Here is a 143,291-nt window from a genome sequence, read left to right on the forward strand (position 1 = left end):
GATAAAGTTCCCTTGGTCTTTAGAATTAAAATTGGCCCACATCATCACACACCCTTCACCATACCTAGAGATATGGTGTTGTTTTGTTCAGTTTTGTTCAGTTTTGTTCCGTTAGCCTATTAGCCTGTTTGATGCTCATTGAACCCAATGCAAATCAAACCAGCTAATAGGAGAGATCTCAACAAATCAAAGGAAAAAGGGTCCTAAAACAATATTTCATTCATCTCAAGAGCAGTTCAGTTGTCATATCCATGTGTATCTTTTCAGGTGTACAGTAATTTCCTGTGTATTAGCCGCATTGTGTATAAGCTGCAGGACAGTGTTTTATGCACGTTAAAAGAAACAAAACCATATTGGCACCATATTACAGTTTTACTCAAATGCTAAAACACAAAAGCCAATCCTCTAAACCAAATGACCAGTTGTCTAAACACATTCACTAAATCTAGCGACAATTTTCCAATACCATAAACACATTTCACATGAAGACACAATTCACAAAACACAATCCTCCGTTCTCATAAATCTAAGCACATTTTTCCTTGCTAAAACACATGTTGCAAAACATATTCTCAAATGAAAGCTCATGTGAACACAAAGACTCAAAATTGAAGACACTTGTTGCTAATGCGCACAGTGACTGTGGTGTGTGTGTGTGGTGTGATTGAAGAAAATAAAAGAACTTCACACCCTGATCATGTTTTCCAGTACTGAGTACTGTTGTGTGCAATAGATAGATTTTTGAAAACATTACTGTACTGTAACAAATCATGTTACTGTATTTACAGTAATTATGTGTTTCAGGTAATATCAATAAAAATGCAGTTGTTTTGTTTTTATTGAGTAAAGATAAATTACTGTAACTAAACATAACCCAATACAGTTTCACTGAGATTACTTGAAAAACAAAGTGTAACACATATATTTATGAAAATTCATTAGTAAAATGGTGGATATAGCGTTTTGGAAAAGAACTCTTCAAATGCCTAATCCTCTGCAGAGATCTAAGAAGATCCGTTACTCTAAAGTTTTTTACATGTAAAAAAAAATACAGAACCTTCTCACAAATTGAGCATTGTGTTTTAAATAGTTTTGCTGTAGTGTGTAATGATGTGCATAGTGTTTACATTTTTGACAGCTTCGAGCTGCTCTTTTGGTGTGAAAGTTTGAGTTTTGAAGTGAGAAGGTGTGGTTATGCTTGCAGCTTTAGCTTAGCTTTATTAACTGCCCCCCCCCCCCCTGTATTAACCTCATAGCGGAAGAAATTTTGCAAAATCAATGCATAAGCCGCGGCTAATAGTCGGGAAATTACGGTATAGTGATTTTCTCATGAGCAGTGTATTTCCCCTTGACCAATATTGTTTTGATCACATGCCAAGAGATTGTAAGATAATGTGGTAGAAATGGAATCAAAAACAAGTATTTTCAACATTTTTTTATTTTTAATCTTTTTTTTTTTTTTTTTTTAATGTATGAAAGATACTGTAGCATGTCAAAAAAATCACTTGTTTTTTTTTACCATCACAACACATGATGATGATGAACACATGATGATTTCTAGCAGCATCTAGATCTCCAGGTAGGAACGGTTCTGTGCCATCTAGATCTCGAGGTAGGAACGGTTCTGTGCCATCTAGATCTCGAGGTAGGAACGGTTCTGTGCCATCTAGATCTCGAGGTAGGAACGGTTCTGTGCCATCACTCTGGCCTTGTACTCCCTGTTCTGAAGGATTCAGATCTGAGGACTCTTGACTGGGCCACTTTAAAATGTTGATATTGTTCTCTGTTAATCATTTCTTGCCTTGTTTGTGTGGATCCAGGGAATATTTCAAACTTAACAATTGTGTTCAAAACCATAATTTGTGCAAAATCTTTTCCGCACTGGATACATTTATGAGGCTACTCTCCTGTGTACTAGCATGTGGACTTGAAGAGTTGAACTTAGTCTAAATGCTTTTCCACACTAGACACATACATGAGGCTTCTCTCCAGTGTGAGTAAGCATGTGGTGTCTAAGAGTAGAAATGTGTGAAAAAACGTTTCCACACTGGACACATTTATGTATTTTCTCTCCAGAGTGTATTAGTCTGTGGTTTTTAAGCTCCGACATTTGTTTAAAAGCTTTTCCACACTGGTCACATCTATGAGGCTTCTCTCCAGTATGTATAAGCATGTGCGTTTTACAAGCTGATGATTTTGTAAAAGCTTTTCCTCACTGGACACATTTATGAGGTTTCTCTCCAGTGTGTATTAGTCTGTGGTTTTTAAGCTCTGACATTTGTTTAAAAGCTTTTCCACACTGGTCACATCTATGAGGCTTCTCTCCAGTATGTATAAGCATGTGCGTTTTACAAGCTGATGATTTTGTAAAAGCTTTTCCACACTGGTCACATTTGTGAGGTTTCTCTCCAGTGTGTATGACCATATGGGTTTTAAGTTGTGAATTTTGTATAAAAGCTTTTCCACACTGGACACATTTATGAGGCTTCTCTCCAGTATGTATACGCATGTGTTTTTTAAGGATTGAGGGGTGTGCAAAAGCTTTTCCACACTGGCCACATTTATGAGGCTTCTCTCCAGTATGCATGAGCATGTGTCTTTTAAGAGCTGTACTTTGTGTAAAACCTTTTCCACACTGGGCACACTTATGAGGCCTCTCCCCATCTTGTATGTGTATTAACATATGGGCTTTAAGATACACCGTGTGTGCAAAAGCTTTTCCACACTGGGTACATTTGTGAAGCCTCTCATCAGTGTGAGTGAACATGTGGATTTTAACGTGAGCAATTTGGGAAAAGGCTTTCCCACACTGGGCACATATATGAGGCTTCTCTCTGGTGTGAGTTAAAAGATGTCTTTTAAGATGTGAACTTCTTGAAAAAGCTCTTCCACACTGGTCACATTGATGAGGCTTCTCTCCAGTGTGTATGCGCATGTGGGTTCTAAGATGTGCAATTTGCAAAAATGCCTTTCCACACTGGGCACATATATGAGGCTTCTCTCTGGTGTGAGTTAAAAGATGTCTTTTAAGGTATGAACTTGTTGAAAAAGCTCTTCCACACTGGTCACATTGATGAGGCTTCTCTCCAGTGTGTATGCGCATGTGGATTCTAAGATGTGCAATTTGCAAAAATGCCTTCCCACACTGGGCACATATATGAGGCTTCTCTCTGGTGTGAGTTAAAAGATGTCTTTTAAGGTATGAACTTCTTGAAAAAGCTCTTCCACACTGGTCACATTGATGAGGCTTCTCTCCAGTGTGTATGCGCATGTGGATTCTAAGATGTGCAATTTGCAAAAATGCCTTTCCACACTGGGCACATATATGTTGCTTTTTGCCACTACTCTGTCTTTGATTAACATCAAGAGAATGTGTTCGCTGGTGTTTCTCGAGTTCTGTCAGGGCTGTGAAACTCTTCCTGCAGACTGTGCAGTGGTGCAGCCTTCCCCCGAGTTGCAGTTCATCATTCTGTCCATGGATCTTCTGTTTTGAGTGTTGTACACCTGAAAGAGTTCCAAAATGGATTTTAGAATGGCATATCGCATTATGTTCTATTATAACAGACAGATGTTCTATTATGACAGACAGATGTTCCATTATGACAGACAGATGTTCCATTATGACAGACACAAGTGGGTGTTCTCATACACCTGGAGAAGTTACAGCGTTATGGCACGCATACAGGGCCAAAACGTCTAATAACGAAACGCCTACAGGTGTAAAAACATTACGTCTCCACGCGCAAACATTTTACGTGTACAGGTGTTAAATTTTCACGTGTACTGGCCAGGCGTAAATATTTACCGTGTAACCAGAGGTATATTTTTGACGTGTAGCCTAGCCTATATAGGCTACAGACATCTTGAGCAAGTCAAACATGGTTGGTAGCCTATTGGCACATAGCCTACTTTTGTTCAAAAGTGACTTATGTTATTAAGTTTTTATGTTATGCTATTGTTTGTTCACACAGGAGAGACGTGGACGTTATCGTTATAATGATAGGCTATGTTATATCGTTTATCGTGTGAATGGCCCTAAGGCTTTATAGCCTATAGCCTACTGAAAATAAATAGAGTAGCCTAGCCCTAGTCCACTGATGCTTTTGGCCATAGTGCAATAGGTGACAAAACGGTGACGGCTTGAACGTTTCAGTGAGAAAACCCTACGTAACACTACATTGCTCTGTACGTAGTTACAACGTATGTTACAACTTAGTGTTCGTAAACAATGACAGCTGTCTATGTAGTGTTACATAGTATGAACGTATGTTACAACGAACATGACAGCCATCTGCACGTGAGATAATTCTGACTGACATGTAGAAGTCCAAAGCATGAATGGCTCTGCGGAATGTCTGGTAAAGTGATAGCGTGTTTTGCTTGAAGTTTCGGAAGAAAGTCATGACTCATGATGCCAAAAATTGAAAGCATGTCGCTGGCTATATGAAATGCAAAACTTTGAATTAATTTGGTGTATGGTGTCACAAAGTAAGGCTCATTATTACTTTATTCTCCTATCTTAGATAGCCTAGGAAATATAAAACCTATTGCCGTGGTGTGCTTTACCCTGTCATGAGCATTGTGTTTGTGCGTGGAATCAGACCGGCTCCAGCACTGCCTTTGAGGTCCTCGTGGCTTTAAATGATACTTATTTGCTTTCTATTTACAATTAGGCTGTTCATAAGAGCTAAAAATAAAATACAAATATAGCGAGAGAACTTCACTAAGCAGTTGAATATTTAACAGGTGCGTGGTGCTGCTTCACCATTCAAGGAGCGTGCGCAAGCAGGGCAGCAGCACTTTCATTGGTATGGACAATTAAAAATGTGAACATGCACGTTGCACGGTGGACTTTCAACGAATTTTGGAATGAATAACGCTTCTTTAATATCGAGGCTTCACAGTTTTCTTGTATGATTGTTAGGCCTGCTGGTATAAAAATCATTTGCACTGTCTGTCCGAAAGACACACTCTCTCCCCTTCCTGTCAAAATTAACGGGAGTCTTCGGACCAGGCTCGTCCTCAATAACTTGCTTTTTATTCGGGCTTTCTTTCTTTTTGGAAAACATTAAGAGCAATGGCCATTAATTAGTAGGCTAAATAGCAGCATGTTCAAATTAAGTGGTAGGCCTACATTGCGTTTTTTAATACAATGAAAAGTCGATGCCTATGTGCGTTTTATTTATTTTACTGTTTTCCCACGTATGCCGATCTGAGACTGAGTTCACTGCGATAGCCTACTCTGGGGGTAGCCGGCCTATAACAAAGCCAAGGGACTCAAGCCTTTAAATGTCTTTGTTGCGTTAGACCAGTCTCCTTTCTAGAACAGGCCAGAGCTTCCCTGCCTCGCGTCGGCTGCGCCATGCATCTCCCTACAGCGCTCATATAGACTTTAAAACAATCTGCGGATGGCGGGCGGTTGCGGTTTTGAAAAAAAAAAGTTCAGCGGATGAATGGCGGACGGATGATGGGTTTTGAGATGCGGTTGCGGATCAAATATCCGCGCATCTCTACTGCACAGACAGTGCGTAAGCCTGGGCGATGCTCTGGACGTCCGAATCCCATCAGTATAATAGTAGGCTAGTATAGGCCTACTGATAGTAGTAAATTCCAAAGAGGACAGCACTCAAAACACTTAGTTTAGCCTACCTAAGGGGATCGAAGGAACATACCCAAACTGCGAAATTGCGCTCAGCTCTTGTGACATCTGTGGCATCGGTGGAATTGCTTTTCAAAACTGAAACGTAGCCTAATAAAAAAGAAAATCATTCCGAGAGCGCAGACCTCGCCATGCAAGCGCCTCCAGACGGTAACCTAATCTGAGTCACTGCCTAAACTGAATCGTTTTTTCTTTGAGTCATTTGACACGTTTAATCGAAATCCATACACTTTTTTTGAGTTATTTTGCTAACAAACAGACAAACAGACAAACTGACAAACAAGCAAACAAACCCCGGTGAAAATAAGCTTGGCGGAATAATTCTCATTATTTACGCACCTCAATGTCGCAGGTAGGCTACAGACTAAGTGGGCTCGCCCCTCACAAATTTTTTTATGTGTCTGCTAATGTAGGCCTAGGCCTAATAGCCTATACAATTTCCCCTCTTAAAGACATGTCGATGTATTATAGCCTACTACTAACACTGACTAGCCTACGAAGTAGCCTAACTGTTGCATGATTTCATGCATGTAGTGAAAAGGGCCTCGCACCCGTCAAGTTCGCACAGGGATCGCTCCCCCCTTACGCACGCAAGTCGCGAAATAACCGGCATCTCCGTTTAAGTTGTATTGTCAGCTGTGAGATGCGTTCATTTTCCACTTTTTACGGCATAGCCTCAACTAGCATGCCTGTGAAAAGCAGCCGAAATGTCCAATCTGTTTCTCCAGTTTGTGTTTTATGTGACACGCAGGTTCATGCAGTTTTGCGCACGTTTCAAATGTAGGCTACTTAATTGGTCAGCTGTGATCAAATGCGTTCAATAAATTCCACTTTTTGTCATAAAAAAAACAGCATGCCCATTAATGTGGTGTAGCCTATCTAATCAGGTAGGCCTACATGATTCCATTGTGAATTTGATATCGTTATAGCTCAAAATAAGCTTCCGTAGGCCTAATTAATCAAGAGGTCTACTGGCTACAAAAATATCTCTGATTTGCCTACACGTAAAAATTTTACATCTGTAGCCTACACGTCAAAAATATACCTCTGGTTACACGGTAAATATTTACGCCTGGCCAGTACACGTGAACATTTAACACCTGTACACGTAAAATATTCACGCGTGGAGACGTAATGTTTTTACACCTGTAGGCGTTTCGTTATTAGACGTTTTGGCCCTGTATGCGTGCCATACAGCGTGTCCTAACAGGGCCCGAGCGTGACTCTGTCTAGTAGCATTCCATGTCATCTGTCTACACTGAATCTGTTAAATATGCCCTTTTATTCATGGGGTTCATTTCATCAGGTCCCTTTCCACAGGTGTATCAAATCAAGCACCTTGATTATCAATGCAGACTGCATGGCGCTTGATTAGTACACCTGTGGAAAGAGACCTGATAAAACCCATGAAGAGAGTCATATTTCTCACTCAAAATAACCTGAGTGACAGAAATAGAAACGGAGTGTCTGACAAAAGTTCACTCAAAATGTCACACTGCATCACGCTGCACAGCGCTGCTTTGTGTCGTGTACGGTCACTAACATTTCAAATGAAAACAATTAAACCTATTTTATCGCCAATGTTCGCTTGCATTGCACCCTGTTAGGACTAGCTGTCACAAGATGGGTTTAGATTGGCAGATGTTGCACATCCTGCAATTCAATCATCAGATGAAGACCTCCAGTAATGTCCTGTGTATTAGCCACATTGTGTATAAGCCGCAGGACAGTGTTTCACGTAAGTTAGAAGAATATTAATACCATATTAACTAGACCTCTGCATTATTCTCATAGCTGAAGAAATTAATAAATTAACTAATAGTTGGGAAATGACAGTATGCTTTACAAGACAGAGATGGGCTGGCAGCTGAACAGCCAATGTGACGTTAATCACACTGGTCGCTGTGTTTACTTTCCGCAAGTGTTTTCTACTTTTGCAACTTTAGATGTAACCAATGTTTTCTCATCTGGGTCTGGGGGGGGGGCGTAACAGGCTACAGCGCTCATGCCATGAACGGGTCCGAGTGCCCACGGGGGACCCAGGTTCGAATGAGAAGAGCCTCAACATACTACTGGCAGGGTCATTCCACGTCAAATCAACCAGAGCGCACGCACTTGCGTCTCAAAAAAAATCTGAAAAAAATACCATGTGCACCTATGTTACCCAGGAGACACTCTATAAAATGTTTTTGTGCTAAGATCAATACTTTTCAAGTAACAGCCAGTTTTACGGGGGGGTTGTCAGATTTGTTGGGCCTCTTTTTATGTCAAAGTTCACAAGCTCATTGCTCAAGAACTAGAGTTTGTAGGAGGCTCAAATCTTGCAGGCTGGTGCATAAATAGGAATAGCATGCAGTAAAATCACCACGAGTAGTCTGGATGATCCTGCATGGTCATAGCAGTCCCTCAAAGTTGATCGAAATTGTAGGCCTATTGGTGTTCTTGGCTGGGCTCTGTTTAGGCCTTCAGAAGACTCCTTTTTACTCAACATAGGCTGTTGGGGTTTTTTTCTTATCGAGATCAGTAGAAACACTCTCCGAAAAAGCAAAGAAGAGAAAAGAGAATCCATCAGGGACTGAACAGCAGACCTCACAAGTTTGAAAAATAAATTTGGATCTCATATTCAGAGCACCCTAACACCTTGTGGGAATATACAAAGATTTTTTTGGTATTTTTTTCTATAATCTGCAATACCTCTTCTTTTTAAAAACACCAATTTGACTTGTCTTATGCAAATCTTTCTTTTTCATTTCCCATCCTAAACAAGGGCAAAATGCACCATTGAGGTCTATTGAGAGATATGTTTTGTATAGAGTAACCACTAGGTGCCACTAAAATCACTGAATCACTGAAATTGCAGTGGTGGAGACAAAACATATTGATCTCAATGGTGCATTTTGTCAATGTTTAGGGTGGACAATGAAAAAGAAAGATTTGCATAAGACAAGTCAAATTGGTGTTTTTAAAAAGAAGAGGTAATGCAGATTAAAGATTCCCACAAGGTTTGATTTGATTTTATTTGGATCCCCATTAGCTGATGCAAAAGCACCAGCTACTCTTCCTGGGGTCCACACACAACATATAATAGACAAGAAAAACCAACATACAAATAAGAAATCAACATACAACACAACAGATATAAAAACAGGAAAAGAAAATACTTTTCCTGGGGTCCACACACTATAACAAACAAGAATTCAACAAGACAACATATATAAAAAAAACAAACAAATAAAAAGAAAAACAGAAAAATAGTGACTAACTAAGCCACCAACACACAAACACAGACAAACCACAACAAGAGATGAAGTGACAAAAAAGGAAAAAGTACATGTGAGTTAATAAAAAAAGGTGCTCTGAATATGAGATCCAAAATTATTTTTCAAACTTGTGAGGTCTGCTGTTCCCTGATGGTTTTTCTTTTCTCTTAATTGCTTTTTCGGAGAGTGTTTCTACTGATCTCAATAAGGGGGAAAAAATCAAGAGCCTATGTTGAGAAAAAATATGTCTTCTGAAGGCCTAAACAGAGCCCAGCCAAGAACTCCAACACAATTTTGATCAACTTTGAGGGACTGCTATGACCATGCAGGATCATCCAGACTACTCGTGGTGATTTTACTGCATGCTATTCCTATTTATGCACCAGCCTGCAAGATTTGAGCCTCCTACAAATTCTAGTTCTTGAGCAATGAGCTTGAGAACTTTGACAAAAAAAAGAGGCACAACAAATTTGACATCCCCCTCCCCCCGTAAAACTGTCTGTTACTTGAAAAGTATTGATCTTAGCACAAAAACATTTTACAGAGTGTCTCCTGGGTAACATAGGCACGCATGGTATTTTTTTCAGATTTTTTTGAGACGCAAGTGTGTGCGCTCTGGTTGATTTGACGTGGAATGGCAGCAACCGAGCCGAGCGCCGCTGGTTGGGCAGGCAGCTCACTGCTCTGGGTTAGTGTGTGATTCACCTCACTGTGTGTTCACTGTGTGCTGTGTGTGTTCACTGATTCGGTTAAACTGGGTTAAATGCAGAGAACAAATTTCCCTCACGGGATCAAAAAAGGATGTATGTACTCTACTATACTATACTATACTAGTATACTGGTTAGATTTTGTTTGATCAGCAGTTTTTGCATGGTTTAAGGATTCACATCTAAAAGTGGGATCTGAAAGGACTTACTTTGCAGCAGATAATTGTGTTCTTGTTCATCATCTTCTTCAATCTTCACTTCAATCTCTGCTATTGTCTGTTGCGTTTCACTGCCACTAACGTTGGACTCTGTGACATCTGTTTCAGTTTTACAGGGAAGCTCTGCAAACGGCTTTTCTTCTTCATCTGGACCTGCAATCATATGGCCATACTCCTCCTCTTTCATATCTTCCACTTTCACCATCATGTTCAGTAGATCAACCTCCGGAGGTGTGGATGCCGTTTCCTCCATCACTGATGTGCTCTCTGTCTGTTGTCTAGTCGTCCATTCAGGCTCTGAAGGCTCCATGTTTCCAGCAAAGTCTTCAGACTTCATCATTGGTCTCTCGTCAGCAGACTCGTAGACCTCCGGAGGTGTGGATGCTGCTTGTCTAGTTGTCCATTCAGGCTCTGAAGGCTCGTTCTGACCCAAATTTAGAGAGGCGGCGCGCCGGTCTAAATGCAAGTCGCCCGTTTTGTACGCTGGTTGATCTGGGGGCAGCACCATCAGACCCTAGAATATTTGAAATAGAATACAAAACAACATGATTACGGTCTACAACTCGAAATTCTGAAACGTGATTAAAAGGAGAACGCTATCATTTACAAATCATGTCAACCCATCATGTAAATTGAGACGAAACGTATTTGGAGAGACGAGTGTGCACATCCAAAAAAATTGTTTAAACAGGTGGCAGACAAAAAAACATGTCAAAGAGTGAAGGTGATGGTCTGCACACTGTGTGATGACGTTTCGATCAACAGGCCTGATGAAGAAGATCTGTTGATGGAAACGTTGCCTTTTATAGTTAAAGGTAACATAGAATGGATTTTTCTTTTCTTGGTTTACATGAATTACGAGAGGTTGTGCATAAACAAAGAGCTATTATGAACATGAGGCATGGTTGTGCCTTCCTTCATATGAAAATCTTGAACTTTGAAATAGACACTAAAAAATGGGCGAATTAGAAAAGAGCCTGCTTGTGATGTCAGACATCGCAAAGCCACTGAAGTTCAATTGGGGTTGTCAAAGGCGGCGCCATTTAGTCAAACGGACCGTTTCAATACCCAGCCTAAATGTATGGTTCTAATTCTTCTGGTAAAATTGCAATGAGTTTTTTTTTGTTTTTTTAAAATCAAAGTTGAATACTATTTTAACATCAGAGAACACAGCGCAATACTCAATTCATCCATTCTACGTCCTCTTTAATGGAAAGGAAATGCACACCTGCGGCTCTGCGTCGACCTTCTTCCTCCCTGCACCTGGCAGTCGGGATCTTTTGCCGTCTATCTTGGACAGGCGCTGCAGTTCCGCTTTGTTTTTACGCCAGTCGCGCACCCTCTTTGGATCAAGAGAGAAATGTCTTGCTGCTGCTTTTCCCGGATTTTCTTCGGCAAATTTCAAAACTGTCAGTTTAAAAGTCAGATCATACTTCTTTCTTTTTGTCCCCATGGTGGTAGTGAGAGAGTCACGTTTAGCCTTGGACCTGACCCTTTTACGTGAGACTTCGAGATGCTTTGCCTGCATTCCATCCATCCAGTCGCACACGCTCTCCTCCAGCTCCTCACGGGCCTGCTTCCTCCCCGCACCTGGAAGTCGGGATCTTTTGCAGTCTTCTTCGGCCCGGCGCTTGAGTTCAGCTTTCTCTCTACGCCAATCTCGCACCAACTTTGGGTGAACCGAGAAATGTCTTGCCGCTGCTTCTGCCGGATTTTCTTCTGCAAATTTGACAACACCCATCTTAAAAGTCAGATCATACCTCTTTCTCTTTGTGCCCATGGTGGCAGAGAGAGAATCACATTTAGCCTTGGACCTGATCCTTTCACGTGAGACTTTGAGATGCGTTGCCTGCATTCCGTCAATCCACTCGCACACGCCCACCTCTTCTATGGCTCTCTTCCTCCCCCCACCTCGCAGCCTGGCTCTGTTGCAGTCTTCTTTGGCCAGGCTTTGCAGTTCAGCTTTGTTTTTACGCCATAGTCGTATGCTTCTTGGATCAACTGAAAAATGTCTCGCCGTTGCTTCTCCCGAGTGCTCTTCGGCAAATTTCAAAACTCTCAGCTTAAATGCCAGATTATACCTATTCCTCTGTCTCCCCTTCGCGGTACTGATAGGATCACATTCTGCCTTGACCCTCACCCTTTTACGTGAGACTTTGAGATGCTTTGCCTGCATGCTGTGGATCCCCTCAACGCCCACCTGCAGCTCTGAGATAGCTTTCTTCCTCCCCCCACCTGGAAGTCTGGATCTTGTGCAGTCCTCCTTGGCCAGGCGCTGGAGTTCGGCTTCGTTTTTACGCCACTCTCGCACCCTCTTTGGATCGACCGAGAAATGTTTTGCTGCTGCTTCTCCAGAACTTTCTTCGGCAAATTTGGCAACTGTCAGCTTAAATGTTAAATCATACTTCTTTCTCTTTCTCATGGTGGCATTGAGAGAAATTCTTTGTAAAAACTGAAGAATAAACAAACAAAGTATGTGAACCTCTACTACAAACAAGTAGGCTAGGCTACCCTAAAAAATAAGAGCGTGACGTCGGGACTCGGCTTGAAGCAACCTATGTGTTGAATCAATCACATGAACCTACCAAAAAAAAGTCCTCCGATCTGCACGCTGAGCTCGTATAATCCGATGTTTAGGTCTGAAAGCGTTTATCTCCGCAACATTGGGCATTCTTAAACTGGAACTACGTGGAGAACTCCGTGGGGTTAATCCTTTGTTTTTAGCCAGCAGAGAATGTGGGCTCTGGTTTTAGGCATGGAATTCCTCGTGGTTGGCAAACCAACCAGACAAATGCGCAACACTGCCATCTCCTGGTATGGCGTTAGATTAGGAAACTCAGCCTTCTGATTTGGTTTGTTCACATATGTGACGTTCCACGGCAAAACCAGTCGCTTGTCGCAACAGGCGTTTCTGAGAAAAATGGCCATTTATGTCACTTGTGCTAAAATCGTGGATTTTTTTTTGTAAGTGTTTTGAAACAGTGGGAGGTCTACACTGTACGGCCGTGAATACATTTCGCCGAAAAACTGACCTTTTGTAGTCTAAAAACGTGAGTTTGTTGAGGTGAGAAAGTTAGAGGAAGCAGGAAGTTAGAGGCGTCTCGTTTTTTGCCGCTTTACGGCAAATGCACTCATCGACAACCACCAAGCCATCCGCGTGCTGTGTCGTTGATACAAGTACCGTAAATCTTGTAATAGCGGCGACCTTACAAAGCGTTCGTGAGTGTTGAGCCGACGGTTAACTTCAAAGGCAGATTTCTCCGTTTTTCTATTGGCATGACAGGATGAACTCAACTCCTTTGAATGTTTATATTTCAGTAATATGACGTTCAATTCATTAGATATAGGTATCGTTTTGAAGGTTGATTATGCCCCTTCCTGAAAACGTAATAACTTTGATTTTGAAAATTTGGACATTGTGACTGATTTCGCCGTGGAAGGTCACATATTCGACTGGCAAACAGGTTAATACCAATTAACTTTTTTCTTTATCTAAACAAATAAGTAACAGTGGGAACTGAATTAATTACATGAGTCAATCACTAGGCTACAGACATTTACCATTTGTGACCCTGTAAAGCGGAACCAGTCGTTTCGGTGAATTTTAGTAAATTAAGTTATTGTGCTCACGTGAACGGCCATAAACTAAGCTTTCCAACGATATGTATATCGAGGGTATTACACAAACTATCGCTAAGATAACCGCATCCAAAGTTGACATGGTTCTCCTGTCACAATATGCCAGAAGAGGAGAAATCACCTGTTTAAGCAGCGCGTGCACAACGGGAATGACAGCAAATGTGTTGAATCTTCGCCGGGTTTAACAGTCAAAACGTCGGTTTTTCAGTGAAATGCGTTCACGATATGAAACTGTAGACTGTATACAGCCGAATTTTGCGAAAACGTGAAATTCAACATTTTAACCCGGAAGTTAGTTATTGTTGATTTTCTCAAAATAACGATGTGCGCAAAACGACTGATTTCGCTTTGAATGGTCACATTTATGTTTGTTACTCTGACCACGTACACTCCTATTCGGAAGGTGGCGGTAATGCACCTAAAAACTGTTTGCTAACCGTCAAACAAAAGGAAGAAGAATGGGGGCCATATGGGAATGTTAAAATTGTTGTCATTGTTGTCATTGTTGTCATTGCTGGCGCCTCCAGTCAGCCGCGATCAGTGGAAATTGCACGTAGGCTGCAAAACGGGAGAATGGTTCAAGACATTTTGTGGAGATAAACACGGTTCCACGTCGAATCAGACAGTTCAACACCAAATTAACATAAGTAAGTTACCTCACGCACTCAAATTAGGTAGCCTATAGGTATTGTAAGTGCAGAAGTGCGCGATTTGAGGCATTTGTGCTAGACTTGCTTGAGAGATCAAGCCGTTTCTCTGGAAAGTTACCTGGGTGAGCCATAATAAGAACCTCACTTCGTAGCATACCCCTCAAACAGTCCTGTATCACTGTCGGTAGGCTATACTGGCGTGTGGGGCAGATCTGGCTGTCCGCTCCCTTACAAAAAATGACTGCATAATATAATGTTTCCATCTCCAAAATGTTGCATAATAGTACAGCACTATGTAGCCTAATAAAAGGGAATTTTTCCATTTCCAAAATATTGCGCTGTCTTCATGGGAACAAATAATTCCTAAGCTACAGAGTAACAAAACTGCAGTTTTTTGCATTAGTTGTTTTGCATGAATTCTCTGTCTCCTTACCATCTTGTGAATTCTCATTTTTACTTTCTAAATCCCTGATGTTTATTCATCGTTTTGTTTGTTTGTATGTATGTATGTATGTATGTATGTATGTATGTATGTATGTATGTATGTATGTGTGTGTGTGTGTGTGTGTGTGTGTGTGTGTGTGTGTGTGTGTGTGTGTGTGTGTGTGTGTGTATGTATGTATGTATGTATGTAGGCTATGTATGTATGTATACTGTATGTATGTAGGCTATGTATGTATGTAGGCTACGTATGTATGTATGTGTGTGTACTATTATTTTGCTAAATGCTCTGAATAATGCACGTTGAGCAGTCTGTGTCTGAAAGGTGCTTTCTAAAAAAAAGCTTATTATTATTATCACTGTTATTATTATTATTATTACTATTAATTATTAATGTATTTTTAAAATATCCATATTTTGTTTCTCTGATTTTAGGCAATCGTTATACGGGATCATCTTTCTTCTGTTTGCAACATGGATCTCGGACTTCCATTTGGTTTTAGTTGTGCTGAATCAAAGCAGGTTGACCTGAGAGTGATGGTGAAAGAAGAGGATCTAAAAGCAGATGTGAAAGAGGAAGAGTGTGGTCAGCTCATTGCATGTCCAGGTGAAGAAGAAAGGTCCACTTGCAGTCCAACTCTACAGACAACGCAGAAGACGGAGGTGAAGGAGGAAGAGGAAGAGGAGGAAGAAGAGGAGGAGAGGCAGCAGGTTGACCTGCTGAGTGTGATGGTGAAAGAAGAAGATATAAAAGAGGAGGAATATGATCACATGATTGCATGTCAAGATGATGAAGAAAAGCCGTTTGCAGAGTTTCAATGTAAAACTGAAACAGACGTCACAGAGTCACCAAGGTCTACGTACAATGAACTGCTACAGACAACAGTGAAGACTGAAGTGAAGATAGAAGAAGAGGAAGTGAAGAAAGAGGAAGAGGAGGAAGAAGAAGTGAATAAAGAGGAGGAAGAAGAGGAGGAGGAGCAGCATGAACATCTGTCTCCGTACAATGAACTGCTACAGACCACAGTGAAAACTGAAGAGGAGGAGAAAGAAGAAGAGGAAGAAGTGAATAAAGAAAAGGAGGAGGAAGAGGAGGAGGAGGAGGAGGAGGAGGAGCAGCATGACCAGCCTGATCTGCTGGAAAGTAAGTCCTCTCACAAACAGCTAAATAAATAGTGTGTTCAGTGGGCTGCACTGCATTTTGTGACTCTAGAGGGCGCTGTTGCACTCTGGCTGGTCTGTGGCAGCACCATGCTGCGCTGAATCACTCACATACAATCGCAAGAGAGGCATATCGATTTTGGCTCCAAACGATCGCAAAAACAGTGCAATTGAGCGAAAACTATAATTTTGTCACGTTCTGTTTAGTAAAAGCAAAACCAGCTAATAGGCTAACTAAAATTTAAAAAAAAAAAAAAAAACATGCCAACCTTTAGGTATATGGTGAAAGGTATGTGATGATGTGGGGCTATTTTAAATCCGAAGGCCAAGGGACCAGGGAACTCTATCAGAGTGTATAGCATCCTGGATCCACCTATACGCAGTCTTTTTTACGGCACTGAACAGAAATAAAAAATAAAAAAAAGGAATATCCTCACTGTACATGACGTAGATTACAATGACTGTAAATAACCATAACGTAGAACGAGCCCTCTGTCTGTTCATGCATGAATCATTTCTTGTGCCTGTAAATTGTTTTATACACACATAACGATTTGCCTTGTACAGAATTTGAAATAGTATATGTCATCAGTCAAAATGAATTAATGAATTCCAGAACATCTGTATCATTAAGTCTCTATGGTATTTCTTTCAGAACATCTGTATCATTAAGTCTCTATGGTATTTCTTCCAGAACATCTGTGTCATTCTAAGTCTCTATGATGACTCTTCCAGGTGTATCAGAACACCCACATACAAGGCAACAGAAGATCCACAGACAGAATGAAACACTCCACCTGCAACTCAGAAGAAGACTGCACCACTGCACAGCCTGCAGGAAGAGCTTCACGGCCCTGAGAGAACTCGAGAAACACCAGCAAACACACTGTCTTGGTGTTAATCGAAAGCAGAGTACTGGCAAAACACAACATAAATGTGCCCCTATGTTAACACGCACTAGAGAAAAGCCTCATAAATGTGTACAGTGTGGAAAAGTCTTTTCACAAAGTTCAGCTCTTAGTAGTCATGTACAAATACACACTGGAGAGAAACATGAATGTGCCCAGTGTGGAAAAACTTTTACACAACTTTCCAATCTTAAAACCCACATGCTCATACATAGTGGAGAGAAGCATCATCGATGTACGCAATGTGGAAAAGCTTTTACTCACAACTCGACTCTTAAAACCCACATGCTCATACATACTGGAGAGAAGCCTCATCAATGTACTCAGTGTGGAAAAGCTTTTGCACAACTCGCAGCTTTTAAAAATCACTTGCTCATTCATACTGGAGAGAAGCCTCATAAATGTGTCCAGTGTGGAAAAGCTTTTATACAACTCTCAAATCTTAAAACCCACATGGTAATACACACTGGAGAGAAGCCTCATCAATGTGCCCAGTGTGGAAAAGCTTTTGCACACCACTCAACTCTTAAAAACCACATGCTAAGTAAAAGACACGGGAGTTTACAGTGTTCAGTCGGCATTTAGCTTATTGTAGTGTACAACCCCAAATCAGAAAAAGTTGGGACGTTGTGTAAAATGTGAATAAACAAATGTGAATTTAACAAATAATCTGCAATTCTCTTAAACTCAACTTTAAAAAAAAAAAAAAAAAAAAAAAAACATGTTGCTGGCATCAAATTCAAAATGAACATATATTTTCCATGAAATAGTCAAATATGTCATTTTCAACATTTGACATGTTGTCTGTGTCCTTTTTAGAGATTTGTAGGTTTTAAAAATGTTTTACATTTTGCATTATTGAAGTCGTTACTCATCCATCATTCATATACCTCTTGCACACACCAACACAGGCTCACCCCTTGCCGCCCTATTGCTTGGCGCCGTAGAGGGTCATCGATGGATTCAACGTGGTGAGACTGTGTTACACACACACACACCCTTGCACAGGAAGGAGTTGGTGGATAACAAAAATGTGGGGAGACAACGTTTAGTGCAGGTTTTAGAACAGCTCAGGGAGTATACATTGTTCTCTTGGATCACTGTGATGCAGGTTCTAGAACAGCAGAGTGGGCATACAGGGTTCTCTTGGATCTTGGACGTCATAAGGGCGGGTTCTATAGCTCGCACAGAATAGGGAACATTGGAGCTGCTCTTCGATAGGAACGCAACCGCTTGGGCCGCTGGTTTTCACTTTCCCTCCCTATAGACCTCTGAAGTTCGCCTACAAAAGGATCCAAAGCTGCCATCTTTGCCCATATAAGGAGATCCGGGATTGAAGCTAACTGCCTATGGCAACTTGCATTGTAAGATAGCTCTGGGGTCGCAAAGATCAAAGTGTGCCGTCTTCACCTACCGAAGATCACAGTATCCACTCGACGGCAGTGGACAGTAGTGGAAAACGTCTGCATTTCCAATTTCTTCGTCCCCGTGAGAGTTTAACAGGTGCGATAATTCAGAATCCCCAAGTTATTATTCCATAGAAAAAATCTCAAGGTACCGGATCTCCTTATTTGGGGAAAGATGATAGCTTTTTTGTAGGATAACTTCAGAGGTCTATGTGGAGGAAAACTGCAAGAACCGATGGTGTGATCCATTTGTACATGCTGCGCGGTGAACCTGAAATCGTCCCCCAGTTGCACCTCTTATTCCCCAGATGAGGTGACGTGAATGACGATGTCCAGGCCACTTTATTTAGGCTAATGCATTGCATGTGGGCTAATGCATGTATTTTCCCATAACATTTATTTAAATAATTTAAAATTAAATTATTTTTTAATTATTGTCAAAGTTTACTTTACATTTGGTTAACACATCAGTAATTTTAAATTTAAATTTTAATGAGTATTTTTCTTTATTATGAGGATGGAAAAAGTTTTCATCACATTCTGACTTTTATTTTGAAGGACAACTGAATGGGGGCCATATTTGAATTTTGATTGTTGCCGCTGGCTTCACAAATAAAAGCTGGAGTCGCGAGCTGGCCGACCTGCATGCTGTTCATTACGGGAGAATGTTGATTTAAGACATTTTGCTGAGATTAACATGGTTCCACGTCTACACCAAATCCACAGATGTAAGTAGACATAGCAGCGATTATCTGAAAGAAGGATGTGTGGTTTGACATAAACAGTAGGCTATAGCTAGTTCCAATCATCCGAGGGAACTTCGGGAGTTGCGGCTGATACTCAACTAAACAAGCCTAGCCTACATCAATACCTCCGCCAAGAAGGTGTTTTCATCGGGGTTTGTTTGTTCGTTTGTCGGTTTGTTGTCCGTTGTCTGTTTATTAGCAAGATAACTCAACCAGTTATGGATGGATTTCTATGAGGTGATTTTCTAGTTTTCTTTTGAGATCAGCCGTTTAGACAGACAGACCCCGATGAAAATTAATTCATCTGAGGGCATAGGCTAGCCCACTGCAAACCGAATGCAAATGACACAGTCCTGAATGATTGCTGCCATTTCAGTTAATTATTGGAATAAAGTCAAGTTCTATACATCAGTTAACAAGTTACAGTTACAGATAAATATAATTTTAAAAAGAGGTCAAATAAAAATCTAAATCAATGACAAATAACATCAATTATTCATCATTGACAAGGTGTCCTTGTCTCAAAAAATAAAAAGACTGATATCCGAAAATAAAGGAAAAGGGCCAGCTACCATTGTGTTAGAAATGAAGTTCACTCTCACAACCTTGACGCGAGCGCTTTCCTATGAATGAAAGGGCACATCGAGCTCTACCCTCTTTATTAGGGCCTGCAGGCCGTTCTGCCAGATAATCGTTGAGAATGTTGAATAGCTCATCAGCAGTGGCCCTACTTTGACATACTTGCAGAACAGAATATCTACACTCAGTGTCAAAGAATTAACAAAACAGACATTTAAACAAACAGTCTTTGTAACAATCTTTGTCAGTGGCTCATAGGCTGGGTGAACTCTGCCTGAATCTAAAAAAGATCTATTTTCGCTGTTTACTGCCAGAACCTTTGGCTCCAATCAGAAACAGCCATACTCTAGTCCTGGCACGCTATTGGCCGGTGACGCGACGATAATTAGCCAGACTAATGTTCAATCTTAAAAGATTGAGTTTAGTATGGTGAAAACCAGACTAAGTGGCTCGTGCACTTGCAAGGCAAAACGTAAGTGTTTGAGTTTGTCAAGCAGTTGTTGCTCTTGGAGATCGCAAAGACATGTCAACTATGCGTCTACAACCCAACAGGGGTTGTAGCAATTGTGTTGTTGGACAGACAATCAGTTTCACTTACACTTCAAGTTCTCTTGTCTTGGGAAATACTTTGTTCAGGATGTATGGATGGACTGGATGAACACTGGCGATTGAGGCAGCATAAATGAGCTGCAAAGAGATTTGCTCACGAGGTGAAAGGTGAAAATGCAAATTAGAGTTATTGTTGGGTTTTTTTGCTACGCCAACAATTTACAGGCCATTAATATGGCACCCAACACCTCATACCTGCATGGTTGCCAAGCTGGCAACTACTTTTTAAAAAGTTAATGTCGACCCAGCTGCATGGTGGCCATGGCAACCACTTTTTAAAAGATTAATGTCGACCCCTATATGGTGTCCATTTCCACAACACCGAAAAGGAGGACTATCTATGGCATTTAGTGAGGCAGGAATAAATACATAAGACTCCTAGCCTGGCTAGCGCCACCACTTCTCAATGAGACGTGGTCTGGGAACCAAACGTTCATTTTGTCGTATTTAAAAAAAACCAAAAATGCCCAGATCCGTTTATTGGGCGCCACGGATGTCTATCAAATGCGTCTGTGCAGCTCATCAAAGCCTTGCTTTCTCTTTTGTTTTGTGATTGGTCCCCTATCTGAGGCAAACATTAGTGCGGTAGTTTCCAGGCTGCCTTAGCAGCGTGAATGAAATCGTGCGCAAAGCAGCATGGGAACACCCAGGCTAAAAGACTACCCCCAACTACAAAACACATTTCAATTCTGAAAGAACTTGTTTTAAGCAAACAGAAAAAGAAAGTGTGGAAAAACAACACCATGCAACTGGTTAACATTCTCGGACCCCACTTTAAAGTAACAAATAACTGTGGAAAGTTGCTTTTTGATAATTAAAAAAGAAAATTGACTTTGATCTTTTATGTTTGTCTTTACTTTGTTTCTTTGATTACAGACGATTGAAAACTTTGGATGAATTTCATCTTTCTTCTGCCAGTGACATGGATCTCGTACTTCCATTTGGTTCTAGCTGTGCTGAATCAAACCAGGTTGACCTGAGAGTGATGGTGAAAGAAGAGGATCTAAAAGAACATATAAAAGAGGAGGAATATGATCATATGATTTCATGTCCAGATGAAGAAGAAAAGCCCTTTGCAGAGTTTCACTGTAAATCTGAAGCAGACGTCACAGAGTCACCAACGTCTACTTACGATAAACTGCTACAGACGACGGTGAAGACTGAAGAGGAGGAGGAGGAGGAAGAGCAGGACGAGGAAGAAGACGAGAAGGAGGAGGAGGAGGAAGAACAGGAGGAGGAAGAAGAAGAAGAGGAGGAGGAGGAGGAGGAAGTGCAGGAGGAGGAAGAAGAAGAAGAGGAGGAGGAGGAGGAGGAAGAGGAGCAGCATGACCAGCTGGAAAGTAAGTCCTCTCACACGCCACTTCAGAAGATAGGTGTGCGACTGTGCATACCATAGCATTCATTCCTGCAGGCGCTCCTGTGTGTGTGTGTGTGTGTGTGTGTGTGTGTGTGTGTGTGTGTGTATGACTGTATCATCCTTAACCAGCAACTGAACCAGCACGGGGGTGGAGTGTCCCCTGGGGACCAAACAAAAATGTTTTCGTAAAATGCCCACCCAAGTTTCATCTTCCCCGGTGTTACGGTGTCCTGGGAATCGTTGACCAAAAATTCAGGAAGTAGATGACAGGAGAAAAAAATATACAAATTAAATGTTGACAATCCTTATGATGCTACGCTCAACAAGTAAGCAGACATCCACAGTTAGAATTTCATGCAGACTATTTGATTGGCACATTCTGCCTCGAATCTTTCCATGTAAGTGTAACCTATCCTACTAAATAATGGCAACACTTGCCACGTTTACATGATGTTTTTAATTCCGAATTAGTTTATTCAGAATTAAATAAATCGGAATTAAAATATTCTCCTTCGAGTTTACATGGAAATAATAATTCCGAATTGGCGTTTACATGGAGCATAGGTTAATTCTGCTTTATTGTATTCCGCTGAACGTCTGGGGGTCGGGAAGGGTTCCGATTGGACAGGCGGTGCATGAACGCAGCCTAATTAAGGTCTACAGGAAGAAAACAAACTTTAGCTGGCTAGCGGCTTTTTTTGTCATCTCGGGTTAAAATTATAGCATGGGCAATAACATAATGAAAACGGTTTTTGCAGTAATTCTGATAATAGGCCTACTATTTAACCAGCAGCTCGAGAATATTGTCAAGCTTCACGTTTGCTAGCTGAGGAGGAGAACAGTGCCGGAGAAGGGGGGAAGAAGACGGAGCCGAATTAGCAAGAAACGAGCACGCGCTGCGTCTTCCTCCTTGTATGAGCATGCGCCAAACAAACGGAATAAACTTTGAATCGGAATAAAGGTTTACATGATCAAGGAGTGCATTAATTCCGCTTTAACATCGGAATAAACCAACCACTTAAATCGGAATTAAGTTTAATTCAGAATAATAATTTTCAAGCGGAATAAGCGTTTACATGGTCTCTTTTAAAGCGGAATTAACTTTTATTCCGATTTAACTTGGTTTTATTCGGAATTAAAGCTCTCATGTAAACGCAGCAATTGATAATACAGTCATTTTAAAAAAGAAAGCCTACTACCTCCAGTATTTTTAAAGAAATACTTTTTGGAACTTAAGGTTATTCACCATATTTCAATTTCCTGTCTTCAGTGCTGAATAGGATAAGCTATCATTATAATCATTATTTTGATTATGGTTAAGCTAGTCCCAAAAAGTCGGTATGTTTGTTTCAATAAAGTTGCTTAAGGCAATGAATGGGGTCCAAGGAGTTTTAGAGAATGGAAACACTTGAATTCTAGAAAGTCTGTCATTTCTAAGTCTCTATGGTATTTCTTCCAGAACATCTGTATAATTCTAAGTCTCTATGGTAACTCTTCCAGGTGTATCATCAGAACACCCACACCTAAGGCAACAGCAGATCCATGGACAGAATGATGAACTCAACCTGCAGCTGCAAGGAAGGCTGCACCACTGCACTCTGTGCAGGAAGAGCTTCACCACACTTTCTGAACTCGAGAAACATCAGCAAACACACTGTCTTGGTATGCTCATGCATACTAGAGAGAAGCCTTATAAATGTATGCAGTGTGGAAAAGGATATACACATCTTCCGAATTTTAAACATCACATGCTTACACATACTGGAGAGAAGCCTCATAAATGTACGCAGTGTGGAAAAACGTTTACAAAATTATCAGCTTGTAAAAGGCACATGGTCATACACACTGGAGAGAAGCATAGATGTGACCAGTGTGGAAAAGCTTTTTCACAAATGTCAACTCTTACAATTCATTTACGAATACACACTGGAGAGAAGCTTCATGAATGTACGCAGTGTGGAAAAACGTTTACAAAATTATCAGCTTGTAAAAGGCACATGGTCATACACACTGGAGAGAAGCCTCATAGATGTGACCAGTGTGGAAAAGCTTTTTCACAAATGTCAGCTCTTAAAATTCATTTACGAATACACACTGGAGAGAAGCCGCATGAATGTGCCCAGTGTGGAAAAACTTTTACACAACTCTCACAACTTGGAATTCACATGCGAATACACACTGGAGAGAAGCCTCATAGATGTACCCATTGTGAAAAAACTTTTACACAAATGTCAGGTCTTAAAGCCCACATGCGAATCCACACTGGAGAAAAGCCTCATGAATGTGCCCAGTGTGGGAAAGCTTTTACAGACCGCTCAAGTCTTAAAAAACACATGCTCGTACATACTGGAGAGAAGCCTCACAAATGTGATCGATGTGGAAAGCTTTTTTCACGAAGTTCAACGCTTAAAATACATATTCTAATACACACTGGAGAGAAACATCATAAATGTGCCCAGTGTGGGGAAGCTTTTACAAAATTGTCAGCTTGTAAAACGCACATGCGTATACATACTGGAGAGAAGCCTCATAGATGTGACCAGTGTGGAAAAGCTTTTAAACAAAGGTCAGATCTTAAAAGCCATCTGCTAATACACACTGGAGAGAAGCCTCATAGATGTGACCAGTGTGGAAAAGCTTTCAGACAAAAGTCAGGTCTTAAAAGCCATTTACTAATGCACACTGGAGAGAAACCTCATGAATGTGTCCAGTGTGGAAAAACTTTTTTAAAAAGCTCAACTCTGAAACAACACATGCGAGTACACACAGGAGAGAAACCTTATGAATGTGCCCAGTGTGGAAAAGCTTTTAAACAAATGTCAGGTCTTAAAACCCATTTACAATCCCACACTGGAGAGAAGCCTCATATATGTGTCCAATGTGGAAAAGGTTTTACACAAAGGTCAGATCTTAAAAGCCATTTACTAATACACACTGGAGAGAAACCTCATGTATGTGCCCAATGTGGAAAAGCTTTTGTGCAAAAGTCAGCTCTTAATCAACATAAATTAATGCACACGGGAGAGAAGCCTCACAAATGTACCCAGTGTGGAGAAGCTTTTGCACACAGCTCAAGGCTTAAATATCACATACTCATACATACTGGAAGTAAGCCTCATACATGTGCCGAGTGTGGAAAAACTTTTACACAACTGTCAAATCTTAAAAGCCATTTACTAGTACACACTAGAGAGAAACCTCATATATGTGCCCAGTGTGGAAAAGCTTTTTCACGCATGTCAGGTCTTAAAAGCCATTTACTAATACACACTGCAGAGACCACACTTCATAAATGTTCCCGGTGAGGAAAATTTATTTCACAAATTTCGACTCGTTCTCATGCACAGTAGAGAGAAGCCACGAATAAATACAGAATTGTTTTTGAGAGATTTTCCGGCAGAGATTTTCCGACAGAGCCTCACCAAAAGACACTCCAAAAGAATGCAAATGTTACCTTCTGTATGAATAAATAAATTAAATAAATGTGGAATTGTTTTTGAGAGATTTTCCTGACTCCGACAGAGCCTCACCAAAAGACAATCTGGCCAAAAGAATGCAAATGAAATGAATATGAAAGTGGATTTGTTTTAGCGGTAATGAGCTATGACACGGTTCGGCATCAACTAATCAGAATGTCAAATTCGCAGGATTGCTGCTTGTGGTTTGTTCGAATATTTCAAGTCATGGCTTTGACTCTTTCGGCGCCGAACTGGGTTGAGGGTCAAGCTATGGGCTTCAACGGCGACTTTTGCGCTTTTGAAGGTCTTGGTCTGAATGCACAGTAATGCAAAGGTGCTTATTGGACATATGTAAGTACTCGGCAACATCATTCAGTACAGCTAAGTAAATTTTTTTAAAAATTGATCTTAATGCCCCGAGACGGACATCCCGGGTTCAGAAAGTAAATGTCCTGCCAAGTATTTGATCCAAACATTTGGTTAACCAGGGGGGTATTCCATCAACCTCCCTTAAGGCTAAACCTGGCTCATTTCTATAAGCCTCGCTAATTTTAGAGAGATTTCGGTTCCATTACTCCAACAGGAATCTCAGCTGAGTTGCTGGGGTAACATATGCTTCTGAACTAACCTGGTCGGTGGCAGGCTAACTGCCGAGCTAAATTAATCTGTGTTGCAAAAAAAACATCAGTCGGAAAACGAGTCCTAAAAGTTGGTTCCGTCAACCTGTGCTTTCGTCACCTGTAGCCTACAACTTGAAAAATAGAAGGAGAAACTTTTTTCCGACAGTGTTGCAAGCATTGATTTAGGCTACCTATTCGCTAGTTTCACAGAATTTATGAAAATTATGCAAATTAAAATGTTTGAACTTGACGTGTGTGAGACAAGGATCCTGCTGCTGTGTGCAACATGCGTCTCTGATGGTGTCATGCGCAGCGTGATGGGTTATCAAGCGCGCCATATTTTGCGCGTTCTGGGTTCGGTTCCCATGCGATGAATTATATGTGTTAACACATTAATAATGCCATTTTTAGATCTACTCTTTAATGAAAGGCATGTCCATTATTGATAAAAGGTCATCCATATTTAGTAGCTTGTTCAGTGACAGTACAGGCCATATCAGTGGGCTATATCTGATGCAATTCAGCCTATAGCCTAATTCTGTAGCCTTTATACTAATAATTAAAACCGCTTCACATGTAGGCTAGCCTATTGATAGGCTAGTTCATGGATATCAAATCAACTGTGTGTTACACAAATTAAATATTAAATCACAAACTGAAAGCCAATATTGCATTTCAGATAATTATATTTCACAAATAACACTTTGGCAGAATATGCATATGGGAGACACTAGGCTATATTAGGCTATAGCCGTTCATACTAATTTATTTTATGACCACCGGACAAATATTTTAGAGTGAACCCTTTTAATCTACAAACGTGGGTTATCTTTAATGTTGAATAGTGTAACGGGTGCTAGCTGGTTAGCTATGCGGTGGAACGTTAGTAAACCTCACTCCCCGACACTTCAAGAGCGCTGCTGGCATGAAAGCTAGTAGCCTGGGCTTTTAGCTGGATTGTTAGCGCGCTCGACTCCCGATCCGAGGTGCTGCTGTCTCGCGGGTTCGAGTCCGGGCGTGTGCAGGGCTGGACCGCGGTGGTTCCACACAACGCAGGTTACAATAGCCTATGCCAAAGTTGTTTTGAGCTACTTATTCACTCGTTTTGCTCAGAGTGAAGACAATCAAAGTCCCAATTCAAACCATCATAATTGCTGTTTAGCGATTTACAGTACGATTTCGTAATATTCCTTTTATGTAGTAGGCTATAGGCAACTATCTATTTTTTTCTCTCGTGCTCAATTTGATTACTTCCGATGAAAATCCTGTAGATGGCGCTTGTAAATTGAACTGAAATCTTCTAGTTTGCCTTAATTTTACGACATATATCCTCTTTTCCTCCATCTACGGTTTTGGTCTACTTTTCTACCTCGTGCACGAGCAGACATGAAGCTGATTTAAGTCTCGTTTGAATAAACGAGGGCAAGATGCAGCTAACATGAGTTAATGGAACGGCTTTAGCTTAAACTGGAAGTCTACACTAGTTCAAGCCAGGCTATTTCTGTTGAGCGCCGCCTTGTTTGGCGAGCTTGATGGAATACCCCTCAGCTCATCCTAATTAGCTGCCAGATAGAGCAGATAGTAACGGCGCAGTCACACGCTTGCGTCCGCCAACGTTCGTCCGTTGTTTTCCCATTCACTTTACATTGGCTGGACTTCATTTCATGCCGCACTGAATTGTGGGTCCGATGCGTTGCCTGAGATACGTTGCCTCCGCTAAAAAGTTGAGAAATGTTCAACTTTTGACGGATAGCGCAAGCGCCAGCCAATGAAATTCCGTGTATGCAAATTTTCGAACACTGACAAACCAATCAGTTCGCGTTTATGGAAATGTGACAAAATGAGGCATACGTTGGCGGACGGAGGCGTCTGACTGCACCGTTACCCCGCATTCACACTGTCTCCGTCCGTCAACGGATCTCATTCACTTTGCATGGGGCGGACGCGAAATGCATTGTGGGTCCGTCCGTCGCTTCAGCTCCGTTGCCTCCGTCAAGAAAGTTGAGAAATGTTCAACTTTTCAGGCAGCGACGGATCCGTCAGCCAATCAGATCACGTGTATGCAAATACACATACGGCAGATCCAACCTCCGTGATCCGTTGACGGACGGAGACAGTGTGAATGCGGGGTGATATCACCAGTGATGAGTGCACAGGTGGAAAGACTATATGGCAGGACTTAAACCTTCTGGCATTGGGATGTCCACCTCTGTTAATGCCTTAAGTAAAAAAAAAAAAATGAGGAAACATCTGACGTTTAAAGGCTGGCTTACATTGTACAATTTTGGTCTGTTTTAACAGTCGGCGACAAAATTTCCAAAATCGGGAGGAAATCATGGGAGTTGTACTGGAATCGCGGCGCATTCCCGTCAACTAAATCGTTCAGTGTAAGGTGCCAATCTTAGCAGTTTTAAGTCCTTCTGTGTCAGTCTTTTTCTAGTTTTGCCGTTACGACAATATCAAACATGTTTGGAAGTCTTTTCAGTCGTGGTTCATGCAAATAGTGACGTCAACATTAAAAACCAATAGTGACCTCGCTCCAACATGAAACAGGAAGGGGCAAAATAGGCGACAGCTGTAGCTTATATTTATTTGTTATTTAATTTCTTATAAATGATTAGTCTAATTATTCTACGTGACAGAACAACTCTATATCTGTCAGGGATGTCACACATGAAACAATGCTGCAGAAACGCGAAAAAATTACTTTGACATGAGTAGGCTATCATATGAGTTCCTGTTGATGATGACGTGTAGCCTAGTGCACGATGGAAATAATTTGAAGGAATCTAGTAGCAGTCTTGTAAATAGTGACCCACAGTCTTTGCAAAATCCTAATCTGAGACTGGCCTGTGACTAGACTGTGACTGGAAACGCAATGAGCCTATTTCACAAGATGTCGCCACTGTGTAAACTAACTTCCTCTGGAACAGCTCAATCTATAGGAAAGACAGAAACAGGAAGATGATTTACCCTGCCAATTAAGGCATCATTAACATCAACTAGGCCAGACACCTGGACACTGTGAAATTGGCTCATTAATTGTCTTTAGATGTGAGAGGGTCTGAGACTGTAGTCTTTCAAAAATCTTTTCCAAATCTTTGCAAAGTCTGTAAATATAAGGTAGGCTTAAGGACACCAATTTTCTCTTCAACAGTGGGCTTGCGGGAGGGTTCGGGAAATGTTGTTGTTGTGATTTGATGTTGTGTATTCCAGTGTATGTGTTAGCACACACACACACACACACACACACACACACACACACTCAGTTCATGTGTTAATCCCTTTGTGTTGTGTGTGGCCACCCTGTTTGACACACATCAAGTTGAAGGTTTTTTTTATTTTTTTATTGTCATACTTTGCAGTATAATGAAATTCTTGTGCCACAGTTACTTAAAGCATAAACAAGCCTTATTGGTATGTGACATGTCCATTCAGTATTCTGACAGCTGCTGGAAAGAAACTATCTCGGGACAGTGAGGTGTGGGTGGTGATGCTCTGGTAGCGCTTGCCAGAGGGAAGCAGAGAGTAGAGGGAATACGCTGGATGGCTGACATCTTTGATGATTGACACAGCCCTCCTCTGACAGCGTGTAGAGTAGATAATGTGAAGCTGAGGGAGGTCAGCCCCAATGATCTTTGATGCAGTCCGGACAGTCCTTGACAGCACTTTCAGGTCATGAGCAGACAAATTCCCCAGCCACACTGTGATAATGCAGCGGTAAAAGTTCAGGGTTTTTGTTCCCACCCCGAAGCTCTTTAGCCTCCTCAGAAAGAACAGTCTCTGCTGCTCCTTCTTGAGGATGCAGGTGGAGTGTAGAGACCATGAGAGGGAGCTGGTGATCTCCCATATGAAAAAGAAATAGAAACAACTTATACTGCAATGTGTTTTATATACAAAACTTGTATGATTTACTCTTGAAAGTGGCCCCTTTCTCGATTTTCTTAATACAAGGTCATATATAGCTTACAGATTACAGAGTTTTATATGTTTCAGGTTACACAGATTTACTAAGGATCTTATAATGGTTTCACTGTCATATAAAAATCTATCAGGATTCAGATAAAACATGGTAAAATTGTGTATGATTTGTCTATTCCTTTTCCATATGGGTTGGAAGCTTGTCCCATATAGACCATATAAGATCCTTAGTAAATCTGTGTAACACACTGATATTTAAAATGAGCATTTATCTTTATTATGAGGATGGGAAAAGTTATGGTTATTCTGACTTTTATTTTGACTTTTATTTTGAAGGACAACTGAATGATTGTTGCCGCTGGCTTCACAAAGCTGAAGTCGCGAGCAAAGGTGCCTCTCGTAAAGTTTATACGTCCTCCCTCGCTCCTCGGGCCTCGATCCTCACTGATCTACATAAAGAATGATGGGGCGGCAACAACGATAGTCTACAAAATGATTGAAGAGTTATCTGATATGGCGAAACATGAGATCCTAGTACTATACAAAATATGGGAGCAAGGAAAACTGCCCATTGGATGGAAGCACTCTGTAATAGTCCCTGTAGGGAAACCAGGCAAGGATAAAACAAATGTCAAAAGTTACAGACCAATAGCATAAACATCAAACTTATGCAAACTCATGGAGAGGATGATCACTAAAAGGTTGGTGTACAACTTAGAGAGCAGAGGACTGATCACACCATTTCAGAGTGGGTTCCGTAATGGCAGGACAACTATGGATCCTGTAGTTTAGCTAGAGAATGAGTTACGTAAGGCACAAGGCAACAAAGAATATGTATTGGCAACCTTTTTTGACATAGAGAAGGAATGATATGTTATGGAAAGAAGGTCTTTTAATTAAGTTGAACAAAATGGGAATAGGTGGTAAAATGTTCAATTGGATTAAAGATTTTTTAAAGGATAGAACCATAGAGGTCAGGGTAGGGTCAGAGGTTTCAGACACATACACAATAGAAAATGGTACACCACAAGGAAGCGTATTATTCTGTTTAATATAATGATAAATGATGTCTTTGATGGAGTGAGTCAGGATATCAGTAGAGCTTTATATGCAGATGATGGGGCATTGTGGGTAAGGGGCCGTAATGTCAACAGCCTACAGCAAAGAATGCAAACAGCAATAAGTCAAGTTGGGAAATGGTCATTTGAATGGGGGTTCCATCTCTCAGTGGAAAAGACTCAATATATATGGACAGTCTCTCAAACAGGTCGGTGATTTAAGATATCTTGGTGTGTGGTTTGACAGTAAGCTCAATTTTAAGAGCCATGTTCAGAAAATGGTCAGCAAGTGCAAGAAAGCAATCAGAAGTGTCTTTCAGGGTACAGCTGGGGGGCGACAGGTTTCTCCTTAAAAAGAATTTATATTGCAATAATCCGCTCAGCGCTTGATTATGGATGCACACAGTATATAAATCATCTGCAAAAACCACACTGGCTGAACTGGACAGGGTGCAGGCCAAAGCTCTCCGGCTGTGTTGTGGAGCCTTCCGAACTTCACCCATCCCAGCACTGCAAGTGGAGGTAGGAGAGATGCCATTACATCTTAGAAGACTACAACTTTCACTAACATACTGGGTAAACTTGCAAGGGCATGAAGCTTCACATCCTACAAAACAGGTGTTAGAAGAATGCTGGGAATGTGGCCGTACAGTAAAGGGCAGTTTTGGGTGGAACAGCAACAAAGAGGCTGATGACATGGGAATCAGTGCAATATACCTTGCAGCAAAACCATCACCCTGAGTACAATCCCACCATGGTTATTGCACTCCCCTGTTGTCAATCTAGAAACCAAAAATGTCACCAAATCAGGAGTATATCAAAGCGTACAACAGTATTTAGAAGCCATGTATGACGACTACGTACAAATACAGATGCATCCAAAGAGCCAGCTGGTAAAACGGGTGGCTGTTCCAAGCATAGTGTCATAATGCAAAAAAGAACCCCAGACTTCAATCTTCTCTGCAGAGATGATGATGACCATCATAATGGCATTACAGTGGGTAGAGGAAGTCAAGCCATACAAAACGGTTAGCCTATCTGTTCAGACTCTATGTCCTCCCTTGTCAGCAAACAGACTGGGAAGTCTACAGGTAAGACCTGTTAGATGAAGCTCATCAGACAATTTTTAGAATCACTCAGCAAAACTCGTTTTACAGTTCACTTGGGTTCCAGCACACACAGGTATTGAGGGCAATGAGAAAGCAGAGACATTGGCAAAGGAAGCACTTCAATCAGAGGAAGTAGAAGTTCAGGGGCCTATTGCACAAAACTAGGATAAGGGATTAACCCGGGATATCTTGGTTATCCTGGCTCAATTTATCCGTGATCCAGTTGCACAAAAGCGGGATAGGGGGCAGCAGGATATGTTATGGTATAAGTTACCATGGCGATTTATTCTGTGGAGCTAGCCTGCTCCTGACCAGGCTCACAGCCAAGATAAGTTGATTCTAATGGTAATTACATCATCTGATTGGTTCAGCTAGCTGTCATTCAAATGAGACCTCCACGTGTTTTTTTTTAAAGAGCTGTAGATTCCATTTATATATTATGTGCAACACGCATTTACTCGCAAAACACAGCAGAATGTCTGCCTAATACCATATGGATGTCATTTAAATTATGGTGGCCTTATAATTAGCCTAATAACAGCCTACTCGTTGTTTGCTTCTTTTTTGACAGATGTTTGATGAATAGGCTGCTGTAGTAGTTGATTGGAAGTGGAGGGGACATTTTTCGAAGGTGTTTTGAACTAATTCGGCTTTTAAGACAAATTAAGATACTTTGTGCATCTTTGCGGTGGCAAAGCGCTTCCTAATGACGTTGCGTGCCGAGACAAGGAAGCTCTCACACACGTGGGTGCATACGTAACTTTGCATTCAGTTGATCTGCCACACCTACTCCCGCTATGTAACAGAAATAATCATGATCCCCCATCCAAAAAAGTAAAACTTTACCTCGTTGTTAGTCTATATCAAAAGCGGTTGTTTACTTTGTGTGCAAGACGCTATTTTTCGCGTCTTTTTTATTCCAACCGCGAGTTATTTGGGGGAGAACGCGAACGCGCACATACACCGAATAACTTACACCTGGCTTGATGAATCCGTGTCTGCTAATCCTGGATTGGTCTTTGTGCAACCAATTCAGCCGGTATGCTCTTGTTTAGGATTCAGTGATCGCGGCTCAGTAACTTATCCCGGATGTCTTAATTCTGCTTTTGTGCAACGGGCCCCTGGTCTCACTCAGCAAATCAGAAATCAAAACAATAATTAAATATGGTGTTCAGAAACTTTGGCAGGACGAATGGGATAATGGGGTGAAAGGCAGGCACTTATATGGGATCCAGCAAGCGGTCACAGGCAAGAAAATCACCTCACTGTCACGACAGGAAGAAACTTGGCTCACCAGTCTAAGAATAGGTCACAGGACTGAACAGCCTACATATAATAGGGACGCATGGGAGTGGAATGAAAAAGACTGTAGCCTTTTTTTTTTTTGGTTTTGTTTTATTTTTATTTTTGTTTTTATTTTTTTTTATTTTGTTTTGTTTGGTGATGTATGTTTGTTTGTTTTATCAACATCCTATACTAGTCATAATCTGAAAGTCTAGTATGATCACACCTCAGTCCTGTAGATGGCGGTAATGCACCAAGCCTGCAAACTGCCAATAAAAACCACAGAAGAAGAAGAACAACAACAATGATAGTCTATCCCTTCGTCTATCTTTCTTTATGTAGATCAGTGAGGATCGAGGCCCGAGGGAGGACGTATAAACTTTACATGAGAGGCACCCCTGGTCGAATTGCATGCTGTCCATTACGGGAGAATGTTGATTCAAGACGTTTTGCTGAGATAAACATGGTTCCACGTCTACACCAAATCAACGGATGTAAGTTGACAGAGCAGCGATTATCTGAAAGAAGGATGTGTGGTTTGATATAAACAGTATCATCCGAGGGAACTTCGAGTTGCGGCTGATACGCGACATAACAAGCTTGTTTAACCTACATCAGTAGCCTACCTCCGCCAAGAAGGTTATGTTTTCATCGGGGTTTGTTTGTCGGTTTGTTGTCTGTTTGTTTGTTAGCAAGATAACTCAACCAGTTATTGATGGATTTCTATGAAGTGCTTTTTAGCTGGCTAGCTAGCCGCCTAGCTAAGGTAACATTTTAACGGAGCAGTGTAATTTCCTTCAAGTGACAATAACATTAGTGGCTTTAGTTAAAGCGGGCACTTTATACTCAAGTGAACTTGCAACAGTGTGGAAAAACAACACCATGCAACTAGTTAACATTCTCGGACCCCACTTTAAAGTAACAAATAACTGTGGAAAGTTGCTTTTTGATAATTAAAAAAGAAAATTGACTTTATGAACTACATTGACCTTTTATGTTTGTCTTTACTTTGTTTCTTTGATTACAGACGATTGAAAACTTTGGATGAATTTCATCTTTCTCCTGCCAGTGACATGGATCTCGTACTTCCATTTGGTTCTAGTTGTGCTGAATCAAACCAGGTTGACCTGAGAGTGATGGTGAAAGAAGAGGATCTAAAAGAACATATAAAAGAGGAGGAATACGATCACATGATTACATGTCCAGATGAAGAAGAAAATCCCTTTGCAGAGTTTCACTGTAAATCTGAAGCAGACGTCACAGAGTCACCAACGTCTACTTACGATAAACTGCTACAGACGACGGTGAAGACTGAAGAGGAGGAGGAGGAGGAAGAGCAGGACGAGGAAGAAGAAGAAGAAAAGGAAGAGGAGGAAGAGGAGCAGCATGACCAGTTGGAAAGTAAGTCCTCTCACACAGAGCTAAACTAGATGTACGGCATAGCAGTACGCAATATGACTGCCACTTCAGAAGATGGGTGTGCGTACCATAGCATTCATTCCTGCAGGCGCCCCTGTGTGCATGTGTGTGTGTGTGTGACAGTATCATCCTTAACCAGTGCAGGGATGGAGTGGCCCCTGGGGACCAAACACAAATGTTTCCGTAAAAGTCTACTGGGGCTACATGCCCACCAAGTTTCATCTTCCCCGGTGTTACGGTGTCCTGGGAATCGTTGACCAAAAATTCAGGAAGTAGATGACAGGAGAAAAATGAATAAATAAATTAATTAATAAATAAATGTTGACAATCCCTATGACTGCTACGCTAGCTACGCTCAACAAGTAAAGCAGACATCCACAGTTAGAACCTCATGCAGACTATTTGATTGGTGAGATGGATTGCAGATAGTTTTAATCGCAGCTGCAATCTTTACAGTTTATTGCGGCCTTTAAGGCTTCTACATTCCGCCTCGAATTTTACCATGTAACCTATCCTACTTATAATGGCAACATTGATAAAACCGTCATTTTAAAAAAGAAAGCCTTCTACGTTCAATATTTTTAAAGAAAGACTTTTTGGAACTTAAGCTTATTCACCATATTCCAATTTCCTGTCTTCAGTGCTGAATAGGGTGAATAAGCTATTATTATATATATATTTTTTATTGTTAAGCTAGTCCCAAAAAGTCGGTATGTTCCTTTCAATATAGTTGCTTAAGGCAATGAACGGGGTCCAAGCAGTTTTAGAGCAAGGAGACACTTGAATTCTAGAAAGTCTGTCATTTCTATGTCTCTATGGTATTTCTTACAGAACACCTGTATCATTCTAAGTCTCTATGGTAACTCTTCCAGGTGTATCATCAGAACACCCACACTTAAGGCAACAGCAGATCCATGGACAGAATGATGAACTCAACCTGCAGCTGCAAGGAAGGCTGCACCACTGCACTGTGTGCAGGAAGAGCTTCACCACACTTTCTGAACTCGAGAAACACCAGCAAACACACTGTCTTGGTGTTAATCAAAGGCAGAGTACTGGTAAAACACAACATAAAAGTTCAGCTCTTAGTAGTCATGTACAAATACACACTGGAGAGAAACATGAATGTGCCCAGTGTGGAAAAACTTTTACACAACTTTCCAATCTTAAAATCCACATGCTCATACATACTAGAGAGAAGCCTTATAAATGTATGCAGTGTGGAAAAGGATATACACATCTTCCGAATTTTAAACATCACATGCTTACACATACTGTAGAGAAGCCTCATAAATGTGCCCAGTGTGGTAAAGCTTTTACATGCCACGCAACTCTTAAAAAACACATGATCTTACATAGAGAGAAGCCTTATAAATGTATGCAGTGTGGTAAAGGATATACACATCTTCCGAATTTTAAACATCACATGCTTACACATACTGAAGAGAAGCCTCATAAATGTATGCAGTGTGGAAAAGCTTTTACAAGTTTCTCATCTTGTAAAGCGCACATGCTCATACACACTGGAGAGAAGCCTCATAAATGTGACCAGTGTGGAAAAGCTTTTGCACTACAGTCAACTCTTAGGAATCATTTACGAATACACACTGGAGAGAAGCCTCATGAATGTGCCCAATGTGGAAAAGCTTTTAGAATATCATCAGCTTGTAAAAGGCATATGCTCACACATACTGGAGAGAAGCCTCATAAATGTGACCAGTGTGGAAAAGCTTTTGCACTACGGTCAACTCTGAGAAATCATTTACGAATACACACTGGAGAGAAGCCTTTTTCACAAATGTCAAGTCTTAAAAGCCACTTACCAATCCACACTGGAGAGAAGCCCCATAAATGTGCCCTGTGTGGATATGCTTTTACATACTACAAAACTCTTGAAGACCACATGCTCTTACATACTGGAGAGAAGCCTCATAAATGTGATCAATGCGGAAAGCTTTTTTCACAAAGTTCAGAGCTTAAAAAACATATTCTAATACACACTGGAGAGAAACGTCATAAATGTGCCCAGTGTGGAAAAGCTTTTGTAAAATTATCAGCTTTTAAATCGCACATGCTCATGCATACTGCAGAGAAGCCTCATAAATGTGACCAGTGTGGAAAAGGTTTTACAAGATTCTCATCTTGTGAAGTGCACATGCTCATACATACTGGAGAGAAGCCTCATAGATGTGACCAGTGTGGAAAAGCTTTTAAACAAAGGTCAGAACTTAAAAGTCATCTACTAACACATACTGGAGAGAAGCCTCATAGATGTGACCAGTGTGGAAAAGCTTTTAAACAAAGGACAGGTCTCAATCAACATATATTGGCACACACTGGAGAGAAGCCTCATGAATGTGTCCAGTGTGGAAAAACGTTTTCACTCCACTCAACTCTTCAACGTCACATGCTTATACACACTGGAGAGAAGCCTCATAGATGTGACCAGTGTGGAAACGCTTTTGCACAACTGTCAAATCTTAAAAGCCATTTACTAATACACACTGGAGAGAAGCCTCATGTATGTGCCCAGTGTGGAACATCTTTTAAAACAATGTCAGGTCTTAAAGGCCATTTACTAATACACACTGGAGAGAAACCTCATGAATGTGCCCACTGTGGAAAAGCTTTTGTGCAAAAGTCAGGTCTTAATCAACATATATTAATGCACACGGGAGAGAAGCCTCACAAATGTACCCAGTGTGGAAAAGCTTTTGCACACCTCACAGCTTTTAACCGTCACATACTCATACATACTGGAAGTAAGCCTCATACATGTGCCCAGTGTGGAAAAGCTTTTACACAAATTACAGGTCTTAAAAGCCATTTAACAATCCACACTGGAGAGAAACCTCATATATGTGCCCAATGTGGAAAAGCTTTTTCACGCATGGCAGGTCTTAGAAGCCATTCATTTATACACACTGCAGAGAGCCACGAATGAATACGGAATTGTTTTTGAGAGATTTTCTGTACTCCGGCAGAGCCGACAGAGCTTCACCAAAAGACACCCCAAAAGAATGCAAATGTTACCTTCTGTATAATTAAATAAATGTAATAAATGTGGAATTGTTTTTAAGAGATTTTCTTGACCCTGACAGATACAAACACACACACACACACACACACACACACACACAAACACACACACACACACACACACACCAACACCCTCCACAATGCAAGTTCTTAGTATAGGTGTTTGGCTGTGCACGGCGCAACAGAATTGTGCCATGAACAGAGCCAGCGACGTGCCAGAGCGAGGAACGACCCTCGCCAGCAGCGCCCTGTGGTCGTCTCTCTCTCTCTCCCTCTCCCTCTCTCTCTCTCTCTCTCTCTCTCTCTCTCTCTCTCTCTCTCTCTCTCTCTCTCTCTCTCTGTCCCTCACTCCCTCTCCGCCCCTCTCTCTCTCTCTCCCTCTCTCTCTCTCTCTCTGTCCCTCACTCCCTCTCCGCCCCTCTCTCTCTCTCTCTCTCCCTGTCCCTCACTCCCACTCCGCCCCTCTCTCTCTCTCTCTCTCCCTCTCTCTCTCTCTCTCTCTCTGTCCCTCACTCCCTCTCCGCCCCTCTCTCTCTCTCTCTCTCCTTCTTTATCCCCACGGGCTGCAGCGAACGGGAGACGGAGATAACGCGGCACAGCCCGGCGCCACGACTCAGCACTGCTGCGCCGGGCGGGCGCCCACAGCGTCAGACCTAGATTTGTCCGAAAAAATGCCAATTGCATATTAACAGTTCAAGGAATTTCTTTTTTTTTTTTTTAAAGATATATTTTGGGGCTTTTATGCCTTTAATCAGATAGGACAGTGTAGGGTGACAGGAAACGAGTGGGAGAGAGAGTAGGGTGGGATCCGGAAAGGACCACGGGGCGGGAATCGAACCCGGGTCGCCGGCGTGCGGTGCAGGTGCCCCAGCCAGTCGCGCCACGACTGGAGCCAAAGGAATTTCAATAGCCTACTTAAAAATGGTTATTTATGAGAACATGACAATAAACTTTGAACTTTGAACCTTTTGGAAGGACAGTGTGAAATGTAAAGCCATTTTTTTCTTGTATTGAATTGAATTGAATTGAATGACTGTGGGTGCCTCTCAACATCCCTCCTTGATCTTCCTCGGTCCTCCAGGCTCGTTCCCACTGATCTATAACTAACTGTGGATAGACTATCCCATTGTTGCCGCCCCATCATTCTTTATCTAGATCAGTGTGGACGTTGGCGTCTATATATTCTATGATTATTTTAAAGTTTCACTTGTAAGTCGCCATCAGTTTCAGTTGAACACAGTTCTCTAACACTCTTTTCTTCTATTTCTGCCACCTCAGCCGATGCTGGTGGAGGATAGAAGGTTGACTGCAACCAGGATGTTTATGGATGCTATAATGGATGGCAGTGAAACAGAGCAAACATGGATTTCTAAATTAATAGTGAATAAATGCACTTGCATTTCAAACTGATAAGTTTTCCATGGTTATTTGTGCAAGCTTGTGTTGTTTAGCCTGTAGCCTACCAGACATATAGCCCAGCCTAAGCCTTTAGGGCTATGTATTCTGGCTGCAGATGAAGCGGGATATGAATTTCCCAATATTTTGCCAGCTTAATAGTGGTTTACAGTGGTTTTCAATGCCATTAAAATACCATTGATCTGTAGTTAGACTCAACGTTGGTTCAATGATATAGGCTAATAGAGGGTGCAAAATGTTGTAGAATTCAATGATTCAAGTGTTGACGAAGTAATGTTGATTTAGCCTAACGTAGGCTACATTAAATGACTAATTGCTATCTGGGACAGCAGACACGCACATTAGGCCTACGCCAAAAATGGGGCACAATAATAATTTTCAATGGAACATGTGAAATGAAACTTATACTAATCAGCAGGTCAGTTATTTTGTTTTGCTGCAGTTGGAGCCTAGTTATTTTGCTGTTGATTATGAAATGCTCAATAGACATGCTGATTCCTTAAAGGGTTACAGACCCCCTTGATTTGGCGCCAACTAGGTGTAGGTGTATCTCAACTTCCACTTCCGGGTCATCACTAGAGAATGGAGAATGGCGCAGACGAGAAACAGACAGTGGTGTTGTGTACCTTTATGTACCAACAACAAGCAAAAACAGCCATACATGAGCTTTCACACATTTCCCCGCGACGTGGACCGTCGGAGAGCATGGCAGCAAGCCATCAAGAGAGATGGACCGCTGTCCAAAATCTCTAGTTCTACAGTTCTTTGCAGCATGCATTTCCGTAGCGGCGACCTGTTCAAAACACGTGGCGGTTTCAACAGAGTTCAAAAAGACGCGGTGCCTTCTATTTTTCGATCGGAGTCATGTGAGAGACTAGGGTTTGCGTGTGGTCACGAAGGTGTTGCTGTTGCTCCGGACCACGACTATGACCCACGACCATCGCCTGGTAAGTTGTTTTCGATTACAGAGTAGGCTAATGCAGTTGTTGAAACCCATAGGCTAGCCTACTTGAGTAGAAGTATTTTGATCAGCAAAAAATGAAAGTAGGCTAGCCTATCAGCATACCACTTTCGTTGAAAAGTGTCTATTGTTTAGGCTACGTTATGTAGGCATGACATATACACTAATCCAGCGCGAACTTTATGGGCGCTGCCATCTTGAATATCGCCATTACTGCGTGCCTGCGAGTGTGACGAGTGACACTTGTCTGTGCTTTTCAATGAAAGCATCCTGTCAGAGAATGTCTAACAAGAGGACTGCTAATGAATGAAAATGTCAGGTGAAAGGGAACATTGGATCAATGATGTCAGACTGTACCAAAACTTACCAATGAAGGTAATTTATTAACACCATAAGGTATTAAGACGTGTATTAATGACAGCTAACTTCTGCAACAGCCGCCTATGGAACCAACGGGCTAATTTCTTAGCAGCCAGGCACGCAGTAATGGCGGTTTTGTGTTACTTCCGTGTTTCGCTGGATTAGTGTATAGCCCATTATAGAACTAGTGGAAGTTTTCGTGGCCATGTGAGGTCCTCAGAAGAGTAGCCTAATCTGCACGGGCGTTGGTTTGGTCTCAGCTCTTCTGATTGCAACTAGTGTCTGCACAGACCCAGTTAGGTGGTTGAATTGATGTTGTTTATTGTTTATATCGTTATCCTCCCTACTTTTTGAAATTGCTGACTGTTACATTAATTATTGTATTTTGTCGTTGTTGTTGTTGTTGTTGTTGTTGTTGTTGTTAATGTGTAGGCCTATGTCAAATTTGGACAAAGGCACCTGCTATAGCAATAACCATAGCCATTTACATTCGCCTGGTTCACCGAGAGCCTTTTCGTGCAACTGGTCCATTAGCTTTCAGTGTGATGGCTTTAGGTCAGTGGAAAATAGTCTTGCATAGCGCAAGGATATGTGCATTATAGTAATCATGTTTGCTATGTCATTAGATTAAATAAATGTTCAAAAAACGAACAAAGTCAAAAGTACAAAGTCAACTTTATTTGTGCACAGTATCATACACAATGGTCATTCAAAGTGCTTTACAATAAATACAAGTGTATATGAAGCAGCTTATATATATATGCCTATATATATAAGGATAAAATCCGTCAGGTCCGGCTGCTTTCTTGGGATGGAGTTTGGTGAGGGGGGAGGTGTGAGTTGGGCAGTTAAGCCAGCAAGAGCAGTGTCCGTAGTTGATGGTGCTAGTGATGTTGATGGTGATGGTGATGGTGGACGACCATTGTCCACTGAAGCATTTGATGGTGCTGGTGATGGTGATGGTGGACGACCATTGTCCACTGAAGCAGGGCAATCAAACCTGTTGTAAAACTGGTTTAGTTGGTTCGCCCTGTCCAGATCGCCCTCCACAGAGCTGCTGCTTTTCCTAAGTCCAGTGATGGTCTTCATTCCATCCCAGATGCAGATTAAAGAAAAATATATAAAAAAAATCTTTGTATATTCCCACAAGGTGTTAGGGTGCTCTAAATATGAGATCCAAAATTGTTTTTCAAACGTGTGAGGTCTGCTGTTCAGTCCCTGATGGATTTTCTTTTCTCTTCATTGCTTTTTCGGAGAGTGTTTTTACTGATCTCAATAAGGGGGAAAAAATCAAGAGTCTATGTTGAGTAAAAAGATGTCTTCTGTAAGCCTAAACAGAGAGAACTTTGAGGGATTGCTATGACCATGCAGGATCATCCAGACTACTCATGGTGGTTTTACTGTTTACTCTTCCTATGTATGCACCAGCCTGCAACATTTGAGCCTCCTACAGATTCTAGTTCTTGAGCAATGAGCTTGTGAACTTTGACACAAAAATAGAGGCAGAACAAATTTGACACCCCCCTCCCCCCGTAAAACTGGCTGTTACTTGAAAAGTATTGATCTTAGTGCAAAAACATTTTACAGAGTGTCTCCTGGGTAACATAGCCACGCATGGTATTTTTTTCAGATTTTTTTGAGACGCAAGTGCGTGAGCTCTGGTTGATTTGACGTGGAATGACCCAGAGAGAAGTGTCTCACCATGTTAATGTTTATGAGTATGGACATGGACCATAGTTTACTTTTATTTCTTTGCATTGTGCTAAAATATGCTAGCCTAATGACGAACTGTGAATTTATATTGATTAAAAGAAATGGGCTACTTGCACGAAAGGCTCTAATACGCTGAGTTTGTTTTCCAGTGGAGCCAGGTGTGTTTGAACCTGCCACCATTGTTAATGCAATTAGTGCCTACACGGACCTGGTTGGGTGTTGCACCTAGTGAAACAGTACATTACGATAAAAAAAAGGCTTTATGCATGCGTTAAGATTTTTATTAATGAGCAAACAAGATATTCAGTGTCGCAGTGAAGATGTTAGCAGCAGAATATAACAGAAGATGCCGTTACGACACAGTAAAGGCTCCACCGGAATTCTGACAGTGTCTCACAGTGTTCATGTTTATGAGCATGGACATAGTTGATATTTTATTTCTTAGCATTGTGCTAAAATATGCTAGCCTAATGACAAACTGTGAATTTATTTTTATAAAAAAAACAAAACAATCCGTCAGCAGGGGCTGCTGCAGCGCCCTCTGTACCCACGTTCCCGCTCCCTTGAATCGTGCCTATTTCATTTTCTGTCCGATCTATTTTTTTTCAATGTTTTGTTAATATAAAAAATATTAGGATATATTGCCATATTTGCATGTATCTTGTATATCAAATATCCTGTAATTTACACTGTAAGTACTAAGTGGTCTGTCGAAGTTCAGATCTAAGCGACAAAGTTATATACTTGAGTTATTAGCACTGAGTGAAAGTATGACTTTTTCCATGTCACAGTAATGTTGCTGTATCATGTCATTGTTCACTACAACATTCTATTTGTTTTTGCAGATTTGATCATTGGAAAAAGAAAACTTTGGATCTTTGGATCCTCCAATGGTACCACGGGTGAAGTGGAGGAAAAGACGCTGAGCTGTAACGTGACTGAAACGCACCAGGTTGACCTGAGACTACTGGTGAAGGAAGAAGACATAAAAGAGGAGGAATATGATCATATGATATCATGTCAGGTCAAAGAAGAAGGAGAAGAAAAGCCCTTTGCAGAGCCTCACTGTAAAATAGAATCGGACAATACAGACGAAACAGACTCTAGCGATGAAACACTACAGACACCAGTGGATATTGAAGTGGAAATTGAGGAGGACGAGCAACACTGTTATCTGCGGGAAAGTAAGTCCTTTCAGATATCCCTTTCATACACGATTCCCTTTGACACAATATTAAATAAATAATAATAATAAAAAATACAAATGAAATGAGACTCAATGAGGAAGTGTCAGGGCTCTACAATATCTTTTTTTCCGCCCAAATTAAAAGTGGTTTAAACAGTCCATGGTCAGAGCGTGAAATGTCTTTTGAAATAGTTTTGGGCCGTTGTTGTACTCTTCTGGTATAGATATCCTGCAGGGTAGGGAGAGTTGCTCTGATGGTACCTTTCGCAGTAAATGTCAAGTGTCTGTAAAAGAGAAAGAAAGCATACATTACAATTGACCTCGTTCATGAATGAAATTAATGCAAACTACTTCGGCTGTGTGACAAATAAAAGCAAACACACACTAGCTGCCTACAAGTCTGGTGCAATAGATAGAAGTAATGCAGAGGTGTACTATATACATATATAGAACACCCACAGATTTACTCTTTTTAGTAGAAATAACACTCTAAGGCTAGTTGGATAAACTAGGCGTCCCCAGTCTATTTACAACCCAAAAAATGTTAAACTGACTTACCATAATTTGGAACTGCACTGCCACAATACATGCTTCCAAAATGACACCACTAGACAAAGAGGAACCTCTGACGCAGACTAATCATAGCTCAAACTACTGCTCCAAGCAGAAGTCAAGTAAGGGATAATCCACGACGCGCCGTGCGTTTCTAGGAAAATAATGCACGTTCGAAGTGGTAATAAGGACCCGACGCCGCTGTCTTAGATACAACGTTGCTGTTTTTACCGTTACATTCACAATGGCGAATTAATATTCAAGTGTAATAAGCCCAAAAGAAGGGAACTACTTCATAGCTGTGTGGTATATCGAAAAATAATGCACGTTCCAAATAGCGCATCACAATAGGAAATTTGACCAAGCAGTGGTATAAAAAAAGTTTAGTTCACAACTGCATCTGGGTGAGTTCGTCAGCATCAGCTAAACAACCCCAATAGGCCTACTGGATTTAAAGCTACTCCCCAACAACTGTAAGCAAACTTACTCTACACTAGGCCTACTGTTGTTCACAACGATTTCACATTATTAGGCTACCACAACCAAACGCAACTGAAATCCAACAGCTACACAAATGTTTGGCGATAAAGCTACCACATCCATTGGCTGACGAACGAAACTAACACAAATAAACACACGCACGCACGCACGCACTTGGCTCTCTCTCGTTCAAAACTTATCAGTGTATATGAACAAAACAACTTCTACTCACCCCGGCATGGACCATCGCACACTCCAGACCTGTCGTTAATTGCTAAGCTGACCTACACCTGGCGCTTCTGAAGCGTGGCAGGCTTGCATGTGTAACACTGTTAAATGCTCCTACGAGATCTAAAATGTTTGCAGAGGCAGAGCTGCACCTGTAAGATATATGACAGAATCTCACACGTGAGAAATTCATTTTTCAAGATAATTGATTGGACAGTAGTCAGTAGGATTGGTTAGAGGGCGGTAGTTTTACGTGATTTGAGCTATAACTTAGACCAACCTACTCCCGACCAGGTTGGTTGGCAGCAAAAGACACCATGGTGATACAGCGACGCTAAAACAGCCAATTTCGTATGACCGCATACCCTGGCTTTGAGCGCAACATACCATAACCCACTAATCGTCCTTCTTAGGACACCCCACAGTTGATCCATGCGTGGAGAGTGTGTAAGCTGTTAGTTCGCTAGAATGAGGTCTTTCCAATCGTAAAAGTTTGTCAGCATTGTGACATTTCTGTTTTGGAGTATTATGGCACCTTCATAGTAACGGTACACTCTGGAACACTACTATTTTGATGATATTTTAAATTGAAAATGTCCTCTTCGGTTGATGTTAAATTGCTGAATGTGGAACATGTGTCGGTCATCCTAAGTCGCTATGGTAACTCTTCTAGAACATCTGCATCATTCCAAGTCTCTATGGTAACTCTTGCAGGTGTATCTGAACACCTACTCTTGAGGCAACAGAAGATCCACGGACGGAATGATCAACTCCACCTGCAACTCAGAGGAAGTCTCCACCACTGCACAGTCTGCAGGAAGAGCTTCACAGCCCGGCGAGAACTTCAGAAACACCAGCAAACACACACTACTGGTGTGGCACAAAAGCAGAACACTGACCCAAACTGTGGCCTGAATGGGAAGCGTATTTCAACTCTTAAAACTCCAATACACTCAGGAAAGAAGCGTCATCAGTGTACTCTTTCTGAAGACTCATTTGTAAAGTTTACACCGCTTAAACGCCACATGCATGCATATATTGGAGACAAGCCTCATAAATGTTGCCAGTGTGGAGAAGCTTTTTCACAAAGTTCATCTCTTAACCGCCACATGCTTACACATACTGGAGAGAAGCCTCATAAATGTGTCCTGTGTGGAAAAGCTTTCTCACAAAATTCAGATCTTAAACGCCACATGCTTACACATACTGGAGAAAAGCTTAAAAAAAATGGGAAATGGGGAAAAAAATCTTTTACATTATCTGTAGATCTTAAACGCCATGTGCATTCTGGGAAAAAGCCTCATAAATGTGTCCAGTGTGGAAAATGTTTTTCACGAATTGCATCCCTTGACAGCCATATGCACATACACGGTAGACAGAAAGTTCATATATGTATAGAATGTGGAAAAGTTTTTTCACAAAGTAGATATCTGACAAAACACATGGTCGTTCATTCAGAAGAGAAGCTTCATGAATGTTTCCAGTGTGAAAGAGCTTTTAGAACATCTCAAAATCTTAAACGCCATATGCTTACACACACTGGAGAGAAGCCTCATACATGTGTCGAGTGTGGAAAAGCTTTCGGAACATATCAAGATCTTAAACGCCACATGCGTACACATACTGGAGAGAAGCCTCATGAATGTGCCCAGTGTGGAAAAGCTTTCGGAATACATCACGATCTTAAGCGCCACATGCGTACACACACTGGAGAGAAGCCTCATGAATGTGCCCAGTGTGGAAAAGCTTTTTCAAAGTTCACAAGTCTTAAACGCCACACACACTGACAGCGTCCACAGGTCTTAGACTCCACATGTGTGCTTGTGTGTGCGCAGTGCGTACACACACTGGAGAGAAGCCTCATGAATGTGCCTAGTCGGGGCCATTGCTGACCATTTGACCAATCAGCGGTGTGTGTGTGTGTGTTTATGTGTACACTTGTGTTTGTGTGGACGTGTGTTTGTGTACATGTGTGGTTGTGTTTGTGTACATATGTGTGTGTGTGTGTGTGCAAGCGTGTGATGTGTGTGTGTTTGTGTATGTGTGTGTGTGTGTGTGCAGTGCCGTTGATGACCATTTTGGTGCTAAGCAGAATTGTTTTGTAAGCTCCCCCCCCCCCCCCAATTTTTTTTTGTATTGGTTGTGATGAATCTTAAAATTGTAAATTGTTAAAACATTTACATTAGAACTCAAACGCCCATGTAAAATAAAAGTAATATTTACAGATCATTATGTGTGTTTTGTGAATTTTGAAATGCTGAAGACTTATGGTGCATTGTCACTTTAATATCGTTGACTTTTTACCAATGATTGTGTAGTTATAACTTTATCAGCCGTCTCTGTCTTTACGCTTTCATAGCGCCCTTTTGGCAGCTCTTGTTTGCAAGCCTTATTTGAGCCACTTTGATGGCACAATATTAACAATAATATGCACAATATTGAATTAATATAGGCAGCCTTCGTTGCTTTGGGAACTTAAAAGTATGTTATGACACGTTGCTTCACAGTTCTGTTTGCAATTAAAAGTGAATTATGAATCTGGTAGCCAATGGCTATTTGAATGGAATGCCTCTCAGCCGGCACGGCATAAATGCTTGGAAAAGGAATTATTTAAGACTCAAAAGTAGTAGACTCATTTTTATATTCTTGTCTATGTTCCAATATTCTTGTCTATGTTCCAAATCACATTAATTGCAGATGTTACAGAACCCTCTCACCAATTTGAGATGGCAGTGGGAACCGCATAAGCTCGCAAACTCCTGTAGCCTCGTCTTTGCTGCCTACATGATCAAACATACCTATTAATACTTCCCAAAGCATCAAGTAAATTAGCATTTTTAAAGAATGCAAGGGATGGTCATAAGGTTTCAATAATGTTTTTATTATTATTATCATATCAAAACGACGATGATCATTTATCAAAATGCAAACATGCTACATGCTGCCTTATGTCAACCCACTGAGAACTGTTACACCGCTGTTAAACTTGTACACTAGTAGTATCAAACTAGTTCACAAATTTGACTCTTCAAAGCGAAATCAGTTGCTTTGCGCACAACGTTATTTTGAGAAAATCCACAATAAACAAACTTCCGGGTTAAAATATTGAATTTCGCATAATTCGACAGTATACAGTCTACAGTTTCATATCGTGAACTAATTTCACGGAAAAACATACGTCTTGACTGTTAAACCCAGCGAAGATTCAACACATTTGCAGTCATTCCATTGTCCATGCTGCTTAAAAAGGTGATTTTCTCCTCTTCTGGCATATCGTGACAGGAGAACCATGTCAACTTTGAATGCGGTTATCTTAGCGATAGTTTGTGTAATACCCTCGATATACATATCGTTGGAAAGCTTAGTTTATGGCCGTTCATGTGAGCACAATAACTTAATTTAGTGAATTTTACCGAAACGACTGGTTTCGCTTTACAGGGTCACAAATGGTTAGTCAAACCTATATATGCTTTTTATTATATATATAGCCTACTGTAGTAAGTTAACAATGAGAAAGGCCTGGATATACAACATGCAAAGCCTCTCAACTCAACTTTAAATCTCAAAACAAACAAAAACATTAAAAAAACAAAAAACATTTTAGCCAAGTGGAATATGACATTATGAAAGTATGTAACAAAAACAAAAGGAGGCAGTAATTGTCCATTCATTGGAACAGCTCATTCAGAGTCTGTTTTTGAGAACTTGTACTTTCCTAGAGAGCACGGTGTCTTCCAGGACCATCATAATTTTCTGGAGCACTCCAAAAGAGCACTTCAAATCTGAAGGGTAGTTGAGATTCAGTGCATACATTAAGCCAAACACCATGGCAACAGCTGACGCAATGCTGTCCAGATCCCGAGTACCTGCTGGCCTTCCAAGTCAATCCCTGTCCTCTGGTTGGCTGGTTGGCTACATTTGACAATGTAGATTCCATAGTCTCCTCAATGGCTTCTTGGATGCGGGTTTTGTCTTCTGCCTGCAGAGTGCATAGTCAAAAGAAACAGGGTAAGATCAAATAACTCTACCGAGGCTGAGAAGGGTCACAAGCCACAACAACACATATTCAACGCATTATTCAAAAACATCTGCAACCTCAGAAAAAAACCCTGCAAACTCAGAAAACGCTTTCAAACTCTGAAAACGCTGCAATTATTCACAACACGAGCAAATATGGAAACAAACTGCAAACAATGAAAACAAACTGCAACTTGGAAACTGCTACTGTGCATGGGAGATGTAGGTTTTATGCTGTATTTGCAATATCAATGTATGATTTGCACTAGTAGCCTAATGTTTTCCGATGCTACATGTGCGATGTGATAATAGACAACTTGGCTTGGTATTTTTCTGCTCTCGCACACCATCAATTTTATTGAAATGAGCGCACTGTAGAGCCCTGAAGGGATGACCGATGACACGCCGTCTTCATTGACTGACAGTTTAAGAATACAAAGTGAATCTGTGCAAATGTTTTATGCTTGGTACTTAACCTCATTGCGATTAATGCGTTAACGCTGACCACCCCAATTAATCAAAAGTTAAGTGAATACTTGTTTTTTTTTTAACTATTACACTTTACATGTCTTTACATGTGTACATCTAATTGAGTGCCTGTCACTTTAAGAACATGAGAGTAATTAGCCTTCAGTTTCGTGATTTTAGGCTAGTGGCACAGAGTTGTGTATAACGACGGATATGTGGATGCAATGCAATTTGTGATGCCAAAATGACGTTGATCCAACTCCGGGGTATTGTGACACTTTTATAGTAGCGGTACAAACTGGAACACTTTGATTTTAATAACATTTTAGATTGAATATTTCTTCTTTAGGTGATGTTTAATTGCTGCATGTGGAACATGTGTCTATGATATCTCTTCCAGGTGTATCTGAACACCACCCACACTTGAGGCAACAGAAGATCCACGGACAGAATGATCAACTCAACCTGCAACTCAAAGAAAAGCTGCACCACTCCACCGTCTGCAGGAAGAGCTTCACAGCCCGGTGAGAACTTCAGAAACACCAGCAAACACACACTACTGGTGCTGCACAAACTGTGGCCTGAATGGGAAGCGTTTTACGCTCATTTCAACTCTTAAGACAGTTTTAACTTTAGTGGACTCTAAATTTGGGCCAGTCCCTAAGGTAAGTGTAGGGGCTACATTAAGCCCACCAAAATCTAAATTCACATATATTTTTCATAGAAGCTAGATGTTTTGTAAACACGATCATTATTAAAATGATGGATTAATCTCTCATTTGAAAGTACATTCATTCACTTATCCATATTTTAAAGAACACATTTTAAACAAATTTTATGAAAGTCAAATATCTGTACTTAATGGGTAGGCTACACTTACAGGTCAAGTAAAGTCAAGTCACTTTATTTGATATAATATTTATATGGTGCATTAAGCCTGCACAGAGTGCAACCACACACAGAAGACATCGAAAGACAGAAGCTGCCGGACGGAGCGGCGTAGTCGCCATGGTAGCGTACCCGTGAACATCAAATGCTGCTGTCTTTTATGGAATGGAATGACATATGTGAAGAAGAATATCCTTTATAGGACAATAAAGACTCTATCTAACATCGACATGCAAGCAGTGTTGGGAGAAACGCATTACAAAGTAACACATTACTGTAATTCCACTACGTTTAGTGGGAACGAGCATGTAACTCTTTAGATCAAGTATTTCTTTAAATCAAGTAACACAATTACAATTACTGAAATTTAAATGAGTTAGTTACTTTACATTACTCTTTTGTGAAAAATGGACGCTTGCAGACAAGAAGTGAAGATGAGCTTACTTTAGCTGCTTCTGATCTGACATCGCCGGGTGGCACAATGATACACCAATCAAATCAATCAATGAGCATTGAAAGACCCAAGCCCTACAAATGCTGAAGGCGCCACTCCATGCAAACAACCAAAGCTAGACTTTACACGGACTGCAGTGCAGCCGATAAGCCGGGCAGAGTTGAATAAATTGATTGAGTGTTCAGAAAAACTGTTCATATTTACATTTAAAAAGCAGACATAAAAGTAACTTAAAAGTTACCTTCCCTAGTAACTAATTACTTTTGATAGTAACTGGTCAAGTAATTCAATTACTTTTGAAAGAAGTAACTAACTCTGACTGATTACCAATTTTCAGTAACTTGCCCAACACATGCATATAGCCTACAAGACATACAAAAACACATGAGCAAATAATAAAAAAGTTTTTTTTAAAAAGAAGAATATAATAATAAAACCGGTCATGATCCGAGTACGGCACTCCACTCCACTTAAAGGCACTACTTTCTTTGTCCGTGGTCTTTCTTATAGTTCTGCTGCCATCCTTTCAGTGTCTGGATCCTTTGAGCCGTCTGCAAATAGGTTACCTGAACCACACCGTTGTATTAGATGTAAATACTGCTGTACCATACCCAGCCATCCCACCATATTCTCTAGGGGCTAATGTGTTTTGATTTGTTGGCAATTTCAAAATCATACATTTATTTTGCCTGATGATTTTTTTTTTTTTTTTTATTCAATTTCAATGTTAGGGCCTATATCAAACAAACGTTTTGGGGATGGAATAGATGTATTTCAGTACATTTTCCATGGTTATGGGATAATTATACTAGATTTCAATTAAATATGAAATCTAATACGGTAGGCTTACTTTTATTTTGATATAGGCCTATCACGACCAGAAGTCGAGCCCGCTGATATGCCTAGGCTACCGTTGCTTCAGAAAGAAACACGTAACTCTAAACGGCGCAGACAAGAGTTAAAAAAAAAAGAGATGCGGTGCCTTATTTTCGGTCAAAGTTAACGGGAATAGCCTACTATGTTTGCTCGTGGTCACGAAAGCGATGCTGCTGTTGTTGTTGTTGCTGCTAGTGTTACTTTGGACCACGACTACTGTGCACGACCATCGTCTGGTAAGGTGTTCTCAGTTGCAGAGTTGAAGTTTTCTCTTATGGCATGTATTTGAGCAGTGAATGAGTAGCTGCTAGGCTAGCCTAGGCTAGAGGGAAACAAGTAGCCTACAACTCTGGAAGAACAACCTTGGGTGTATTTATGGTAGTTAACAACTTCAAACTTTTGACTGAGAGCAAATTACGTTAACTGGCGTGGTGGCGTTTTGAGCAATGTCGTTTCACCGAATGAATGGACCGATGTCACGTCATCCGGATAAATCTTCCTTGGTCGCCGCTATTTGCTGATTTACGGCTCCCATTGACTCCGATTGAACTGAAAATGTCAATTATGTGCTTATGTGCTGATATATGCCAGAAACCATTTCACTTTGATAATAACCTGCTTTTTTGTCCGACATATATACAGCAAGAATTACACAATTTTATTATTGCAAACTGAAAGTATAGTAGGCCTATTGTCTTTTTTCATGTAGGCTAACAGTAATGTTGTGTCATTGCCTGCCGTAAGTCTCTATTTGTTTGTGCAGAATTGATTAAAGAAAACAGAGCACCTCGGATCTTTGGATCCTCCAATGGGACCACGGGTGAAGTGGAGGAGAAGAGGCTGGGCTCCGGCTGTAACGTGACTGAAACGCACCAGGTTGACCTGAGACTGCTGGTGAAGGCTGAATACAGAAAAGAGGAGGAATATGATCATGTGATATCATGTCTGGTCGAAGAGGAAGAAAAAGAAGAAAAAGAAAAGCCCTTTGCAGAGCCTCCCTGTGAAATTTCAGACAATAGGCCTATAGACGAAACAGACTCTAGCGATGAAACACTGCAGACAGCAGCGGAGATTGAAGTGGAGATTGAGGAGGACGAGCAACAGGATTATCTGCTGGAAGGTAAGTAGCCTACTCTGAGATATCCCTTTCAGACACGATTCCCATGTGTTAATCATATAAAATCCAGTGGTGGACATTACATTTACCCAATTACTGCGCTTAAGTCGCTTTTTCATGTATCTGTACTTAACTTGAGTATTTCAATTTGGTTAAACTTCTTACTTTTACTCCAGTACATTTCTGGGCCAAATAACTTACCTTTTACCGCACTACCAAACATAATTTTACACTGTAAGTAATAAATAGGCTAGTATATTTCAGCACTGCTTTAGATGACGTTATATTCTTAAATTATTAAAACTAAAGGCCGGCGCCCACCAGACACGTACGCGGCGCACCGCGACAAGAAAATAATTAAAACTCCATTGTTTTCAATGGAGCAAAGCCCACTGGAAACGTCTGCCGCGCAGCAGCCGCACAGAGATAGAAAACTATTCTAAAATCCTGCGCGTCAAGCCCAGACCGCCGAACACCGCTGAACGGCGTGTCCGGTGGGCGCCGGGCTTAACGGTATTAAAAGTATTTCTATGGATTGTCTTTTTCATGTAACAGTAATGTAGCTTCATGGTGTCATTGCCTACAACTCTCTATTTGTTTGTGCAGAATTGATGAAAGAAAACAGAGCACCTTGGATCTTTGGATCCTCCAATGGGACCATGGGTGAAGTGGAGGAGAAGAGGCTGAGCTGTGACGTGACTGAAACACACCAGGTTGCCCTGAGACTGCTGGTGAAGGCTGACTACAGAAAAGAGGAGGAATATGATGATGTTATATCATGTCTGGTCAAAGACGAAGAGGAAGAAAAAGAAGAAGAAGAAGAAAAGCCCTTTGCAGAGCCTCCCTGTGAAATTTCAGACAATACAGACGATGCAGACTCTAGCGATGAAACACTACAGACAGCAGCGGAGATTGAAGTGGAGATTGAGGAGGACGAGCAACAGGATTATCTGCTGGAAGGTATTTACTCTCAGATATCCCTTTCAGACACGATTCCCATGTGTTAATCAAAAAATATATATATCAAAAACAATACCAACAGTATAAATAAATATTCTACCTTAAAGGTTGGGTACGGAATTCGCAAAACGGCCGGCAGATTTTGAATACATACAACCTCAAGTCCCGCCCTCCATGCACCAACGAAAATTATGCGCGAGAACGAGCCAGGCTAAATGAAATGCCAGCCTGGCGTCTACAGCACTATGAGCTCTAGTCTCCATACAATCGCCCACATCAACTTCCCCAATTACATTCTTTATTCACCTCCAAAGGGTTGTAGGTAGCCTAATAGTTCCACAAATCAGACAAGGTAGATGATTTTATAGCCTACATTATGGTAAAAGCACCATAGTCTAAAGCCCTTTCGTTCGGAAATTCTAAAACAACGATGCATTTTAATACACCAAAATAACATTTGATATACCTTACATCTTTCAGTAGCCATAGGTGTGTATATTTGAACAGAATCTGGTTTGGTTCTTACCAGGGCGTTTATCTTCTGAAATATCCGAGTTTAGTGCTGGCCCGCTGGTTCGCCTATTCCACTGTAGCCCCAAGCGGTTAAGTTTTGATTTCATGTTTACAACACTCTTCGAGTCACGGTAAAATGTAATTTTTGCTACATAGCTTATTTATTGCGTGGGTGATTGAGTTTCCGTAGGTATCCGCTGCCTTAGTATGTATAGAAATGAAGTGACACATACAACTTGAGGGGAACATTATGGGACGTGTAGCAGGCCTAGATATTTCGTTTCAGCACTGACTCGCGGTCAACAGCTTTCGTGCTATGTGCACGAACGGGTTGCGCGTGCGGGGGGGATGGGGAGGAGGAAGAGGAAGACCGTTAGATTGACAAATGAGCTGTGAAATGATGGTATGGGGTTTGGAATTCTATTGGCTGGAGTTTTTCGAGCCCTGCCCGTTCCGCAGATGATTGACATGTTTAATTTCCATTTCAGTGCTTCCAACTCAGTGGCTGTAAGTGGGTTAGGAATAGGATTTCAAGTGATTTTGCAAAAAAGCTAATTCCTTACCCTACCTTTAAAATAGGTGAGAGTAAGTATTTGACCCCTATGTTATATTCCCATAGAGGCAGGAGGATTTTTCATACTTTTTTGTTTTTAAAGGCCAGTTATTTCATGGATCTAGGATACTATGCATCCTGATAAAGTCCCCTTGGCCTTAAAATTACCCTACATAATTACATACTCTTCACCATACATGGAGATTGGCATGTTTTTTTTTTCCAGTTAGCCTATTAGCCTTTTGGATGCTTATTGAGTGCAAATCAAACCAGCTAAAAGGCTAACTGAAAAAAACACCATGCCAATCAAATACTTATTCTCTCCTATTTTAAGGAACAACATGTATTTACGATACATTTTTCATTCACAAAGAAAATTGGTGTCCTTGTTGTTTATTGTTGATAAGATCCCCATTAGCTGGGTTTACGTCCCAGCTATTCTTCCTGGGGTCCTTAAAGGGACACTTCACCGATTAGCATTAAGCTTTGTATCTTTAGAAAACCAATCATGTTTTTGAATAGTCATGCATCATTCCCCCAGTTTGCCTTGAGATGGGAGAAATACGGATTTCGATGTTGGACTTCCTGCTTTCAATGATGTAAAAATCATCATTTTACATCATTGAAAGCAGGAAGTCCTATTCATGGGTTTCATTGAAATCCGTATTTCTCCCATCTCTGATCCCTAATGTTTTGGATCATTGTGTTGTTTCAGTTGAGCATTGCCACCTATTGGGATAGGTGCACACTGCCTGAACTATTTCTCCAGAATCTTAATGTAGTCCCTTGTTTCAGTGTTATCGTTTTCTTTGAAAAGATCACCAGGTCCTACTGTTTTGATTTAGTAATTATGCATATCACATGGCATATGAACAGTCATAATTGTGTGTGTGTGTGTGTGTGGGTGTGTGTGGGTGTGTGTGGGTGTGGGTGTGTGTGTGTGGGTGGGGTCGAGCAGAGACTAGGATAGCCACTGATGTGAATGATCACATAGTATTCAATACTACTGGTGATGTCAAGGTGGCAGAGGCCCTCCAAATCAAATCGCTACGGTCACTCCCGGTCATTCTCGGTCCATGCTAGGACAATTTGATTTTAGTTTAATTTAATTTAATTTTACTTATGAACGCCAAAACATTACACATGCCTCATGGCGCTTTACAGAGTGTTAAACATTCAAAGAGAGCAGAGTAACAGGGGCAAGGGAAAAACTCCCTAGAATTGGAGATAAATAACGGAAGAAACCTCAGACAGATCCACGACTCAACAACAGTTCAAACACAGAATAAATATGCTCACTAATTGTACATACATCTCTCCTGTCATATTGGTATCTGCGCTAGCATTGAGAATAGCCGGAGCAGCTGAAACGTCTGCTCCTATCTGTCTGTCATTCTAAGTTTCTATGGTAATTCTTCATTCTAATTCAAAGTTTCTATGGTAATTCTTTCAGGTGTATCATCAGAACACCCACACTTAAGGCAACAGCAGATCCACGGACAGAATGATGAACTCAACCTGCAACTAAGAGGAAGACTGCACCACTGCACAGTCTGCAGGAAGAGTTTCACGGCCATGACAGAACTCCAGAAACACCAGCAAACACACTCCGTTAGTGTGAATGAAAAGCCATATAGATATGAATGCACCCAGTGTGGATGGGCTTTTTCAAAAAGGTCAGAGCTTAAAAGCCACATACTAATTCACACTGGAGGGAAGCCTTATAAATGTACTCAATGTGGGAAAACCTTTTCAAAAATTTCAACTCTTGAACTCCACATTCTTAAACATACTGGAGAGGTGCCTCATTATTGTACCCAGTGTGACAAAGCTTTTTCAAGAATGTCAACTCTCGAACGCCACATGCTAAAACATACTGGAGAGAAGCCTCATAATTGTGCCCAGTGTGGAAAAGCTTTTTCAAAACGTTTAACTCTCGAACGCCACATGCTAAAACATACTGGAAAGGTGCTTCATTATTGTACCCAGTGTGGAAAAGTTTTTTCAAAAATGTCAAATCTCAAACGCCACTTGCTTAAACATACTGAAGAGAAGCTTCATAATTGTACCCAGTGTGGAAGAACTTTTTCAAAATGTTTAGCTCTTGAACGCCACATGCTAATGCATACTGAAGAGAAGCTTCATAATTGTACCCAGTGTGGAAGAACTTTTTCAAAATCTTCAACTCTCGAACGCCACATGCTTAAACATGCTGAAAAGAAGCCTCATAATTGTACCCAGTGTGAAAAAGCTTTTTCAACACTTTTAACTCTCAAACGCCACATGCTAATACATACTGGAGAGATGCCTCATTATTGTACCCAGTGTGGAAGGGCTTTTTTAATAATGTCATCTCTCGAACGCCACATGCGAAAACATACTGGAGAGAAGCCTCATAATTGTGCCCAGTGTGGAAAAGCTTTTTCAACACTTTTAACTCTTGAACGCCACATGCTAATACATACTGGAGAGATGCCTCATTGTATCCAGTGTGGAAGAGCTTTTTTAACAATGTCAACTCTCGAACGCCACATGCTAAAACATACTGGAGAGAAGCCTCATAATTGTGCCCAACACAAGGATACATTTGGAACATTCAAAGTTCTTGAAGGCCACATGCTAACACGTACTGGAGAGAAGCTTCATCAATGCGTCTGATGTGGAAGACCTTTTTCCACAAATTTCACATCTTAAACGGCACATATACACACACTGGAGAGGACCCTCATCGATGTCACCAGTGTGGAAAAGTTTTTCCGAAAATTTCCATTTCCACAAATGAATACACATCGGAAAGCGCCAATGTGTCCAGTGTGGAGAAGCTTTTCACACAATTAGCAAGTCTAAAAATCCACATGCTAATCCATACGGAAGAGAAGCCTCGTGAATGTATCCCGTGTGGAAAAGCTTTCATTATCATCCTCAACTCTTAAAAGCCACATGCTTATACACACTGAAGAGAAGCCTTGTGAATGTGACCAATGAGGCAAGGCTCTGTTAACTCGTGATTGACAGTGCAGAAATAACCGGTAACGTGTTTTAATTATGTGATTAAAAGACTATTTAATTCATTTGATGCAATTCTTGTTTTATGTGGTTGATCTGCCATCTAACCCAATCTGTGTTATTTTTATCTCATGAGTTATCTGTTTTATTTGGTTATCTAAGTTTACTCTGTTCAATTGGCATCTGGCATTCAACTGACGGTAGTGTACTTGCCTATAATTAATGTATAATTCACAATTCATCACTCACTCAATCTCTTGAACAGCACTGCACACAATTTAAATTCACCACTAGGCTATATAAAAAGGAAGACTATTATTTAAACTATTTTCCTATTTACATTTATAATTTGATAATTGTTAAAGTTGACTTAGCTTTGGTAACATATTAATGTTTTTTTTTTTTTTTTTTTTTAACTAATGAATAGGCCTACATTCTGACTTTATTTTGAAGGATTACCAGTGCCGGTTCACTAATTCTTATTAACCCCATTGTACCTGCAATATCTCTCTCTCTCTCTCACACACACACAGACACACACACCTGTCTTTTTGTCCATCTGATCCTTTTACCCTTTCTTTTCTCCACACTTATAGGCTATGGAAGGCCTTGCAGGCTTCAGCTGGTGCTAGCTATGTAAACGTCTATTAAACTTGATTTACAGAGATCTCTGCAGTTTGTGCTCCGGGTACAGACAAGAACTGGCAGAGCAGGCTATCCTACACTCAAGCACACTAATAGGCATGAATTGATAGTAGCCTATAATTGATATTGAAGTATTTTTAGGCAGACAATGTTGACCATTTAAGACACAATGTCTTGCTAAAGAGATCAATCATCAGCCTAAACATGTGTATAATGTTGTAATTTTTTTATGTGGTCCACTGTTGCACACAACCTTACAATATCTTTGCGTTTTGGCACCAAATATGGTGCTACAATACCAGCAATGTGAGGTTTATGGGCAAAACTCCGAATTTGACCTTTGATTAGGGTCACTAAAATCTTCAAGAAAAAATGAAGACGAGTTGTTTTTTTACTCTTTAGAACCCATAGAACAAAGATATTTAAATACTCTGCAAAAAATAACATACGATTCCCACAAGCCTCTCCGTAGACCTCCATTCATTTTGTGCTCGCGTACTCCCTCACGTGAAACCAGCATTGGAACTGCAACCAGTTCAGAAACCGGAAGTTTTCATCTCACCGGAAGGTTCTACATTCTCACGGGTTCCAACCAAAAGCAATGTTGGTAATGCGGAGCTGAAGTCGCGAGAGGAAATATCCACTTGCAGTCCACCACGGGAAAGCATTTTGAGGTTGGCTAAGACATGTTGCGGAGATAAACACTACTACAAGTCTAATCCGGCACAAACTGGAATTAAGCCGACCCGAGTTGACGGAGGAACGAACTTGCTGGGAGAGAGGTATGTGTTTTGAAACAAACAGTATCCGCGAGCTAATTATCCAAACATCCCAGAGAGGGTTATTTCACAAAAGCAGTGTTATGACATCCAATATAAGTGATAAAGCTGAACTTCTTTCACCAACGCCAATCCACGACGAGTAGGAGCGACTATGTCAAGCCACAAAAGTTAATCAGGATACGTGCACGTTCTCTTAATTCTCTCCCAAAGAATTCACGGTTGGAATAATAAAAAAAAAGACGCGGAAAATAGCGTTAATCCCACCAAGTGAACATGCGCTTTTCATGATTAACAACAAAGTAAAGTTTTCCTTTTTTTGGATGGTGGGGAATGGTCATTTGCCGCCCATTTGCTGTCTCTTTTGCAGGCTCGACCCGAGCTTTCATACTGGCGTGTTTCAATATTCCTCCTCTGGGGTAGCCTACGCTTATAGGGCTCGGGCACACGCCTAGCTTGCATTCTAGGAATATTGCCGCCATTTTGGTAGCGCACGGAACATAATATCCATTCACTCAGATGCAGAAGACAAGAAGCAGAAATGTAGTATTAGCGATTCTTTTCCTCTTGCGATCATGGGTGGCGCTGCTACACCACTACACAGCAACATACGACCAAGAAGGCAACAACTAAGTAACAGGAACACACTAATAGGCGGGAGTAAATCCATAGTAATCCATAGTAAACTAAGGAGTGAGGCTGCCAATATGGCTGTGCCCGCGAAGTTTTCACGTCATGATCCCGAGCCCTATTGCCGGTGTGCCAGTTCAGATGGTGTGCATGTTAACTGGTGATATTTGCATAAAATCAGTGAATTTTCAACAAGGCCCTGCCTACTTAAGAGCTGTTTGCTCTGCCTCCGCCCCTGCTTAGTGACAGAGGTGTTTGCAAGTGAGAGAAAATAATGGATATCTCTGAAAACATCACCAGTTTATGTCTAATACATGTGCGTCTAAGCATTATCCACACAAATCCAAATATTACACATGCTGTATGAATGGAAAAAATAAAAGATAAACAAAACACACTAGAGATAGTCGGGATTTCAACCTTATCAGTGCAGCTGGCCCCACCAGACCAGACCATCTTTGCGAACGGAGCGCTTCAGTTACGTCGCCGGTGTAGAACTGCTGTCACGAAAAGTATTCTTTGGTCACCGCTAGTTACCTATTTTTGCCTCCCATTGACTTCCATTCAACACATCAAAACAAAAACAATACTTCAATAAAATTGCTGCTCTAACTGACGCCGCTGACTTATGGCAGCAACCATTTCACTTCGATGATTTGCTACATTTTGGTACAAGATATATACAGCAGTATGGTACGGCCCAGAGCCATAGAAAAAGAGAAGGTTGCGACACTCTTTGATGTTGCCGCCACGATCAAAAGTTCCAAAAAAACCTGTGCTAAATGGCTGAATCGCAGGAGGGTGGGATGTACTTCTGATGCTGGAAGGTGTAATCAATTAACTCATTGACTACTGACCAAGAGATTGGCTGTAAACAGTTCCAAAAGCCCCATAACGAGGAAATAGCCTGGAAAAAGCGCTGCCATTTTTTTCTATGGAGGTCTATGGGAGTGTCGCCACTCTGTTTTATCTACCGGCCTAGTGACTCATTTCATCAATGCACTTTTTGACATGTCCGTTACCCCGCATTCACACTGTCTCCGTCCGTCGACGGATCTCATTCACTTTGCATGGGGCGGACTCGAAATGCATTGTGGGTCCGTCCGTTGCCTCAGCTCCGTTGCCTCCGTCAAGAAAGTTGAGAAATGTTCAACTTTTCAGGCAGCGACGGATCCGTCAGCCAATCAGATTGCGTGTATGCAAATACACATACGGCAGACACCACCTCCGAAATCCGTCGACGGACGGAGACAGTGTGAATGTGGGGTTAGCTTACTCTTCTGCACCACTGGTGAAATGTAATTTGCCATTTACCATAATCATCCATGGAAAGTTGCTTTCTATTAAACAAAGAAAAGAAAACTGACTATCTTTATTTTTTTCCTATACATTGAATTGAAATGTATTCATTCATTCATTCGTTTATTCAGTCATTCATTCATTCATTCATTCATTCATAACCTGACAGACATATCTGTGTGTTTATTTTGTTTCTCTGACTAGAGGCAATTGAAATCTGGATGGGATCATCTTTGTTCAGCTAGCAACATGGACCTCGGACTTTCATTTAGTTTTGGCTGTGCTGAAACACACCAGCTTGACCTGAGTGTGATGGTGAAACAAGAAGATACGAAAGAGGAGGAATACGATCATATGATTTCATGCCCCGATGAAGAAGAAAAGCCGTTTGCAGAGTTTCACGGTAAATCTGAAACAGACGTCACAGAGTCACCAAGGTCTCCGTACAATGAACTGCTGCAGACAACAGTGAAGACTGAAGAGGAAGAGGAAGAAACAGAAGAGGAAGAGGAGCAGCATGATCAGCCCGATCTGTTCGAAAGTAAGTCCTCTCACACAGAGCTAAACAGACCACACTTAGACTCTAGAGGGCGCTGTTGCACTGAGGTCTGTATCAGATGTGTTGCAGGGAATAGCTCACATGCACAATGTACTAACCCAAGTAGCCTACCAAAAGCTCATATACTGTACAGTCAACAAAGCAGCATGTCTAGATTAGAGATTTTATAAGTTTACTCAATCAATCAATGTAAATGTAATATGGGTTACAGTAGCCACTTAAAACGCAGCAAAACAAAAACGGAAAGCGTCTGCTGAATACCCCACAAAATGCCACAAACTTAAATCGCTTTTGAAATTAAAAACAGACTACAATTTATTTCAAAACCGGATTACTCTGGAACAGCCACTTATATACAGCAATGCATTTACACTTTTGTCTTGGATAATGTCTGCTGTTCATTCTGATGTGGTGTGTCAAGTGTTGCGTAAAGACTTTGTGAGATATTCCACTGAGAGGAATGGAGAATGGAGACGGGCGCGGAGAATAGTGATTACGTTTCTCGAAAATGTTAAGCTCTTGTGAGCCGTTTATCACAGCAAACAGCGGCTAACTAGCACCATTTAAAGAAAAGGCTCTCACGTGATAGCTGTGTGATGAGCACTTCTCGGGTAGTTCAACGGCTGAATGTTGATGGCCTGGCTGGATACCTCGCCAGGTGTGTCGGGTGGCATCACACCTGCCAGTCTCTAGGTATGATGAAGGGTATGTGATGATGCGGGGCTATTTTAATTCCAAAGGCCAAAGGAACTTCATCAGGATCCATAGTGTCCTGGATCCATAGAAATATTTATTTACGATACATTAGTCATTGACAAAGAAAATTGATGTCCTTAAAGGTTGGATATTTCCTGATTCTTTTTTTTTTTTTTTTGTAAACATTTTTGATTGAAGGCATTCAGATCAATTTTCCAAAATGTGATTTTATATTCCTCTTTATAGTCAACTAGGATGTGTTCAATTACTTATGGAGGTAACTGTTCATACTGTAGTTTTTATAGGCTATGCAGCCTTGAATGCCATCTTAAACTAAAGCAGGCTACTATTTTTATATGATGGAATGTCTCAACTTGTGTGTGGAATCCATCTGCAGTCAAATCCTCTCCCCATCAGATACGAAAACATGGCTAAATTCCTTGTAGGGCTGATTGTGACTAAAGACATGAGTTATCATACAGCATCGTGTGAATCCTTCGAGTATTTTATTTTCAAACTAGAAAAGCACTCGGAGAGCGCAAAAGCACAAGCAAAAACATAACCGCCTCCTGAATCTATTTTTCTATAATAGAATGTCTCAACTTTGTGTGTTGTAAATATCGGGGTTCCAATTCTGATGATACTCCGCAGTGTTTGTCGCGGTTCGGTGCGAGGTTTCATACTGGGTGCGGTACATTGGGGGTCAGTTTCACCCTGGAGAATATCCCTCCTTATTGCCGCTTCCATTGCAATGTAAATCCTAGCTGTCAATGTGCCGGCTATCGTATACACTAATCCAGCGAAACACGGAAGTAACACAGCGCCGCCATTACTGCGTGGCTGGCTGCTAAGAAATTAGCCCCTTGGTTCCATGTTGCAGAGGTTAGCTGTCATTAATACACCTCTTAATACCTTATGTTGTTAATAAATTACCTTCATTGGTAAGTTTTGGCACAGTCTGACATCATTGATCCAATGCTCCCTTTCACCTGACATTTTCTTTCATGAGCGGGACCTCTTGTTAGACATTCTCTGACAGGATGCTTTCATTGAAAAGCACAAGCAAGTGTCACTCGTCACACTCGCAGGCACGCAGTAATGACGATTTTCAAGATGAAGTCTGAAGCTGGATTGCGCTGGAAGTTTGCGCTGGATCAGTGTATAGTGACATATTTAACTCGTATGTTAGTACTATTCAAACCAGCACACCCATCACAACACATAGGCAAAACAACGCAATTATGTTGCATTCCTTGACAAAAGATGCTGACAAGAATTTAAATGTGCTCTTGCTGTTTTCCTGCCTGATGGTCCTAGGTAAATCATTCCATTCACTAATTCCTCTAAATACCATTGTTCTTTTCATCGCATTGGTTCTTGCTCTGGGTAATATGAGGTTCCTCTCTGTTGCTTGCCTGGTAGCGAAGCCATGTTGGTCTGAAGTCAGTGACAGGTCATTATACAATGTAAATGGCGTTTTAGTTGTTAAAATGTTCCTGAAGAATACCAGTAGAGAATACAAGGTTTCATACTGGGTGCGGTATATTGGTGGGTCAGTTTCACCCTGGAGAATATCTCTCCTGTAGGGATACACTTATTGCCTCCTCCATTGCAATGTAAATCCAAGCAGTCAATGTGCTGGCTATCGTGTGAGAATTATCTGGATGTAACAATGTAAGTCAAGTCAAGTCAAGTCAATTTTATTATCCCGCAGGGGGACATTTAGTTGCAGCCAGGTGTTTAAAACACATAGCAAATGACACAAAATACAAGCTAATAAATAACAATGAAGACAACATTACAACACGGATAGACATGGACCAGTACATACAATAAACCATAGTGCTAGTGTAAGCCAGCACATTGACTGCTTGGGTTATTGTGTGAGAGCTGTCAGTAAAGACGGTAGACAGTAAACAGTAAATGCCTCTTAGCTAAACAGCAGAATAGTAAGTGAATATAAACTCTCCCTCATTTTCTCTCTGTATCTCCCTCTCACTCACTCACTCAGTCTCTCACTCACTCACTCAGTCTCTCAATTCAATTCAATTCAATTCAATGAAGCTTTATTGGCATGAACGTTTCAATAACATTATTGCCAAAGCTCAGTTACATGTACACATAGAATAGATGTATGGACATACAATTACATATACATTGTACATGCAATACAGTAAACGTAAATGTTAGAGAATGGCTGTATAGCAAAAGTAATGGTAATAATATCATTCAAAGAGTATACAACAAAAAGTATATAAGAAGTTACTGGATGTCCCTCAGGCTATGACAGGCTACTACGTATTTTGCAGCTAAAGTGGCTACATCCTTGTTCTCTCTCTCTCTTTCACACACACAGACACACACACTCACTCTTTCTGTTTCTCTCTCTCTTTCTCTCTCTCTCTCTCTCTCTCTCTCTCTCTCTCTCTCTCTCTCTCTCTCTCTCTGACACACACACTCACTCTTTCTGTTTCTCTCTCTCTTTCTCACACACAGAGAGAGAGAGAGAGAGAGAGAGAGAGAGAGAGAGAGAGAGAGAGAGAGAGAGAGAGAGAGAGAGAGAGAGAGAGAGAGAGAGAGAGAGAGAGAGAGAGAGAGAGAGAGAGAGAGAGAGAGAGAGAGAGAGAGAGAGAGAGAGAGAGCGAGAGCACTCGCACTCTCACTCAGCACTTTCGCACTCTCACTCTCTCTTACATACACTCATGTATCCACACACTTAAGTATGCAAAACACGCGGAGGTGTCGATGACGCGAAACTGTTGTGTGACCCACAGCCGGGAGTTTTGAATTCGAGCTACAGCCGATCACAGACGCCGCCGCCGGATCCGGATCCGGATCATCGCAGCAGTTCAGGGCGAGCCACTGGCGAGTCGGCGAGATCCGTGAGCTGCTCGCCATCACCGCCGAGAGGGCCACGGAGTTCACCGGGACCGTGAAGGACGGCATATTACACAAAAAGGTCGCCGAGGAGCTCTGCCGTCGCGGCCATCGCCGGAACAAGAAGCAGGTCACCAGCAAGTTGAAAAACCTGAGGAGGAAGTACCACCAGGTCCGCGACCACAACAACGGGAGCGGCGGCGGCGGCGTCTGGGTGACGATAGACTGGGAACATTTCGAGGCTTGCCGCGCCATTTGGGGAACGGCTAACAAAACGGCTAAAAAACGTCAAAATGTCCGGAGAAGTTTGGGCGTGACTCTCGTCGGTTCTCCTGCATCAAACACCCCTGAGAATGCCAACACCGTTGCCGAGGAGAAAAGGGACGCAGCTGGCAGCCAAGGTGACGAGGTCCCTCCAGAGAACCTTCCAGAAAGTGGCGAAATCCCTCCCGAGAACCTTCCAGAAAGCGACGAGATCACTCCTGAAAACCTTCCAGAAAGCCTTGAAAGCCAAACAGGTAAATGTTTTTTTTTGTTTGTTTGTTTAGTCTTTTGGTGTGCTCTTGACTGTTGTGTTTTTGACTTAATGTTTAAGACATATAGGCCTACGGATGCTTTGCCTACTACGACTAACATGTTTTCTATTTTCAAATAGGTCATTGTTATTACTCTTCTTCGGAGCAAGCACCCCCTTTGAAGAAAAAGAAGACGGCCACCAAAGCCCAGGCTGCGGCCGAAGAAATCAAGGATTTCCTGGTGAGCATGGACCGCAAGGACGAGCAGAAGGAGAAGATGTGGCGGGAGAGGGAAGAGGAGCGACAGAGATCCGAGCGCGAGGAAGACGAGAAAAGGTGGGAGGAAGAGAAGACCATGCGAGAGGCGGAGAGGTCGATGCGGGCGGAGCAAATGAGATCTCTCGCCGATCAGTTCAGGGACATGCACCAAGGGATGCAGAACGAGTTCGCCCTTCTGCGGAAGACGATGGCGCAGCTGGCGAAACCTGCGGCGGCGGCCCCCCCGCCGGCGCCACAATACAGCACCCCACGTCATCACCGTCCGCCGGTCCCCGATCGGTATTCCGGTTATCCGTCGCCACTTCTGCCCAGCTTCAACTCCGAGGACTCGCATTCTTCGTCCTCAGACCTGCAACAGCTGGATTAGATTTTCCTCACGCTTTACAAACTTCCTTTTTTTTTGTTTGTTTGTTTTTTAAATACAAAAAAACATTGGTTTTGTAAATGTCTTGGACTTCTTTGCACTGAACTGGGGCCTTACACTGTTGTAACAAACTTGTAAATAGATATAATCTTGCCATTCTTGCAAGTCAGTGCGGCTTGAATGATTAAATGGGCTACTCTGGGGAGAGCTTAGTTTCCTCCTAAGGCGGGGATCACATTAGCCAGCGGCAAGCAGCAGGCTTCCTATAGACCTCTGAAGTACGCCTACAAAAATGGGTCGTGGAACTGTGCTGGGGTGTGTTTCTAGAAAAGTTAGCAACAACACTATGACGCAACTTGCGATCAAACAACTACGTTTATACAACTGTTTCTATAAAGCATCATACCTGCGTAGCAATAGACCTCTGAAGTTCGCCTACAAAAAAGCTACCATCTTTATCAATTTATTATTATTTACCAATAAGGAGATCCGGTATCTTGAGACTTTTTTCTATGGGAAAGTAACATGGGGATTTTCAATTGTCGCACCTGTTAAACTCTTGCGGGAATGATGACATTGGAAATGCAGATGTTTTTCGCTACACATTTGTGTCCTGCCATCTAGTGGATACTGTGATCTTCGGTAGGTGAAGACGGCACACTTTGATCTTTGCTACCCCAGAGCTAACTTACAATGCAACTTGCCATAGGCAGTTAGCTTCAATTAACTCCCGGATCTCCTTACATGGGCAAAGATGGCATCTTTGGGTCCTTTTTATAGGCGAACTTCAGAGGTCTATTGATCTCTATGATTCGGCAGTGGACCGGTGACAACGCTGGCGTAGCGCTAGCGTTGAACAATCTGTTAGTTGAACTTGGTTCAACTTTGAAGCGCAACGCTCGGCTCATCAATGTCAGTTTAAGAATGTTCAGGTATTTTGACCAATCAGATTTGTCTAAGAGCGTAACAACAAAGATTGAATTTAGGAACGAGATAGAATGTTTTGGATATTTATTATGGTCTGAGCGTTGCGTTACGCTTGCCGCTGGCTATTGTGATCCGCGCCTAAGGGGGTGACTGCTTAAGATTAAGTTACATAATTAAAAACCTAGATTTTGGGAGCTTTTCGGTGTGCTGATTTTTACATGGCCTTTGATCTATACTTTTTTGATCTCGCACCAGACATTTTATGGATGTGCGTGATTATACTTTGTATTTTATACCTGGGTAAGTTAACTCAGAGTAAGTGGTAAACCTAATAAAGGAACTGTATGGCTTCATTTTCCTAACAAAACAAAGTAATTGGGCTTTTGTTGTAGGAGGTTTACCCCTTACTCTGAGTTAACTTAGGTTTATAACTTAAGCCTACCTTACACTGTCAGACTTTGACAAGATTTTGGACAGATTCTTGAAAGATTTTAGTCTTTTAACTACAATAATGCCCCTCATTCAAGCTTTACTCAAAAGACTACAATCTTTCAAGAATCTTTCCCAAATCTTGTCAATGTCTGAGATGGAGTTTGATCCTTCCTCTTTGATTATGGGTACAACATAATAGCTTGGCATTCAAGGCTGCATTTCCTGTGAAGGTGGCCATTGGTTTGAACAAAGGGTTAAGATGGGCTATACACTGCAAAAAAAGGGGTGTCTAAAAACTAGGTAAGACCTAGACATCTGAGATAAGACATCTGAGATAAAAGATACTCAAAACAAGTGAAATGATCTGTTCATGCAGCAAGATAGTTTCACTTAACAAGATAATTAAATCTATAAGTAAGATTATACTGTAGTGTAAAGTTGAACGCTTGAAATAAGATATTCACTATTAAATTTGCAGTGCACTTACTAATTTGCAGTGTATGCAAGTATGGTCAGTGACAGTCAAATGCTAGGGTAAAGTACAGGATAGGTGACAGATAGGTGAATGGAGTAACATACGGCTGAGATGGAATACAGTCTTCTTATTCTACGACGAGTACAACACACAGTTACCTCCATATATTAGAACACATGCTAAAGTTGACTAAAAAGAGAAATTTACAATTAAATTTGCATTGAGCTCAATGACAATGAAACCAGCTAATTAGCTAACCGCTAATAACTGACATTAAGCATGCCAAACTCTTATGTGAAGGGTATGGTGTTGGTGTGGGGTTATTTTAATTCCAAAGGCCAAGGGGATTTTATCAGGGTGCATAGTGTCCTGGATCCATGAAATAACTGACCTTTAAAAATAAAAATAAAAATCCTCAATGGGAATTTAACATGGGCATTCCAATACTTATGACCCCCTATATTTTAAGGAAAACATTTATTTATTTACAATACATTATTCATTCACAAAGAAAATTGATGTCATTAAAGGTTGAATATTTCCTCATTCTTTCATTTAAGGCATTAAGATCAATTTCCAAAAGATGATTTTATATTTAACTTTAAAGAGACCCTATGCAACTTTCTGCAGGAGACGATCGCTCCTTGTTTACATCTGGAAGTCTGAGACGAAGAACCACGCTTGCAATTTATATATTTAAATATAGCCTATACATGTATAAATATACACGCTAAAGCTGTCGGGGAAGCTCTGCAGATAAAATGCAAGCATAAAACGAGCAAAAACAAAACCGAAACCAGAGATGAAATCGCCAATCCTGCATAGTTCCTCTTTAAGCATGTTTTCCAATACTTTTGGAGGGCACTGTATATTTTACAAAACTCCTCAATCGGTCAGTCTGCCGTGCCTTTTCATAAGACTTTACATGACACTTCCTGGAGTAGAGCATTGGTGTGTGCCCGAGGTCTCCTGAAGTTGCAAGCGTGGTTCTACCGCTACAGACCACTAGGGCGGCCGAAAAAAACACTGTTCGACCGGTAATGACTCATTTAATCATATATAATAGTATGGAACGAATTGATTAACTGAAAAACGTTGCATAGTTTACCTTAAAATAGAAAATGAGGAAATATCCAACCTTTAAGGACATCAGTTTTATTTGTGAATGAATAATGTATCGTAAATAGAGGCATATTTTTATTTTTTAAAGGCCAGTTATTTCATGGATCCAGGACGCCATGACCCTGATTAAAATAGCCCCACATCATCACATACCCTTCACCATACCTAGAGATTGGCATGGTTTTATTTCAGTTAGCCTATTAGCTGGTTTGATATGAACATTCCATGTATAAAAGCAAAAAGGGGCACTTTTACTTTTTTAGGTACTACTGTATACCTATATGTTTTGGTTAATGATGTAGCATTCAGAGTTCTTTTCACTGGAACTAAGAGGCCAAGCCCAGCTCGGGGATGGCCCCTTCCTGTTCCAACATGACTGTGCACCAGAGCACAAAGCAAGGTCCATAAAGACATGGATGACCGAGTTTAGTGTGGATAAACTTGACTGGCCACTGTAAAAAAGGATTTTAGAGGGTGGTAATTATAATCCCTACGAATGGGTTGAAATTTACCTACGTATATTGATCAGCAACTGAAATCTATAATAAAGGGTAAATTCTACCTACATTACCTATTTTTTAGCAGTAACAAATTCTACCTAAGGGAGGGTGGTAATTATAATTCCCATGAATGAGTTAAAATTTACTTACGTATATTGATCAGCAACTGAAATGTATAATAAAGGGTAAATTCTACCTACATTACCTATTTTTTAACAGTAACAAATTCTACCTAAAAAACGATCATAAAATATACCCAAAGACTCTTGCTCTACACTTGGCGGTTAGAGGGACGTGCTCAGTTGATTGTCTGCTATGGTGGAGCTGCTGCATTCAAGGTAAGCTCTGATTCCTGTTTGTCACGTTGCTTTGCTGTGTATCATCATAGGGAATGTTAACGTTAACGTTTTAAATGGTTATAATCTACCAGAGTTGTAGTCGGGGTAACGTGCATGCATGCTTGAACCAGAAAGTTTGGCCGGTCGTTCGTTAGAAGGTTCAGAAATTCGCCCCCTCTGTGGGTGAAAGCTAGCATGCTAACATCACACATTGAAAGTCAATGGGCGAACTCGCTAGCTGTTACACTTTATATATTCGTTTAACATTCAAATGTAGTTCTGCTTGTTTCTGAACACAAGGATTTGAAGGACTTGTGTTTACTTAACTGTCCAGTGTATGCTAACAACTTAATTCACTCTCAATTTCCCAATTTTGATGACAAACTTCACTGGAAGCTAATATATTCGATGGTAGCTTCATTAGGTTGCTAACTAGCTAACTAGCTAACTTTCTATCATCAGTTTAACAAAACCACACATTCTGTTGTGAATCATGCAAACATAACAATCATTGCCTGTCTGTCCTATCCATTGCAGGTGTTGGACACGTCTGTTGGATACACACACACAGCAGAAGCACTGAACTGTACACTCTTCTGAATGTTTTGTTATTTAGCCTATTATTATGTTAGGCTATGTTTCAGAAAACCAGTTGTGAGGTGATCAGGTGCACACAGACACATAAAGCACAAAGCAGAGTTGTATGAGTATACTTTTTGTTTGAGCAAACTCTTTGAATATATTGTGAATATGTTTTATGATCCTTTTTGTATATTCTCCATCATTTGATTGATTAAACAAGTTAACTTTCTCAATACAGTCTGCTGTGTCTGAAAATAACTCAATAAACTTAACCTTCCCTGAATAGGTAGGCTCATAATTAATTAGTCATATTAGATAATTATTACTAGTAATTATTAAGTAGGTTAATAATGCCTAACAATCTAGAGTTAATATTACTCTATTATTTTGAGTAACTTTATTGAAAAAATCTTGGGCAAATTGTACCTAATTTATTGTACCTAATTTATTTAAGTATTTCAGAACTGTTGAATGTAGGTAGTCTTTACTCAAAATAATAGATGACATTTACCCAACCAAAGCAGATGCAAATCCTCGCCCGCGATAAATTGAGTAAATTCTATAGGTTGTTTTTTACAGACCTAAACCCAACAGAACACCTTTGTGTGACCTCACCAATGCACTTCTGGAAGAATGGTCAAAAATGCCCATAAACACACTCCTAAACCTTGTGCAAAGCCTTCCCAGAGGAGTTGAAGCTGTTATAGCTACGAGTGGACTGACATCATATTAAACCCTATAGACAGATTTCCTGTTTACTAACAAAACTAGATGCGCGCGCACCCATGGGGCAGAAGACGCCGAATGGCCGGTCATAACGTTATAAAGTTCACCTAATAACCAGCTGCTGTAAGCTGCATTTTTTGTATGCCACTGTTGTCTAAATGATGATAACATCTCATTTATGAGCTTATTTCAGAGTTTGTCGTTCATTTTCATTATTCATAAAACATCGTCTTTTTGGCGGTTTTGGTGGTTTCTGGCAAATATATGCATTACTTTACATTCCTGAACATCCCCTAACCATCGTCGTTTCGAATAGTGCTGTTTTCGGCACTAAAATTCATTTTAATCTTTTCACGGAGAGCAGCTGCTTAATGCTGTTCATGGTGCTTTCTGCCCCTTGTGCGCGCGCGCATGTTTCCGAGAAATCTATGTATGGATTAAGAATAGCATGTGACTGAAGTCCATATAGGGGTCAAGACAGGTGACCCAATACTTTTGGCAATATAGTGTAAACTTATTCATTTTAATTCTATTTGAAGCTGAATATTTTCTAATCAATATTTAATTGCTGAATGTGGAACATGTCTGTCATCCTAAGTCTCTATGGTAACTCTTCCAGAACATCTACGTCATTCTAAGTCTCTATGGTAACTCTTCCAGGTGAAACAGAACACCCAGGCTGTATGCAACAGAAGATCCATGGACAGAATGATGATCTCAACCTGCAACGCAAAGGAGGACTGCACCAAAATACAGTCTGCAATAGGAGTTTCACTTCCCTTTCTCAACTTGAGAACCATCAGCAAACACACTCTCCTGGTGTTTATAAATGGCAGAGAATTGGCAAAAGGCGACATAAATGTCTCCATTGTGGAAAGGAGTTGTCTGGAGGTATTACACAAGTTAAAAGCCATATGCTCATACACACTGGAGAGAAGCCTCATAAATGTGCCCAGTGCGGAAAAACTTTTTCACAAGTTCCACATCTGAAAACCCATATGTTAATACACACTGGCGAGAAGCCTCATGAATGTGCCCAGTGTGGAAAAGCTTTTTCACATATTTCAACTCTTAAACACCATATGTTAATACACACTGGAGAGAAGCCTCATGAATGTACCCAGTGTGGAAGAGCTTTTACACGAATCATTAGCCTTAAAAAACACATACTAACACACACTGGAGAGAAGCCTCATAAATGTGCCCAATGTGGAAAAGCTTTTACACAACTTTCACATATGAAAGCCCATATGTTAATACATACCGGAGAGAAGCCTTGGATATGTGCCCAGTGTGGAAAAGCTTTTAGACGCGCCTCAGCTCTTAAAAACCACATGCTCACAGTCTGTGGAGAGAAGCCCCATAAATGTGCCCAGTGTGGAAAAACCTATACACAAGTTTCATATCTGAAAGCCCATTTGTTGATGCACACTGACGATAACCCTCATAAATGTACCCAGTGTGGAAAAACGTTTACACGCCCCATAGATCTTAAAAACCACATGCTCATATACAGTGGAGAGAAGCCTCATAAATGTGCTCAGTGTGGAAAAGCTTATTCACAGATTTCACAGTTGGAGACTCACATGATGACGCACACAGGGGAGAAGCCTCATATATGTGCTCAGTGTGGAAGCGCTTTTCTAAGAGCGGCAGGCCTAACACGCCACACGCGTCTTTGTTTGAAACATCGTTCAGAATTTACTTAAATCTTCAGAAGCAAATGATGCAGGGTTTTGCCGTATAACCGCTTCAAAGCCTTTTGGAGGTAAACCTAATTGCAATAGGTATACACTAATCCAGTGAAACACGGAAGTATCTTCAAAAGCAAATGATGCAGGGTTTTGCCGTATAACTGCTTCAAAGCCTTTTGGGTGTAAACCTACTTGCAATAGGTACACACTAATCCAGTGAAACACGGAAGTATCTTCAAAAGCAAATGATGCAGGGTTTTGCCGTATAACAGCTTCAAAGCCTTTTGGGGGTAAACCTACTTGCAATAGGTATGCACTAATCCAGTGAAACACGGAAGTAACGCAGTGCCGCCATTACTGCGTGGCTGGCTGCTAAGAAAGTCGCCCGTTGGTTCCATAGGCGGCTGTTGCAGAGATTAGCTGTCATTAATACACGTCTTAATACCTTATGTTCTTAATAAATTACCTTCATCGGTAAGTTTTGGCCACAGTCTGACATCATTTATCCAATGTTCCCTTTCACCTGACATTTTCTTTCATGAGCAGGATCTCTTGTTAGACATTCTCTGACAGGATGCTTTAATTGAAAAGCACAGGCAAGTGTCACTCGTCACACTCCGCAGGCACGCAGTAATGACGATTTTCAAGATGGCAGCGCCCATAAAGTTCACACTGGGTTAGAGTATAAGTGTACAGCTACAGCTGCAGCATATTCCTGGGAAACATTTACCCATCATGCTCTCACTGCTGTGTGCAAACTCTGAAAGGATCTTTTCTGTGAGATGTATATGTTTTTTACATAACTATAAAGATGCAAGCAATTTAGTATTTTATCATTTTAATATCTTGTTTTTTTCCCTTCATTATTTATTTATTTATATTCATTATTCTATTTTCCCACGTTGTTCACAGCAAGAAGGCATTGGTTGTACACAGAAGTGGTTTGTGAACATGAATTTTTGCTCAATGTGCCCAAGTATTGATTGAATTTGTAGGCAGTGTTGTTGATCTGTATTGTTGAAAACTTAAAACAATTAAACAGAATTGTGAAATATTTGGCCTCATGTTATACAAGAACTAAACTATGTTTTGGGGAAATATTAGATTCCTGACCACTTTTATAGTCTATATATAATAGGCCTTAGGTCTGGGAGAGACCTAATTTTAAGCCTATAATGCAACAATATTTTAAGAGCTTCAAACTATTAAAATGTATATTATGTAAGCACAGATAATGTAACATTTGTCAGTCATTTTATTTGTTGAACTGACATTTTGCCACAGCAATGAATTCATCCAACAGAATGTAAGATCAATGTCAATGACAATGTGAGATACTAAGAGTTTGGCATGCTTAATGTCAGTTATTAGTTGTTAGCTAATGAGCTGGTTTGAATTGCATTGAGCTCAATGAGAATGAAACCAGCTAACTAGGCAACAGCTAATAACTGACATTAAGCATGCCAAACTCTTAGTATGTGAAGGGTATGGTGTTGATGTGGGGTTATTATAATTCCAAAGGCCAAGGGGATTTTATCAGGGTACATAGTGTCCTGGATCCATGAAATAACTGGCCTTTAAAAATAAAAATAAAAATCCTCTATGGGAATTTATGGGCGTTCCAAGACTTATGACCCCCTATATTTTAAGGAAAACATTTATTTATTTACAATACATTATTCATTCACAAATGAAATTGATGTCATTAAAGGTTGAATATTTCCTCATTGTTTCATTTCAGGCATTAAGATCAATGTCCAAAAGATGATTTTATATTTAACTTTAAGCATGTTTTCCAATAGCCTACTTTTGGAGGGCACTGTAGCTCAAGTCGCGGAAGAAAGGCTGGAGCTTATCACAGAACTCAGAAAACTGGGTATGGAAGAAGTGTCAGTGAGAAGCATTTTAGAAATGGGAGCAACGGGGAAGGGAAAGTGTTGGCTTTTTAAATATTTGAAAGACACTGACATAAAAGGAATTTGACTGAACTCATAAAAAGAATTTAATGCAGTAACGAACTGGACCTAGAGGTGGCAGCAATGCAACAAATTGGATGCCAGCTGCCGTTAAACACCAAAGAAGAAGAAGAAGAAGCTAAAGTCGCGAGCAGGACAATTCACATTCACCGCGGGAGAGCATTCGTAAATGTTGGTTTAAGACATTTTTGCGGCGACAAACACGATTTCACGTCTTATCGGGCACAAACAGCAAATCAGCTAACTTGAGTTGACGGAGCAACTACTTGCCGGAGGAAAGTACCGTATGTGTTCGATCAGTAAACAGTAGCTGCGAGCTAGTTAGCCAAACATCCCAGTTAACTGTGCATATGGCTGCGCTGATCTCAACACATCTTTGTATTCAAACCCTCATGATGAAAGATCAGCACTTTTCCCAGAAAATTATGGTTGAAAGCTACTAACTGTAGTGTAGGGATGTACGCAATCAGTTACAACATAGTCTATAAAAAGAATAACAGCATTTAAGCATTTTGCTTAAAGGAGCATTTCACCCGTTTGCATTAAGCTTTAGTCTATATTGTTAGAAACCCAGTCATATGTTTGAATGGTCGTGCATCATTCCCTCATTTCCCCCTGAGATAGGAGAAAAAAGCAGAGAATGTACTTTTGTGTCATGTGGATAAAAGCCAGCTCCCAGAATTATCTGCCTTTCAGTGTTGCCAGGTCATGTGAGCAAAAGCAAGCAGCAGGTCCCTGAAATAAGCCCTAAAGAAGCGACCCAAATAGCATCCCCTCCCCGAACACCTGACGTTACATTTCTAGGGCGGTCATGTTAGAGGAGCCTATAGTTACCGCGTAGAGTCGACGCAGAAGCATAGGGTGCCTCTCAACATGCCTCCTCGATCCTCGATGCTCGATCCTCGAGGGGCGTTCCCACTGATCTATAACTAACACTGGATAGACTATCCCATTGTTTCCCCCCCATCATGCTTTATGTAGATCAGTGAGGATCGAGGCATCGAGGAGCGAGGGAGGACGTATAAACGCTGCATGAGAGGCACCCATAGGTTTAAAATGCCCTTTGTGTACGTGTAGACTTCGCGTGGATTCTACGCAGAAACAACAAACACGAAGCAAGCCCAAAAGAGGCGACCACATAAGATATACACGCCTCCAAACCCGCAACTTCACCGAAAAACAAACCCAAGTCGCTTATAATAAGCGGCAACACTCTGGCAATACTGTTACAAACCCACCTACCAGGAAGTAGCCACTGTAGGCTACAAGTACACAGAAGGACTCATTAAAGTAACATTTTGGCATTAATAACGATTTGAAAATTATAACGATCATTGTTTTATGTTGCACTCACTCTTGTGGCCATGTATCAATGTTGCTTATCTCAAACACAATGCAGCCTGTATTTGTCTTTATTTTGTCTCTGACTACAGGCAATTGAGAACTGGATGGGATTGTCTGTGCTCTGCTTGCAACATGGACCTCGGACTTCCACTTAGTTCTGGCTGTGCTGAAACACACCAGTTTGGCCTGAGAGTGATTGTGAAAGAAGAAGATGTAAAAGAGGAGGAATATGATCACATGATTTCATGTCCAAATGAGGAAGAAAAGCCCTTTGCAGAGTTTCACTGTAAAACTGAAACAGACGTCACAGAGACACCAAGATTTACTTACAGTGAAATACTGCAGACAACTGTGAAGACAGAAGAAGACGAAGAAGATGACGAAGAAGTAGAGGAGGAAGAGGAGGTGGAACAGCATGAACATCTGCTGGAAAGTAAGTCCTCTCACATAGAACTAAACAATCTGGCATGTAGCAATGCATTTATGTGACTCTAGCAGTGTTGTGCACGTTCACACTTTTCAGGAACTAGTTCAAAGTTCAGTTCACACATGTGCAAAGTGAACTGTTCATGTTCATAGTTCACCATTTTTAATTTTGAACTAATTCAAGTTCAGTTAATTTGAATGGAAATCTGTTTCTGACCGCGGAATGTAGGGTACAGCCACCTGAATTGGGCTTTGTTTCGCAGATACTGACGCCTAATAAATGCAGCCGCGCATTTATTAATAATTAATACTAATAAATGAGTCAGCTGTGCATGCCTGACAGCGGAAGAGTGTAAGCTAGTTTTTCCACCGGCTGTATGGAGGATCTACAGCCTTGCTGCATTACCTGCAGCGATGGAACTGTTCAGTGACATAGGCTAGGCTACTGTAGGGCTCTTTGAATACATGTTATCCCTCGATCACTGACAAGTGCGGAATTATTTGCGATTGCATTCACATACTGTAGCAGCGGTTCTATTATGTGTAGGCCTACAATGTATCATGCGTAACGTGATCATGGGTAGTCTAATGTACGGCAATGTAGTGCAAAGCTGTAGTTTAGGAGTGGCGCCCGTGGGCAGTGAGTGTGACAATGACATGCGGTTTCTAAATTGCCAGCAGATAGTGTCACTCGACTTCTCAGGACAAAACAAATTCCGTAACGTTTAATTGGACCTCAACAGTGAAGTTCGTCGTTCATGTCACATAATCTGAGCGAATTCACGTTCAAATTCATTATTTACAAATGTGTTGCGTTCAGTTCAGCGTTCACAGAAAAATGAACGTGTTCTATGAACGTGTTCTTTTGAACTCGTTCATGCACAACACTGGACTCTAGGGCGCTGTTGCACTGAGGTCTGTATCAGCAATGTGTTTGCAGTGAATAACTCACATGCACAATGGAAGTTATTCACTGTGAGGCCTGGTGCACAGTCATATTGAAACAGGAAGTGGCAATCCAAGCTGTTCCCACAAAGTTGGGTGCATGGAACATGGAATGGAATCCATGCATGGAATCCAACATGACTGTGCACCAGAACACAACGCAAGGTCCATAAAGACATGGATGACCGAGTTTAGTGTGGATAAACTTGACTGGCCTGCACAGAGTCCTGACCTAAACCCAACAGAACACCTTTGAGATGAATTAGAGCGCAGACTGAGAGCCAGTCTCCTCGTCCAACTTCAGTGTGCAACCTCACCAATGCACTTCTGGAAGAATGGTCAAAAATGCTGAATATTTTCTAATCAATATTTAATTGCTGAATGTGGAACATGTCTGTCATCCTAAGTCTCTATGGTAACTCTTCCAGAACATCTACATCATTCTAAGTCTCTATGGTAACTCTTCCAGAACATCTACATCATTCTAAGTCTCTATGGTAACTCTTCCAGGTGAAACAGAACACCCAGGCTGTATGCAACAGAAGATCCATGGACAGAATGATGATCTCAACCTGCAACGCAAAGGAGGACTGCACCAAAATACAGTCTGCAAGAGGAATTTCACTTCCCTTTCTCAACTTGAGAACCATCAGCAAACACACTCTCCTGGTGTTTATAAATGGGAGAGAATTGGCAAAAGGCGACATAAATGTCTCTATTGTGGAAAGGAGTTGTCTGGAGGTATTACACAAGTTAAAAGCCATATGCTCATACACACTGGAGAGAAGCCTCATAAATGTGCCCAGTGCGGAAGAACTTTTTCACAAGTTCCACATCTGAAAACCCACATGTTAATACACACGGGCGAGAAGCCTCATGAATGTGCCCAGTGTGGAAAAGCTTTTTCACATATTTCAACTCTTAAAATGCATATGTTAATACACACTGGAGAGAAGCCTCATGAATGTACCCAGTGTGGAAGAGCTTTTGCACGAATCATTAGCCTTAAAAAACACATACAAACACACACTGGAGAGAAGCCTCATAAATGTACCCAATGTGGATTAGCTTTTATAGAACTTTCACATATGAAAGCCCATATGTTAATACATACTGGTGAGAAGCCGTGGACATGTGCCCAGTGTGGAAAAGCTTTTAGACGCCCCTCAGCTCTTAAAAACCACATGCTCACAGACTGTGGAGAGAAGCCGCATGAATGTGCCCAGTGTGGAAAAACTTATAGAGAAGTTACAAATCTGAAAGCCCATTTGTTGATACACACTGAAGATAACCCTCATAAATGTACCCAGTGTGGAAAAACTTTTGCACGCCCCTCAGAACTTAAACACCACATGATGGCGCACACCGGAGAGAAGCCTCATATATGTGCCCTGTGTGGAAAAGCTTTTCTAAGAGCGGCAGGCCTAAAACGCCACTCACGTTTGAAACATCGTTCAGAATTTACTTAAATCTTCAAAAGTATTGATTGAATTTGTCAGGCAGTGTTGTTGATCTGTATTGTTGAAAACTTAAAACAATTAAACAGAATTGTGAAATATTTGGCCTCATGTTATACAAGAACTAAACTGTTTTTTGATGAAATATAGATTCCTGACCACTTTTATAGTCTATATAATAGGCCTTAGGTCTGGAGAGAGCACAGACACATTTTAAGCCTACAATGCAACATAATATTTTGAGAGCATCAAACTATTAAAATGTATAGTATGTAAGCACAGATAATGTAACATTTGTCAGTTATTTTATTTGTTGAACTGACATATTTTGCCACAGCAATGAATTCATCCAACAGAATGTAAGATCAATCTGAGACAGTATATTCTGATTTACAGGACAACAGACAGAGATCCATTAATCCCTCTGTATTTTTTCTCCCATATGGTAACACAATGGAAAAACATACTTTTGAACCTGGCTTTATCCAAAGCTCAGATTTGGTGCTCTAAAATGTATGCAAATTAATGCACATTTAATTAGACAATGCATAATTTAAACATTAAATTACAGAAAATGACTATTATTTGAATATCTTGTTTTTTTATTTATTTAATTATTTATTTATTTATATTCATTATTCTATTTCCCACGTTGTTCACAGCAAGAAGGCATTGATTGTAGAAAAAAGTGGTTACCAATGTGAACTTGAATTTTTGCTCAATGTGCCCAAGTATTGATTGAATTTGTCAGGCAGTGTTGTTGATCTGTATTGTTGAAAACTTAAAACAATTAAACAGAATTGTGAAATATTTGGCCTCATGTTATACAAGAACTAAACTGTGTTTTGAGGAAATATAGATTCCTGACCACTTTTATAGTCTATATAATAGGCCTTAGGTCTGGAGAGAACACCGACACATTTTAAGCCTATAATGCAACATTTTTTTAAGAGCATCAAACTATTAAAATGTATATTATGTAAACACAGATAATATAACATTTGTCAGTCATTTTATTTGTTGAACTGACATATTTTGCCACAGCAATGAATTCATCCAGCAGAATGTAAGATATCAATGTCAATGACAATGTGAGATACTAAGAGTTTGGCATGCTTAATGTCAGTTATTAGTTGTTTGCTAATGAGCTGGTTTGAATTGCATTGAACTCAATGAAAATGAAACCAGCTAATTAGCTAACAGCTAATAACTGACATTAAGCATGCCAAACTCTTAGTATGTGAAGGGTATGGTGTTGATGTGGGGTTATTTTAATTCCAAAGGCCAAGGGGATTTTATCAGGGTGCATAGTGTCCTGAATCCATGAAATAACTGGCCTTTAAAAGTGAAAATAAAAATCCTCTATGGGAATTTAACATGAGCGTTCCAATACTTATGACCCCCTATATTTTAAGGAAAACATTTATTTATTTACAATACATTATTCATTCACAAAGAAAATTGATGTAATTAAAGGTTGAATATTTCCTCATTCTTTCATTTAAGGCAATGAGATCAATTTCCAAAGGTGATTTTATATTTAATGTTTTCCAATACTTTTGGAGGGCACTGTAGCTCAAGTTGCGGAAGAAAGGCTGGAGCTTATCACAGAACTCAAAAAACTGGGTATGGAAGAAGTGTCAGTGAGAAGCATTTTAGAAATGGGAGCGACAGGGAAGGGAAAGTGATGGCTTTTTTTTTAAATATTTGAAAGACACTGACATAAAAGGACTGACTGAACTCATAAAAAGAATTTAATGCAGTAACGAACTGGACCTAGAGGTGGCAGCAATGCAACAAATTGGATGCCAGCTGCCGTTAAACACCAAAGAAGTAGAAGAAGAAGAAGCTCAAGTCGCGAGTAGCACCGCGGGAGAGCATTCGTAAATGTTGGTTCAAGACATTTTTGGGGCGACCAACACGATTTCACGTCTTATCGGGCACAAACAGCAAATCAGCGAACCTGAGTTGACGGAGCAACTAACTTGCCGGAGGAAGGTATGTGTTCGATCAGTAAACAGTAACTGCGAGCTAGTTAGCCAAACATCCCAGTTAACTTCCGAGAGTGACATTTGCGCATGGCTGCGCTGATCTCAACACAACTTTGTATTCAAACCTTCATGATGAAAGATCAGCACTTTTCCCAAAAATGGTTGAGAGCTACTAACGGCAATGTAGGGATGTACGCAATCAGTTACAACATAGTCTATAAAAAGAATAACAGCATTTTGCTTAAAGGAGCATTTCACCCATTTGCATTAAGCTTTATATTGTTAGAAAGCCAGTCATATTTTTGAATGGTCGTGCATCATTCCCTCATTTCCCCCTGAGATAGGAGAAAAAAGCAGAGAATGTACTTTTGTGTCAGGTGGATAAAAGCCAACTCCCAGAATTCCCTGCCTTTCACTGCCTTACCAACCAGTGTTGCCAGGTCATGTGAGCAAAAGCAAGCAGCAGGTCCCTGAAATAAGCCCTAAAGAAGCGACATAAGTAGTATCCCCTCCCCGAACACCTGACGTTACATTTCTTGGGCGGTCATGTTAGAGGAGCCTATAGTTACCGCGTAGAGTCGACGCAGAGACATAGGTTTAAAATGCCCTTTGTGTACGTGTAGACTTTGCGTGGATTCTACGCAGAAACAACAAACACGAAGCAAGCCCAAAAGAGGCGACCACATAAAATACACGCCCCCAAACCCGCAACTTCACCGAAAAACAAACCCAAGTCGCTTATAATAAGCGGCAACACTCTGGCAACACTGTTACAAACCCACCTACCAGGAAGTAGCTACTGTAGGCTACAAGTACACAGAAGGACTCATTAAAGTAACATTTTGGCATTAATAACGATTCTAAACTTAAAACAATCATTGTTTTATGTTGCACTCAATCTTATGGCCATGTATCAATGTTGCTTATCTCAAACACAATGCAGCCTGTATTTGTCTTTATTTTGTCTCTCTGACTACAGGCAATTGAAAACTGGATGGGATTGTCTGTGCTCTGCTTGCAACATGGACCTCGGACTTCCATTTAGTTCTGGCTGTGCTGAAACACACCAGTTTGGCCTGAGAGTGATGGTGAAAGAAGAAGATATAAAAGAGGAGGAATATGATCACATGATTACATGTCCAGATGAAAAAGAAAAGCCCTGCGCAGAGTTTCACTGTAAATCTGAAACAGACGTCACAGAGTCACCAAGATTTACTTACAGTGAAATACTGCAGACAACAGTGAAGACTGAAGAAGACGAAGAAGATGACGAAGAAGAAGAGGAGGAAGAGGAGGTGGAACAGCATGAACATCTGCTGGAAAGTAAGTCCTCTCACATAGAACTAAATAATCTGGTATGTAGCAATGCATTTATGTGACTCCACTCTAGAGGGCGCTGTTGCACTGAGGTCTGTATCAGCAATGTGTTTGCAGTGAATAACTCACATGCACAATGGAAGTTATTCACTGTGAGGCCTGGTGCACAGTCATATTGAAACAGGAAGTGGCTATCCAAGCTGTTCCCACAAAGTTGGGTGCATGGAATTGTCTGAAATCTATTGGTTAATGATGTAGCATTCAGAGTTCCCTTCACTGGAACTAAGGGGCCCAGCCCAGCTCAGGGATGGCCCCTTCCTGTTCCAACATGACTGTGCACCAGAACACAAAGCAAGGTCCATAAAGACATGGATGACCGAGTTTAGTGTGGATAAACTTGACTGGCCTGACCTAAACCCAACAGAACACCTTTGAGATGAATTAGAGCGCAGACTGAGAGCCAGTCTCCTCGTCCAACTTCAGTGTGCGACCTCACCAATGCACTTCTGGAAGAATGGTCAAAAATGCCCATAAACACACTCCTAAACCTTGTGGAAAGCCTTCCCAGAGGAGTTGAAGCTGTTATAGCTACAACGAGTGGACTGACATCATATTAAACCCTATGGATTAAGAATAGCATGTGACTGAAGTTCATATAGGGGTCAAGACAGGTGACCCAATACTTTTTGCAATATAGTGTATACTTATTCATTTTAATTCTATTTGAAGCTGAATATTTTCTAATCAATATTTAATTGCTGAATGTGGAACATGTCTGTCATCCTAAAGTCCCTTTCCCACATAACTTCTAGAAGTTACCCGGACATATTACCCGGGTAGAGGCACGACACGGACGTTTCCCACATGAGCTTTATGTCCGAGTGAGATACGGGTAATTGTGTTCACACTAGACCCGAGTAAGAGCCGCGAGGGGTGGGGCAATATCAGTACTTGCAGGGGGAGGGAGATGACGCTAAATAAATGCGTTGTTGTGCTGTGTTGCTTGGATGATGCGAACTTACAGTACCCTCCAGAATTATTGGCACCCTTGGTAAAAGTTGACTAAAAATAGGTATAAAAAATAATCTTTAGGTGATTTATTGTACTCCCACAATGAAAACAATGAGGGAAAATATACCCTGCAAGGGAAGCAAATTTATTCTGAGAAAAAGGAAAATTTCATAAATAAATAAATGTTTTTAATAAAAACACGTCACTCACAATTATTGGCACCCCTACTTGTAATACCTTCTTAAACCTCCCTTTGTCAATAAAACAGCATGTAATATTCTTCTCTGACACCCTATAAAGATTGAGAATACAAAGTAAGGGATTTAAGACCATTCATCTTTACAAAACCTCCCCAGATCGTCCAGATTGCTAGGTCCACACTTGTGCATTCTTCTCGTTGACTCATCCCACTGTTTTTCTATGGAGTTTAGATCAGGGGACTGCTATGGCAATGTCTGAAGCTTGATTTTGTGTTCAGTAAACCATATTTGTTTTGATCTGTGCATTTGTTTTGGTTCATTGACCTGATGAATGATCCAATCATGACCAACTTTTAGGGCCTTGGCAGAGATTGTTTGATTTCCTTTGAAAATGTTCAGGTTTTTCTTGGTGTTCATGATGCCATGCACCTTAATTAGGTTCCCAAGACCTTTGGGAATTAAAACAGCCCCACAATAGCACAGCCCCTCCACCATAATTCTGATTAGGCATGGGGTTCTTTTTAGTATAGTCATTCTTCTATGTACGCCAAAGACACCTTAAGTGTTTTTTGCAAAAGAGCATAATTTTATTTTCATCTGACAATAGACCACACTCCCAGACATGTCATGGTACCATTCAGTAACTCCTGCCATTTACATTGTTCATTAAATGACTCTACTGGCTTTAACCTGACATGCTGTCTAAATAATCTATTAGCAGTGAGGTCACTTTTGAAGATTTTTTGGGGGGACTTGGTGACCCCAAGATGATAGCTTTGTCTGTAACTCTCAACAGTGGTTCTTATGGATTTTTTTGCCTATCATACCATCCTCCATACTGTGCGTGGGAGCAAAATAGCCATGGGTCTTTGTCCAAGCATGTTTGCCACATTTCCAGATGATTAGAACCTTTTAGTCATCATTTTAACTGGAAATATAGGCATTTTCAACAAAATACCTAGTTTCCATAGACATTCTCTTACTTACAAATGTCAACACAATTTCTTTTTATTTCAATTTAGTGTATTCTCTTGTATCTCCAATGTTGAAAAATGACTAGAGGATTTAGCCTCTGAGTGACTTCATTTTCATACCATAGTGAAAAAGAACGCCATGAACTACTTCTGAAAGTTCACAGACACTCTGATTTACTTTAAAACGTTGCATTTACATAGGAAAATGCTCCTGTTAAATGTTGTACATAATATGTTTCAGGGGTGCCAATAATTGTGAGCAAGCTGTTTTTGTTAAAAATATTTATTTCTTTATGAGATTTTCCTTTTTCTCAGAATAAATTTGCTTGCCTTGCAGGGTATATTTTTCCTCATTGTTTTCATTGTGGGAGTACAATAAATCACCTAAAGATTATTTTTTATACCTATTTTTAGTCAACTTTTACCAAGGGTGCCAATAATTCTGGAGGGTACTGTACATTAGATCCAAATGAAACAACAGAAGTAGTTAGCTCGCTAGTCAGCGGGAGCTAGCATAGAGGAAAAAATAGCTAACGCCAGGACCACAGTATAAACAAAGCTCTAGTCTACTTCAACCCTCTCTGGTATAAACATCCAACACAACAAATTAATAGAAAATAATGACACACCTGCAGCACACAGAGGTCTGAGGCTCCTTCCCAACTCCTACAAAAAGCAACAATGCTAAATAACAGCGACGTTAACTATTAGCTGTTAATTGCTAACCACTGTAATAAACAGCTAGTTGCAAGCTTATCGACAACACTTAAAGCTATTCACGTTTGCAAGGATAATCCTGCCTGTCCCGCAACAAACACAACAACGTGATTGCAGTTTAAATTTTTATTGTACGTACACAAGAAAATGTCACTGTTTTCTGTCCTCCGGTGTTCTCGTCTGTGTTCATACTCGTAGGGCAATGTTTATCGTTACCATGGCAATTTGTACTTTCTGCCTCGGGCTGCAAGCAGGCTGCAAGGGCGCATTTCTATACGTCATCGGTACGCCCCCCATCTCTACCCAGAACTGTGCCGGCTGCGTTCCCACCTAAGCGCACCCGGGTAACATCTAGAAGTAGTACTAGGGGGCTAGTAGGGTGAGTTCCGGGTAAGAAAATACCCGAGTTTTGCGTTCCCACATACAGCCACCCGTTTGATATCCGTTTGACATCCGGATGTCTCGCTCATGTGGGAAAGGGACTTAAGTCTCTATGGTAACTCTTCCAGAACATCTACATCATTCTAAGTCTCTATGGTAACTCTTCCAGAACATCTACATCATTCTAAGTCTCTATGGTAACTCTTCCAGGTGAAACAGAACACCCAGGCTGTATGCAACAGAAGATCCATGGACAGAATGATGATCTCAACCTGCAACCCAAAGGAGGACTGCACCAAAATACAGTCTGCAATAGGAGTTTCACTTCCCTTTCTCAACTTGAGAACCATCAGCAAACACACTCTCCTGGTGTTTATAAATGGGAGAGAATTGGCAAAAGGCGACATAAATGTCTCTATTGTGGAAAGGAGTTGTCTGGAGGTATTACACAACTGAAAAGCCATATGTTCATACACACTGGAGAGAAGCCTCATAAATGTGCCCAGTGCGGAAAAGCTTTTGCACGAGTTCCACATCTGAAAGCCCATATGTTAATACATACTGGAGAGAAGCCTTGGACATGTGCCCAGTGTGGAAAAGCTTTTAGACGCCCCTCAGCTCTTAAAAACCACATGCTCACAGACTGTGGAAAGAAGCCTCATGAATGTGCCCAGTGTGGAAACACTTATACAGAAGTTACTTATCTGAAAGCCCATTTGTTGATGCACACTGAAGATAACCCTCATAAATGTACCCAGTGTGGAAAAACTTTTGCACGCCCCTCAGAACTTAAACACCACATGATGACACACACCGGAGAGAAGCCTCATATATGTGCCCTGTGTGGAAAAGCTTTTCTAAGAGCGGCAGGCCTAAAACGCCACTCACGTTCGAAACATCGTTCAGAATTTACTTAAATCTTCAAAAGCAAATGATGCAGGGTTTTGCCGTATAACAGCTTCAAAGCCTTTTGGGGGTAAACCTACTTGCAATAGGTATACACTAATCCAGTGAAACACAGAAGTAACGCAGCGCCGCCATTACTGTGTGGCTGGCTGCTAAGAAAGTAGCCCGTGGGTTCCATAGGCCAAGTAGTTTTTTTTTTTTATTTGTCCCAGCTTGGGCAATTGTTTTGCAGCAGTAGCACACGCACATACACTTCCATATACACATACACTAACACACTTCCACAGGACATTTGTAAAAATAAATAATTCAAATAAAAACACAAAAAAGATAAAATGTTATGGGGTAATAGGCAGTGATGGGAATAACGGCGTTACTAACGGCGTTAGTTTTTTCAGTAACGAGTAATCTAATTGATTACTTTTCCCATCTTGATAACGCCGTTACCGTTACTGCCAAAAAATGCGGTGCGTTACTATAGGCTATATATATTTTTCCTCCATCAGACCAACTAGATCTCAGAGCCGAGGCCGAGGCAGATTAACTTTACTGTTCTTCCTTGGGTAGTGAGCACAAGACAAGCGCATACATACTGACGATTGGCTGAGGTTGAGTAAAATTTCATGGTAAGCCAATCAGAGGTAGAGTTGGGCGGGTGTTCCTACACTTGCATAGTAGCCCCGTTCGACACACAGCGCGGCGCATCTCAAGCGAGTTGGTCAAAGTGAAATCGGTATGGCGAACGCAAATAGGCTACTCCAAAAACAGCATTCGCTAAATGGAAGTACAGTCATTATTTTTCTTCCATGAAATGAAAAGAACGAATGTAATCGTCAAATGCACATTATGCCCTTGTCAAGTGCCTTGTAAACATCAGTGTCGAGTAGCCTAATTCAAACTCACTCAAACATCTCTCAACATCGCATGCCTCCACAAAATTAGTGGCCAAGACTGCCGAAAGCGAAGGAGACGGCTACAAAACCAAAGCAACAGAAGCTTAACAATTAAGAATAAGCCACGGACGTTTGTGCTGGTTGTGGTAGCGCATTAACGAAATGCGGTCAAGGTGTGAGGTTATGGTGGAATAAACAACAGCATCGGACGCGATTCAGCCAATCATAATCAAGGACTGGAACCATCCGTTTTAGAGGCATAGCCTACAGTACTTTAATTCTGCCCAGTTCTGGCCTATTGAGGGGCAATAAATATTATTTGTATCGATCCACTATAGGCTACAAACATAATATCTACATACACGCCATTTGATTGGAGTCTCACTCCCTCAGCAACATTAGAAAGATGTGTGTACATTGTTAATAATGTAGGCTATTGTATTAAATGTCCATTTGCCCATTTCATTACAATATTGAGATGTATTATTAACAATTGAACATACACCTGTATTTTAAGTTCCGTTAAAGAGGTGGGTTCGCATTTAAAAATTTACTTTAAACTAAAGTAACGCACCAGTTACTTTCTGAAGTAACTAGTTACTTTTATAATTTGTAACTGAGTAACTACTTTAGTTACTTTTGAAAGTAGTAACTAGTAACTGTAACTAGTTACTTTTTAAAAGTAACTTTCCCAACACTGGTAATAGGATGCACAGTGTAAAAGATAAGCCCAGAAATAAATAAATACATAAATACACAGCCTGCATATGGCTATCTGCGTTTCTTAATGGAGTTAAGCAGTTGAACAGTGGAGGGTATAAAAGAGTGCTTATATCTGTTTGTCCTGGCTAGTGGATATTTAAAACGGGAGCCAGAGGGCAAAAGCTGAAATTCATTGTGCAGAGGATGGGTGTAATTATCCAAAATAGACTCAGCCTTCCTAATTGCCTGTTCTTCATATAATGCAGTCAAGCTTTTCTGTTGAACACCGGTTATTTTACTGCTTACCTTGGTAAGGCGGCTGTTGCAGAGGTTAGCTGTCATTAATACACGTCTTAATACCTTATGTTCTTAATAAATGACCTTCATCGGTAAGTTTTGGCCACAGTCTGACATCATTTATCCAATATTTCACCTGACATTTTCTTTCATGAGCAGGATCTCTTGTTAGACATTCTCTGACAGGATGCTTTACAGTTTTTCTCAAATGCTAAAACACAAAAGCCAATCCTCTAAACCAAATGACCAGTTGTCTAAACACATTTACTAAATCTAGCCATAATCTTTCAATACCATAAACACATTTCACATGAAGACACAATTCACAAAACACAATCCTCCGTTATCATAAATCTAAACACATTTTTCCTTGCTAAAACACATGTTGCAAAACATATTCTCAAATGAAAGCATGTGATGCAAAATGCTTGCCACAGTCAGCAATAACTGAACACAATGAACACACCTGGTGTCATTTATTACACACAACGACTCAAAATTGAAGACAATTGTTGCTAATGCGCACAGTGACTGTGGTGTGTGTGTGTGTGTGTGTGTGTGTGTGTGTGTGTGTGTGTGTGTGTGAAGGGTGTGAAGTTCTTTTATTTTCTTCATTCACACCAATGAAGAAAATAAAAAAAACTTCACACCCTGATCATGTTTTCAAGAGTACTGTTGTGTGCAATAGATTCTGTTTTTTGCATTGAGTTGTGTTACAGTAGTGTACTTGCAGAATGTTCTGTTGGCCTACTCTTCATATGAAACTCACAACTCTAAATGAAGAGCTCTTTTCCAAAACGCATTTTTGAAAACATTACTGTACTGTAACAAATCATGTTGTATTTACAGTAATTGCGTGTTTCAAGTAATATCAATAAAAATGCAGTTGTTTTGTTTTATTGAGTAAAGATAAATTACTGTGACTAAACATAACCCAATACAGTTTCACTGAGATTACTTGAAAAACAAAATTTGAAAAATATATTTATGAAAATTCATTAGTAAAATGGTGGATATAGCGTTTTGGAAAAGACCTCTTCAGATGCCTAATTCTCTGCAGAGATCTAAGAAGATCCGTTACTCTAAAGTTGTTTTTTTTTTAAATATGCATTGCCAGTTACGAAACAAAGAACCTTCTCACAAATTGAGCATTGTGTTTTCAATTGTTTTGCGGTAGTGTGTAATGATGTGTATAGTGTTTACATTTTTGAAAGCTTCGAGCTGCTCTTTTGGTGTGAAAGTTTGAGTTTTGAAGTGAGAAGGTGTGGTTGTGCTTATGTAGCTTTAGAAAAGGGTATTGTTTTTAGACATTGGGGAACATGGAGGAAACGTTTGTGAAATGTGTTTTAGCATTTGAGAAAAACTGTAATTGAAAAGCACAGGCAAGTGTCACTCGTCACACTCCGCAGGCACGCAGTAATGACGATTTTCAAGATGGCAGCGCCCATAAAGTTCGCGCTGGATTAAGTATATAATTGTACAGCTACAGCTGCAGCATACCTATTCCTGGGAAACATTTACCCATCATGCTCTCACTGCTGCAAACTCTGAAAGGATCTTTTCTGTGAGATGTATATGTTTTTTACATAACTATAACTATGCAAGCAATTTAGTATTTTATCATTTTAATATCTTGTTGTTTTTCTTTAATTATTTATTTATTTATTTATATCGATTATTCTATTTTCCCACGTTGTTTGCAGCAAGAAGGCATTGATTGTACACAGAAGTGGTTACCAATGTGAACTTGAATTTTTGCTCAATGTGCCCAAGTATTGATTGAATTTGTCAGGCAGTGTTGTTGATCTGTATTGTTGAAAACCAAAAACAATTAAACAGAATTGTGAAATATTTGGCCTCATGTTATACAAGAACTAAACTGTGTTTTGAGGAAATATTAGATTCCTGACCACTTTTGTAGTCTATATAATAGGCCTTAGGTCTGGAGAGAACACGACACATTTTAAGCCTATATTTTAAGAGCATCAAACTATTAAAGTTTATATTATGTAAGCACAGATAATATAACATTTGTCAGTCATTTATTTTATTAGGTGAACTGACATTTTGCCACAGCAATGAATTCATCCAACAGAATCATGTAAGATCAATGTGAAGCACCTAAGTACTGTTTGTAGCCAAGTTTTTATCTTATGTTATCTCCACTTCTGCAGCACTTAGGCTACATGCACAGAACTTTCAGTCCAAACTATATTTACAAGATCTTTACAGAGGGGTTTGTTGATTTATTGTTCCTAACCTGATATATATGACATTTTGTTCTGAAAACATAGCAAAAACGCTTTTTCAAGGCTATTGACAGTATTCTACGGAGCCCCTAAGGGACCTGACGAAACTCTGATTTAGCCTACAGGACAACAGATAGATATCCATACTTTTGAACCTGGCTTTATCCAAAGCTTGATTTTGTGTTCTAAAATGTATGCAAATGAATGCACATTTAATTAGACAATGCATAATTTAAACATTAAATTACAGAAAATTACTCTTTGCTTATGTTAATGAACGTGATCAACTGGGGAAGTTATCTGCTAGTTAAAAAAAATGCCATATTCACCTGTTGTGTCTCGCCTTAACAGTGAAAAAAAGACCATGAAGCCAGTCACTCTCCAAAAGTTAACATACGAAAACCACATAGGCCCCCGTGACTAGGTAGTAAGCATTTTGAGGTATTTTCCATTGACATTTCTAATCATTGTGAAAGTTACAGTTGATAACATTAATGTTTTAAGAAATAATGAAGAAATTATGACTTTTATTTTGAAGGATAGCCCATTGACCGCCATCGTAGTTGGCTCATTTCACCCGGTTTGGTTTCACCTGCACGCATAGCTCAAGTCGCGATTCGCGAGCAGGACAATTTACATTCACCGCGCGGGAGAGCATTCGTAAATGTTGGCTTAAGACATTTGTGGGGCAACCAACACGATTTCACGTCTTATCGGGCACAAACAGCAAATCAGCGAACTTGAGAGTTGACGGAGCAACTAACTTGCCGGAGGAAGGTATGTGTTCGATAAGTAAACAGTAGCTGCCACTGATCTGGTAGGCCTATTCTTTATTAGGAATGAGAAAGTGGTAGCTGCGAGCTAGGTAGTATGGAGCCCGGGAAGGCTCAGGTTGGTGAATTTGTTTTAACTGCACTTTTGCGTTCCCTCGCAACAGTGATGTATAAAGAGATCCAGACTTGAGTAGAAGTACAAGTGCTCCATCAAAGAAGTGACTTGAGTAGAAGTGCTCTTTAAAAACCGTTCTTAAGTGGAAGTACTGAAGTATTAAACATGTTTTGTACTTTGCAAGTAGTTTATTTTAAAAAATACTACTCAAGTAGGCCTACTGAAAGTAGAAGTAGGCATTGTTTTGTTGCACTCAATCTTGTGGCCATGTATCAATGTTGCTTATCTCAAACACAATGCAGCCTGTATTTGTCTTTATTTTGTCTCTCTGACCACAGGCAATTGAAAACTGGATGGGATTGTCTGTGCTCTGCTTGCAACATGGACCTCGGACTTCCATTTAGTTCTGGCTGTGCTGAAACACACCAGTTTGGCCTGAGAGTGATTGTGAAAGAAGAAGATATAAAAGAGGAGGAATATGATCACGTCATTACATGTCCAGATGAAGAAGAAAAGCCCTGCGCAGAGTTTCACTTTAATATTGAAACAGACGTCACAGAGTCACCAAGGTCAACTTGCAGTGAACTGCTACAGACAACAGTGAAGACTGAAGTGAAGAAAGAGGAAGATGAAGAAGAGGAGGAGGAGGAGGAGGAGGAAGAGCAGAATGAACATGTGCTAGAAAGTAAGTCCTCTCAGATGGAGCTAAATAATCTGGTGTGTAGCAATGCATTTGTGTGACTCTAGAGGGCGCTGTTGCACTGAGGTCTGTATCAGATGTGTTGCAGTGAATAACTCACATGCACAATGTACTTACCCAAGTGGCCTACCAAAAGCTCATATACAGTCAACAAAGCAGCATGTCTAGATTGGAGATGTTATTAGTTTACTCAATCAATCAATGTATGCATGAGACGGAAAATGAATGAGACGGAAAAGCGCAATTTGCCATTTTCAGCTCCCGCGACAGGCAGTCTGCGCCTTCACCTCATTGCGGTCTGTTTGTACATATCTCGCCATCTCGCCACGTTGCGAAACAAATACGCCTGAAGTTGGCGCAAAAGCGTGTGCTCGAGCAATAAACACGTTTTGTTTGCAAAATGTAAACAGACACAGCCCAATGTCTCATTTTCTGTAGGGGCGGGACTCGTTTTGATAAAATGTAGGCAGTACAGTCTTTAAATTGAAATTCAAGTGGTTCAAGTCACTTACGACAATTAACTCATTAACTGCCATTGACGTCTTTAAACGTCAAATTAGACACATATGTGCCAGCTTGCTAAGTCGACTGTCCTGTTCAGAGTCTATAGCGACCATCAGAGTCAACCTTGCAACCTTGAAGAGACTGACGAGATAACAGTGCAATCGTGGTTAACATACTACTGAAACGCTAATGTTAAAAAGTTAATTTTCACAAAAAGATCGTTTTCTAAATTTTTTGGTCAAAAACAGGTGTTTTTAGCAAAACTAACCCACGTTCTACTGACGATTACTAAAGAACGGAAAACGATAGCTGGTGTGTTTACCTAGTCCTAAAACTCACTGTTCGGTGGATCTTAGAAAAACAGTCAAAATGCTGTAAAACGTCTGGCAGTATGGAGCGCTCTGCACTGAAAATGGCTGGCAGCCAATGAGTTAAAAGCCCTAATTATTTTGACCAAGATTCCATTTATTAAAGCACTTCAAGTGGGAAATCCAACGGGATGAATACTTTTAGGCACTTCTACTGTTTTAGGCACTACTGTATACCTATATGTTTTACATAGATATACTTATTAATTGTAATTCTATTTGAAGCTGAATATTTTCTTATCGATATTTAATTGCTGAATGTATAACATCTGTCTGTCATTCTAAGTCTCTATAGCCACGTTTACATGTATGAAGGGTCAAAGTAACAATAATTAAACATAAAGTAAATTAGGAACGGTTGGCAACCCTAGCGGGGGACATAGCATGATTGACAGGTGACAGTACAACCGAAGTACCAAAGTCCAAAGTCTGAAGTAAAGGCGTTCGAATTAAATGGTGGCGCACGGAATTGCATGAGGTTGAAATTATAAGTCTCATTCAAAATGAGAACAACAGGGAAATGTAAATGTGATGTATGACTTCAAATTAATTCAACTTCTTATTCAATTGATTTAAAGTTTAATGTAATTCAAAATTCAAATGACATTGATTTAAACTTTAAATTAGATTACATTTAATAATCGTTGATAGATTTAAATTTGATACTTGGTGATATGACTTACATGACATTTTACTTTGTAATTTACATTATTTAATTATTGTTACTTTGACCCTTCATATACATGGACAGTTTTTTGTCATTCCGATGAAACTATTCCGATTAAAATTTTTTGCGCCGTCTGTTTACATGGGCTACTTTCTATTCCGATCAGACGCTTGTAAGCGCTTTAGAATCTTTTATCGGAATAGCCGTTGTTTGCTACTTTTCATTGGGAAGATATTACAGTCAATCCGAATGACCGTATACATGAGCGTTCATTCGGAATAGGAACGGACTACACCACCTCTTCTATTCCGATTACAATTCTGATCGGATCAGGATTTTCATTCCGATTGAGGTGTTTATATGACTATTTTTATTCCGATTGAGCTGTTTTTCCGTTTCTAATCGGAATAGAAGTGTCCATGTAAACGGGGCTTATGGTAACTCTGCCAGAGTATCATTCTAAGTCTCTATGGTAACTCTTTCAGGTGTATCTGAACACCCACACTTGAGGCAACAGAAGACCCGTGGCCAGGATAAGGAAGGACGTCCGTACCACAGCACTGTCTGCAGGACGAGTTTCACTTGTCTTTCTCAACCTGAGAACCGCCAGCAAACTCACTCTCCCGGTGTTTATAAATGGCAGAGAATTGGCAAAAGGCGACATAAATGTCTCTATTGTGGAAAGGAGTTGTCTGGAGGTATTTCACATCTTAAACGCCATATGCTCATACACACTGGAGAGAAGCCTCATAAATGTGCCCAGTGCGGAAAAACCTTTTCACGTATTTCAACTCTTAGGCGCCATATGTTAATACACACTGGAGAGAAGCCTCATGAATGTGCCCAGTGTGGAAAAGCTTTTACACACATCATTGGCCTTAAAAACCACATGCTAATACACACTGGAGAGAAGCCTCATAAATGTACCCAGTGTGGAAAAGCTTTTACACAAGTTCCACATCTGAAAAACCATATGTTAAAACACACTGGAGAGAAGCCTTATGAATGTGCCCAGTGTGGAAAAGCTTTTTCACAAATTTCAACTCTTAGGCGCCATATGTTAACACACACTGGATTGAAGCCTCATGGATGTGCCCAGTGTGGAAAAGCTTTTCCACACATCATTAGCCTTAAAAAACACATGCTAATACACACTGGAGAGAAGCCTCATAAATGTGCCCAGTGTGGAAAAGCTTTTACACAACTTCCACATCTGAAAACCCATATGTTAATACACACTGGAGAGAAGCCTCATGAATGTGCCCAGTGTGGAAAAGCTTTTACACGAATTTCACATATGAAAGCCCATATGTTAACACACACTGGAGAGAAGCCTCATGAATGTGCCCAGTGTGGAAAAGCTTTTACACGCATCATTGGCCTTAAAAACCACATGCTAATACACACTGGAGAGAAGCCTCATAAATGTACCCAGTGTGGAAAAGCTTTTACACAAGTTCCACATCTGAAAACCCATATGTTAATACACACTGGAGAGAAGCCTTATGAATGTGCCCAGTGTGGAAAAGTTTTTACATGCATCATTAACCTTAAAAACCACATGCTCACAGTCTGTGGAGAGAACACTCATAAATGTACCCAGTGTGGAAAAGCTTTTACACAACTTTCACATATGAGAGCCCATATGTTAATACACACTGGAGTGAAGCCTCATGAATGTGCCCAGTGTGGAAAAGCTTTTACACGCATCATTGGCCTTAAAAAACACATGCGAATACACACTGGCGAGAAGCCTCATAAATGTACCCAGTGTGGAAAAGCTTTTACACAACTTTCACATATGAGAGCCCATATGTTAATACATACTGGAGAGAAGCCTAAAGAATGTACCCAGTGTGGAAAAGCTTTTACACGCATCCTTGGCCTTAAACAACACATGCGAATACACACTGGAGAGAAGCCTCATAAATGTACCCAGTGTGGAAAAGCTTTTACACAACTTTCAAATATGAAAAAACACATGCGAATACACACTGGAGAGAAGCCCCATAAATGTGCCGAGTGTGGAAAAGCGTATTCACAAATTTCACAGTTGGAGACTCACATGATGACGCACACAGGGGAGAAGCCTCATATATGTGCTCAGTGTGGGAGCGCTTTTCTAAGAGCGGCAGGCCTAACACGCCACACGCGTCTTTGTTTGAAACATCGTTCAGAATTTACTTAAGAGTCATTGCACGAGAAAACCAGGCAGAACAAGCAGGAGGTGGGAAGAAGGGGGTCGGCCAAATCGGCTCGTACTTTGTATATGTGATAAGTATGTGGAACTATGAACAGCCATATACTTAAAACCCTCCTGCTCTTTTTTGTTATGGAGTTCTGGGACCCGTCTCAGAGACCCTCAAAAATCCAACAATTCATGGATGAAAATGACTGAAATTGCCATTTCTACCCTGATTATCCTGATAAAGATATGAACACGAGCTTTATGTTTCCATAGAGCTTAGGTAGAATAGTTTTAAAGACCAAAAGGTGCACTAGGGGGTTATCTGCACCACTGAAAGCAGAATTTTCATCCCTCTAAAATTGGTCATTTTTAGGAGGCATTATCTCACATTCGCAGTGGCTTTGGTGGATGGTTTTACTGTTGCTGGACAGAGGAACATCTTCTGATTCAAAAACAATGGTCGTCTAATTGGGCCACAAATAGTGTGCGCCGTGCCAGGAGGGTCTTTCCGGTATTTTTTCGAATTTTGGAGTATAATAAACCAGGTAATAATATCTCACTATAGGGTAATTTATGGTCAATTTTTGTGTCACTGTATGACAAATTGTTAAAGAAAGCTTTAATTAACTAGAAAAGCACTCAAAGAGTGCAGACCTCTGCATGCATTGATGCTCTTGGTTGTCATACATTTGAAACTAGACTATTCAGATCGTCACCGAGTGGCCATACCATGCCATTACATCGCAAACATCTGGCATTAAATCTGTTTGTGATGTAATGCCATGGTATGGCCATGTGATGGCGATCTGAATATCGTTTATCATAGGCCAAAACACGTCAAATTCTGCTAAAGACCCTCCTGGCACGGCACACATTATGTGTGGCCCAATTAGACGACAATTGTTTTTGAATCAGTAGATGTTCCTTTCTCCAGCAACAGTAAAACCATCCACCAAAGCCACTGCGAATACGAGATAATGCTTCTTAAAAATGACCGAAATTTAGAGGGGGGGACATTCTGCTTTCAGTGGTGTAGATAACCCCTCGGTGCACCTTTTGGTCTTTAAAACTATGCTACCTAGGCTCTATGGAAATATAAAGCTTATGTTCATATCTTTATCAGGATAATCAGGGTAGAAATGGCAATTTCAGTCATTTTCAGCCATGAATTGTTGGATTTTTGAGGGTCTCTGAGAGGGGTCCCAGAACTCCATAACAAAAAACAGCTGGAGGGTTTTAAGTATATGGCTGTTCATAGTTCCACATACTTATCACATATACAAAGTATGAGCCGATTTGGCCGACCCCCTTCTTCCCACCTCTGCCTGGTTTTCTCATGCAATGACTCTTAAATCTTCAGAAGCAAATGATGGCACACCCTGCCGAACTAGGCAGGTTTTGTTTGCCCTATGACTGCTTTCCAAACCTTGCAATAGATATAATCGTACAGCTAGCGTATTCCTGGGAAATATTTACCCATCAATCTTAGCCCTCGCTGCTGTGTGCAAACTCTGAAAGGATCTTTTCTGTGAAATATATATGTTTTACATAACTATAAAAATGCAAGAAATTTTGTATTTTATTATTATTATGGTTATTATTATCTTGTTTTTTTCTTTCATTATTTATTTATTTATTTATACTAACTGTATGTTAATTGAACAATATGAATGTATATGAATGTGAACTGTATATATATATGACAGTGCCTATAGAAAGTCACCATACCCTTTTTGAAATAGTTACTTTTTTGTCTTACAGCCTGAAATCAAAACCCATTTTTAAAAAATATTTTTCCAGTTTTATTTACAAATTTAGCTGTACAACATCAAAATAATGAAAAAAGTCAACAGTTCTGAAAATTAATAAAAAATATAGAATAACAGGGTTGGAAAAGTCATCATATCCCTGACTTAATACTTTGTCAAAATAGGTTTTGATTTCAGGCTGTAAGACAATAAACATAACTACTTCAAAAGGGTGTGATGACTTTCTATAGGCACTGTGTGTGTATAGATATATCTATTTTCCCACATTGTTCACAGCAAGAAGGCATGGATTGTAGACAAAGTGGTTATAACCAAGGTGAACTTGAATTTTTGCTCAATGTGCCCAAATATTGATTGAATTTGTCAGGCAGTGTTGTTGATCTGTATTGTTGAAATTTAAAACAATTAAACAGAATTGTGAAATATTTGGCCTCATGTTATACAAGAACTAAACTGTGTTTTGAGGAAATATTAGATTCCTGACCACTTTTATAGTCTATATAATAGACCTTAGGTCTGGAGAGAACACTGACATATTTTAAGCCTATAATGCAACATAATATTTTAAGAGCATCAAACTATTAAAATTTATATTATGTAAGCACAGACAATATAACATTTGTTAATTTTATTAGGTGAACTGACAATTTGCCACAGCAATGAATTCATCCAACAGAATCATGTAAGATCAATGTGAAGCACCGAAGTACTGAACCAGTAAGGTGAATTAATACATGGGATGCCTTGGTATCACCATGTGTTCCCATTAGCCTTTGCAAGAACAGTGAGACATGCAACTAACAAAAGCCAAAACAATCATGCAATAGCCAAACGTTTTCACACAAGTTTCCTAAAGCATAATGCTTAGAAACCAGTACAATTTGGAGCCAAGTTTTATCTGAGGTTATGTTATCTCCACTTCTGAAGCACTTACAAGCACCAGACCTTCCAGTCCAAACTATATTTACAAGACCTTTACAGAGGTGTTTTTTAATATTTATTATTCCTAACCTGATATATGACATTTTGTTCTGAAAACATAGCAAAAATGCTTTTTCAAGGCTATTGACAGTATATTCTGATTTACAGGACAACAGAAGTAGATATCCATGCTCTAAAATGTAGGCTATGCAAATTGCTACACATTTACTTAGACACATTTACTTACTTATAATTTGTATATTTAAACATTAATTAAAGAAAATTACTTGTAATAAATGTTTTCTTATGTTAATGAAAGTAATCAACTGGGGAAGTTAGATATCTGCTAGTTAAAAAAATTACCCTATTCACCTAGGGGGGAATTCTCCCATGCGCGTAAGGGTGCTTAAGTCCAAAAAAACGCGCAACTACGTGCATTTCCCTCTAAGTGAATTCTGCCATCCACTTAAATCGGCCATTTACGTGTGGTAGAGAGAGTTGCGCGTTTTGGGTGGAGCAACCCCAACATCTGGGTGTTTATACAGTGGGTACGGGTTGAGAATGCACCTTTTGCCGTGGGACTCCCGAAGACATCCCGTAGGCTGTCAAGACGATATTTTTCAGGCTAAGGCAATGTACCCAAACAACCACCAGGTGGCAGAAAGTGTCGACCCGCATTTCAAATTTCAATTTAATCACATGTAACAGACTGACAGTCATAAACAGTATAAGCCATAGCCTGTCTAAAAATAACTTTAATGAAGTGTCACTAGCCTGTCACATAATTAGGCTACATGGGGGGGGGGGGGAACGTAATCGGAACAGCACGGCACAAACATACTTGACACAGAGGACATTGAATGGATGAATTGAGTATTGTACCGTGTTCTCTGATGTTCCAATAGTATATATTCAACTCTAATTCATAAAAATTAAACTCAATTGCAATTTTACAAGCCCATTAAAACCTTATATTTAGGCTGGGTATGGTCCGTTTGATGGCGCCCACTTAAAACTTTCTCGTGTGCACGTAAAACTTTCTCGTTTTAGTTTTAGGTGCGCACCTGAAAGTTTCAAGTGCCCACCTGAAAGTTTAGACCAGCCGGACGGCAAGATGACAAGTCGAACTAGAAATGCAATTCCAAGGAATTACCAGTGCATGAAAATGCAAAAAAAAATATAGATAGATAATGTAGATATGGCTACTAAGGTATAGCTAGGGTAAACATGGTGGTTGCATAGTTTAAAGAGAGTTGATAGTGTTTAGGTAGACATTTTAAAGCTTAAACATTCCTGTTCTAACTTAACTAATGATTTCTAACAGGTATTCTAAAATGTTAACTATGCTAACAATGATAACCAGGTTGATTGGTTTACTTGGCTAATGATTTCTAGCAGTACTGCTAAAAATGTTAACTATGCTAACAATGCTAACTATGCTAACAATGCTAACCACGTTGATTAGCTAACTTAGCTAATCATTTTTAGCAGTTATGCTAAAAATGTTAACAATGTTAACTATGCTAACAATGCTAACCAGGTTGATTAGCTAACTTAGCTAATCATTTTTAGCAGTTATGTTAAAAATGCTAACTATGCTAACAATGTTAACTATGCTAACCATGCTAACTAGCTAACTTGGTACTGAGGACTTAACATTTGTTGATGGGGTATCCATGGCTGCCACTATCAGGAATAAAGAAGTTACTGTAGTAAAATCATGTTGGTTGCTATGGAAACGGTCATAAACGCTTAATTTTGATGGTTGCTATGTTGGTTGCTAGGTGCATGGAGGTCTCATGTAGTTGACTGGAGGCATAGTTGATGATAACTGACAGTTGGAATGGTTGAACAGTTAAATAGTTGAGTAGTTTCAATGGTTAAATGATTTAATAGTGTATTATTGCAGTGAGGACTTTTATTTTGAAACAGTTGTGGAAAGAGGAAACAGTTAACAGGATATGTAGTCTTCACAGAGAGATTGTATGCTTAAAGCCTGAGAGAGAGAGGGCTGCTGCAGGTGGGGCTGGCCACCTGGCATAAGATTCTAATTGCTTAATGATCCGATTGTGATGTCATAGAGGCCAATGTTAAGTCTATGGGGAAATTTGTAATAGTTTTTAATTAATAGTTTAAAAAGTATAAAAGTTACAAAGTTGAAAAATACTTAGCAGCCTTCCCCTATTTAAGACCTACGTTGCGACGTTTGAATGAAGTTTCTAAGTTAAACGGTTCAAGCTGAATAGAAAAAATGAATTTGATCAGCGGAATAATAATAACTAGAGATGTAATTCCAAGGAAATTACGAGTGCATGAAAATGCAAAAATGGTGAGGACTTTTATTTTGAAACAGTTGTGGGTAGAGGAAACAGTTGAACAGGATATGTACTCTTTAAGAGAGCCAGAAAGCCTGAGACAGAGAGTTGCTGCCAGGTGGCTTTGAACACCTGGCTTAAGATTCTAATTGCTTAACGACTTCATTGTGATGTCATAATCCAATGTTAAGTCTATGGGAGAAAAAATGTTTTTAAAAATTCATATAAAATAAACGATAAAGTTTTCAAAGATGAAATTTACATAGCTGAAGTCACCTAAGTAAGACCTACGCAGCGCAGTTTGAATGAAGTCTCTACGTCGAACGGTTGAAGCTGAATTGAACGCACAAAAAGTGTGGAAGAAGAATAATATCGATAATAAGAATAAACAGTATAACAGTAGAGTGCATTTTCATGCACTCTAATAAGAAGAAGAAGCCTTGGAAGAACAGTACAGTGCATTTTCATGCACTGTAATTAATGGGTTCTGATGGGACGTAGCATAGCTCAGAGATTATAGTGAGATTTACCTTCATAATGTCATATCGGTTTGAAATATTTTAGCCCAGAAATACTGGGTGTTAATATAGGCTACAGTAGGCTAATGTTAACAGTACGATCTAGCTGCCCTATGTTAGTGCTGTTATCACCAGCTTTAATTACTGTAATATGTTTCGTGGTCGGAGTTAAATCACACGCAGACAAGGAGTCACGTTTTACAATTTATTTAAGGTTACACACACAACCAACCTCCCAAATGCACCCACCCTGCATTCATCCACACGCAACCCACCTAAAACAGCCCTCTCTATGGCGGAGTTACGCTAGGGGAAGGGACTGGCCATTAACCCCGGCCTGGGGCTAACTATGCCCGCACACACACACACACACACACACACAGTCCTGTTAGCTCGTAGAGTCCATGGGTAGTCTACAGCCAGCTTGCAGAGTCCAGCGTTAGCTCGTAAAGCCCAAGTAGCTCACAGTTAGCTCAGAGGTAGTCCACTTAGTCCAGAGGTAATCCACCTTTAGCTCGTAGAGTCCATAAGTAGCCGAACGCTCCGGCTGGCCACACGACTCAAACCAGCCCAAGCTCTGTCTGGCACACCCCAACTCGCAACTCTTTATCCCTGATCACACACAGTCAACAAGCTGCAGGTGTACCACTCCTCAATCAATCAATCAGTCAATTTGGTCTGTGCGGGGGCACAGCTGGTGTGGCCAGTAAACACTACATTACTATGTAAATTTGCGATCATAACCCATTTCACCTTAAGCCTACCTTACATTGCCAGACTTTGCAAAGATTTGGAAAAGATTTTTGAAAGACTACAGTCTCAGACCCTCTCACATCTAAAGACAATTCATTGAGTTTTTAGTCACAGACTAGTCACAGGCCAGTCTCAGATTAGGATTTTGCAAAGACTGTGGTCACTATTTACAAGACTGCTGCTTTATTTCCATCGTGCACTAGGCTATACGTCATCATCAACAGGAACTCACATGATAGGCTACTCATATCAAAGTAATTTTTTTCGCGTTTCTGCAGCATTGTTTGATAGTGTGACATCACTAACAGATAGAGTTGTTCTGTCACGTAGAATAGCCGACTAATAAATTATAAGAAATGAAATAACAAATAATCATACAGGCTACAGCTGTCGCCTATTTTGCCCCTTCCGTTTTCGTGTTCGTCGACCGAGGTCACTATTGGTTTTTAATGTTCACGTCACTATTTGCATGAGCCACGACTGAAAAGACTTACGATAATATCAAACATGTTTGATATTGTCGTAACGGCAAAACTAGAAAAAGACTGACTCCGACGGACTTAAAACCGCTAAGATTGGCACCTTACACTAAACGATTTAGATGACGGGAGCGCGCCGAGATTCTAGTACAACTGGCAAGATTTCCGCCCGATTTTGGAAAAGTAGTCGGCGACTGTTAAAACAGACCAAAATCGTGCAATGTAAGCCAGCCTTTAGGCTACAACACCACTGGCAAGTTTATACAATTACCAGACGCTGAAGAAATACATTGAACTACAAAAACTGAAGGTGTTCACTTCTCCATAATGTAATTTGCCATAGGCTATCTCCTCTTTTTGCCGTCCAGCATGGCACCGTCCAGCGCTGTCACGTAATTGGTCTAATTTCAAGTGCGCACTTGAAACGTTCAGGCGCGCACGTAAAACTTTCAGGTGCGCACCTAAGGCTAGCTTTACACGACAACGATCTGAACACAATCCGCAAAAGTGGCGTTGCGTTCCCACTTTTTATTTCGCGTTTAGACGAGCGTCTTTGGGTGGAAATCTGCATGCACACGGTGACGCAAAAGTGTGTGAAATTTGATGTAGTATGCATGCCAGGTGGCTAGGTGATACTGTGGAGCACTGCCAAACAACACCCAGATAGCAAAATTTGCTCGGCCCACCTCTGGCCCTACACCTTGCCTCAGGGTAGTGTGGGTGTTGGCCCACTTCTGGTTTGGTCCCCGGCCCAGACATGGCCCGATCACTGTTAACCGACACTTTGAATTTGCTCTGGCCCAGGTCTGGCCCACACACTGTGAAATGACTCTTATAGTTGCTATTGGCCCAGGTCTGGCCCACACACTGTGAAATGACTCTTATAGTTGCTATTGGCCCAGGTCTGGCCCACACACTGTAAAATGACTCTTATTGTTTCTGTTGGCCCAGGTCTGGCCCACACACTGTGAAATGACTGTCATGCATTGTGTTGGCCCAGGTCTGGCTCACACACTGTAAAACGGATTTCAGTGAGTGTTGGCTGAATGTAGGCTTGGTCCCCGGCCCGATTGTGGCCCGAGCACTGTGAAACGGATTTCAGTGAGTGTTGGCTGAATGTAGGCTTGGTCCCCGGCCCGATTGTGGCCCGAGCACTGTGAAACGGATTTCAGTGAGTGTTGGCTGAATGTCGGCCTGGTCCCCGGCCCGATTGAGGCCCGAGCACTGTAAAACGGATTTCACTGAGTGTTGTCTGAATGTTGGCTTGGTACCAAAAGCACTACCAAAATAATCACAAATGCAGAACTAGTGATTCAAGCACAAGTTACTTTTATTAATAATTCTAACAAATACAACCTTTGCAAGTAAAATCTAAATTAATTCAAACATTAGAACAAAAATCCAAGCTTAAAAAGTTACTTTCTTACCAATTCTACACAATTTCACAGATTAAGTAAAACAAATGAACATTCCATAAATAATGTTTTTTTTAAAAATAATAAACATGGTCAAACATTTACAGAAATATTCTGTCATTATCACTCTCTCTAAAAGAGTAATTTCAATGTCCGTAGCGGGGTGGGCTGTGGGTTACCATGTACCATAACCTAGCAGGCTAACACACACACACACACACACACACACACACACACACACACACACACACACACACACACACACACACACACACACACACACTCAAAGCGCCTTATCTTTCTGTTGCTGCTTAGTTATTGCCTCCACATGTTGCATCATCACTAGCAGCTGAGGAGTATCTCCAAACTGCATTTAGTTATAAAAGAATACATATTGCAAGATCATTATGAGATCTACAGCATAATTTGTAAGATGTCATCTGTCAGAGTAAGTCTGTCCCCACAAATAGACTTACTGATCGCCACTTCACTCAGCTCTCTCAGTTGGGGGTTGGTCAAAGAGTTCTTCCCATTCAGCCAGCCGAAATGCATGAAATTTCAAAAGAAAACAAAATTAATTTATTGTCTGACACATCCTTATACAGTCTAGCCACTCTGCAGCCATCTTGGTAACACTCCTGGCAGCTATTTTGGCCAAACAAGATCAGGTTTCTATATTAATTAAGGGATCTATAATTCCATATAAAATTGTGGTGTGGTTGTTCCTGTGATTAATGATAATGATGATGACTGAACACATTATATAACACACACAATATGTCAACACATTTACACACCTGAAGCACACATGCTTGTGGACTTCCTTCCTTCACGCATCGCATCTTCAGAACAACTTCCACGAGATGCAGTTGGCCATGTAGTCATTCCCCGATCCTGTTCTTTGCCGACGTAGTGGATGACGCAAACCCAAAGCATCTAGGCCTAGAAATGGAACATCAAAACAGTTCTCAATACAGATGAAAGTTGATTTCATCTTAAGTAGAACAGATTCTATTGTACAACTTCCCAACTTACATATCTCCTGTCTTCCAACGCCACCACTAAGCTTCATCCAAAGAAGCAGGTCTCTGGTCCGTGCTGCCTGGATTCAGAGGTGCACAAATAAGCCACAGTAATGAATGCATAATGGGTCATTCCACGCCAAATCAACCAGAGCCCACGCACTTGCGTCTCAAAAAAATCTGAAAAAAATACCATGTGTGCCTATGTTACCCAGGAGACACTCTGTAAAATGTTTTTGTGCTAAGATCAATACTTTTCAAGTAACAGCCAGTTTTACAGGGGGAGGGGGGTGTCAAATTTGTTCTGCCTCTTTTTTTTGTCAAAGTTCACAAGCTCATCGCTCAAGAACTAGAATCTGTAGGAGGCTCAAATTTTGCAGGCTGGTGCATAAGTAGGAATAGTATGCAGTAAAATCACCACGAGTAGTCTGGATGATCCTGCATGGTCATAGCAGTCCCTCAAAGTTGATCAAAATTGTATTGGAGTTTTTGGCTGGGTTCTGTTTAGGCCTTCAGAAGACACATTTTTACTCAACATAGACTCTTGGGTTTTTTTTCTTATTGAGATAAGTAGAAACACTCTCCGAAAAAGCAATGAAGAGAAAAGAAAATCCATCAGGGACTGAACAGCAGACCTTACAAGTTTGAAAAATAAATTTGGATCTCATATTCAGAGCACCCTAACACCTTGTGGGAATATACAAAGATTTTTTTTATATATTTTTCTATGATCTGCATTACCTCTTCTTTTTAAAAACACCAATTTGACTTGTCTTATGCAAATCTTTCTTTTTCATTTCCCACCCTGAACAAGGGCAAAATGCACCAGACGCAAGTGCGTGGGCTCTGGTTGATTTGGCGTGGAATGACCCTAATGTTAAAACAACAAAAAAGGGTTAAAAATCATTGCATCAATAATAACCACAGAAAAAAACAGCCCCAATTCAAAACAGACTAAGCTTATTTGCATATTAACTTGATCAGATTTACACACAACCCACCCCTGGTACACTCTCTCTCACACACAAACACACACACACACACACACACACACACACACACACACACACACACACACACACACACACACACACACACACGCGTCTTACCTGAAACAAGCTGGATAGATAACTGCAGCCATAATACCATCTTGAAATTTCACAGTCTGAAAGCCCATTCCAATATCTTTCTGGAGATGTGTTCAATTCATTGGTATAGCTTGTCATACCTATGTAATGGGGAGATACAATATTATCCAAATTGATTGTTTTTCAGTTTTGTGTTACAATACTTCCAACAAAAAAGCAATATAGACACCTCTTCATTACTTTTTCAAAGACAGCTTAAACACTTCTGTAGAGAGACATAACCATTTGCCAAACATTTTGTTTACAAATTGTGTAATGGGGCACCCAATGTGGGGGTGTGAAAGAAATCTGCAATTTTTCTTCTGATTTCACAAGATTGAAACACAGCCAGTGTCAACACATACGACTTACGAATGAATATGTGGAATCTATAGGTAGCAATCATTATTCACAGAACTAAATGAAGTCCTTAGCTTGAACACTTTTTGAGATAATGACATCTGAACTTCGCTGCAGATTTAGATGAGGGCGCCAATGTGCCAAAAATCAGAAGGGGGGTACCATGTTCAAAAATGTTTTTCTCTGGATGTATTAGGTATACCAATCTAATATTTTGGCTAAGTTAGTTTAAATGGTTACTCTTTAGATGGTAAAAGTTTGAAGCAAATCTGAGATGGTCAAGCAGAAATTTTCTCTAAAATCCGTTGAATTGAGGTGGAATGACCCCGTTTAGTTTAAAACCTATTCTTGGTAGCTTATGGTTGGTTAACAGTTAAACTGTTAGGATTATTCCTGAGATAATTTACACTCCTAATAATTTACTTGGAATATAGGAGGGAAAGGTAAAATGAATGTCACTTACCACAGCCAGTGTCCAAAACGAGACAGTTTCGCGCCGTTCTGGTTTCAATCTTCAGTTAATAGTTGTTCCACCGCTCTTCCACATGTAATGGGCCGACAGTCACTTTACAGAATCGGGCCATGTACGTTTAGTTTCCGTCTGTCGTTCAATATTTCAATTTTGCCGCCAACATCAATGCTACTGATCAGTGTCCGTTCTGTAAGTATCGGCCCACAGGCTGTATGAGATCCGTCTGCCGAACTCCGGCAGTAGCCCATCAAACCATAATCGGGCCAAGTAAGATGCAAAGTATTCAGCCCAACTACTGCGTGTCAGTGTCGGCCCAGTCAACGGGGGTACAGTGCCTCAGCCGACTGAAACTCCACCGACAGTGGCAGCACTCAGCCAGGATCGGGCCGACAGTGTTGGTTGTTCTTCAGCCGAGCTTGCTTCGAACACCGGCAGTAGCCCGTCAAACCACAATCGGGCCGAGTAAGAAACAAAGTAATCAGCCCAACTGCTGCGTGTCAGTGTCGGCCCATTCAACGGGGGTACAGTGCCTCAGCCGATTGAAGCTCCGCCGACAGTGGCAGCACTCAGCCAGGATCGGGCCGACTGTGTTTGCTGTGCTTCAGCCGATCCGGACCTCGGCCGACACTGCCGGCACTCAGCCAGAATCGGGCCGACTATGCTTGCTATCTGGGCAACTCCAAGAGCGCGCGCATGCGTTGAAACTTCCTTCTACTTTCTCCGTAGTAGCGCGAAATAGCCATAAGACTAAAAGAAAATAGCCCACCGTCAAAAACCAAATCATGGCTAAGAACCGAGGCAAGACAGACAACTTTGTCTGGACAGACGAGGAGGTCGAGCTATTGTTGCAAACGACGTTGGATCACAAGTAATTAATTCGCCTTCTCTGTTCTGATCAGTAATTACTCTGCTTATGTGCTGAAAGGACTCCTGAATAGCTATCAAAGCAGCTAAGGCCACTTGAATGTCTGACTGATGGAAATAATCGACATGTTTGTTATTTTTTGGCTGTACTGCATATGTATATGACGTCAACGCGTATGCGAGGATAGCCAGCGTGAGCAGCTCAGAGCACACTTTTGCGTTGTCAACCCTTTAGACGGGAACGCGACGGTGGAGCGTTTTTAAGATTTCCACTCTGGAGGGTGGGTTCATTTTTTTGCGTTTTTAAGCCCCAAAAACGCTGTCGCCGTCTAAACGAAAGGCACATCTGATAAAATATTTTGTCGGTTTCACCCGGGAGCGTTGTCGTGTAAAGCCAGCCTAAAACTTTTCACGTGCGCACGAGAAAGTTTTACGTGCACACGAGAAAGTTTTAAGTGCGCATGTGAAAGTTTTACGTGCGCACGTGAAAGATAAAAGTTTCGTCAGGTCCCTTTAGGGGCTCCGTAGTATTCTGATTTAGCCTACAGGACAACAGATAGATATCCATAAATCCCTCTGTATTTTTTCTCCTATGTGTTAACACAATGGAAAAAATACTTTTGAACCTGGCTTTATCCAAAGCTCAGATTTCGTGTTCTAAAATGTATGCAAATTAATGCACATTTAATTAGACAATGCATAATTTAAACATTAAATGACAGAAAATGACTCTTTGCTTATGTTAATGAAAGTGATCAACTGGGGAAGTTATCTGCTAGTTAAAAAAAATGGCATATTCACCTGTTGTGTCTCGCCTTAACAATGAAAAAAACACCATGAAGCCAGTCACTCTCCAAAAGTTAACATACGAAAACCACATAGGCCCCCGTGACTATAGGTTATAGTAAGCATTTTGAGGTATTTTTCCATTTACATTTCTAATCATTGTCAAAGTTACCTTTGATAACATTAATGTTTTAAGAAATAATGAAGAAATTATGACTTTTATTTTGAAGGATAGCCCAATGACTGCCATCGTAGTTGGCTCATTTCACCCGGTTTGGTTTCACCACGCATGTAGCTCAAGTCGCGAGCAGGACAATTTACATTCACCGCGCGGGAGAGCATTCGTAAATGTTGGTTTAAGACATTTGAGGGGCAACCAACACGATTTCACGTCTTATCGGGCACAAACAGCAAATCAGCGAACTTGAGAGTTGACGGAGCAACTAACTTGTCGGAGGAAGGTATGTGTTCGATAAGTAAACAGTAGCTGCGAGCTAGGTAGTACGGAGCCCGGGAAGGCTCAGGTTGGTGAATTTGTTTAACTGCACTTTTGCGTTCCCTCGCAACAGTGATGTATAAAGTACTAGAGATCCAGACTTGAGTAGAAGTACAAGTGCTCTATCAAAGAAGTGACTTGAGTAGAAGTGCTCTTTAAAAACCGTTCTTAAGTGGAAGTACTGAAGTATTAAACATGTTTTGTACTTTGCAAGTAGTTTATTTTTAAAAATACTACTCAAGTAGGCCTACTGAAAGTAGAAGTAGGCATTGTGTTATTAGCTGATTTGCGAACGAGATGGGTGCAAAAGGTATCAGCACAATCTTTTAGTGCAGGCCCCTTGGCAGACACACGGGGGCCATAGCCTAGGCCCTAGGCCCTAGACTAGGCTATAGTTAACCCTTATGCGGGGATCACATTAGCCACCGGCAAGCGGCAGCGGCAAGCGTAACGCAACGCTCAGACCATAATAATACATCCAAAACATTATATCTCGTTGCTAAGTTCAATCTTTGTTGCTACGTCCTTAGACGAATCTGATTGGTTAAAATACCTTAACATTCCAAAACTGATTGTGACGAGCCGAGCGTTGCGCTTCAAGGTTGAACCAAGTTCAACTCACAGTTTGCTCAACGCTAGCGTTACGCCAGCGTTGTCACCGTTCCGCTGCCGAACCATAGAAAACAATAGGAAACCTGCCGCTTGCCACTGGCTAATGTGATCCCCGCCTTAAGAGGGTACCGTCACACCGGTGTGTTTGGAATATTGGAAAATTAACATTCTAAAGAATGTCTGGGTTCATTGAATTCTACATAGAATTATAGAACGTTGAATTGTTGCGGAATGGAATCTTGTGTTAGAATGTTCAAAACCCACCCTTTTAAAACAAGGTCAGTAAATAACTGTATGGGTGTCCCAATGTCATTTGTAAGGGTGTTATGACCGATACAACTCACATTCAATACAATAATAGGTATACAGAATCATTGATCGTCTGTAGCCAATCTATCTATCTATCTATCTATCTAATGCATCAGTCAGGAGCCATAGCATGAAAAATACATGATAAGACTATAGTGTCACAATTGTTTTAAGATGGGTTAAGAATTTTGATACAGTCTTGATTTGGTTTGGGAGCCCCACCACACCAGTGGAGACCAGACATTACAAGGCATACTTCCCCAAACACACACAGTGAAAAGGTGGCTTCATATTGTATTTCAAACATTTTGAAATTCATATGAAGTTTACATTAGGCCTATTTATGATCTGCACAATTAGTTAAAATACATAGTATGTCAAGTCAAGTCAAGTGAAGTTTATTTATATAGCACATTTCATACACAGAGGTCATTCAATGTGCTTTACATAAACAAAATCCAAACAGTAATTATAGCAGATAAAAGCATAGATGGGCAAAGAGTGATAGTAGTAGTAATAATAATAATAATAATAAAAAGATCATAATAGAAAATAAAAACAAAGCATAAATCAAGATCAAATCAATAAGGAATAATTAACATAAAAGACTCCAGATGGAAAAATGGATAAACGGATTTGTTTGTCACCGACACACCACTAACGTGTAACGATGGAGCACATAAAAAATGTATCGGAGTAAAAGTATTGAACTCATCGAAAATATGTAGTGAAGTAAAAGTAGAATTAGGAGAAAAAGATAATACTTCAATAAAGTAGATACAGCATTTCAGTACTTAAGTAGAGCTTAAGTAGTTCTACTTCGTTACTATACATCTCTGCCTCGCAATAACGTCTACAGGCCTATTATTAGGAATGAGCAGTCACATGCCGATTTGGGCTGGACGGACATTTTGGAAGGATGGTTCTGGGATCAGTGTTGCCAGATTGGCTCCTTTTAACATCGTTCGGCAGGGGAAAATAAGCAGTAGGCAGGTAAATAACAAATAATTAAGTTCAATGGTTCTATGAGAAAAATTTCATTGGGCGTTTTTGTGCTGAAGACGGCGGGGTGATTGGGCGGAAATCAGTCAACCCAATCTGGCAACACTGTCTGGGATACGCTATTGGTTGCCAGGGGCAATGCCTTCAGAACTTAACAGAGACACGACTAAACATTCAGAGCTCTTTCATTTTGTGCATTTATTATTTCGGCAGGACAGAGACGGATCTGCATAGGCCTATAGTCATGAGCAGAATCTCAACTACTTTTTAGCTAATATAAATGGTTGGCCATTGAGCATTTTCAAAGGGGCAACAGTTTCTTAGACGGTTAGATTCTAGCTATAGGCAGCAAAGTCAGATGCACTTAGACAGCAACGTATGTTAGCAACAACATAAGGTAACCTACATTTCGTAGCTTTGAGACAACAACATAAAGAAATTTTTAGAGAACCTACCCGAGTGAAAATGCTAACATAAATGGTTGACCATTGAGCATTTTCAAAGAGGCAACAGTTTGTTAGACAGTTAGGTAGACAGCAATGTCAGATGCACTTAGCTAGACAGCAACGTTGGATGTTAGCAACAACATGAGGTAACCTGTCTGCCTACACTTCGTAGCTTTTAGACAACAACATAAAGACATTTTTAGAGAACCTACCCGAGTGAAAATGCAGATAACACATTCTCATCGACTGAGGGGTGCGATCGAAAGTAAGGTTCTTCTAATTGCAGCCAACCAAGCAATCCTACGTCTCCTCAGTTCACAGAAAAATGACCGTGTTCTTTTGAACTCGTTCATGCACAACACTGCTATTCTCCCTACTTAGTCTGACCAACTTTTTAAATTTGTTCACTGTTGAATGAATTATAGTATTGTTCTTTTTTATTTGTATGTCGCTTTGGACAAAGGACAGGCCAAATAGCATAACCATAACCAAGGTCAGACACCTGCCCCCCCTGATGCTGCATTTGTCCATTTAGGAAACCTAAAAAATGTAGGCTATTCCATATTCCAATGTTTTCCAAACGTATCGTGTGAGGTACTGGAGCAGTTTTTAACGCATAATGATTTCCAGGCATGAAACAGTGCGGAATTGCAAGAACCTCCTCTACTACCAAGTTAACAGCACATATAAATCAAGTTTAGTCGCTACTATCCTTCCAACGGGGGGCGGGACTCTCTACGGCTCTCTACCATGACGACAACTGCTCATTCCTAATATACGTTAAGCCGCAGGCCCCATATACGGTGTGAGAGGGGTAGAGAGGGTATGTGTGTGTGTGAGAGAGAGAGATTGGAGTGGGAGAGAGAGGCATGTTACAGCGACCAGAGCGATGTGAATGTAGGCTATATTGTTATAAAGATCACAAAATAAATCCTCGGATCCAAACCACTGTGCAAGTTATTAACCTGCTGCTGTTGTGAAGGAGAGAGGGAGTTAACCCGAGTCAATTCAAGTACCTCGGCCCTGGAGCAGCCAAATATAGTTGACAGGAACGACAGGAACACATAGGCTACAAGTTATTGTGAGGTAACGCAAAGTTATTGCGAGGGAACGCAAAAAGTATTGCGAGGGAACGCAAAATTATTGTGAGGGGACGCAAAGCTGTTGCAAGGGAATGCAAAAGTGCTGCTCAAAAATATTCTCCAACGTGACCCTTCCCAGGCTCCGTAAGCCAAAAGTCCCAGTTAACTTCCGGGAGTGACATTTGCGCATATGGCTGCGCTGATCTCAACACAACTTTGTATTCAAACCTTCATGATGAATGATCAGCACTTTTCCCAGAAAATTATGGTTGAGAGCTACTATCTGTAGTGTAGGGATGTACGCAATCAATAACAACATAAGGCCTATTCGGACGGGATTAGTTTTATGGGGGGACGCAGGTTTATCATATGACCTCTGTAATATAAATGTCATATTCGGACAGGACTAGACATCTCTGTCATCTTACCTGACATGGGAGGAGTAACTACGTTTACGTTCTGCCGTCACATCTTCGTCGCCGTGCACGTGATACTTTGCGTCAGGTACGTGCGGCATTTTCAGATTTGAAAGACTACACACAAGTTGGTTAAACTAGCAAACGTTAGCTTTATGTTATGCCATAAGTAGTTTGAAATGGCTAACAATATCAAGCTATTAGGCAAACTAGCTAACGTCCTATTAGGAGCTGCACATTATGTTATGTTTTCATTCAGACTATGGTGGAATTGTTTTCAAATCAGGATGTGACGAAATATTACAGACATCTTTACAGAGGGTCACGTTCGCATGGGATTAATATTACCTAAGGTAATTTCTCCGGACCGTTTTACGGAAGGTAAAAGTGTCTGTAAATGTCATACATACTCCGTTATGTTTACTGACATGGCGCGTCCGGACGGGACTACATTACCTGGTAATTATTACTTTACCTGATGTCACCCCATAAAACTAATCCCGTCCGAATAGGCCTATATAGTCTGTCTCAAACCGACTACTTCCGTGAGTACACTTTCGTACAGCACCCTATGTGCCCTGTGTGCTTACTGGCATAGTGTGCACATTTTAACAGAATAGTGTCGTCTCATATCAAACGCTAACCTCCGTGCACTTCATGGAAATGACGATCGTAACGTTTAAATATGTTTTTATTGGTGTCCTCAATTCCACCGTGACATGGTCGTACTGTGTCAAAACATGAACAGTTTATGTTGTAACTCGCTTGTACCTCTGTAAAGTGTGTTTTCCACCACTGCTGCTTCAGATTTCTCTACCGCGATTTCTACGAGTTTGAAAATACTCCCTCCCCTTCCGTTATTTAGCCAACATGGCGTCCGTTGAGGGCGAGAAGTGTCCAGCGTTCCACACTCAACTTTTTGACCGTTATGAGTGCACCATCCGGGGACTTGCAGTGCCCTTCGTATCGTTCGAAATTTCAGTGTAAACGCCCTCACGCACTCAAATTAAGTATTTTAAGTGCAGAAGTGCGCGGTTTGAGACACAGTGTTAGTCTTTAAAAAGAATAACAGCATTTTGCTTATAAAGGAGCATTTCACTCATTTGCATTAAGCTTTTAGCCTATATTGAAACCCAGTCATATGTTTGAATGGTCGTGGATCATTCCCTCATTTTCCCCTGAGATGGGAGAAAAAAGCCGAAAATGTACTTTTGTGTCATGTGGCTAAAAGCCAACTCCCAGAATTCCCTGCCTTTCACTGCCTTACCAACCCACCTACCAGGAAGTAGCTAGGCTACAAGTATACAAAAGGACTCATTAAAGTAACATTTTGGCATTAATAATGATTCTAAAATTAAAACGATCATTGTTTTATGTTGCACTCAATCTTGTGGCCATGTATCAATGTTGCTTATCTCAAACACAATGTAGGCTGTATTTGTCTTTATTTTGTCTCTCTGAGTACAGGTAATTGAAAACTGGATGGGATCGTCTGTGCTCTGCTAGCAACATGGACCTCGGACTTCCATTTAGTTCTGGCTGTGCTGAAGCACACCAGGTGGACCTGAGAGCGATTGTGAAAGAAGAAGATATAAAAGAGGAGGAATATGATCACATGACTACATGCCCCGAGGAAGAAGAAAAGCCCTTTGTAGAGTTTCACTGTAAAACTGAAACAGACGTCACAGAGTCACCAAGGTCAACTTGCAGTGAACTGCTACAGACAACAGTGAAGACTGAAGTGAAGAAAGAGGAAGATGAAGAAGAGGAAGATGAAGAAGAAGAGGAGGAGGAGGAAGAGGAGCAGCATGAACATGTGCTGGAAAGTAAGTCCTCTCAGATAGAGCTAAATAATCTGGTGTGTAGCAATGCATTTGTGTGACTCTAGAGGGCGCTGTTGCACTGAGGTCTGTATCAGATGTGTTGCAGTGAATAACTCACATGCACAATGTACTTACCCAAGTAGCCTACCAAAAGCTCATATATAGTCAACAAAGCAGCATGTCTAGATTGGAGATGTTGTTAGTTTACTCAATCAATCAATGTAAATGTAGTATGGTTTAGAGTAGCCGCTTAAAACGCAGCAAAACAAGAGCAGGGTCATTCCACTTCAAGTCAACAAATAACCTTCTGCTTGACCGCCTCAGATTTGCTTAAAAAATGTACAACCTAAAGAGTAACCATTTAAACTAACTTGGCCAAAATATTAGCTTAATATACCTTTTACATCCAGAGAAAAACATTTTTGAACATGGTACCCCCCTTCTGATTTTTGGCACATTTGCGCCTTCATCTAAATCTGCAGCAAAGTTCAGATGTCATTATCTCAAAAAGTGTTCAAGCTAAAGACTTAAAAAAAAAAATTCTGTGAATAATGATTGCTACCTATAGATTCCACATGGACATTTGTAAGCCCCTGTGTAACTTCAGTATCACTCAGCCGTGTTGCTCAGCAGCTTCACTCACTCTTAGTCTCTTTTTATTTATTTATTTTTTTGCGATCAGTTTTTTATTATTTATTTTCTCACTGTTATACATTGGAGGGGAAACTTCTTCAAAATAAAAACAAAGACATTAGAGTGATTACAGCGTCATTGAAAACAGAGGCACAATGAAATTGTGAGGCCAAACTTCTGATCCCTCTTTTTAGAGTGATTGGCCCAACTGTCACATCAAAGAAGAAGAAAGTCTGCACTTTGCATACAAATGTGTTAATTGCACAGACGTGGCACCGGGGCCAGATGTACTTAGACTAGCGATCGTAACGTTGCTTGCGCCAAGGCCAACACGCAGAAAGCACACGCTATGATACTTCAGTTTACGTCCGTATTTACCAATCCAGAAATTGGGTAATCTGTGCCGTTCTCCGCCCCCTAACGCAGTTTGGGAAGGACAACAACTGAATGACACTTCAATCAGAAGCGCAGTTGAATGAAGTTAACTGATGACAACATTAAAAGGAATCCAACGTTTAGCGATCATGAAATAATACAATGAAATAATACAATGCATAATGTCAACATGCAGGAAGATAATGAAGAGCAGTAGTTCATCATCATCATCATCATCATCATCAACCGTTTTTTATTCAGGACAATTGACTGAGCATCAAGCTCATGTAACTAGCATGTAACAACAATAATCAAAATAATAAAACTAGAATAAGAAAAAGATACAAAAAGCAAATAATAATAAGAAGAAGAAGAAGAAGAAGAAAAGAAGAGGAAAGTGTATGTATAAAAATAGTAATAATAATACTAAAATAAACATTTTACAACAGCCATATCATCAATCATACCTTTGAATTGGTCTAGTGACACAAACCTATCTAATTTGAATAATTCTTGGAATTTGTTCCATTTATTAGATGCAAAAAATGTAAAAGCTAATTGACCAAATTCTGATTTAATTTGAGGAGTTTGAAGAGATATAAAACCCTGGAATGTGTATTGTGGCAGATTGATTTCATATTCGGAAGAGTTAGGTAAGGAGGTAACTTTCCCAGTAATGCCTTATAAACAAAAAGGAGGCAGTGCCTTTCCCTCCTATCATAAAGGGAAGTCCATCCTACATTTTCATATAGTTTACAGTGATGAGTCCTGAACCCATCTCCAGTTCTACTCAAACTAGGCTTACTTGTGCACATAGGCTATGGAAGATTTATCAAATCTAACAAGTAGGAAAGTTTAAGTGGATGGCGTGAAAGTGAAAGTAGACGTTCGAAAGGCCAACGAAAGTTAAGGTTGATTTTGATGTAGTACAAAGACGCAAAACTGGTGGTCTACTTAGCGATTTTGTTGTCTTTGAATGATTCTCTTATAGATGTATTTAACAGCAAACCGCATTTAACACTTGCTTTTACAAGGCAGAAATATTTAGGCGCAAAATAGACGTGCGCTTTCACAGGCAGTTTTAGTACATACAGGGGAATACACAAACCTCCTACTATCATCTGACACTCCCATAAATCCATATGCATGAGACGGAAAAGCGCAATTTGCCATTTTCAGCTCCCGCGACAGGCAGTCACCTCATTGCGGTCTGTTTGTACATATCTTGCCATCTCGCCACGTTGCGAAACAAATACGCCTGAAGTGGGCGCAAAAGCGTGTGCTCGAGCAATAAACACGTTTGTATGCAAAATGTAAACAGACACGGCCCAATGTCTCATTTCCTGTAGGGGCGGGACTCGTTTTGATAAAGTGTAGGCAGTACAGTCTTTACATTGAAATTCAAGTGGTTCAAGTCACTTACGACAATTAAAAGCCCTAATTATTTTGACCAAGATTCCATTTATTAAAGCACTTAAAGTGGGAAACATCCAACGGGATGAATACTTTTAGGCACTTCTACTGTTTTACTACTGCACTACTGTATACCTATATGTTTTACATAAATATACTTAATAATTGTAATTCTATTTGAAGCTGAATATTTTCTTATCGATATTTAATTGCTGAATGTGTAACATCTGTCTGTCATTCTAAGTCTCTATAGCCACGTTTACATGGACAGTTTTTTGTCATTCCGATTTAAAAAATTTTGCGCCGTCTGTTTACATGGGCTACTTTCTATTCCGATCAGACGCTTGTAAGCGCTTTAGAATCTTTGATCGGAATAGCCGTTGTTTGCTACTTTTCATTGGGAAGATATTACAGTCAATCCGAATGACCGTATACACGAGCGTTCATTCGGAATAGGAACGGACTACACCACCTCTTCTATTCCGATTACAATTCTGATCGGATCAGGATTTTCATTCCGATTGAGGTGTTTATATGACTATTTTTATTCCGATTGAGCTGTTTTTCCGTTTCTAATCGGAATAGAAGTGTCCATGTAAACAGGGCTTATGGTAACTCTGCCAGAATATCTGTATCATTCTAAGTCTCTATGGTAACTCTTTCAGGTGTATCTGAACACCCACACTTGAGGCAACAGAAGACCCACGGCCATAATAACGAAGCACGTCCGTGCCACAGCACTGTCTGCAGGACGAGTTTCACTTGTCTTTCTCAACCTGAGAACCGCCAGCAGACTCGCTCTCCCGGTGTTTATCAATGGCAGAGAATTGGCAAAAGGCGACATAAATGTCTCTGTTGTGGAAAGGAGTTGTCTGGAGGTATTTCACATCTTAAACGCCATATGCTCATACACACTGGAGAGAAGCCTCATGAATGTGCCCAGTGTGGAAAAGCTTTTTCACAAATTTCAACTCTTAGCCTCCATATGTTAACACACACTGGAGTGAAGCCTCATGAATGTGCCCAGTGTGGAAAAGCTTTTACACAACTTTCACATCTGAAAACCCATATGTTAATACACACTGGAGAGAAGCCTCATGAATGTGCCCAGTGTGGAAAAGCTTTTACACGAATTTCACATATGAAAGCCCATATGTTAATACACACTGGAGAGAAGCCTCATGAATGTGCCCAGTGTGGAAAAGCTTTTATACGAATTTCACATATGAAAACCCATATGTTAATACACACTGGAGAGAAGCCTCATGAATGTGCCCAGTGTGGAAAAGCTTTTACACGCATCATTAACCTTAAAAACCACATGCTCACAGTCTGTGGAGAAAAGCCTCATAAATGTACCCAGTGTGGAAAAGCTTTTACACAACTTTCATATATGAGAGCCCATATGTTAATACACACTGGAGTGAAGCCTCATGAATGTGCCCAGTGTGGAAAAGCTTTTACACACATCATTATCCTTAAAAAACACATGCGAATACACACTGGAGAGAAGCCTCATAAATGTACCCAGTGTGGAAAAGCTTTTACACAACTTTCACATATGAGAGCCCATATGTTAATACATACTGGAGAGAAGCCTAAAGAATGTGCCCAGTGTGGAAAAGCTTTTACACGCATCCTTGGCCTTAAACAACACATGCGAATACACACTGGAGAGAAGCCTCATAAATGTACCCAGTGTGGAAAAGCTTTTACACAACTTTCAAATATGAAAAAACACATGCGAATACACACTGGAGAGAAGCCCCATAAATGTGCTCAGTGTGGAAAAGCGTATTTACAGATTTCACAGTTGGAGACTCACATGATGACACACACAGGGGAGAAGCCTCATATATGTGCCCAGTGTGGGAGTGCTTTTCTCAGAGCGGCACGCCTAACACGCCACACGCGTCTTTGTTTGAAACATCGTTCAGAATTTACTTAAATCTTCAGAAGCAAATGATGGCTCACCCTGCCGAACTAGGCAGGTTTTGTTTGCCCTATGACCGCTTCAAAACCTTGCAATAGGTATAATCGTACAGCTAGCGTATTCCTGGGAAATATTTACCCATCAATCTTAGCCCTCGCTGCTGTGTGCAAACTCTGAAAGGATCTTTTCTGTGAAATATATATGTTTTACATAACTATAAAAATGCAAGAAATTTTGTATTTTATTATTATTATGGTTATTATTATCTTATTTTTTTATTTCATTATTTATTTATTTATTTATACTAACTGTATGTTAATTGAACAATATGAATGTGAATGTGAACTGTATATATATATATATATATATATATATATATATATTACAGTGCCTATAGAAAGTCACCATACCCTTTTTGAAATAGTTACTTTTTTTGTCTTACAGCCTGAAATCAAAACCCATTTTTAAAAAATATTTTTCCAGTTTTATTTACAAATTTAGCTGTACAACATCAAAATAATGAAAAAAGTCAACAGTTCTGAAAATTAATAAAAAAAATATAGAATAACAGGGTTGGAAAAGTCATCATATCCCTGACTTAATACTTTGTCAAAATAGGTTTTGATTTCAGGCTGTAAGACAAGAAACATAACTACTTCAAAAGGGTATGATGACTTTCTATAGGCACTGTGTGTATATATAGATATATCTATTTTCCCACATTGTTCACAGCAAGAAGGCATGGATTGTAGACAAAGTGGTTATAACCAAGGTGAACTTGAATTTTTGCTCAATGTGCCCAAATATTGATTGAATTTGTCAGGCAGTGTTGTTGATCTGTATTGTTGAAATTTTAAACAATTAAACAGAATTGTGAAATATTTGGCCTCATGTTATACAAGAACTAAACTGTGTTTTGAGGAAATATTAGATTCCTGACCACTTTTATAGTCTATATAATAGGCCTTAGGTCTGGAGAGAACACTGACACATTTTAAGCCTATAATGCAACATAATATTTTAAGAGCATCAAACTATTAAAATGTATATTATGTAAGCACAGACAATATAACATTTTTTAATTTTATTAGGTGAACTGACATTTTGCCACAGCAATGAATTCATCCAACAGAATCATGTAAGATCAATGTGAAGCACCGAAGTACTGAACCAGTAAGGTGAATTAATACATGGGATGTCTTGGTATCACCATGTGTTCCCATTAGCCTTTGCAAGAACAGTGAGACATGCAACTAACAAAAGCCAAAACAATCATGCAATAGCCAAACGTTTCACACAAGTTCCCTAAAGCATAATGCTTAGAAACCAGTACAATTTGGAGCCAAGTTTTATCTGAGGTTATGTTATCTCCACTTCTGAAGCACTTACATGCACCAAACCTTCCAGTCCAAACTATATTTACAAGACCTTTACAGAGGTGTTTTTTAATATTTATTATTCCTAACCTGATATGACATTTTACATAGCAAAAATGCTTTTTCAAGGCTATTGACAGTATATTCTGATTTACAGGACAACAGAAGTAGATATCCATAAATCCCTCTGTATTTTACTCCCATATGTTAACACAATGAAAAAAATACTTTTGAACCTGGCTTTTCCAAAGCTCAGATTTCGTGCTCTAAAATGTAGGCTATGCAAATTGCTACACATTTACTTTGTACATTTTTTTTACTTGTAATAAATGTTTTCTTATGTTAATGAAAGTAATCAACTGGGGAAGTTAGATATCTGCTAGTTAAAAAAATTACCCTATTCACCTAGGGGGGAATTCTCCCATGCGCGTAAGGGTGCTTAAGTCCAAAAAAACGCGCAACTACGTGTAACGTGGTAAACTCTCTTCTTTAGATCTGCGTTGTGTTGTTAGTTGAGGAATAGTTCTAAATGCCGAGTCGTGTTGTACAATAGTTGGCTATCTGCAACCGTTTATTCGTTGCCCCTGACAACAAGACAGACAACAGTCAGGACCTTCGCCACTAGCCGTTCACAAGTTGATGAAATTACACCCGAAAATGTATATAACAGACTGGGGCGAATATCACAAACATGAAATTAAATGTGTACCTGACAACAAGACAGACAACAGTCAGGACCTTCGCCACTAGCCGTTCACAAGTTGATGAAATTACACTATATAAGGGAAACAAAATAAGCCTTAAAATGATCATAACGGCGACGGCGAACATGCTAATCATGTTAGATAAACGCCAGCCGATAAAAGATTAAAAACCAGTACAAAAGATGATAACAATTTGTAAACATCTACACAAACAACAATACATGTATAAATATAGCTGCAAGCAGCAATGTGGGGGCCAAGCAGGCAGGTGAAAAGGCCAGAGTTGCCATGGTAACTCAATGCTGTTAAGTCAGGCATGTAGATTTAAGCAGTGACAAGAATTTTGATGTCAAACAACCCAAGATTGGCCGAGATGCAAGCTCACTTCCTGTTCGGCGGCTTTGCCGCCAACTTTGATTGGCTGTTGTGGGAGAACTTTTTAAGATATCGTTTCGAAAATCAAGGCCTTTTTTAGACTCGGGCTGAAGATCATTTGTGTAAAGTTTCGTGAAGAACGGTCAAAGTTTGTGACCGGTCCAAATGTTTCAGTGGTTTTGATTAAATCCAATATGGTGGCAGAATCAATTATGTTGATGTCACAAATTGAGCTGGGCTAGCCTTTGGACCTCCCTGAGTATTACCAGACACCACTAGCAAGTTTTAATTCCAAACACATCAACAGCTACAGGCCTAAATGCCTTTTGACTAAATGTGGCGCCCCCTAGAGGTCAAAGGTCACGAAATTTCTTGAGCCTCCTTCTGATGAGGTTCTGAGTCCATGTACTAAGTTTGGTTTTGATGCGTGCAAGGGTTGCTGAAATATGAGCCCACTTCCTGTTTGGCGGCTTCGCCACGAACTTCGATTGGCTGTTACGGGCGAACGGTTATAGTTCCGAAGAAAAAAAATAATTTCAGAATACAGGATGGTCTGTAGATTATGTGTGTGAAGTTTGGTGTCGATCGGACAAAATCTGTAGGAGGAGAAGTGTTTTAAGTGTTTTTGACAAAATCCAAAATGGCGGAAAATCCATCATGGCGGAAAATGACATCATAGGGTCCGTTGAACTCAAGCTGGTCCACAGACTCCAATGATACCTGAATTTTGAAAATTGACCCAAGGGGTCAAAAGTTACGTGTGTGAACGCACGTCCAACTTTGACCTGTTGGTGGCGCTAGAGCGTATGAGGTGCCGACATGAAACTTGGTGAAATTAATCATTGGACTGTCCCCAATCAGTGTGCCAAATTTCACAACTTTTCACCAGTCGGTTCTATGGGCTGCCATAGACTTCAATGGCAGAAGAATTATAATAGTTTATAACTAGAAAATGTAATTCCATGGAAGGAATTACCATTGCATGTAAATGCAAAAAGGTTACTGACATAATTGTATTAGGCCTATAGTTAAAAAGACAACTAGGCTACACAGACGAATAGATAAATAACAATAACCCAATTACAATTCCACTGAAATTAGGCTACTTGGAAAGTCACATTTAAAAAGTGATTTATGAAAATGCATCAAAATTGTGGATAGGCCTATTAGGCTATTTTGGAAAATAACTCTTCATTTATTAGAATTTGAAAAGACTGAAATGAAGTTGCCAACTTCAAACGAGTTGCAAGAGCTGACACTTTAGTGGTGAAACGACTGGTAGGATAGCTTATAGCCTTCAAGCAGGTTAAAAGTAGGCATGGAATACGGAATACAATCTCATTCTCAAACAACGCCAATCAACGATGATGCAGCAACAGGTAGGATATCTAGCAAATGTAACGTTAGCTTACAGTAGGCCTAGGATATTTTATGTAGGCTACACATTTTACAGGATGAGCTAGTATGTTCTTCGAAGTGTGTTCAGGTGCGTGATTGTCCTAATAGGAATGTACAATAAGCTTAGGTTTTTAATTTGTGAATGATACCGAAAGCTTTAAATGATTGCCTGGCTGGCAAGTCTAACGACTAGCTTGCTAAACCCTGTTCGCCTTGCAGCCTACCCCGACGTTAAACGTTAGCCTGGAGCAAGTTTGGTTGTCGTTAGCTAAGTAAATACAGTGTTTACATTGACGTTAGGTTAGATTGTCTTTAGGTTAGATTGTCTTTAGCTGTTGATAACGTTACCGAGAGCAAACCGGTTAGGCTACTGTAACGATATAAACAAATCAAGTAAGGAGTAGCCTAACAGGAGACAAGACGACAACGCCCTGGATTACAGTGGCAAGGTAGAATGTTTTCACAGCTGTAGACGTAACGTAACATTCACGTTTAGCCTGGTTTAGCGCAGTGGTGATGCCATGGCTTTGGATCAGACTCAGAGATCCTTGATTACTGACAGCTGAGCACTGACGTAACAATTAGTCTTTGCCGCCAAAGGGTCTCAATGTAAACTCTATGGGAATTTTAAACTTTTTTATCGTAAATATCTCAAAAAGTATAAAGTTCACAAATGTGAAAAATACATAGAACAAATCTCCGTTACAAGACCTGTGTATGAGTGTTTGAATGACGTCAAACGGTTCAGTGGTTTTAGAGCCTTTGATCGTTGATTTTGGTCGGAAGCAGAATAATTATCCCGATAAGAAGAACAGTGATAACAGTACATTGCATTTAACATGCAATGTAATAATAAGAAAACTAAGCATCACTATGGGTGCCTTCGCAGCTTCGCTGCTTGGCCCCCAATTATGAAGTAATATATCTTTAGAAGGACTCATATTACAGTATATCATATAAATTAACAGAAGTGCAAATCTTTTCAACCTACCCCGAAAATGTATATAACAGACTGGAACGAATATGACGAACATTAGCTAGTTCCTAAGTAGGGTAGGGTCTCGTGCTAAGAATAGTAACAAAGTATATAACAAGTGGAATCACATATTACTCTGTTACATACGTGCATTTCCCTGTAAGTGAATTCTGCCATCCACTTAAATCGGCCATTTACGTGTGGTAGAGAGAGTTGCGCGTTTTGGGTGGAGCAACCCCAACATCTGGGCGTTTCTTATATACAGTGGGTACGGGTTGAGAATGCACCTTTTGCCGCGGGACTCCCGAAGACATCCCGTAGGCTGTCAAGACGATTATTTTCAGGCTAAGGCAATATACCCAAACAACCACCAGGTGGCAGAAAGTGTCAACCCGCATTTCAAATTTCAATATAATCACATGTAACAGACTGACAGTCATAAACAGTATAAGCCATTGCCTGTCTAAAAAAATCTTTAATGAAGTGTCACTAGCCTGTCACATAATTAGGCTACATGGGGGGGGGGGGGGAACGTAATCGGAACAGCACGGCACAAACATACTTGACACAGAGGACATTGAATGGATGAATGGAGTATTGTACCGTGTTCTCTGATGTTACAATAGTATATATTCAACTCTAATTCATAAAAATTAAACTCAATTGCAATTTTACAAGCCCATTAAAACCTTATATTTAGGCTGGGTATGGTCCGTTTGATGGCGCCCACTTAAAACTTTCTCGTGTGCACGTAAAACTTTCTCGTGCGCACCTAAAACTTTCACGTGCGCACCTGAAAAGCTTTAGGTGCGCACCTGAAAGTTTCAAGTGCCCACCTGAAAGTTTAGACCAGCCGGACGGCAAGATGACAAGTCGAATTAATGGGTTCTGATGGGACGTAGCATAGCTCAGAGATTATAGTGAGATTTACCTTCATAATGTCATATCGGTTTGAAATATTTTAGCCCAGAAATACTGGGTGTTAATATAGGCTACAGTAGGCTAATGTTAACAGTACGATCTAGCTGCCAGCTATCACCAGCTTTAATTACTGTAATATGTTTCGTGGTCGGAGAAGGAGTTAAATCACACGCAGACAAGGAGTCACGTTTTACAATTTATTTAAGGTTACACACACAACCAACCTCCCAAATGCACCAGCCCTGCATTCATCCACACGCAACCCACCTAAAACAGCCCTCTCTATGGCGGAGTTACGCTAGGGGAAGGGACTGGCCATTAACCCCGGCCTGGGGCTAACTATGCCCGCACACACACACACACACACACACAGTCCTGTTAGCTCGTAGAGTCCATGGGTAGTCTACAGCCAGCTTGCAGAGTCCAGCGTTAGCTCGTAAAGCCCAAGTAGCTCACAGTTAGCTCAGAGGTAGTCCACTTAGTCCAGAGGTAATCCACCGTTAGCTCGTAGAGTCCATACCCAGATAGCAAACTTCATTGATTTAAAGTTGAAAATTGGTCAGATTGGTTGATGTTTGGTTGAATTTAAAAAGTCAACATCAATTCAATGTTTAAGTGTAATCATAATTTCAACATTGAAAAACTGGCGTTGAATCAACATTGCTTAAAGGTTGGGTTTCCCATGATTAAAAGTTAAGCATTTCATCAACATTGTTTCAATGTCAATGTTCCGAAGGTGTGGCCCAAAGATTCTAGAATAGAGCTTTGGTACGCGCTTTAATCAACCATCCAATCAGCAAGCAGCATTTTATTTGAATTTTCTCCTGGAGGAACTGGAGCCTCTCGCTGCTGCACTGCAAACGTTAGAGAAGAAGAAATAGAAGTATCAGCTTAACATTTGTAAAGGTAAGTTCGACATTTCTCATTTTTTATCGGTCACTATTGAGAAACTAAACTAGAAAAAGTTGTTAAATGGGTTATTCCAAGATGTAGTTCGACCGTGTTGGTGAAAGAACTGAATTTGTTGTTCGTTAGTGCTAACATCATTATGCTAGTGAGTTAGATTAGCTATTATGTTAATATTCGTTTTTAGACTTGAAGTTGGAAAGGTTGCTATTGATTCACGGTTAAATTGTTATCGATACGTGGATGGTTAGTCTAGTGTTGGTTGGTTGGTTACCATTAGCAGGTAGCAGCTACATCCATTTTGAAGATTGGAGCACCAGAACTAACTGCTAACCGTTAGCTTATTAGCTTGCAGAGCTCCAGCCCTTGCCGTGACCCAGCTTTAGCTGCTAGCTGCTACCGAAGGAAGCTCTCGACACCTGGGACCGTTGATCCGCTGAGCTCGGTAGCGAGAGAGCTATGAATATTACCGACACACGTAAAAGAATGATCTGCATATGCGTTGGCGAATCTGGTCGTAGGTGTGACCCACTGTTTCACTGACTAATCAGAAAACCATCATCAAATATTGCCTTTCAAACAATTTCAAACCATTTACTCGTCAGCCAGCGCTTTTGCTGCCCAAACTTCTAAAACTTAGGCAATCATTTTTCACTGCTAGCAATGCAATCCTAGTGGGTCGTGGTGGGCTCGTCAGTCAGCTCTTCCCATATGGAAAATATAGAAAAAACTTATATGCCAGCAATGTGTTTTATATACAAAACTTGTATGATTTACTCTTGAAAATGGCCCTTTTCTCGTTTTCCTCATACAACGTCATACAGTCCTTACAGGTTAGCCTACAATGTTTTATATGTTTCAGGTTACACAGATTTAGCAAGGATCTTATAATGGTTTCACTGGCATATAAAAACCTGATAGATTAAGAGTAAATCATAAACGTTTTGTATATAAAACACATTGCTGGCATATAAGTTTTTCTATATCTTTTCCGTATGGGTTTTGCTGCTCAAACCTAACAATTCTCATTTTGGTAGATTGTGGTCGTCTTAAATATCCATATAATGTCATGTCTCATGACAGGTCTCATTAACAGTGGTCTTCTGTCACCACTGTATCCCCAAATTATTGTCTCTATCTTTTTGTTGCATAGCTTTAGCTCACTTCATCATCCTAGGTATGCCACAGCTACCCCCCCCGCCTCCTCTCCATCTCTCCATCTCTCCATCTCTCCATTTGAAACTCCAAATATATGCCTAAAGTGTCCCCTCTTCTTTCTCCTTATGCAGATGTCCTGGCTCTCAACAAAGGCACCAGGCAGGATTGGGGTTTTTTTGCATTCCCATAAGCCTGACTTCCTGATGTCCACTACACTCTGTTCTCAACCTTCTCCAGTCTTTTGCACACTGTGGTAAGTATCCCCAAATTCTTGTTTCTATCTTTTTGTTATATAACTTCTACCTATCACCTCACCTCATCATCCTAGGTCTGCCACAGCGATATCTTTCTCCCTCTCTCTATTTGAAACTCCACATGTATGCCAAAAGTGTTCCCTCTTCTTTTTCCTTATGCAGATGTTCAGATGTCCTATAAGCCTGACTTCCTGATGTCCACTACACTCCGTTCTCAACCTTCTCCGGTATTCTGCAAACTATGGTAAGTATCCCTTCATTTGTTGCACAACTTCATCAAACTTTATTCTTTCTAGCTCATTCCTTTTTTTTTTGAAAGACATCTCTGCCCGAGTACTTTTCCTTTTTTATTTTACTTTGTTACTGCTCTTACTCCTCCCATCCGTTTGTCCATGGAAGTAATTATTTGACTTAGAAACTCTCTAAATCTCATTACTTGACACGTGTGTTTTCTGTGCTCTCTCCTTTTAATAATCAGAATGCCTCCTTGTGTTGGATTCATGATGTTCACCATACTGCACGGCCTACTTTTTTTCTTCGCAAGCTATGGAAAGAAACTCTGTTCAGCTCATGAAACGGACTGTTCACATTTTTGGACTTATGTGGAGGAAGCAGGGTATCCTGGTAATTTTATTTTGCAGCTACTATGCTCTCGTATATACAGTGTAGGCCCAACAAAGAGAGAAATCTGAACTGGCAAAGCTGCTCTATATGCATCACAGGTCGATATTGTTGACCTTCACAAATCAGTTTCAGTTGTACATTTAGATAATTCCAAACATTGATGTCAACACACTGCTGTTCTTGTACCTAATAATAACTTTGAGTTAGTCATGGCAAAATGTGTGCAAAATATGTGATGGTTGACTTCAGAGTAAACACTCATGTTTGACACATTGAACTTGTAGTAGAGTTGTTTGCATTAATTGAACAGGCCATCTTTGTTTTTTTGTATGTGAAGGTCATTAACAAGGAATAAAATGATTTTCATATTCAACACCTTTGTTATTCATTTTGCTTAGTGAGACTTGAGACAAATGTTAAGCCAACTTGAATTCATGGTTATTATGGCAATGGTATGTTTGGTGAACTGTGCTTTTTTTAATTACTGAAAATCTTAATTTTTACTGTTCAAAGCGCAGTTTGTTGCACTGTATTTATCACGGACATGTTATGCCAGCCAATACAACCTTTACCGGCAGCTGGTTCCAGAACCTCACTGCGTAAGTTAAAGTGTTACGTTGTCCCGGTAACGCGATTTCCTGTTCTAAACAAATGACCTGCATGCATGTGGCATTTTCTATCGCCTCACCGTGTTGTTTATTTCAAAATGAAAATAAATTAATTTGAAACGGTAAAAATCACTACCATGTCGAGGCGTTTATGTATGCTTCTGGTGTTCTGTAGCCTACACCAGAAGCATACATACACGCCTCGACATGGTAGTGACTTTTACCGCTTAAAATTCATTTATTTTCATTTTTAAATAAACAACACGAAAATGCCACTTTCTGGTCGTTTGTTTAGAACAGCAAATCGCGTTACCGGGACAACGTAACACTTTAACTTACGCAGTGAGGTTCTGGAACCAGCTGCCGGTAAAGCATGTTTATGACACGTTTTCAATGTTGAATCAACCAAATTTCAATATTAGTACCATTGAATGAGGACTGAATCAGTGTTGAATCAACGTTTGATTATCATTGAAATTTCAATGTAATTTCAACGGCAATCACATCTGGTTGAATCAACGTTGAATCCACGTTTTAGAAGATTGAAATTGTGATGTTGTTTCAACGGCAATCTCATCGAGCGCTTTCAATGTCGAAACAACTTCGGAGTTCAATGCAGATTCAACGAATCCTTTCAACGTTGATTCAATGCCATTTTGCTATCTGGGTAAGTAGCCGAACGCTCCGGCTGGCCACACGACTCAAACCAAGCTCTGTCTGGCACACCCCAACTCGCAACTCTTTATCCCTGATCACACACAGTCAACAAGCTGCAGGTGTACCACTCCTCAATCAATCAATCAGTCAATTTTGTAGGTGCGGGGGCACAGCCGTTGTGGCCAGTAAACACTACATTACTATGTAAATTTGCGATCATAACCCATTTCACCTTAGGCTACAACACCACTGGCAAGTTTATACAATTACCAGACGCTGAAGAAATACATTGAACTACAAAAACTGAAGGTGTTCACTTCTCCATTATGTAATTTGCCATAGGCTATCTCCTCTTTTTGCCGTCCAGCATGGCACCGTCCAGCGCTGTCACGTAATTGGTCTAATTTCAGGTGCGCACTTGAAACGTTCAGGCGCGCACGTAAAACTTTCAGGTGCGCACCTAAAACTTTTCACGTGCGCACGAGAAAGTTTTAAGTGCGCACGTGAAAGTTTTACGTGCGCATGTGAAAGATAAAAGTTATGTCAGGTCCCTTTAGGGGCTCCGTAGTATTCTGATTTAGCCTACAGGACAACAGATAGATATCCATAAATCCCTCTGTATTTTTTCTCCCATATGTTAACACAATGGAAAAAATACTTTTGAACCTGGCTTTATCCAAAGCTCAGATTTCGTGTTCTAAAATGTATGCAAATTAATGCACATTTAATTAGACAATGCATAATTTAAACATTACATTACAGAAAATGACTCTTTGCTTATGTTAATGAAAGTGATCAACTGGGGAAGTTATCTGCTAGTTAAAAAATGCCATATTCACCTGTTGTGTCTCGCCTTAACAATGGAAAAAAAGACCATGAAGCCAGTCACTCTCCAAAAGTTAACATACAAAAACCACATAGGCCCCCCTGACTATAGGTTATAGTAAGCATTTTGAGGTATTTTCCCATTTACATTTCTAATCATTGTCAAAGTTACCTTTGATAACATTAATGTTTTAAGAAATAATGAAGAAATTATGACTTTTATTTTGAAGGATAGCCCAATGACCGCCATCGTAGTTGGCTCATTTCACCCGGTTTGGTTTCACCACGCATGTAGCTCAAGCATAGAGCTCAAGTCGCGAGCAGGACCATTTACATTCACCGCGCGGGAGAGCATTCGTAAATGTTGTTTTAAGACATTTGTGGGGCAACCAACACGATTTCACGTCTTATCGGGCACAAACAGCAAATCAGCGAACTTGAGAGACGGAGCAACTAACTTGTCGGAGGAAGGTATGTTTTCGATAAGTAAACAGTAGCTGCGAGCTAGGTAGTACGGAGCCCGGGAAGGCTCAGGTTGGTGAATTTGTTTAACTGCACTTTTGCGTTCCCTCGCAACAGTGTCAGTGATGTATAAAGTACTAGAGATCCAGACTTGAGTAGAAGTACAAGTGCTCTATCAAAGAAGTGACTTGAGTAGAAGTGCTCTTTAAAAACCGTTCTTAAGTGGAAGTACTGAAATATTAAACATGTTTTGTACTTTGCAAGTAGTTTATTTTTAAAAATACTAGGCTACTCAAGTAGGCCTACTGAAAGTAGAAGTAGGCTAGGCATTGTTGATCTCAACACAACTTTGTATTCAAACCTTCATGATGACAGATCAGGGGCCGGTTTCCCGATAACGCTCACTCTTAGCGAGCTACGAAGACTCCAAAGGTATAACTTACCAAAGTTGTTTACCTTTCTAGTCGTGGTTCCCGAACTATCACTTAGGAGTCTTCTTACGAAAAGCTCCTTACGTCCGACGTATAAGGCACTGTCCACCATGAAGGTGCTGAATTAGGTGACATCGATTGCTCAGAAATCGATTTTTTATTTCACGCGGAGGCTTGACAGACTTATGAAAGAGTTCTTTGCACCAAAACCATTGCTTATAATAGCCTATCGCCCCCACAACATTCACGCAACTTCAACGTGGATGAACTTATTAGCACACAATGATAAAAAACGTAGTCTAGAAATTAAATGATCTACGTAGGTAAGTAGGTTATGTTTTCATCTGGGTTTGTTTGTTGGTGTGTTAGTTTCTTTCCCGCATGGATAAAAAGATTCGAACGCTTCATGTTTGAAAGTAGAGGTCTGCGCTCTCTGAGTGCTTTTCTAGTTTGTTTGTGTGTTTGTTTGTTTGTCTGTCCAGTTGTTTGCAAGATAGGCTAACTCTAAAAGTTAAAGATGGATTTCGATTAAATTTCCAGGGAAGATCTGAAATGACCCAAGGAAGAAACTATTTAATTTTGTGAGTGATTCGTATCACCGTCTGGATGCAGGAGGTGTAGGCTACATGTGTTTGCTTGGGGGAGGTTTGTGCTTTTCTAGTTGAAATAGGCTATGTAGACTTTTTTATAATCACAGCTGATTGACCTACATCCTCATTCAGTATTGTGTACCTTTGGTTAACATTAAACATGACAGCAAGCCCGCACATTAGGCCTAAACATTGTAGGACGGTGGGGGGAAGCAAAGAATAAAGCGCTTTTAACTATTTTCAAATGCGTGCACGTTTCATATTTGCATGAAAACATTTCCAGAAAGTATTTTCTAAATTAGCATACTTACATAAAATCATTGGTGAACCAAAATAGTGATTTTGTATCATATGAGTTGCATGCGTAACGGAAATTGCTGTAGGGTACAGTGGCGGCGACTAGCGTCGCGAGTCGAAACATTGCCAAGGTGCAGCTAAGAGAGGTCTGAGAGTGCTCCAGACCACTCTTACCAACGAACGACGTGCGAAAGACATTCGTAGCAAAGAAGGTTTCGGGAAATGCGTGAGGTATTTAAGGTAGAGCTTAAGATAGAGGTTACGAACTACGTAGCGTTAAGAAGGCTTCGGGAAACCGGCCCCAGTGCTTTTCCCAGAAAATTATGGTTGAAAGCTACTAACTGTAGTGTAGGGATGTACGCAATCAATAACAACATAGTCTTTAAAAAGAATAACAGCATTTTGCTTAGAAAAGGAGCATTTCACTCATTTGCATTAAAGGGATAATCCGGAGTGAAATGCACTTTAGATAAATTTTTCGGACTATTGGGAGTACATACGTTGAGTTGACACCAAAATCATGTCATTCGGATGTATTTTGAGAAAGTTCGAGCTCACCGTTTTTAGCCAAAACTCGTTAGCCTGGAAGTGACTCGGGCATGTCCTTTCGCCGCTACAAAACGCTATTTTTATACCTCTTCTACTGTTCCAAACAACACTACACTTACGTGGTAGTGAGTAGAGGATCCCTAAAGCCAAACCGAAGTATGCCCACGTCTTTATGTGGTCGGGTAGAGAGTCCAGAATGAATTTAATCGAGTCCGTACTGTTGTGTTGTTAATGTTCCGCGTGCCTCTAGGTGGCGCTCATACATACTGTGTACATGAGTGTACTGTTTATGTTACAAGTTGTGTGTAGGAGAAGTAGAGAAGAAGAAAAGATAAATGGAGAATGGATTATACACTTGTTACTGCGTGCTTATTACTTAGTTAAAATCACAGTTTATTTAGCTTTGCATTGTATATTGAACATAACACGTACCTTTCCGGAAATGTTAATAAAGTGTTGTTTCAGCGTTGCTAGCTGCAGCAGCGACATTTCCGGAAAGGTACTGACTCGATTAAATTCATTCTGGACTCTCTACCCGACCACATATAGACGTGGGGATACTTCGGTTTGGCTTTAGGGACCCTCTACTCACTACCACGTAAGTGTAGTGTTGTTTGGAACAGTAGAAGAGGTATAAAAATAGCGTTTTGTAGCGGCGAAAGGACATGCCCGAGTCACTTCCAGGCTAACGAGTTTTGGCTAAAAACGGTGAGCTCGAACTTTCCCAAAATACATCCGAATGACATGATTTTGGTGTCAACTCAACGTACGTACTCCCAAACGTCCGAAAAATTTATCTAAAGTGCATTTCACTCCGGATTATCCCTTTAAGCTTTTAGCATATTGAAACCTAGTCATATGTTTGAATGGTCGTGGATCATTCCCTCATTTTCCCCTGAGATGGGAGAAAAAAGCCGAAAATGTACTTTTGTGTCATGTGGATAAAAGCCAACTCCCAGAATTCCCTGCCTTTCACTGCCTTACCAACCCGCCTACCAGGAAGTAGCTAGGCTGCAAGTACACAAAAAGACTCATTAAAGTAACATTTTGGCATTAATAATGATTCTAAAATTAAAACGATCATTGTTTTATGTTGCACTCAATCTTGTGGCCATGTATCAATGTTGCTTATCTCAAACACAATGTAGGCCGTATGTGTCTTTATTTTGTCTCTCTGAGTACAGGTAATTGAAAACTGGATGGGATCGTCTGTGCTCTGCTAGCAACATGGACCTCGGACTTCCATTTAGTTCTGGCTGTGCTGAAGCACACCAGGTGGACCTGAGAGTGATGGTGAAAGAAGAAGATATAAAAGAGGAGGAATATGATCACATGATTTCATGCCCCAAGGAAGAAGAAAAGCCCTTTGCAGAATTTCACTGTAAAACTGAAACAGACATCACAGAGTCACCAAGGTCAACTTACAGTGAACTGCTACAGACAACAGTGAAGGCTGAAGTGAAGAAAGAGGAAGATGAAGAAGAGGAGGAGGAGGAAGAGCAGCATGAACATGTGCTGGAAAGTAAGTCCTCTCAGATAGAGCTAAATAATCTGGTGTGTAGCAATGCATTTGTGTGACTCTAGAGGGCGCTGTTGCACTGAGGTCTGTATCAGATGTGTTGCAGTGAATAACTCACATGCACAATGTACTTACCCAAGTAGCCTACCAAAAGCTAACATATACAGTCAACAAAGCAGCATGTCTAGATTGGAGATGTTGTTAGTTTACTCACTCAATCAATGTAAATGTAGTATGGTTTAGAGTAGCCGCTTAAAATGCAGCAAAACAAGAGCAGGGTCATTCCACTTCAAGTCAACAAATAACCTTCTGCTTGACCGCCTCAGATTTGCTTAAAAAATGTACCACCTAAAGAGTAACCATTTAAACTAACTTGGCCAAAATATTAGCTTAATATACCTTTTACATCCAGAGAAAAACATTTTTGAACATGGTACCCCCCTTCTGATTTTTGGCACATTTGCGCCTTCATCTAAATCTGCAGCAAAGTTCAGATGTCATTATCTCAAAAAGTGTTCAAGCTAAAGACTTAGAAAAAACAAAATCTGTGAATAATGATTGCTACCTATAGATTCCACATGGACATTTGTAAGCCCCTGTGTAACTTCAGTATCACTCAGCCGTGTTGCTCAGCAGCTTCACTCACTCTTAGTCTCTTTTTATTTATTTATTTTTTGCGATCAGTTTTTTATAATTTATTTTCTCACTGTTATACATTGGAGGGGAAACGTCTTCAAAATAAAAACAAAGGCATTAGAGTGATTACAGCATCATTGAAAACAGAGGCACAATGAAGTATTGCTTATTCTGAGAGGCCAAACTTCTGATCCCTCTTTTTAGAGTGCTTGGCCCAACTGTCACATCAAGGAAGAAGAAAGTCTGCACTTTGCATACAAACGTGTTAATATCACAGACGTGGCACCTTCCTCAGGGCCAGATGTACTTAGACTAGCGATCGTAGCATTGTTTGCGCCAAGGCCAACACGCAGAAAGCACACACTATGATACTTCAGTTTATGTCCTATTTACCAATCCAGAAATTGGGTAATCTGCGCTGTTCTCCGCCCCCTAACGCAGTTTGGGAAGGACAACAACTGAATGACACTTCAATCAGAAGCGCAGTTGAATGAAGTTAACTGATGACAACATTAAAAGGAATCCAACGTTTAGCGATCATGAAATAATACAATGAAATAATACAATGCATAATGTCAACATGCAGGAAGATAATGAAGAGCAGTAGTTCATCATCATCATCATCATCATCATCAACCGTTTTTTATTCAGGGAAAATTGACTGAGCATCAAGCTCTTTTACAGCAATGCCCTGAGTCACAAAACATGTAACAACAATAATCAAAATAATAAAACAAGAATAAGAAAAAGATACAAAAAGCAAATAATTAAAATAATACATAAAACATTAATAAAGCAATAATAATAATACAAACAGAGAGAAAAGAAGAGGAAAGTGTATGTATAAAAATAGTAATAATAATAATTAGGGCTGGGACTCGATTAAAACAATTAATCTAATTAATTAGAGGCTTTGTAATTAATTAATCGAAATTAATCTTATTTTAATTGTATATAAATATATGACCTGAGAACAGTGAGAAGTATTTTTTTTCACATGGATTTTTAGTATAGCCTACTATTGGATAATGACTGAATACATAATACTAAGCTTAAGCAACAAAAATATTGTTTATTAATAAGTCCAACAGACCAGTGCAATTTTTGCCATAAAGTGTAGCAATACCATATTTAGAAATAGTACATTTTCAGAAATTCATGTAGCCTATAGATAAGTAGACCTTCTGTAAACTATAATACTGTGATATCCTGTTATTTGTGTCTCCTGTTACCTTGAGTTGAGTTCATGAAATTGTTGTGTCCCTTTAAGGGGAACTGGGGGGCGGAGTTTACGTGTGTGCGTGTGTGCTTGTATGCGGTTCTGAGTGTGAAGTTTCTTTTAGGTCTATGAAAGTTGGACATGGAATTAGGTGCGGTGGATTACTGTTATAAGCGTGAGTTGTGGCTGTAACAGCAACTCGGTTGCTATTTGTTTAATAAATAAAGCTCAGAGGTTTCCCTCAAGTGTCTGGAGTATCACAGTACTTTGTCCACGCTAACAGCTAGCTGCTTTATGTTTTGCACTGAGGTGATACCTGCGGTGATACGTCCTTGTTGCATAGGTTGCACACAACCATGCTCTTATCTACGCTTCCATCCGTTCGTTTTTTGTAACAACATTTCCAATCCACGGGGCCAACCAACGCGGTCACATCAGCTTCTTTGTTCATGTTCACTAGAACTCATGCGCGTTACTTGGTGCTTCAGTATAATCGGTCCGTCTGAAACTCATCCAGTGAGAAACGTTCCGCGGTGCAAACATAAATAGGCATACGATTAAAATGCGTCAATTTTTTTAACGCATTAATGTTTGTGTAATTAATTAATCGTAATTAACGCGCTAAAGTCCCGGCCCTAATAATAATAATAATAATAAAATAAAAGGTCTAAATATTAGTCAAAGCAAGAACATTTTACAACAGCCATATCATCAATCATACCTTTGAATTGGTCTAGTGACACAAACCTAATCTAATTTGAATAATTCTTGGAATTTGTTCCATTTATTAGATGCAAAAAATGTAAAAGCTAATTGACCAAATTCTGATTTAATTTGAGGAGTTTGAAGAGATATAAAACCCTGTGAACGTGTATTGTGGCAGATTGATTTCATATTCGGAAGAGAAGTTAGGTAAGGAGGTAACTTTCCCAGTAATGCCTTATAAGCAAAAAGGAGGCAGTGCCTTTCCCTCCTATCATAAAGGGAAGTCCATCCTACATTTTCATATAGTTTACAGTGATGAGTCCTGAACCCATCTCCAGTTCTACTCAAACTAGGCTTACTTGTGCACATAGGCTATGGAAGATTTATCAAATCTAACAAGTAGGAAAGTTTAAGTGGATGGTGTGAAAGTGAAAGTAGACGTTCGAAAGGCCAACGAAAGTTAAGGTTGATTTTGATGTAGTACAAAGACGCAAAACTGGTGGTCTAATTAGCGATTTTGTTGTCTTTGAATGATTCTCTTATAGATGCATTTAACAGCAAACCGCATTTAACACTTGCTTTTACAAGGCAGAAATATTTAGGCACAAAATAGACGTGCGCTTTCACAGGCAGTTTTAGTACATACAGGGGAATACACGAACCTCCTACTATCATCTGACACTCCCACAAATCCATATGCATGAGACGGAAAAGCGCAATTTGCCATTTTCAGCTCCCGCGATAGGCAGTCTGCGCCTTCACCTCATTGCGGTCTGTTTGAACATATCTCGCCATCTCGCCACGTTGCGAAACAAATACGCCTGAAGTGGGCGCAAAAGCGTGTGCTGGAGCAATAAACACGTTTATTTTGCAAAATGTAAACAGACATGGCCCAATGTCTCATTTCCTATAGGGGCGGGACTCGTTTTGATAAAATGTAGGCAGTACAGTCTTTAAATTGAAATTCAAGTGGTTCAAGTCACTTACGACAATTAAAAGCCCTAATTATTTTGACCAAGATTCCATTTATTAAAGCACTTCAAGTGGGAAATCCAACGGGATGAATACTTTTAGGCACTTCTACTGTTTTAGGCACTACTGTATACCTATATGTTTTACATAGATATACTTATTAATTGTAATTCTATTTGAAGCTGAATATTTTCTTATCGATATTTAATTGCTGAATGTATAACATCTGTCTGTCATTCTAAGTCTCTATAGCCACGTTTACATGTATGAAGGGTCAAAGTAACAATAATTAAATATAAAGTAAATTACAAAGTAAAATGTCATGTAAGTCATATCACCAAGTATCAAATTTAAATCTATCAACGATTATTAAATGTAATCTAATTTAAAGTTTCAATCAATGTCATTTGAATTTTGAATTACATTAAACTTTAAATCAATTGAATAAGAAGTTGAATTAATTTGAAGTCATACATCAAATTTACATTTCCCTGTTGTTCTCATTTTGAATGAGACTTATAATTTCAGCCTCATGCAATTCCGTGCGCCACCATTTAATTCGAACGCCTTTACTTCAGACTTTGGACTTTGGTACTTCGGTTGTACTGTCACCTGTCAATCATGCTATGTCCCCCGCCCCCCGCCCATCCACTGAATCTGAGTTGATTTATCAGGTCTTTTGTAAGACTCACTCACTCCGGGCGAAATTATCACCACGTTGTACACTGTACACAGAGGTGGGAGTAACAAAAAATACAAATTAATGGCGGAGGCTCCGGGGGTCGTAACTGGAAATATTGAATGTGAATAAAGGTTTCTTGACCACTTTTAATGGCTTATTTTGATACGGTTTATTGTTTATATGCTAAACAAATGTCTTCAGGACACACTATCATTGAAGGTTAGCTTGTTAGCTCGTTGACCCATTATAACCAATTGAAAACACATAGCAAGCTAGGCGACTAGATAGTTATAGCACGCTGATATGAACTGTGGTGTTTCTGTAGATTATGAATTGTTGTCAACATGAAAACATTCAAACGGATTTTTGTGTGTATGCCACTTGAACATACTTGGGCTAAATAAACCCCTGAATGTAATCTGAAGCACTGGACTGTCTAGCTAACTAAACACTAAGCTAACCACTAACCACTAAGCCAACCTGTTGACCACTGAGCCGAAACGCTAGGTGTGTGACAACATGGACAACACCCCCTGGGTGAAATTTTAGCAGGCGTATTTCGCGCAAAGACAGTAGAAGATCTCGCATGGTGACATGCTCTGTGGAAACCCAGCGTCAGACGAAGGACGAAGGCTCTGGTGATGGTGATGAAGTGGGGGAAACTATTACTAAAGAACTGATAAATCGACTCAGATTCAGTGGATGGGCGGGGGGCGGGGGGCGGGGGACATAGCATGATTGACAGGTGACAGTACAACCGAAGTACCAAAGTCCAAAGTCTGAAGTAAAGGCGTTCGAATTAAATGGTGGCGCACGGAATTGCATGAGGCTGAAATTTTAAGTCTCATTCAAAATGAGAACAACAGGGAAATGTAAATGTGATGTATGACTTCAAATTAATTCAACTTCTTATTCAATTGATTTAAAGTTTAATGTAATTCAAAATTCAAATGACATTGATTTAAACTTTAAATTAGATTACATTTAATAATCGTTGATAGATTTAAATTTGATACTTGGTGATATGACTTACATGACATTTTACTTTGTAATTTACATTATTTAATTATTGTTACTTTGACCCTTCATATACATGGACAGTTTTTTGTCATTCCGATTAAACTATTCCGATTTAAATTTTTTGCGCCGTCTGTTTACATGGGCTACTTTCTATTCCGATCAGACGCTTGTAAGCGCTTTAGAATCTTTGATCGGAATAGCCGTTGTTTGCTACTTTTCATTGGGCAGATATTACAGTCAATCCGAATGACCGTATACATGAGCGTTCATTCGGAATAGGAACGGACTACACCGCCTCTTCTATTCCGATTACAATTCTGATCGGATCAGGATTTTCATTCCGATTAAGGTGTTTATATGACTATTTTTAATCCGATTGAGCTGTTTTTCCGTTTCTAATCGAAATAGAAGTGTCCATGTAAACGGGGCTTATGGTAACTGCCAGAATATCTGTATCATTCTAAGTCTCTATGGTAACTCTTTCAGGTGTATCTGAACACCCACACTTGAGGCAACAGAAGACCCGTGGCCAGGATAAGGAAGGACGTCCGTGCCACAGCACTGTCTGCAGGACGAGTTTCACTTGTCTTTCTCAACCTGAGAACCGCCAGCAAACTCACTCTCCCGGTGTTTATAAATGGCAGAGAATTGGCAAAAGGCGACATAAATGTCTCTGTTGTGGAAAGGAGTTGTCTGGAGGTATTTCACATCTTAAACGCCATATGCTCATACACACTGGAGAGAAGCCTCATGAATGTGCCCAGTGTGGAAAAGCTTTTTCACAAATTTCAACTCTTAGGCGCCATATGTTAACACACACTGGAGAGAAGCCTCATGAATGTGCCCAGTGTGGAAAAGCTTTTCCACACATCATTGGCCTTAAAAAACACATGCTAATACACACTGGAGAGAAGCCTCATAAATGTACCCAGTGTGGAAAAGCTTTTACACAAGTTCCACATCTGAAAAACCATATGTTAATACACACTGGAGAGAAGCCTCATGAATGTGCCCAGTGTGGAAAAGCTTTTACACGAATTTCGCATATGAAAGCCCATATGTTAATACACACTGGAGAGAAGCCTCATGAATGTGCCCAGTGTGGAAAAGCTTTTATACGAATTTCACATATGAAAACCCATATGTTAATACACACTGGAGAGAAGCCTCATGAATGTGCCCAGTGTGGAGAAGCTTTTAGACACATCATTGGCCTTAAAAAACACATGCTAATACACACTGGAGAAAAGCCTCATAAATGTACCCAGTGTGGTAAAGCTTTTACACAAGTTCCACATCTGAAAACCCATATGTTAATACACACTGGAGTGAAGCCTCATGAATGTGCCCAGTGTGGAAAAGCTTTTACACGCATCATTAACCTTAAAAACCACATGCTCACAGTCTGTGGAGAGAACCCTCATAAATGTACCCAGTGTGGAAAAGCTTTTACACAACTTTCATATATGAGAGCCCATATGTTGATACACACTGGAGTGAAGCCTCATGAATGTGCCCAGTGTGGAAAAGCTTTTACACACATCATTATCCTTAAAAAACACATGCGAATACACACTGGAGAGAAGCCTCATAAATGTACCCAGTGTGGAAAAGCTTTTACACAACTTTCACATATGAGAGCCCATATGTTAATACATACTGGAGAGAAGCCTAAAGAATGTGCCCAGTGTGGAAAAGCTTTTACACGCATCCTTGGCCTTAAACAACACATGCGAATACACACTGGAGAGAAGCCTCATAAATGTACCCAGTGTGGAAAAGCTTTTACACAACTTTCACATATGAGAGCCCATATGTTAATACACACTGGAGTGAAGCCTCATGAATGTGCCCAGTGTGGAAAAGCTTTTACACACATCATTATCCTTAAAAAACACATGCGAATACACACTGGAGAGAAGCCTCATAAATGTACCCAGTGTGGAAAAGCTTTTACACAACTTTCACATATGAGAGCCCATATGTTAATACATACTGGAGAGAAGCCTAAAGAATGTGCCCAGTGTGGAAAAGCTTTTACACGCATCCTTGGCCTTAAACAACACATGCGAATACACACTGGAGAGAAGCCTCATAAATGTACCCAGTGTGGAAAAGCTTTTACACAACTTTCACATATGAGAGCCCATATGTTAATACACACTGGAGTGAAGCCTCATGAATGTGCCCAGTGTGGGAGAGCTTTTACACACATCATTGGCCTTAAAAAACACATGCGAATACACACTGGAGAGAAGCCTCATAAATGTACCCAGTGTGGAAAAGCTTTTACACAACTTTCAGATATGAGAGCCCATATGTTAATACACACTGGAGTGAAGCCTCATGAATGTGCCCAGTGTGGGAGAGCTTTTACACACATCATTAGCCTTAAAAAACACATGCGAATACACACTAGAGAGAAGCCTCATAAATGTACCCAGTGTGGAAAAGCTTTTACACAACTTTCACATATGAGAGCCCATATGTTAATACACACTGGAGAGAAGCCTCATGAATGTGCCCAGTGTGGAAAAGCATTTTCACGTATTTCAACTCTTAGGCGCCATATGTTAACACACACTGGAGTGAAGCCTCATGAATGTGCCCAGTGTGGAAAAGCTTTTACACGCATCATTGGCCTTAAAAAACACATGCTAATACACACTGGAGAAAAGCCTCATAAATGTACCCAGTGTGGAAAAGCTTTTACACAAGTTCCACATCTGAAAACCCATATTTTAACACACACTGGAGAGAAGCCTCATGAATGTGCCCAGTGTGGAAAAGCTTTTACACGCATCATTGGCCTTAAAAAACACATGCTAATACACACTGGAGAAAAGCCTCATAAATGTACCCAGTGTGGAAAAGCTTTTACACAAGTTCCACATTTGAAAACCCATATGTTAATACACACTGGAGAGAAGCCTCATAAATGTACCCAGTGTGGAAAAGCTTTTACACAACTTTCAAATATGAAAAAACACATGCGAATACATAGTGGAGAGAAGCCTCATAAATTTGCTCAGTGTGGAAAAGCGTATTCACAAATTTCACAGTTGGAGACTCACATGATGACCCACACAGGGGAGAAGCCTCATATATGTGCTCAGTGTGGAAGCGCTTTTCTAAGAGCGGCAGGCCTAACACGCCACACGCGTCTTTGTTTGAAACATCGTTCAGAATTTACTTAAATCTTCAGAAGCAAATGATGGCACACCCTGCCGAACTAGGCAGGTTTTGTTTGCCCTATGACCGCTTCAAAACCTTGCAATAGGTATAATCGTACAGCTAGCGTATTCCTGGGAAATATTTACCCATCAATCTTAGCCCTCGCTGCTGTGTGCAAACTCTGAAAGGATCTTTTCTGTGAAATGTATATGTTTTACATAACTATAAAAATGCAAGAAATTTTGTATTTTATTATTATTATGGTTATGATTATCTTGTTTTTTTCTTTCATTATTTATTTATTTATATTCATTATTCTATTTTCCCACGTTGTTTGCCGCAAGAAGGCATTGGTTGTACACAGAAGTGGTTTGTGAACTTGAATTTTTGCTCAATGTGCCCAAGTATTGATTGAATTTGTCAGGCAGTGTTGTTGATCTGTATTGTTGAAATTTAAAACAATTAAACAGAATTGTGAAATATTTGGCCTCATGTTATACAAGAACAAAACTGTGTTTTGAGGAAATATTAGATTCCTGACCACTTTTATAGTCTATATAATAGGCCTTAGGTCTGGAGAGAACACTGACACATTTTAAGCCTATAATGCAACATAATATTTTAAGAGCATCAAACTATTAAAATGTATATTATGTAAGCACAGACAATATAACATTTGTTAATTTTATTAGGTGAACTGACATTTTGCCACAGCAATGAATTCATCCAACAGAATCATGTAAGATCAATGTGAAGCACCGAAGTACTGAACCAGTAAGGTGAATTAATACATGGGATGCCTTGGTATCACCATTACCATGTGTTCCCATTAGCCTTTGCAAGAACAGTGAGACATGCAACTAACAAAAGCCAAAACAATCATGCAATAGCCAAACGTTTTCACACAAGTTTCCTAAAGCATAATGCTTAGAAACCAGTACAATTTGGAGCCAAGTTTTATCTGAGGTTATGTTATCTCCACTTCTGAAGCACTTACATGCATCAAACCTTCCAGTCCAAACTATATTTACAAGACCTTTACAGAGGTGTTTTTTAATATGTATTATTCCTAACCTGATATGACATTTTGTTCTGAAAACATAGCAAAAATGCTTTTTCAAGGCTATTGACATATTCTGATTTACAGGACAACAGAAGTAGATATCCATAAATCCCTCTGTATTTTTACTCCCATTTGTTAACACAATTAAAAAATTATTTAGAACCTGGCTTTATCCAAAGCTCAGATTTCGTGCTCTAAAATGTAGGCTATGCAAATTAATAGGCTACACATTTACTTAGACACATTTACTTATAATTTGTATATTTAAACATTAATTAAAGAAAATTCCTTGTAATAAATGTTTTCTTATGT

The 143,291-nt window shown here is 40.3% G+C and overlaps 11 protein-coding genes and 1 long non-coding RNA gene across 20 annotated transcripts; 11 read left to right on the forward strand and 1 right to left on the reverse strand.

Annotated features, from left to right (window-relative positions):
* Positions 1–1,500: 1,500 nt before the first annotated feature.
* On the reverse strand, positions 1,501–12,597 carry LOC134084993 (zinc finger protein 135-like). Its single transcript, XM_062539919.1, has 3 exons — positions 11,074–12,597; positions 9,837–10,359; positions 1,501–3,504 (listed from the first exon to the last, which is right to left on the reverse strand). Exons 1-3 carry the CDS (start codon positions 12,265–12,267, stop codon positions 2,213–2,215), a joined length of 3,009 nt encoding a protein of 1,002 aa, XP_062395903.1. The 5' UTR covers positions 12,268–12,597; the 3' UTR covers positions 1,501–2,212.
* Positions 12,598–13,961: 1,364 nt separating this feature from the next.
* Positions 13,962–17,289, forward strand: LOC134093643 (zinc finger and SCAN domain-containing protein 31-like). Its single transcript, XM_062546852.1, has 3 exons — positions 13,962–14,131; positions 15,011–15,719; positions 16,472–17,289. The coding sequence occupies exons 2-3, from the start codon at positions 15,050–15,052 to the stop codon at positions 17,227–17,229; spliced, it is 1,428 nt and encodes a 475-aa protein (XP_062402836.1). The 5' UTR covers positions 13,962–14,131; positions 15,011–15,049; the 3' UTR covers positions 17,230–17,289.
* Positions 17,290–18,665: 1,376 nt separating this feature from the next.
* On the forward strand, positions 18,666–24,780 carry LOC134088917 (zinc finger protein 260-like). The gene is made up of 3 exons (XM_062543173.1): positions 18,666–18,778; positions 20,861–21,324; positions 22,842–24,780. Exons 2-3 carry the CDS (start codon positions 20,907–20,909, stop codon positions 24,644–24,646), a joined length of 2,223 nt encoding a protein of 740 aa, XP_062399157.1. The 5' UTR covers positions 18,666–18,778; positions 20,861–20,906; the 3' UTR covers positions 24,647–24,780.
* Positions 24,781–33,090: 8,310 nt separating this feature from the next.
* Positions 33,091–46,352, forward strand: LOC134097172 (zinc finger protein 493-like). The gene is made up of 4 exons (XM_062550084.1): positions 33,091–33,285; positions 33,819–34,192; positions 35,083–37,107; positions 45,742–46,352. The coding sequence occupies exons 2-4, from the start codon at positions 33,865–33,867 to the stop codon at positions 45,930–45,932; spliced, it is 2,544 nt and encodes an 847-aa protein (XP_062406068.1). The 5' UTR covers positions 33,091–33,285; positions 33,819–33,864; the 3' UTR covers positions 45,933–46,352.
* Positions 46,353–50,875: 4,523 nt separating this feature from the next.
* On the forward strand, positions 50,876–57,079 carry LOC134090042 (gastrula zinc finger protein XlCGF57.1-like). Of its 2 annotated transcripts, none has more exons than XM_062544230.1 (4): positions 50,876–51,084; positions 51,612–51,968; positions 52,572–52,925; positions 55,445–57,079. In XM_062544230.1, the coding sequence occupies exons 1-4, from the start codon at positions 50,991–50,993 to the stop codon at positions 56,647–56,649; spliced, it is 2,010 nt and encodes a 669-aa protein (XP_062400214.1). In that variant the 5' UTR covers positions 50,876–50,990; the 3' UTR covers positions 56,650–57,079. The 2 variants fall into 2 exon arrangements, with proteins under 2 accessions (XP_062400214.1, XP_062400223.1); XM_062544239.1 differs by having other exon boundaries at positions 51,624–51,968.
* A 1,150-nt stretch (positions 57,080–58,229) lies between these two features.
* On the forward strand, positions 58,230–73,428 carry LOC134093885 (zinc finger protein 135-like). 2 transcript variants are annotated; one of them, XM_062547219.1, is made up of 4 exons: positions 58,230–58,424; positions 60,557–60,891; positions 64,380–65,000; positions 65,138–66,742. In XM_062547219.1, exons 2-4 carry the CDS (start codon positions 60,600–60,602, stop codon positions 65,641–65,643), a joined length of 1,419 nt encoding a protein of 472 aa, XP_062403203.1. In that variant the 5' UTR covers positions 58,230–58,424; positions 60,557–60,599; the 3' UTR covers positions 65,644–66,742. The 2 variants fall into 2 exon arrangements, with proteins under 2 accessions (XP_062403203.1, XP_062403282.1); XM_062547298.1 differs by lacking the exons at positions 64,380–65,000; positions 65,138–66,742 and adding an exon at positions 71,403–73,428.
* Positions 73,429–74,531: 1,103 nt separating this feature from the next.
* On the forward strand, positions 74,532–79,435 carry LOC134094018 (zinc finger protein 436-like). Of its 3 annotated transcripts, none has more exons than XM_062547491.1 (3): positions 74,532–75,702; positions 75,846–76,189; positions 77,638–79,435. In XM_062547491.1, the coding sequence occupies exons 2-3, from the start codon at positions 75,889–75,891 to the stop codon at positions 78,594–78,596; spliced, it is 1,260 nt and encodes a 419-aa protein (XP_062403475.1). In that variant the 5' UTR covers positions 74,532–75,702; positions 75,846–75,888; the 3' UTR covers positions 78,597–79,435. The 3 variants fall into 3 exon arrangements, with proteins under 3 accessions (XP_062403475.1, XP_062403555.1, XP_062403402.1); XM_062547571.1 differs by having other exon boundaries at positions 74,532–74,696; XM_062547418.1 differs by having other exon boundaries at positions 74,532–76,189.
* Positions 79,436–80,432: 997 nt separating this feature from the next.
* LOC134094752 (zinc finger protein 625-like) lies at positions 80,433–86,428 on the forward strand. Of its 2 annotated transcripts, XM_062548455.1 has the most exons (3): positions 80,433–80,582; positions 81,555–81,898; positions 85,386–86,428. In XM_062548455.1, the coding sequence occupies exons 2-3, from the start codon at positions 81,598–81,600 to the stop codon at positions 86,090–86,092; spliced, it is 1,008 nt and encodes a 335-aa protein (XP_062404439.1). In that variant the 5' UTR covers positions 80,433–80,582; positions 81,555–81,597; the 3' UTR covers positions 86,093–86,428. The 2 variants fall into 2 exon arrangements, with proteins under 2 accessions (XP_062404439.1, XP_062404414.1); XM_062548430.1 differs by lacking the exon at positions 80,433–80,582 and having other exon boundaries at positions 81,093–81,898.
* A 4,301-nt stretch (positions 86,429–90,729) lies between these two features.
* On the forward strand, positions 90,730–95,537 carry LOC134076268 (gastrula zinc finger protein XlCGF57.1-like). The gene is made up of 3 exons (XM_062531264.1): positions 90,730–90,999; positions 91,449–91,795; positions 93,835–95,537. The coding sequence occupies exons 2-3, from the start codon at positions 91,492–91,494 to the stop codon at positions 95,535–95,537; spliced, it is 2,007 nt and encodes a 668-aa protein (XP_062387248.1). The 5' UTR covers positions 90,730–90,999; positions 91,449–91,491.
* Positions 95,538–108,674: 13,137 nt separating this feature from the next.
* LOC134092742 (zinc finger protein OZF-like) lies at positions 108,675–119,015 on the forward strand. 2 transcript variants are annotated; one of them, XM_062545828.1, is made up of 3 exons: positions 108,675–108,799; positions 114,133–114,527; positions 117,611–119,015. In XM_062545828.1, exons 2-3 carry the CDS (start codon positions 114,212–114,214, stop codon positions 118,891–118,893), a joined length of 1,599 nt encoding a protein of 532 aa, XP_062401812.1. In that variant the 5' UTR covers positions 108,675–108,799; positions 114,133–114,211; the 3' UTR covers positions 118,894–119,015. The 2 variants fall into 2 exon arrangements, with proteins under 2 accessions (XP_062401812.1, XP_062401896.1); XM_062545912.1 differs by having other exon boundaries at positions 108,719–108,799; positions 114,169–114,527.
* Positions 119,016–125,486: 6,471 nt separating this feature from the next.
* On the forward strand, positions 125,487–127,182 carry LOC134098500 (uncharacterized). Of its 2 annotated transcripts, none has more exons than XR_009941070.1 (3): positions 125,487–125,534; positions 126,824–126,945; positions 127,109–127,182. It is a non-coding gene; the product is annotated as an uncharacterized LOC134098500 (long non-coding RNA). The 2 variants fall into 2 exon arrangements; XR_009941063.1 differs by having other exon boundaries at positions 125,513–126,055.
* A 2,921-nt stretch (positions 127,183–130,103) lies between these two features.
* On the forward strand, positions 130,104–142,334 carry LOC134085153 (zinc finger protein 493-like). Of its 2 annotated transcripts, XM_062539940.1 has the most exons (4): positions 130,104–130,131; positions 133,138–133,511; positions 139,229–141,289; positions 141,365–142,334. In XM_062539940.1, exons 2-4 carry the CDS (start codon positions 133,217–133,219, stop codon positions 141,937–141,939), a joined length of 2,931 nt encoding a protein of 976 aa, XP_062395924.1. In that variant the 5' UTR covers positions 130,104–130,131; positions 133,138–133,216; the 3' UTR covers positions 141,940–142,334. The 2 variants fall into 2 exon arrangements, with proteins under 2 accessions (XP_062395924.1, XP_062395915.1); XM_062539931.1 differs by having other exon boundaries at positions 139,229–142,334.
* The last annotated feature ends 957 nt before the right edge of the window (positions 142,335–143,291 follow it).

Source organism: Sardina pilchardus, chromosome 1 (assembly GCF_963854185.1).
Source record: "Sardina pilchardus chromosome 1, fSarPil1.1, whole genome shotgun sequence".
Classification (NCBI taxonomy): domain Eukaryota; kingdom Metazoa; phylum Chordata; class Actinopteri; order Clupeiformes; family Clupeidae; genus Sardina; species Sardina pilchardus.

Bases quoted from the DNA above. Each gene is read 5' to 3' on its own strand.
- LOC134097172 (XM_062550084.1), top strand. From the start codon at position 33,865: ATGGATCTCGTACTTCCATTTGGTTCTAGTTGTGCTGAATCAAACCAG. The intron at 34,193-35,082 runs GTAAGTCCTCTC...TAACTCTTCCAG, and splicing joins GCAGCATGACCAGTTGGAAA to GTGTATCATCAGAACACCCA. The intron at 37,108-45,741 runs GTCTTAGAAGCC...GAACATATCAAG, and splicing joins AGCTTTTTCACGCATGGCAG to ATCTTAAACGCCACATGCGT.
- LOC134088917 (XM_062543173.1), top strand. From the start codon at position 20,907: ATGGATCTCGTACTTCCATTTGGTTCTAGCTGTGCTGAATCAAACCAG. The intron at 21,325-22,841 runs GTAAGTCCTCTC...TAACTCTTCCAG, and splicing joins GCAGCATGACCAGCTGGAAA to GTGTATCATCAGAACACCCA.
- LOC134093885 (XM_062547219.1), top strand. From the start codon at position 60,600: ATGGACCTCGGACTTTCATTTAGTTTTGGCTGTGCTGAAACACACCAG. The intron at 60,892-64,379 runs GTAAGTCCTCTC...TGTGACCCACAG, and splicing joins TCAGCCCGATCTGTTCGAAA to CCGGGAGTTTTGAATTCGAG. The intron at 65,001-65,137 runs GTAAATGTTTTT...ATTTTCAAATAG, and splicing joins AAGCCTTGAAAGCCAAACAG to GTCATTGTTATTACTCTTCT.
- LOC134076268 (XM_062531264.1), top strand. From the start codon at position 91,492: ATGGACCTCGGACTTCCATTTAGTTCTGGCTGTGCTGAAACACACCAG. The intron at 91,796-93,834 runs GTAAGTCCTCTC...TAACTCTTTCAG, and splicing joins GAATGAACATGTGCTAGAAA to GTGTATCTGAACACCCACAC.
- LOC134094752 (XM_062548430.1), top strand. From the start codon at position 81,478: ATGGCCATGTATCAATGTTGCTTATCTCAAACACAATGCAGCCTGTAT. The intron at 81,899-85,385 runs GTAAGTCCTCTC...TAACTCTTCCAG, and splicing joins GCATGAACATCTGCTGGAAA to GTGAAACAGAACACCCAGGC.
- LOC134094018 (XM_062547418.1), top strand. From the start codon at position 75,754: ATGTTGCACTCACTCTTGTGGCCATGTATCAATGTTGCTTATCTCAAA. The intron at 76,190-77,637 runs GTAAGTCCTCTC...TAACTCTTCCAG, and splicing joins GCATGAACATCTGCTGGAAA to GTGAAACAGAACACCCAGGC.
- LOC134093643 (XM_062546852.1), top strand. From the start codon at position 15,050: ATGGATCTCGGACTTCCATTTGGTTTTAGTTGTGCTGAATCAAAGCAG. The intron at 15,720-16,471 runs GTAAGTCCTCTC...TGACTCTTCCAG, and splicing joins CCAGCCTGATCTGCTGGAAA to GTGTATCAGAACACCCACAT.
- LOC134085153 (XM_062539931.1), top strand. From the start codon at position 133,217: ATGGACCTCGGACTTCCATTTAGTTCTGGCTGTGCTGAAGCACACCAG. The intron at 133,512-139,228 runs GTAAGTCCTCTC...TAACTCTTTCAG, and splicing joins GCATGAACATGTGCTGGAAA to GTGTATCTGAACACCCACAC.
- LOC134090042 (XM_062544230.1), top strand. From the start codon at position 50,991: ATGTTTGCTCGTGGTCACGAAAGCGATGCTGCTGTTGTTGTTGTTGCT. The intron at 51,969-52,571 runs GTAAGTAGCCTA...TTGTTTGTGCAG, and splicing joins ACAGGATTATCTGCTGGAAG to AATTGATGAAAGAAAACAGA. The intron at 52,926-55,444 runs GTATTTACTCTC...TAATTCTTTCAG, and splicing joins ACAGGATTATCTGCTGGAAG to GTGTATCATCAGAACACCCA.
- LOC134084993 (XM_062539919.1), bottom strand. From the start codon at position 12,267: ATGAGAAAGAGAAAGAAGTATGATTTAACATTTAAGCTGACAGTTGCC. The intron at 10,360-11,073 runs GTGTGCATTTCC...CAAATATTCTAG, and splicing joins AGGTCGACGCAGAGCCGCAG to GGTCTGATGGTGCTGCCCCC. The intron at 3,505-9,836 runs GTAAGTCCTTTC...GAACTCTTTCAG, and splicing joins ACACAATTATCTGCTGCAAA to GTGTACAACACTCAAAACAG.
- LOC134092742 (XM_062545828.1), top strand. From the start codon at position 114,212: ATGGACCTCGGACTTCCATTTAGTTCTGGCTGTGCTGAAGCACACCAG. The intron at 114,528-117,610 runs GTAAGTCCTCTC...TAACTCTTTCAG, and splicing joins GCATGAACATGTGCTGGAAA to GTGTATCTGAACACCCACAC.